We start from the raw sequence: 144,179 nt of genomic DNA, 5'->3' as shown, positions 1-144,179 counted from the left end.
CCAACTAGGTGGTCCTGAACCACTTAAGTGTCAAGTCTTGAATGGACAGTGGCAGTATACTATGTCATTATAATGTTAAAACCTAAATAACTCAATATTCAATATTCTTTTAAGAGCAAGGAGTAATTGCGTATTGCCATGGGTCTGTTGTTCTCTTGTTTTAAAAATCTATCATTGCTGTTGTGTAAACTTTTGTTGCTTACTTTGGAGCCTAGCAATAGAAGAAATAGTGATCGATAATAAGAAGCTTGCGATTTAGTTGGTAAGGGATCTTTGAAATTAAGGAATATGACTCATAATGGTGTTTTCATTGGTTCAAGAAATGCGATAATGAAGCTTGTGATTTGGGATGGTAAGGGCTCTTTGCCATCAAGGAAGACAACTCAAAATGGTGTTTGTACTGCTTCAAGAAATGAGTTATGTGCATATTTGAATGTTTAACCTGATTTAATTAAGTTATTTCAAATCTTATATGAACCTAGACAAGATATTTCCTTTGTAATGCCTTGTTCAATGATTTGTAGTGAATGGGAATACCTCTTAGACACTCGGTTTGGGAGCCTCTTTAAAGTGCAAGGTGTAGTGTTGCATGTGCATATAAGGTGCATAGCTAATATTGAAGCCTAGGAAAGAAATGGAAGAGCTAAAATCAAAGGTCTCAAGATTGATAATGATATGGGAATTTCTAAGCCTAAATCAATGTTTAACAAAATGGCTAAAAAATTTGTGTTGGACACAATCCTAAAGGTCTCAAGATTGATAAAGGGGGAGGGAATTTTGAGGCCTAAATCAATGTTCAAAAAATGGCTGAAGAAATTATGTTAGAGGCAATCCTCTTAAGTAGTTGGAGGCAATCCTCTCAAGTAGTGGTATTTCTTTAATAAGAATGATAATAAAGAGTTTGTGTTATTGCTTGTGATAAAGTAATCCCATTACTTGACACACAAAGTTATTGTCTTTTGACTTGGCATTTCTTTAATTATATATTAACTCAATAGTGTGAATCTTTATAAAGTTGTGTTGTGTGCCCTTGTTTAGGCTATTGAAGTTAAGGAAAGATGTTACATTAATAGTGGAGGCATCAACAAAGGATTTGAAAGTATTTTGCAATTGAAGTCAAAAAGTAATATGACTTTCTAAATATAATCATTTTCCCAAGTCAATTGGCATTCTCTACTTGTTAATAGATGTCATGTTTTCATCATTTTCCCAAGTCAATTGGCATTCTCTACTTGTTAATAGATGTCATGTTTTCAAGATCTCCACTAAGGCTTACGAGAGTAGACTTGGTTATAACAAGATTCACCCTAGTGGAGAACTGGAAAGTTGCTAGGTATGCTTTAATTTTGTGAAGAGGGTTCATAATCCTTTTCTTTAAGATGTTTAAATCATTGTGAGTTGTGATTTTAAGGTTGAGGACATAGAGACTAAGGTAATTTTCTCATCATTACACTTAATAAAGTGATAGAGAGAGGGACATCCTTCTCCCAACTGTCAGGTAAAAATTTGAAAGGGGTTTTTGGTCAGTGTACATATGGTGTGTGTGGTGTGTGAATAAATTTTGCCCTGAATGCCCTGGCAAGTGTACAGGCCGAGTGGTTTTGTCGTGAGCTAGTTTTTGCACGTGTTTCTTCCGGAGAAAACGCTGGAGATCTGGAGTTTTATGGCAACTGTGTGATGTGCGGGTGGTTACTAAAAAGAGGGCACCGACTGGAAATTGATGGGCTTGGTAGTTATGATGCTGATGAGGGTGGCCGGGAGCAGTTCTGGTATTGGAAGGTTATGGACGCGGTGATATGATCCGAAGTACAAGGAAGAGGAGGGGTTTTTTAGTATTGAGTGTGGCAATCATTTTGGAGCCTTAAAAAAATAATAAAAATATATTGACTAGGTGGCCACCTTGTAAAGGGGCCACTTGGAAGCTTAGGTGGTCGCCAGCTTGAAGCTCTAGAAGCTGGTGAGGGTGTCGAAGGCGTAAAGGAAGGTAAGACGGCGGCTCTAAAAAAAGAGGAGAGAGTCCCAGATGATCAGCGGCCTAGAGTGCAGGTGCGAGAGGAGCCGCCTTTGACTGATGTGCTCGTGGCCGAAGGAAGCAATAGTGGACTGAGAGGAGAGCAGCCGACGTGAAGATTGACTGGGCCCTCCGTGTGAAGAGCTAAGGAGCGCAGAGGAGTTGCAGGCGACTGGGCTACGCCATGCTGCAACAACGAGGGCTGGTGGTGGGCCTCCCTGGTGAAGAGTTGGGTGACTCTGGTGCGTGGAGGTAAGCAGCAGACGGGCGTGAAGAAGGCATAGTGGTCGTCAAAGGATACGTAGAATCGTCTTGCCAAGAGCAGTCAGACCCGTGAAGAGCGCTGAGGCTGAGGCAGCTCTGGGCATTAGCAGCGACTGGGAGCAGCCGCTTCCTGGACGAGTGAAGCACCTTGGTCATAGCAACGAAGTGAAGCGCAGCTGGAGCAGTTCGAAAGGATGGCCGCCTAGTGGTTGGCTTGGGCTGGTGAAACCAGCGTGGAACAGTCCAGGTGTGAAGGGCTGGAGTGCAGCCATATGTGCGAAGAGAGCCAAAGTGAACTGGCTGCCGGATAAAGGAAGATACACTGGCTAGGGCAGTGCAGAAGAGGATGGCCGCCTATTGGTTTTACTGGGGGGTTCTGCAAGTGAACTCACGGGCTGATGTGGGCCGTATGAGAAGAGAGCCGTGGTGGCGACCGGGAACAGTGTACAGGTGATGTGGCTTGGGCTAGATATCTGAAAAAGCTGCGTTGACCAGTGGTTCGTGGTGGTGCTGAAGAGATTGTGCAAGGCTCTGGTGGTTGGTGAAACTGCTGGTCACGACACACAGAGAGTGGGAGCTGCTGAGTTGAAGGTTAGCTGGTGTGGGCGCCTTCTAGAGAGGAGTAGCTGGTCTTGTGTGGGCGATGATTGCAGGCAGAGAGTGGATGCTGACCAGAGAGGGAGCCTTGGGTTTTTGTGTGGATTGGATGCAGAAGAGGTGCTGATGTTGTGTGGGCTGGAGAAAGTGGGCTCGCCTATGACACTTGGCAAGTAGCAGCTGGACAGAGAGTAGCCGGGCTACAGAGAAAGTGAAGAAGGGTTAGCTGGTGTGGGCGCCCTCTGGAGATTACAGGGACCGGGAGACAGAGGCTTGGTCGTCAGACGCAAGGGTGTATTCCCTTGGCCAGAGTCCTGGTCTTTGGTATATTTGCTGAGTTTGTACATGGTTGATACTGTATATGTTTTTGCTGAATGATCATCTGTTCGTTGTGGTTCTGAGCTGTCTTTATGGTGTGGGTGGGTGGTGCATTGTGAGAGAGTGTTCCAGCCGGTGGCTGGTGGTGCCCCCGTTCGGGTGAGTGTTTCCAAGTTTGCGAGGTGGAAGGGCTATAGAGGCAGGCTTTTCTTTCTTTTTTTCACCTCACATCCTTCTGGTGCCCCCACTGAGGATAGCTCAGGGATTTCTCTTACGAGGGTGTATGCCCCAGAGTGAGAGATTGAAGGAAGGTGTTTTTGGGTTTTTGCTTGGGATTGGAAGTGAAGTTTGGGGGTTAAGATGATGGCTTACCCAGAGTTTTATGGTGGTCCGAATGAGGATGTGGCAGACTTCTTGGAAAGGATGGAGGTTGCATGTATAAGCAACCATATTAATGAGCAGATACAGGTGTTGCGGCTGCTGAGCATCTGTTTGAAAGGGGATGCAAGGATCTGGTGTACAGGGCTTATGAGGAGTCGTTAAGGGATGTTGTTCCACACATTGAGATGACTGAGGATGGATTGAAGACAGCACTTAGCAACAGGTTCAAGAAGATAGAAGACCCCGACAAGGTTTGGCATGAGGTGCAAGCTCTGACACAAGGTGAGCTTGAATCAATAGATGATTATATGAAGAAATTTTCTTTGCTATGGGAGACTCTATGCAGGGCTTTGGGAGAAGATCAGGTGCCGCCTGATATGATGAAGAAGAACAAGTTTGTAGTTGGACTTAAGAGGAGTATTCGCTGGAAAGTGGAATTGAAGAAGCCCAGGTCTTATGAGGATGCGGTGGAAATTGCTAAGTCAAAAGACTGGAAATTGCAACGGATGAATCAGCTAGGGATGATTCCAGTTGTAGCACAGCCGGAGATTTGTAGAGTGGAGGCTACACCCATGAGTGCAGTGATTGAGAGGATGAAGCCTGCTGAAGCCCAAGCTATGCAGATGGTGCCTCAAGCTAATCAAGGAGTACCTATGGTTCCTGTAGGTTCTGATGAGGGATTGCGGCAGGATATGAAACAGATGGTTGATCTTATGAAGAATTTGAGCTTAAATTTAATGGGAAGTACAGGTGGTGAACGTGGTAGAGGCCGTGGCATTAATCATGAGGGGGGAGATGGACAAGCAGGGTATGGACGTGGTCGCGGTAGGGGCCGTCATTTCATTCCTACATGCTGGAACTGTGGTGAGCTTGGTCATCTGAGTACAGATTGTGATAAGCCTCAGCGAATGGGTGGTGATATGTACCCACTACCTTCACAGTTACCTAATAGGTCAAAGGATTTTGGTATTGATATCAGGGATCAAGCAGGTCCCAGTGGAATCACAACTCAAGAGAAGGGAAAAACCAAGGTGATAGATGTGGTCACCCTTGAGAAGATGAAGGAGGCAAAAGCTGATGTGATGCCTTTGGGAAAACAGATGCCACAAGAAAGGGAAAGCAAGGATGGTACAGGGCCCAGCAAGAAGAAAGGTAAAGTGAAGGAAGGAGAGGATGTGAAGGTCAAGCAGAAGCAGAAGTCTCGTAGGAAGTTTCAGGTAACTGATTTTCCACTAGGGGGTGGGCAGGATAGCTACAGTTTGCAGGAGGACATGGCTGGAAGGAAGGCTAACATTACTTTTGGGCAATTGATAGAGTTAGCTCCCAATTTGAAGCGTCAGTGGAAAAAACTTGTGAACCCGAGAGAGAAGGAGCCTGCCAAAGGGATAGTGACTGTTCTATCTGTTCAGGAGTTACCTGATATATGTCCTGTGGTGAATGTGTGGTATAAAGGGAAGAATCTGGGAGAGGCATACATAGATGGTGGTGCACAGATTTGTGTAATCACATTGGCAGCTGTGGAGAGGCTTGGTCTTGATTTCACTGAAGCGTCTGGATTCCGTATTCGGTTGGCTAATCATCAGAAGGTCAAATGCTTAGGTATGATCAAGGAATTAGAATTGCAAGCTTTTGATGTAAAGGTGCTTGTGGATTGTCATGTTATGCCTGCAGGAATGGGTGCATTCCCCATTATTTTGGGAAGACCATGGCTGAGAGCAGTGAAGACTGTGCAGGATTGGAGGAAAGGGGTCATTACTCTGTATGACAGGAGAGGGGATAAGAAGCAGTTTAATATGGATAACCAGTTCGTGATGAAGAGGAGAGTGAAGCTGATTCGAGTGATGATACGACTAGTAGCACCACTACTAGTGAGGGAACAGAGGATACTTCATCCAGTGAGGAGGATGCAGAGATGGATGCCCTGGTTATTGATGAAGAAGTGCTTGCTGATAAGGTTACTGAACAAAAAGAAGCCATACATGAGGAATGCGAGGAGGTACAAATGAATCATGAGCAAAGGTATGCCTATGATGTGAAAGAGTCTGCTTTTGAATTTTTGAATGAATCTGTGTGGGATGAATGGGAAATAGACAGTCTACAAGATGATGAGCCTGAGTTGGAGCTGGATGACCAGATGTGTATTAATGTTAAGAAAGCCATGACCAGAATTGAGGCTATGAAGGAAGAGAAACACCAGAAGACTTTGAATAATGCTGCTGCTATAGATGAGACTATGGATGCTGTAATAGATGAATTTCTTGGTGGCCTTGATGAAGATGAGCATACAAGAATCGAGGTGGATGCTTTGGCAATGGTGCCTTTTGAAGGGGAGTTTGTTTTGCCTGTGGTAGCTGGTTTTAATGGCGATGCTTCTTATGTGGATGGACAGGAAAGTGTTATGGCACAGCAGGTTTTTCTTGATGAAGCTTTCATCAATTTTTACCCTCAGCAGGAATTATTTCGCTGGTTCTCTAATATTGGTGTTGACCATATCAGGGATTTTCGGATTGAGATGAGACGGGATGGTGTGTATGTCAGGAGCTTTATCTCCAGAAGTTCTGGTGTTATGTTGTGGGACATGGGATGGAAAATTATGCCTGTGGAAGATGACAGAGTTTCTTGGATCATTTGGAATAGAGATGTGTTGGTTACCCTGTATGATGCTCAGAGAATTGATGGAGGGAAACGTGGTCATATGCTTTCTGCTGATCATAAATGATTCAGCAGGCTAGGGGTTGGGCAAAGTATGTCAGGTAAAAATTTGAAAGGGGTTTTTGGTCAGTGTACATATGGTGTGTGTGGTGTGTGAATAAATTTTGCCCTGAATGCCCTGGCAAGTGTACAGGCCGAGTGGTTTTGTCGTGAGCTGGTTTTTGCACGTGTTTCTTCCGGAGAAAACGCTGGAGATCTGGAGTTTTATGGCAACTGTGTGATGTGCGGGTGGTTACTAAAAAGAGGGCACCGACTGGAAATTGATGGGCTTGGTAGTTATGATGCTGATGAGGGTGGCCGGGAGCAGTTCTGGTATTGGAAGGTTATGGACGCGGTGATATGATCCGAAGTACAAGGAAGAGGAGGGGTTTTTTAGTATTGAGTGTGGCAATCATTTTGGAGCCTTAAAAAAATAATAAAAATATATTGACTAGGTGGCCACCTTGTAAAGGGGCCACTTGGAAGCTTAGGTGGTCGCCAGCTTGAAGCTCTAGAAGCTGGTGAAGGCGTCGAAGGCGTAAAGGAAGGTAAGACGGCGGCTCTAAAAAAAGAGGAGAGAGTCCCAGATGATCAGCGGCCTAGATTGGAGGTGTGAGAGGAGCCGCCTTTGACTGATGTGCTCGTGGCCGAAGGAAGCAGTAGTGACTGAGAGGAGAGCAGCCGACGTGAAGATTGGCTGGGCCCTCCGTGTGAAGAGCTGAGGAGCGCAGAGGAGTTGCAAGCGACTGGGCTACGCCATGCTGCAACGAGGGCTGGTGGTGGGCCTCCCTGGTGAAGAGTTGGGTGACTCTGGTGCGTGGAGGTAAGCAGCAGACGGGCGTGAAGAAGGCATAGTGGTCGTCAAAGGATACGTAGAATCGTCTTGCCAAGAGCAGTCAGACCCGTGAAGAGCGCTGAGACTGAGGCAGCTCTGGGCATTAGCAGCGACTGGGAGCAGCCGCTTCCTAGACGAGTGAAGCACCTTGGTCATAGCAACGAAGTGAAGCGCAGCTGGAGCAGTTCGAAAGGATGGCCGCCTAGTGGTTGGCTTGGGCTGGTGAAACCAGCGTGGAACAGTCCAGGTGTGAAGGGCTGGAGTGCAGCCATATGTGCGAAGAGAGCCAAAGTGAACTGGCTGCCGGATAAAGGAAGATACACTGGCTGGGGCAGTGCAGAAGAGGATGGCCGCCTAGTGGTTTTATTGGGGGGTTCTACAAGTGAACTCACGGGCTGATGTGGGCCGTATGAGAAGAGAGCCGTGGTGGCGACCGGGAACAGTGTACAGGTGATGTGGCTTGGGCTAGATATCTGAAAAAGCTGCGTTGACCAGTGGTTCGTGGTGGTGCTGAAGAGATTGTGCAAGGCTCTGGTGGTTGGTGAAACTGTTGGTCACGACACACAGAGAGTGGGAGCTGCTGAGTTGAAGGTTAGCTGGTGTGGGCGCCTTCTAGAGAGGAGTAGCTGGTCTTGTGTGGGCGATGATTGCAGGCAGAGAGTGGATGCTGACCAGAGAGGGAGCCTTGGGTTTTTGTGTGGATTGGATGCAGAAGAGGTGCTGATGTTGTGTGGGCTGGAGAAAGTGGGCTCGCCTACGACACTTGGCAAGTAGCAGCTGGACAGAGAGTAGCCGGGCTACAGAGAAAGTGAAGAAGGGTTAGCTGGTGTGGGCGCCCTCTGGAGATTACAGGGACCGGGAGACAGAGGCTTGGTCGTCAGACGCAAGGGTGTATTCCCTTGGCCAGAGTCCTGGTCTTTGGTATATTTGCTGAGTTTGTACATGGTTGATACTGTATATGTTTTTGCTGAATGATCATCTGTTCGTTGTGGTTCTGAGCTGTCTTTATGGTGTGGGTCGGTGGTGCATTGTGAGAGAGTGTTCCAGCCGGTGGCTGGTGGTGCCCCCGTTCGGGTGAGTGTTTCCAAGTTTGCGAGGTGGAAGGGCTATAGAGGCAGGATTTTCTTTCTTTTTTTCACCTCACACCAACTTTAAAGAATTTATGGGAGATAAGGCACAAGCTAACTTGAGAGAGAGTTGTATGAATGGTATTCAACATTGTACTAGATATTATGGTTGAGAAGAAAAGGCAATGCTTGTGGAATTGGGAGAGTAATTTTGATCAACATGCTAGAAAGTGCATTCCTCCGCATGACCAACAAGACTTCAAGATGAGAACTCATTAGTGAAAAGACATGGTTGCATGAGGAACATGCAATAAAATACCATGTTTGAATGCTCGAAACATGGGCGAATGGTGGCATACAAGGATGTACCATTGGGGAGAATATATTCTCAAGCTTAACATATGTAAAGATTGATTCCTATGACTTTATAACTATTTGATCCTTGCATGGTGGCATGAAAGGATGTACCATTAGAGGGAGAATATATTATTGAGGCTAGCATACAATAAGATTGATTCCTATGACTTTATAACTAGTTTATGTGGTTTATTTTGGTTTGGTTTAGTTCATCTGGTTTGGATGAATGTGATGAAATTTAGATAATAATGGAGAGACATAAGAGAAACTTGATTCTAAGAATATATTATCGAGGCTAGCATACAATAAGATTGATTCCTATGACTTTATAACTAGTTCTTGTGGTTTATTTTGGTTTGGTTTAGTTCATTATTTGGTTTGGATGAATGTGATGAAATTTGGATAATAATGGAGAGATATGAGAGAAACTTGATTCCAAGGACCAACGTAGCTAAACCAATCCATGGGAGTTGGTTGGCTATAGATAATGGGATTAAATATATGACATTGTATGTTTAAAAAAACATGACTACAACATTCCTACAAAAGTGATACACATGTATCATATATCAAGGGAATGCACATTAGAGAAGGACCTCTAGTGTGGAGAAGCTAAAAAGAAGAAAGTCAATGAGGACAACACATAGCTCAATCCAAAAAAAAAATATAACATGGCAAATAATGTTGCAAATAAGATTGGTGTAAGAAATTCCATTACTGAAGATATTTGCAACAATGAGACAATAAGGAAGAAAAGACCTAGGTTGATGTCAAATCCAATCCACATAGATGACTCCTATCAGCATAAATTCACATAGATGACTCCCATCAGCATAGATTCCCATTAGCATAAGTTCCAGTGTGTGTGAGTTAGCCCTCTTTGATGAGAAGAAAATCAATGTGCGAGTTGGGAGGTGTCATGATGATTGAAGGAGTTCACAGAGATGCCCTAGGAAGAGCTCTGGCATAACTTCATAATAGCTAGTACAACTCTAGCTTTCTAGCATCATCAGTCTACCCTCAGGAGAAGAGGGAGTTCAACCCCTTATACGTGGCAGAGGTGTTCCAGAGCAGAAGAATAGCTAGAACAGCTCTAACTTTCCAACATCATCACTAAAAAGATGCAGGGGAGAAGAGAGCTTGAGCTCTTGCAAGCACATACACACTCACACAACCCCTAGAGAAGAGAACACACAAGGTGAGAGGCTGAAAATTCTTCTTTTTCTTCACATAACAACAAAAGTGGTCTACAAAGAAGATGAAGTAACTAACACACATAATAAAGTATATACAAGTGGTCCATAATGTGAACATGCTAAGAGAAGTGGGTAGATGTGGACTAGTCAATGTAGTCCAACTATAGAATCTTTGGCGAAGATATGTCGGTGCCAGCTACTACCAAACCTGCGAGTGATGTAAATGTCGAACGGTCATGCAGGTGCCTCGTGAGTGTCAACTCATGTTGAGCTTGACATCTCAACACTCCCCCTCAAGCTCAACTCGAGCTCATGAACTCCAAGCATATCTTGAAATCTACAAAGCTTCTCAACTCCTAAGGCCTTTGTGAAGATGTCAACGACCTGATTCTGTGTGCTAGCATAGGCCAAGTCGATGTCGCCTGCCCAAGACTCTCTCCTTGATGAAGTGCTAATGTACCTTAATGTGTTTTGTCCGCGCATAGAAAACTGGGTTCTTGGCTGTAAGATTCCTCCCTCCAGCTTTTGAGGTGTACAGGTGTAAGAACCTCCCCTTCTGATCTTGTAATTATTCCCCCTTTCTGAAATAGAAGAAAGATCCTATTTTACCCTGTTTTGGCCTGGAGAGACAAAATGTTTAGAGAGAGGTAATCCAAAATTGAGATATTTTTGGATATAAAAATCCTCCTAGTACCTAAAACGGTTTCCCCTGAAACAGAAATTCAAAAAGAACTTTCCAATGTGCAATTGGAATTAATTGAAAATGTGTATAAAGGACCTTAGCCTAAGGGTCTAGATTTTCAGAAATTTTTGGATTATGGTCCAATTAAGGTTCTTATGGGACCAATAGGATTAATCCAAGTGTGGGGAGGAGATAAATCTAATGAATTAAAAAAAAATACCCAAAAATGAGTAAATGTCCACATAAGATGAAGAGTTGACTGAGTATAAAGTTTATTAGTTAAAAACTATGAGATATTATTAAAAAAATGAGATATTTTGGTATAATGATACATTTTTGACACCTTGGTAAGGAGGGGGGGAGACTTCAAGGAGGCGCCTATTTCACACATGTGGTGGAGTTTTTAACTCAAAAAAATTAAAGGGAGCCAAACTAGGTCCAAATCTTGTCCAAATTCAGCCAAACTGAACCTGGAAAATTCTAGAACCTAGTTGGACTTGGTTAGAGGCCTCCCTCACCTATAAATAGATCCTTAAATCCTCTACTTTTGGAGAGAGTGGAGCCTCTCTCTCTCTCTCTTCAACCATCCTTGGAGCTTTCCTTTCAACACACTAACCAATTGATTGGTTGGGGGCTTCTTCTAAGATAGAGAAGCAAGCAAAAACAAGAGGTAAAGTGTAATTTTATGGTTTTTTCTCTACTATTCTCAATGTTTTCACTTCTCAACCCCTCTCAAGCTTGAGAAGTTTTTAAATTAAGTGTTTATAATGCAAATCAAGCTTTTCTTAAGAGTTGTAATGAATAATTAAGAAAAGTTTATACTTATGCTTGATTAGGATGCTTTTTATGTTTATCTCTCTCTCCCCCAAAGAATGGTCATTCCTATGACCAATTCTCTATTCAATTGATGCTTCTCATGGAGAAATTCTCAATTCACAAATCAAACTCTAGGCTTGTGAAGCTAGAGGTTAAGAAAACGGTTTTTTATACTTATATGCTAGTAAATTATGGTAATCTTATGAATTAAATCCATAAATTGGATTTAAGGTTAAAAGATAGTCATACTATCATAATTACATTACTAAGTCTTATTCTTTTCAAAAATATTAAAAATTATCAGTAATAGCAACGGAGCTATGTTAAAAATTTTAAGAAATTGATACATAATTCATTCTTATGCATAGCATGAAAAGAGGACTTCCTACCATATTCTAGGATTGAATATCCTAGGCTAAAAGAATTATTTTCATCAGATTCAATGGAAAACTAATTTTTAACGTTTATGTATAATTAAATAATTAAGAAAAGAGAAAATTATGGTAATTTTATTTAAATGATAAAAGAGGAATTCCCATGACATTTGGAATTCAATCATTTAAATAGGAAGAGCGAAATTCTTAGCATATTAGAATTAATGGATATTTTATTTAAATTCAAAGAGAAATTTTAGATAAATTTATTTTATGCATGAGAAATATTTAAATGATAAAAGAGGAATTTCATGACATTTGGAATTCAATCATTTAAATAGTAAAAGTGAAATTCTTAGCATATTGAAATTAATGGATATTTTATTTTAGATAAATTTATTTTATGAGAAATATTTAAATGATAAAAGAGGAATTCCCATGAAATTTGGAATTCAATCATTTAAATAGTAAAAGTGAAATTATTGGCATATTGAATTAATGGGTATTTTTATTAAAAAAAGAGAAATTTTAGATAAATTTATTTGATGATAAAAGAGAAATTCCCATGACATTTAGAATTCAAGAAATTAAATGTAAAAAGAGGAATTTCCATGATATTTGAGATCCAAGAAATTAAATAAAAAAAAGAGAAATTTTTAGTATAATTCAATTTATGAATATTTATCAAAAGTGAAAATATGGGTAGAATTGATTTTTGTAAATCCCATGAATTCTTTTATTCAAAAGAGGAATATTGAATATAATTCATTTGAGAAATTAAGAAAGAATATGGAAATAGCCGTCAAGAAAAAGTACCTTTATCTAAGCCAAACAATTGACAAAAATTTAGAAAAGTCTCATTATCGGTATCGAAGTAGGAAAAGCTACTAAATGGGAATAAGATGTGAATGGGATGCTATAAGATGTAAATGCGATGTGACAGGATGTGAATAGATGTGATAAGATGTAAATGGGATGTGATAGGATGTGAATAGATGTGATAAGATGTAAATGGGATGCAATAGGATGTGAATAGATGTGATAAGATGTGAAAGGGTGAGATGTGATGTAAATGGATGTGGATGTGTATGTGAAAGAATGTGATATAAATGGATGTGGATGTGTATGTGAAAGAATGTGATGTAAATGGATGTGGATGTGTATGTGAAAGAATGTAATGTAAAGAGATGTGGATGTGAAAGTGATGTGGATGTGGATGAGATGTGATGTGCTGAAAAGAGATGTGGATGTGAATGTGATGTTGTGGATGTGGATGAGATGTGATGTAATGTAAAGAGATGTGGATGTGAATGTGATGTGGATGTGAATGAGATGTGATGTGATGTAAAGAGATGTGGATGAAATGTGATGTGATGTGAATATATGTGGATGTGAAGTGATAGATGTGAATGTATGGATAGATGTGGATAGTCGTGCATGTGAATGATTGGATGAATGTGGATGAATGAGATGGAATGTGTATGAATGAGATATGATGTGGATGTGATGTAAAGTAGATGGAATGAATAAGATATAATGTGGATAAATGTGGATGTGATGTAATGTGGATAGAATGTATGTGATGGAATGGGGATACAATGAATGTGATGAATGTGAATGGATGTCATGTGAGTTGGGATAAGTGTAAATGGGTGAGATGTGATGTGAAATGGATGTGATGTGATATGATGTAAATTGAGATAGATGTCAATGGATGATATGTGATGTGAATCGGGATAGATGTGAATGAATGAGATGTGATGTGAAATAGATGTGATGTGATATGATGTAAATTGGGATAGATGTGAATGGATGATATATGATGTGAATGGATGTGATGTGAATCAGGATAGATGTGAATGAATGAGATGTGATGTGAATGGATGAGATGTGATGGGATGTGAATCGGGATAGATGTGAATGAATGAGATGTGAGGTGAAATGGATGTGATGTGATGTGGATCGGGGTAGATATGAATGGATGAGATGTGAATGAATGTGATGTGACGAGATGTGGATATGGGTAGATGCGAGTGGATGAGAGGTGATGAGTATAAATGTGGAAAGATGTGATGAGATGAAAAATGATGTGATTGGAATTGGACTTGGATTAAGTAATGTGAATTGATGTGGAAAGACGAGAGTTCGTTATAGAAATTGTATTTATGACCTGTTTTTAAATGACTGTTTTATGTCAAGAATGCTGGGGAAGCATTTTGACCGTCTTGTGAATGAGGTCGTGGAGACCTAAGTGATAAAGTTGCAACAGCTGACGGAGAGTCAACGGAGGACGTCTCGCGTAGCAAGGTCGGCCGAGGTCTTGACCAGCCTCGGTTCGATTAAAATGGTGAGCTTCCCCGGTACGGTGGATGAGGGACCAAGAAAGCGGCCTATGAGTGAAGCATTAGGTGACTTGCAAAGGATCCTAGAGGGTGCTGACCATACGATGATAAAGTTACAACAGTTAACGGAGAGTCAACGGAGGATGTCTCACGTAGCAAGGTCGGCTGAAGTCTTGACCAGCCTCAGTTTGATTAAAATGGTGAGCTTCCGATATGGTGGATGAGGGACCAAGGAAGCAGCCTATGAGTGAAGCGTTAGGTGACCTGCAAAGGATCCTAGAGGGTGTTGACCATACGGTGCTCGGGCTCTGGGTCACCGAGAAGATACCCACGCGTGCGTCGAGGAAGATATTGGAACAAGGAGTAAGAGTTGTTTTCTGAATTCGGGTATGGATCTGGTTGATTGACCTTGCTGGTCCTCAATGGATGAGTCCATGGCTCTTTTATATGGATCTGTTGGTTGATCTTGATGATCTTCAACAGAGAGTCCATCTGGATTTTGATAAGTGAATATATTTCCGGGTACTATGAGCTAGGAACTATTGAAAAGGCCCCTAAGTGGACAAGTGGTGAGCGTTCTGGTTGCAAATGATGCCATAGGTACACCGATGAAGGAATGATTGTGAAGGAATGATTGGAAACTAGAATTCAATCGGATATTTTGGAGGATTATGATTAGTGATACTATGATTTCATTAAAAGATTGTTTTAAAGTTAGCTGAATCTGTGAAATAGGCAATTTTATATTGGGTGTGTAAGTGGTGTGACTATCTTGAAGTTTGCATGAAGCGCTGGCTAGGGGGCCTGGGAACTCTTTTTCCTGGTACCCAGGACAAAACATAACCAAATTCCTAAATGGATTCTATCACTAGTGTGGTTGGGCAATTGGCTAATCCATGGGACTGGAAGGGGTTAGGCTGGACTGATGGATCCCTAAAATGAGACTCATTTCTGTTATGGTACGATAGATGAAGTAAATCCCTGACAGTCCTTGTTCTATGGAGGAAAAGAATCAACGGCTGTGCCTCTCGATGAGGAAAAAAGCATTGGTTTCTATAATCCAAGTGCAAGTCTTTTCCTTGATCTGACCATGTGACTTACGGGTTCAGTCGGATCAGTTTGGTTAGTGATGACCTTGACTATGTTAGAATAAAAATATCCAGGAGGAGGAATCGCCCGTGCTTTCTGGGCAAGGGAAGTTTTTCCGGGTTCAGTTTGGTTAGTGATGACCTTGACTACGTTAGAATAAAAATATCCTGGAGGAATCGCCCGTGCTTTCTGGGCGCGCAAGGGAAGTTTTTCCGAGTTCGGTTTTGGAAGAACTGAGGGATTAGTCTCTTGTCCGGATATCCGTGTGGCGAGGCCTCGAGTGAGAGGCTTTGTCCCGTGCAAGAAGTGCTACTTCCGCTGCTAGCACCCCCAAATTCATTGCGCGGAGGAGGCAGGGATCTTTCATTGGCCAACTGTATACTGCTAAGATTGTCACAATATATGACAACCTTTCTCTCCACATGCAACCCCAAATCAGCAAATGCAACAAGTAGCTTGTGTAACCAAGAAGCTACCTCACATGCTACCACCGCAACTCCTCTATACTATGCCTCTGTACTCAACAAGGCAACTGTGGGATGCTTCTTGCTGCTCCATGTCACAACAGCACTCTCCAATGAAAACCTAAATCCACTGGTAGATCTTCTGTATGAGATGCTGCCTGCCCAATCTGCATGTGTACCCATATAGCTTCAATGGTACACCTATTGCATAAAACAATGCATAATCAACAGTGGCCCTCAAATACCGAAGCGTGCGTCACACACTCTCAAGATGTGGTTTGCGCGGAACCTGTACATAAACTGACTCTGTAAGCCAACAACGTAACTCAAATATGGCCTACTGAACGTGACATAGATCAAACTCCCCACAATCTTCTTCTACATAGTGGGATTCTCTAACACATAACCTGCATCTACACTAAGCTTGCCATTTCAATCTAATGGCACCGAGATTGGCTTACAATCAACCATCCCATACTTGGACAACATGTCCAATACATACTCTCTATGATAGCCAAATACCCTCAGGTGTGCGAATGACCTCAATTCCCAAAAAGTAGCGCAGATCTCCCAAATCCTTCATCTCAAACTTCCTTTTGAGAAGACTTTTCACATGTTCAATCTCATCCAAGTTGTCATCTACATAAATGGTGATGATCACAATACCCTTATCACTCTTGCGCACATACAAAGAGTGATCTGCATCTGCCATATGAAAACCAATAGTGACAAGATACCCAATAATCTTGTCATGCCATGCTCATGGAGCTTGCTTCAGCCCATACAAGGCCTTACAAAGCTTACATACATACTCTGGGTGACCTGTATCCTCAAAACCCAATGGTTGATCCATATACATCTCTTTTTGCAAGTCACCTTGCAAGAACGCATTTTTTACATCCATCTGATGTAAAAACGAGCCTTTAGTTTTTGCAACCACCACAATCACAACTCTCATAGTTGCCATCTTTGCAACTGGGGAGAATGTCTCCTCATAATCAATCCCATGTGTCTACGTTGCATATCCTTGGCTACCAATCTAGCCTTGTACCTGCTTATGCTGCCATCACTATTATGTTTCACCTTATACACCCACTTATAGCCAATAGCTTTCTTACCTTCAAGCAATGGCACCAAATCCCAAGTCTCATTTCCATACAATGCATCCATCTCCACATCTATAGCTTTCTTCCAACACATATTTCCAATAGCCTCATCAAAACATGTGGTTCTACAACTTGCACAACTTTTGCCATATAAGCATAGTGATGTGCCACATAACCATCATAAGTTAACCTTTGCACAGGGTTTTTGACTCTTCTGGATCTTCATAACTTTGCATTCATGGCTTCCATAGCCGTCTTCACACACCAGGTGTCCTCATTGCTAGAATCCCAAGCTCCTCACTCATCAAGGCTCATCTCCGAGCCACTAGAATCTCCATCAACAAGAGAATGCCCTACAGAAATATCAGGCATACCAAGGGGCTCAAAAACTCTCTTTGCCTTTATGTGATGTACCAACTACATTTTCAGGACTGGTATTATGACGCAGCATGCCACTCCATGGTCTATCAACAGAACTGTTGGATGAGGACTCTCCTAGTCCACTCAATGACTATGATTGCTAACTTGTATTTTGTGCAACCACATTTCCACTTACATCAACCCCAACAACATCTTTTTCAGTAGCATACCAGTCTCATCAAATACAACATCCCTGCTTACCCTCAATTCATGTGTAGCAAGATTATAGCATCTGTATCCCTTTTGCTCAAGGGGATACCCAATAAACACACATTTTTCTGCCTTTGGATCCAACTTGGTACACAACTCATCTGGCACATGCACATATGCAATACATCAAAAAACTTTCAAGTGATACAAATCGTGTTTCTTGCCAGTAAACTTCTCCTCTAGTATTACATCATGTATGGCTGCATAGGAGTCTTGTTCATGATATAAATTATTGTAGACACAGCCTCAACCCAATAGCTATGTGGCATATTCTTCTCTGCCATCAATGCTCGTGTTATCTCTGCAATGTGCATGTTTTTTCGCTAAGCAACTCCATTTTGATGTGGAGTGTATCTACTTGTAAATTGTCTCTGAATGCCATTCTTTCGCAAGAATTCAGAGAACTCATTAGAGAAGTATTCTCCCCCTCCATCTAGCCTCAAGCACTTCACATGCTTTTTTGTCTGCTTTTTTGTCTGCTTTTCAGCCACCATCACCCTGAAATTTTGAAAATGAGTGAACATATTCACTCTTCTCCTTCATGAAATACACCCACACTTTCCTCGTGTGGTTATCAATGAATGTTACGTAGTACCTGCAGCAGCAGCAGCCACCCATAGACATAGTCTTTGCAGGACCCCATACATCTAAATGCACAAAGGCTAGTACATTCGTGCTTACATTTCTGTCATATGGAAATACATGTTTTGTTTGCTTTCCAAATTGACATGCTTCACAAACTTTATGCATACCTTCAACTTTAAACTTAGGAAGCCCTGTCACAATTTCTTTAGTCTGCATAGACTTCATTCTTTGCTCATCTACATGTCCAATTCTCTTATACCAAATGTTTGTATCTGCAACAACTCCTGAACCATTTGCAAACATTGTAGTACTCACTTTAGGGATATTTACATTCAATGTAAACATTCGGCCCACTCTGTTTCCTTTTGCAACCAACCTACACTTATCTTTAAAGTCTTTTACATAGCAGCCATCAGGGTTAAATCGGACCTGCAAACCTTGTTTAATCATCTGGCCAATAGAAACCAGATTCTTTGTAATGTTCGGAACATGAAGTACATCTGCAAGGTACTTACCATCCTGCATAGACAATGGCATATCTCCAACATGGGCAATCAGATAAGCAGTGTTATGTCTTGTTTCAACAAAACCTAGTTTTTCAAGACTCTTCATTTCCTTGAACCACTCACCATGACTTGTCATGTGGTTCAAAGCACCTGAATCAACATACAATGCATCATCTTTACATGCTACTACATCATTTCCAGACACAGCATTAACCACATGTTGCATAACAAACAATCTCTCATTATCCTCATTATTTCTACTAGAGGATGCATAGTTGTTTTGCTGCACTTTTCCATTTCGCATGTCACTCTTGCTTCTTATAAGCAATCTACCTGCACATGTCCAGGCCTACCATAGTAAAAACAACCTCGTGTATCATTATGCTGCCTTTGCCAATTACCACGACCTCTTTGACTCCCCCTGCCTCTAAACTGGCCTCTTCCACCTGTGTGTTGTTGTTGTGAATCATGGGACTATTGTTGCTAACCATAATTATGATTACCTGTTCGACCACCACCTTGGCCACATCCACGACCTCTACCTATACTTATGTAAAAGGCCTGCTACTCCAAACTGTTTTTGTTTTGTGAAGACTGTTAATCTTCACCCAAGTTCTTCTCTTCATCAATGATCAGCATTGACACTAAATCTATGAAGTTGTTCTCCCGAGTTTGAATAGACGTCTTGAACGCCTTGTATTATGGCCCGAGACCACGTAGACACACTTCCACCTTATTAATCATCATCATCAAACAGAAACACCAATTGATGCAAGGGATTCAACTGAATCTTTCGTGCCTTGGTGCTAGTTTCATACAGCTTCACCAAGGTGTCCTATGCCTCCTTAGGTGACTTGGCATCCTATATATGCCCAATCATGGTGTCTTGTATACTAATAGAAAGCCAATACATGACTTTTCTTACTCCTTGATTCCAATCCTTGAACTCTTTTACATTTGCGTCAGTTGGATTAATCTTCGGTATCTCTAGTGCCTCCTCATGTTCACCTTCAATGTAGCCCAAGTAATCTTTTTCCATCAGGAAATTTGTCAATCTAAACCTCCAAGCATGGAAGTTGTTCTTGTCAAGCTTCTCTATAACAATCTGGTTTATTCCATCATTCGACATCTTTTCTACAACACAAATTTACAAAAAACAGCACTCTTGTTTGACCTGCACAAACTGTTGTATTCTCTGTAGAGAGCGGTTCTATACTGCACCCAAACTATCACAACCAGTGACCTCAATTTGCATACATACACCCATTGGCAACTTTGAGACCTTTTTGCAGTACACAGTGTTTGCACAACCAAACGTCCTTCCTGCAAATCCCAAAACAAAGTTCTACAGAGAATCAAAACTTACCCGCAGTGCCCGTGAACGCCTGCAAATTGAAAAACGAAGGTCCAGATGCACCTAAAATGAGCTTTCGGCCCGAAAAATTTTATCCAACAACTCAAAGCCCTCTAGAAGGACTCATGAACGTGCCACCTTAGAACAGGGCAAGAAGAGGCTATTTGAATCTGGGGAGAAGAAAGTCAACACCAATAAGAAAAAAATCTCCAAGAAGGGTTCCAGAAGAGGAGCACAAGTGCCAAGTGGGCAGCAAATCAAGGAAGATATGGCTACCCTAGGTAGATCTGGTGCTGTTGTCCCACAAGCTAAAGTAGCAGGAGGTAACCACCACTGCAACACTACACTTAAGTGCAGTCTCCACAACCAGAATTCTCGATGCCCATATCGGCCCTAATGGTGTCGAGCTAGTCCTATTCTTTGGAATCTATAGAGCTAGACTGGGTGCAGGGATCCTTGAATTACGTGCAAAGATGCATGAATGATGGGCTCAAGGAGATGACCAAGCTACAGTCTATCATCATGGAAAAGGATGCACACAAGCAGTGCAGGACCTTAAAAGCCAACAAGAGCCATTGTAGGTAGAGCTATGGAAAAGAAGAGAGGAAGCTAGCCAGGTAGAAGACCTGCGAAGGTAGATTAAGGAGCTACAACAGGCTAACAAAGGGCTAAAGCAGGAGGTGGATGAGATGAAGAAAAACATGGCTAGAAAGGATCAGGAAGCCATGTAGAGAAGATGCAGGATGAACTGAACAAGGCCATAGAAGGCAAGCAAGAATGGAAGCACATGTCACCCTTATCTAGGAGGAGCACCTAAGGATCATAATAGGGTGGGTAAGTATAAAGTGGAATTGATGAAGGTAGAAGCATGCTTGATAGTACTAGATGTCGAGGAGTATCAAGAAGTTTATGAGCTAAGTGTGGAGAAGACGGAGAAATGGGAGAATTGCGCGATGGAAGATTTCAAGGAGGTGTGGGGGGCTTACTTGGAAAAGCTAAAATCAGTAATGGAAGCACTCACACCTTCCCTTGCAGAACAAATAACTCCTCACACCGAACACAAGACAAGAATCTGGACGGAGGCTTGGGACATTTAGATCCGGCTCCATCCTCATGCCCAAAATTAAGAAAGGCTCTAGATGCCTCGAGTGGAGCTAAAAAACAAGTAGGTGGCAATTGAAGTGGTGCCAACATGATGGAAGAACAAGAATGAAGAGCTTCGATATAAAGTGGAAGCCTGGAAGCTATCCTAAAAGGAGAAGGGAAGAAGCCAGTAGAGCTAAAGCAGAGGGAAAAGGAAAAGAAATGGTATTGTGAACCGGCTCTGCATTAGACCATATGCTAGCAAATGAGCTAAAGGAACATGCATAGGCGGCCACCACAAAGAAGTTTGAAGTAAAAGCAAATGATGAAGCAACGCTTCATGTCCAAGTGCCGGAACTAGAAGTTCTCATCGAAGAATATAAGGAACATCAAAAATGCAGGATGGCAAGACCATCAAATCATTGATGAAAGAAGTAGAAGCAACCACACACACAAGGGTGATAAGGGCTAAAGGAGGAAAAATGAATGTCAATGAGCTGAATGTAGCATTGACAATTGTAAATGCTGATATCAAGAAAAGAGCACAATGGATGGATGCCATGAGGAAAGCCCACGCTAAGGAAATGTAAGCCAAAGACAAAATGGTTAAGGACTTCCAAGGCTGGGCCAAAAGGGAAAAAAGGCTAAGGAAGATTTTCAACTAAAGCTGTAGGAAGATCTACTCCAAAAAAGCTGTAGGAAGATTTTCAACTAAAGCTGTAGGAAGATCTACTCCAAAAAAGCATGAGGACATCACTGAAATGTATGATGTTAACAACTAGTGCACTCTGCACAATAGGCTAGCGCCACGAGGCCTTCCAACTGGGAAGACATAGCCAATTTCATGACTAAGTTGGAAGTGCCTATAGTGGCAAGACAAGGCAGCAAAGACACCAGCCTTTCCCCATAGGAGCAGAACACAAGGCAGGATGTAAGGCTGTGCAAGGAAGTTATGACTCGCAGATCCGAGTGAGGAGGTAACGGCTTAATCAAACACCCACCACCCATCGCTGACCCCATAAGCTTTGCTAATTAAAAAGCTTTAAAGCTTTATACTCAAAAGCTTTTAAACTCTTATAACGCTTAACTCAAAGCCTTAGCTATAGGCTAAGTTTATAAAGACCATAAGCTTTAATATTCAAGCTTACTAAGGGGACACTTAAGTTTGCAAGGCTTCAAACACAAGGTTATCTGACAACTTCCTCTGTGACAAGTAAAAGGTAAACTTCAATTTTTTTTTCTAACATTGCTATATTTGGATATTTAAATCAAGAGTTTCAAGAACAATTTATCACACACGTGAAGCTGTCGATTCTTACTGTGCAAAAATTGGCACAATATACGACTTCATCGAAAGGCCGTAAGTATTATTCTGCACATATTATTTTCTTGCTTATCATCATTATTATCAATTTTTTACAATTTTATTTTTCCTTCTTCAATCCTCATCATGTGACAAACCCACAACCACCTTCTATTTTAGAACAACTCCTATTTGTTCAAGCTCAATTAAATGCGAAACGTGAGATAATAGAATTAGAGGAACTCATCCTCTAATAAGAAACGAGGTTGAAGTGTTAAACCTAAACTTGACATTCAACGTACCATCAAGGAAACTTTCTGGGAGCAAGAACAAAAAAAGGAAAGAAAATCAGTAGTAAAGCTTTTACATTCCAGAATATGCATGCATGTATGTATGTGCGTATGTACACAGATATGTGTGTGTGTGTGTGTGTGTGTGTGTGTGTGTGCATGCATGTGAGGGTACATCTCCTCTTGCAGTATTTGTCCACAATCTCAAAACATGGCCTATCTCCATGTGGAGCATGATAAGTCAAAATTTAAATATAAAAGAAATAAAAGTACAATTAAAAAATGGCCATTGCATTAAGTTAATATATATAACAAGAGGATGTCGGAGCTTCTAAGTAATTTTTGTGTGTCTTAATAACTTTGGTGATTGGTTTATAGCTTAACCAAGCCTCTTAACTCTTGGTTGCTAATCATAGCAAAGTGGCTGCAAGGTAAAATGTGGTGGCATTTACATACATGAAGATATCTCCGTGCATTAACCCAAAAAAAGTATTTTTCAATGATATCTTATACCATGATACAAACACGTTAAAAGGTGCCAAGGAATATGTTAAAAAACATTCACAAGCTCATATAGAAATGAATGATCTAGGTTAGTAGATAACATGGAATCAAATCAAACTTGGGCCCCTTTTTGTAGACTGCCTTAAATGTTGGAAGCCTTGGTTAGAATGCAATTTAGGCTCAACTTTTGGAGCATGTACATACTTCTCTATAATTTTAATGCTTATTGGGTAAGAAATTATCATAGGGTATATTCATAGCAATGAGGTATATTCAAATTTGAAGAGTAGCAAAAGTACTGACAAAGATAACTCATAAACCTTGTGAAATTTTATTTTTGTGAAATATTTTTTGATTGCCTTTTGTGCGTTTGTTCACTTTATTTGACTATTTTTTATGGAAACCAAAGCAATGAAGAAGTATTCATATCATAAGCTTTGTTGTGGGACCCATCTTGCTCAAATACCCAAGGCTTTTGTACTAACAAAAAGGTGAGATGGCATACACCATGTAATAATATTCAAGGTTTAGACCACTGCAATTATGATATTGTAGGCACTTTTTTGCCATAAAACTTGTTGGAGGTAGAATTGGAAATTACTAGCAAGAAAGGTTCAAGTTTGGGACTTAAAGACTCCTTCATAATTATGTGTCTATATGTACCCTAGAAACAATGGGGATAACCCACCAACTATTATTGCCATGAACTTTTTGCCTCCACTTTGCACAAGATGATTTATGGCATGAGGCAAAAACACACAACTGATCACACAAGATGCTTTATGGCACGAGGGGAAAAATACACAAGCAATCACCTTACCTTGAATTTTTTGGCTCCACTTGCACATCCATTAGTGTCCCATGCAAACATTTACTAATTCAAAGCGCCCAGGGAATCTATTTGTGCATGTGAAAAAACAAAGCACTTCTTAGTAGCTCCTAACTAAAAAAAATACACAAGCAATCACCTTACCTTGAATTTTTTGGCTCCACTTGCACATCCATTAGTGTCCCATGCAACACATTTACTAATTCAAAGCGCCCAAGGAATCTATTTGTGCATGTGAAAAAACAAAGCACTTCTTAGTAGCTTCTAACTTAAAAATACATAAGCAATCACCTTACCTTGAATTTTTTGGCTCCACTTGCACATCCATTAGTGTCCCATGCAACACATTTACTAATTCAAAGCGCCCATGGAATCTATTTGTGCATGTGAAAAAACAAAGCACTTCTTAGTAGCTTCTAACTTAAAAAAGTTGAGAACTTTAATAAGAGAGAGAGAGAGAGAGAGAGAGAGAGAGAGAGAGAGAGAGAATATACTGCATGGTCCTCCACCATGCATGGAGTCAAACACTACACTTTTGTTCAATATTATAGTATATACTGGCAGCTATAATCAATATATAATTCATAACCCACCCAATAAATACCTATTAATCCTCAGTAAGGAGTAAAGGCCCCTATGTTCAACACTAAGGTCAAAACACATAGCCTTACTAGAGGATAGGCGAAAGAATGGCAAAGTGAAACAAACCATTAGTGGAGAAACCTTCATCTTCTAGACGGTGTGACTTGCGAGTGATTTATGCATATTTTACATAAATTGAGGTTGTTTCCACAGTCCTTCTCAATTGTCCACTGATGGAAACTAGCTTGCATTATTGAGGGGGCAAGGAGGTTGGTAGCATTGTGATTGACCCTGCTCACCATAGTTGCTTTCTGACAGGCTGTTTTCGAGCATTTTGGCCGTAAAAGACTTGCAAAGTTTTAAAATGACCGTAAAAAAATACACTAAATACAGAAAAACTTGTTACATTTTACCAAACCTGTCGATTTTGAAGGGCAAGGGTGCCCGTAAAAAATCAAGGCTGCTCCCCAATTATCTTCAACGTGTCACTCTCTGGCGCAGAAGGCGATGAGTGCCAGGTTTTCTAGTATGCAAGTTGCTTTTCATGGGCTACTAAATTAGGAGGACCATCGAAACAACCTCTTTGAAGGCTTAAAGACCGGATATATAGGAGAAGGTCAAGACAGTCTCAAGACTCAAAAGCAAATCTCTGACTTAGTGGGAAAAATGGCAGGAAAGGAGGGAAAAAAAAAGGGGTACAAATATTTGAGAAAAAGGTTTAGCTATTTAAGAGGCCAATAGCGAGCAAGTCTTCACGTCGCTCGTGGCATTAAAAGCAAAAAGAAAAACATAAGCATTAGCCCCTCCTGCACAGTGGCACCTTCCCTTTCTGCGCTCTGCTCATTCGCCAGAGCCACCACAACAGCACTGCTCTTTCCTTCAGCTCACACTGAACCCGCCCACATGGCCGCCCCCCCCTCCTTCATTTCCATGGTCTACCTCTCCTTGTCCCAGCTCTGCTGCCGCCTGGCCGCCCGATTCCCCCTCCTAGCCGCCCAAACCCCCCTCCTGGCCTTCCTCATCCTTACCTTCTCCATCTCCTGGGGACTGGAGAGATGCTTCTCCCCCTCCTCCAACTGGGTTGCCCTTCTCTTCACTGTCTGGGCCACCATCAAGGTCTGCATCTGAGCTCTAAAAGCCCTCCTTTCTCCCCTCTGAAATGATCAATTGAAGTTGAAAATTGACTTTGTCTTTCATAATTTTGATACATTCTTTGTGGGTTTTTAAAGAGCATAATTGCAAGTATAAAGATCATTGCTCTGTTAAGATGGGTCAGAGAGATATCTTTCACGTGATACTGTGTTTTCCTTGGGCCCAATATCAGGGGTCAGATTACTCACATTCTGTAATGGGTGCGTGTATCCTGGAGACCTTAATTATTTACTTAATCGACAACACAATGCAAAAAATGATTAGATGCAAGATTTGTGCCCATGTAAGTATGGTGTGGATCCGTGTTTACACCCCACTAGGAACCCACCCCCCTTTTCTGTCTCTTCTTCTGGATTCTTTATTACCAAAGGGATTTTAGGTACCAAATTTTGTGGGTATTTGAGGACAACTTCACTTGACATACCACATTTTCAAGATTATAGAATACAAATATTGATTAGCTCGTTGAAGGTTTCTCTTGAAAGAATGTGCACAAGCGGAAGCAATGAACATGAGAGAGAGAGAGAGAGAAAGATTGCAAGCAAGAACTGAGCTTTATTAGCTCGAGGTTACAGAGTACAAGAGCCAGCAAATAGGGCAGAAATGATATGTAGGAATGAATAAGGGAGCAACTCTTATATACTAGTACATGAAACAGTCGGCTGTAGGAAAACAGGCCAACAGCTCCACGACAGCATAAAAGAAAATATGCAATATTTTAACACTCCCTCTGCATCTTGAAGTGTGCAAAAAAGTTAGAAGAAAAACTGATGACGAAGGTGCGACCATGGACACCTCAGCATGGCCAGTACTGAGTACACCTTGGAAAATGCACATGTCAGCTTGTTGTCCTCAGAGAACATAATACCACTATAGAAAGCAAAAGAAAATCTGCTTGGCTCCAAACTCAAAGTAGAACTGTGAACACATCACATCCAATAACCTCGAACAAATGAACATGGAACACATCCTGTCCATAGTCTCTGCTAACCAATAGTTCTGGAACTCATCCGAACCATGAAGGAAACTTGGTTGATCTTGGAACTCATCTGGGCCATCAAGTGATCTTGCCTGTCTTTACTTGGAACTCCGACACACGGGTCCCATGCTCCAGATTTAATATAAGAGAGCTTTTGAAAGCCCCCTCTCCCGCCTACAAGCCGTTTCTGGAAGACAGCACGCGGGGGATGCCCTTAGGATCAGAGCAGGACACCAGTCATATTCTCTCCAGACTGTAAGGCCTTGGGAGAGCTGGGGTTGTCACTAGATGAGTCAGTGTCATGTGACTTTTCTTTGCCCTTCTTGGAAGACTTGCCCTTGTCCTTGGCTTTGCCTTTGTCCTTTGACTGACAATCCTTTGACAGGTGGCCTTTCTTCCCACACTTGTAACACCAACTCCGAACTTTCTTTTGCACTGTCGAGAGTGCCTGATCAGGTCCAATAGACAATGAAACTTTCAATTCCCCTTGAGAAACTAGGATGGATTCCTCTTCCAAGAGGAGAGTACACATATCATCAAACTCAAGCGAACGTGTTGTGATATGAACCCGCAAAGCTCGGGAAACCATGTCATAATTTGCAGGAAGCCTGATGATGTGGAGAGCAGCTAACTGAGAAGAGGTCATGGCAGTACCCATTGCCACTAATTGGTCATGAATTACCTTAACCTTCATCACGAATGACTGCATGGAAGTCCTTGCTGTAAACTCCAGAGAAAAGAGCTGACCCAATAGGTTGACAGACCGCATTGTAGAGTCCCGTGCATATAGGTCTTTCAGCTTTCTCCAAACAGAAGCAGCACAATCCAATGTTTGCATGGCGGGGGAGACCTCTGGTGAGATTGCTCGTACAAGTGCAGAGTGAGCTTTTGAGTCTTGATTCTCCCAAGCTGAAAGTTCGGTGAGAAAGGCCTCTTGGTCCTGAGTCCACTTCCTAGAGCTGGTAGGGCGTTCAGGCTTTCGTTCGTGGCCCTGAACAATCTCCCAGAGACTCGTGTGTGTGAACCAGACCTTCATCTGTAGCTTCCAATGATCATAGTTTGTACCACTTGTTCGTGCAGCAGGGGGGACCCATGTCTGCCTCAAAGAAGCTATGTCTCAAACAACCTCTGTAGCTAAGCAATCCACGTGCTCTCTCAAGCACCTTTCCACAGGATCCAACTAGGGACTAATAGCCCCCTCTGAAGATGTAGGTTGGACAGCAGCAAAAGAAACACAAAAACACACCACCGGGAACCTCCTACCGGAAGAGGGAGGGGATCTTGGAGGGAGAAGAGCTGATGTGCCCACTGAATCTGCAGCTAGACCTCCTCCACTTGCCTCTGTAGAAGAAAACGTAGCATAGGGGCTGGCCGACAGCAGTTGGAGAGGTTGTAGAGCAGAAAACGCAGCTAAGAAAGGAGAAACGCAGCCACTGTTTGAAGGATCTACAGCCTGGAGAATCTAGGGAAGCAGAAAGTAGAGAGAAACAGATTGTGCAGCAGCTAGAGCCTAGGCGAATGATACCATGAAAGAATGTGCACAAGCAGAAGCAATGAACATGAGAGAGAGAGAGAAAGATTGCAAGCAAGAACTGAGCTTTATTAGCTTGAGGTTACAGAATACAAGTGCCAGCAAATAGGGTAGGAATGATATGTAGGAATAAATAAGGGAGCAACTCTTATATGCTAGTACATGAAACAGTCGGCTGTAGGAAAACAGGCTGACAGCTCCACGACAGCATAAAAGAAAAGATGCAATATTTTAACATCTCTATGTGTCAGATTACTATGCAGGTTCTCCAAAGCTTTCACTGCCAGCCAAACTACCAAATAGGCTCTCCAAAGCTCTCACTGCTGGTCAAACTATTGGGCTAGTACAAGATGCCCACTAGGAGGTATGGGTGCTAGGGAGCAGGTGCAGGGTGACCATCAGGAGGCATGGACGCTGGGCCCGCAGGAGTCGAGTACAGCAGCAAGACAGGCACGGCAGGAACCACACAAGACAAGTCATCAAGAAAATGCCCCATCTTGCAAAGCTTTGTTCTAAGTTTCCACTCGGGAAATTCCTGGAAATCATGGTTGGTGACATTCTGGGAGAGAGATAGTTACGGCACAATGTGTTTTGGGTCTTCCATGTGATAGATAGATTAGTGGTGGGTTCATTACAAATCTACAACTTGACACTCATATTAAAATGAGTCTCTAAAGAGTAATAACAAGATCTGGCCAACCATCATTAGCAGTGACATGGTAGGGTGTAACCTTGTGGAAGATAAAAAACCACCAATGGGACCAAGCGTGGTAAATGTTTAAATGAAAATAAGGAGAATATCTTGCCTTATTGAGCTTCTGAATTCTGCTCAAAAGAAATGAACTTTAGGTTGTTGACTTGCCAGCACCTGAAGTGTCCAACACTTCTTCAAAGGGATGAGGGGGGGGAGAGTTCAATGGGCCAGCAGGCAGTTGGCCTGTGTTATGCTGGCTGATTGACTTGTAGTGCACCCTTCATAAGAGATCAGTAGGGCTTGCTTTCTTCACCGGCCTGTCCTCTTATCATCTGGTGGTATATATTCTGCTGGGTCTGCTTCGTGGGCTGGCTGAATTGCTCACATTAATCTGTGTCTCCACTCTAGTATGTGCATGTGTGGTTGATTTCTCTTTCTGTGAACTTCAGTTGTCTCCTCCCTAGCTGTATATGCTGTTGTCCCAAATGGGACTAATCCTTGGCAAGCTTTAGGTATTGGCGGTACCCATAGTCCTCATTGCTTGCATCTTGAGCTCTCTCTTTGGGCATCGGCTTTTTCCTAACCTAGCAGAGCATGTTAGAGTGCATATGTGGAGAGTTATAGATGCATGTGATGTAACATGCGGAAGCTCTGGGGGTCTTCTTTCAGCCCTAAACACCCTTGAGAACATGCTGATACATAAGCAGACAGATGGGAGAGTAGAGAGAGAGAGATATGCTGGAAATTCAGTATATTTCATATAGTACAAAAAGGTACTTTTCTATAGCCCTAGGCTGCCTTTATACAAAAGGTGAACATCACCCAAAATCTGTCCTAATGTTGGACCCAACTCCTAAACAGTTGAATGATTACAATGAGGAGCTTTCATGCCTATTTATAGTCTCTTGAATACTTGGCATACTGGCTGACCAGCAGTCGGCCAGTCTACAGTGCATTTAATGCTTTTAAACGCTGTCCGACTGGGCACACATCCACATAAACTGTAACGCCAGTAGACGCCTTGTCTTGGTATAGCCGACTCTTCAGTCGACAGATCCCTTCCAGCAGCCGACAGCATCCTATGCCTTCCATGCCCTTGCTCCAAGTCCAAACTGGTTCTCTTCTGCACCTTGTGCTCAAAATCCTAGTTCTAATGGTCTTTTTCTTGGCTGCCCCTTCTAGATTAGCCCTGAGAATGTACATGGGCAAGCATGCACATGACATCCCCCTCTGCTAAACTTGATGACGGGATTCCAACCTGTTCTTGGATGACTGTCATCATCCCAATCTTTTCCCGAAGTCCCTGTGTCATCCATTCATCTCTGGCAACCCTTTTCTTTGAAAACCCGGCCCGGTCTCCAAAACCACTCTGACTCTGAATAAGATCTAGGCATCTGTTCCCTCCAGTCCCCAATCCATTCTTGCCTTGACTCTGAACACCGTCTTGGTCTTCGTTCTTGAGAAATGAGTCTGGCACTCTCACATCACCCCTTGGAGGATAATCCTCCCTTGGGACCGTTGCCCGAGAACCTATCTGGCTCACAGGACTGTCATCCCCTCTAGCTTTGTGGAACACCACCAACAAACCTCCTAGGAGCTCTTCCTGATTTTGTGTTCCTTGCCTTGGGCTTCGTATCCGTGTACTTTCCTGTACCTTGGACCTGTACACCATCAAATGGGACTGAATCAATGTTTAGCTTTGCTGAGCCTGATGCTCTGATACCAATGTAACATGCGGAAGCTCTGGGGGTCTTCTTTCACCCTAAACACCCCTGAGAACATGCTGATGCATAACGCAGACAGATGGGAGAGTAGAGAGAGAGAGATATGTTGGAATTCAGTATATTTCATATAGTACAAAAAGGTACTTTTCTACAGCCCTAGGCTGCCTTTATACAAAAGGTGAACATCACCCAAAATCTGTCCTTATGCTGGACCCAACTTCTAAAGAGTTGAATGATTACAATGAGGAGCTTTCATGCCTATTTATAGTCTCTTGAATACTTGGCATACTGGCCGACCAGCAGTCGGCCAGTCTACAGTGCATTTAATGCTTTTAAACGCTGTCCGACTGGGCACACATCCACATAAACTGTAACGCCAGTAGACGCCTTGTCTTGGTATAGCCGACTCTTCAGTCGACAGATCCCTTCCAGCAGCCGACAGCATCCTATGCCTTCCATGCCCTTGCTCCAAGTCCAAACTGGTTCTCTTCTGCACCTTGTGCTCAAAATCCTAGTTCTAATGGTCTTTTTCTTGGCTGCCCCTTCTAGATTAGCCCTGAGAAGTACATGGGCAAGCATGCACATGACATCCCCCTCTGCTAAACTTGATGACGGGATTCCAACCTGTTTTTGAATGACTGTCATCATCCCAAACTTTTCCCGAAGTCCCTTTGTCATCCATTCATCTCTGGCAATCCTTTTCTTTGAAAACCTGGCCCGGTCTCCAAAACCTCCTTGACTTTGAATAAGATCTAGGCATCTGTTCCCGCCAGTCCCAAATCCATTCTTGCCTTGACTCTGAGCACCGTCTTGGTCTTCATTCCTGAGAAATGAGTCTGGCACTCTCACATCACCCCTTGGAGGATAATTCTCCCTTGGGACCGTTGCCCGAGAACCTATCTGGCTCACAGGACTGTCATCCCCTCTGGCTTTGTGGAACACCACCAACAAACCTCCTAGGAGCTCTTCCCAATTTTGTGTTCCTTGCCTTGGGCTTCGTATCCATGTACTTTCCTGTACCTTGGACCTGTACACCATCAAATGGGACTGAATCAGTGTTTAGCTTTGCTGAGCCTGATGCTCTGATACCAATGTAACATGCGGAAGCTCTGGGGGTCTTCTTTCACCCTAAACACCCCTGAGAACATGCTGATGCATAGCGCAGACAGATGGGAGAGTAGAGAGAGAGAGATATGTTGGAAATTCAGTATATTTCATATAGTACAAAAAGGTACTTTTCTACAGTCCTAGGCTGCCTTTATACAAAAGGTGAACATCACCCAAAATCTGTCCTAATGCTGGACTCAACTCCTAAAGAGTTGAATGATTACAATGAGGAGCTTTCATGCCTATTTATAGTCTCTTGAATACTTGGCATACTGGCCGACCAGCAGTCGGCCAGTCTACAGTGCATTTAATGCTTTTAAATGCTGTCCGACTGGGCACACATCCACATAAACTGTAACGCCAGCAGTCGCCTTGTCTTGGTGCAGCCGACTCTTCAGTCGACAGATCCCTTCCAGCAGCCGACAGCATCCTATGCCTTCCATGCCCTTGCTCCAAGTCCAAATTGGTTCTCTTCTGCACCTTGTGCTCAAAATCCTAGTTCTAATGGTCTTTTTCTTGGCTGCCCCTTCTGGATTAGCCCTGAGAATGTACATGGGCAAGCATGCACATGACATGTGACATGCCCTCTTGCTCAAGTTGAGGTGTTGGTCTCTCTATCTCTAGAGAGTGTTTATGTCCCCCAAAGGCTTAATAAGACTGGTGATAGTGCCGAGCTTAGACTAATGCCATCTTGTGAAGATACTTAAAGCTGATTAGAGTTTTATTTTTTTAAATAAATTACTAGTTGGTGGGTGAATGTAAAGCTACCAAGTCTAGGACGCCCTCACCTGACATCTATAGAAGCGAGGTTAAGCCTCATTGATGGATACTCCCTTGTGGGTGGAGACCAAGTGCGTTAGGACCTGGATCAGGCCTAGGTGTGGCTCTAGCCATACACTTGGTTAGTGGGTCTTGGTGGTATGAGACACCAAGGCTTGAGTGAGGAGTTCAGGCATGTAGCTTCAGGCTTGGGGATGCACTTTTGGGGAGATATGGCTTGGTATTGAGCTGGTGACATTCCCTCCAAGAAGGTCCATTGAATCGACTAATGATTGAATTTTGTAGGCTAAACATGGCTTAGAGATCCTCAGTAAAATACTCGGGTACAGGACAGAAACATAATCCCTTCGTGGTCTGTTTAGGGTTCCACCTTTGCATAGTTGACCAGCCTACCCAACTGCTAGCTTTGGATTTTAGGAGGAGGAAAAGGAGGGAAGGTTCAACCCTTGAAAGAGGAGTAAGGACCCTGTGTGAATCAGCTAGATTTTGTTTGGCAGATGGAAGGGAAGACTACTGAATAGGTCTTCCATGCCCTGGCCACTTGTGGCCTTCCAATGTACCCAAAATTGTCCCCATTGAGCATGGTGTGGTGCTGTTTGCAACAAAGTTGGAGGATCAAAACCAGAAAGTGGGCCTTCCAGCATTGTGGGCGTCCCTGTCATGTTGAAAGATTGAGTAATTCTTCAACATGATAGTTGTTTAGATTGGTAAACGTGAAACACATTGGTGGCTTCCATGTGCTGCCTGTTATTATTGATAAGCCTTGGGCTTGTTCTAAGTATGTTAGCCTTTTTTTTTGCATGCGTGGGTGAGTTGGTGTGTGAGCCAAGCTGGAACAAAGTAAAAGAGCAAGGTTTATGTTCTCATTTTGCATGGGTGAGTTGGTGGAAAACGAAGTGCTTTTCCTGTTGTGCAGTATGGACGGCATCAACGCAAATTGCTCAAAGAAAAGATGAACAACAGAATAAAGTGGCACATTCAGAACACACGAGTACGTGCTGTCTTTGTTGAATGTTTGTTTTCTTTTGCTCTCAGGAAGTCTCTTTTTGTAGGCTTGCTGCGATTTTATTTGTATTTGCTTGTATCTACAACTGGCTTTTAAAAAGTACTCTTCTTTGCAGCCTTTGACACCTTTAGAGCCTTGTGAGTGGCTAAACAAGCTAAACAAGTACTCTTCTTTGCAGCCTTTGACACCTTTAGAGCCTTGTGAGTGGCTAAACAAGCTAATCATAAATATATGGCCCAATTACATGGAGCCAAAGCTCTCTCATAGGTTTGCTGCCATGATGATGGTAAGAGAAGAGTCAACTAGAGCATGGAAGTTCTTCCTTCCTCTGAAAGAACCGTTCTTGTAGAATGCTTTGATTCATGTATCTTGTTGTGGACTACTTTTCAATCAGGCTTATAATTGAGCTTCATATTTTAGAGTTTAAAGCCCCTAGCAATATGTTTTAGGGTGCTAAAGCTCATTACTTTTTTGCTGTTTCCAGAAAAAGTTGAAGGCAAAAAAACCAAAGTTTATTGTGAGTATATCAAGTTTCAAAATGGCTTTTTGAGCCTGTTGCATGCTTGCCACATTTCCATGATTCTGATTGCACTGCAGCTAGCCCGTTTTAACCTTCATAAGGTCAGATTTTTCTGACCTTATGAAGGTATATAAAAGAAGTGAACGCATTGATATACGCCATTGAGTGCTCCATTTTTGCAGGAAAACATTGAGCTGCAAGAATTCTCCCTGGGATTAGCACCACCTGCCTTGGGGCTCGAATGCACATACTGGACAACAGAGGGTGCTGAGGTTTGTTGTATGCATTCTTGTGCAATGTTTATAATCCTTTTGGATGCCAACAGCAATGCGACCTGACTTACATCTATCATCTCATGCAATGCAATCTCTTAAAGTTCATCTTGGTTTGGTAGCTTTTCTTGACTATCTTTATGCAATCCTGTCGGTTATCCTTTTATGGCTGCATGTTTAGATTAAGTTTAAAGGGGGAGAAATGATGAAAAGAAGGATGCACTATAACTTCAACTAATTCTCTGATGTCTTTGGGAATGGCATTCTTTACAGCAAGTTCTTCACACAGGGTTTGATTGGGACACCAATGAGATGAGCATTCTGTTAGCACTAATTACTGCAGGGCCTATAAAGAAACGTGTGCATGTTGTGATCAACAGTCTTCACATCAAGGGTGATGTATGGTGTCATACTGTTTGCATGTATTTGTCTCAAAAACAATGATGGTTCATGTGCACCCCTTTGTCTCTCAAGCTAAGAGGTTTATTTCTGCCAAATTTTCTTTTTTATGTACAGCTTCGTGTCGTACCAGTTCTAGACGGGCATTGTTTACTGTATTCTTTCGAATCGGCCCCCAAAGTTCGTATAGGAGTCTCCTTTAGAGGTGATACGGAATCCTCTTCAGGGATCGAAATACCTGGCATCGCTTCTTTCCTGGTTTGTTTTTTCAGTACAAAGATAATATTCCTTATTTTTTCAAAGAGTTGCTTACTGCAGAGTTTGCACTCATTTGTTTATCTGCATGTACGACAGGAGAAAATCATGCTTGGCATTTTGGTGAAGACTATCGTTGAGCCCCACAGGAGTTGCTTCTCGTTTCCAGTGGTCGATTTGAAAAAACATGTTTCTGGAGCCATCGTATCTGTCACAGTCGTTTCTGGAAAGAATCTAAGGGCGGGAACAAGTAACTCAAACGAGCTGTGTGACAAAAGCTTAAGCTGTAGCAGGGGTAAAAACGGAGATGAACTCCTAAAAGGAAGAAAACTTGTTGAAGTAAGGTTGGACAATGTTGCACGAAAAACCCAATTTTGTAATGAGGATAATCTATCACCAAGGTGGGATGAAACTTTCGAGATGATGTTGGATGGAAGTACGGGCAGTATTTACATCAATGCGTTTGAACAAGGCTCGAGTCATTCAGAGCTCCAATCTCTTGGCTGCTGTAAAATAAAGGTAAGGAGCCACTAGTCTCTTAGTGACATGAAAAACGAGCATGCTTCTTGCTGCACTGATGCCAGTGAACATGTCATTCATGAAGTTTCGGCTGTCAAACTTGGATATGAGAGAAAAAATTATTGCTTGTTTCGATTCAGACAGTTAATTTTTCTCCGTGCGTGCATCCTTTGTCCACAGGTTAAATATGTACAAGATGATTCTACTGTATTTTGGGCTGTTGGGAGAAATAACAACTCGTTAGCCATGCGTGCTGAACATCCTGGAAAACTGGTTGAGATGACAATTCCACTTAAAGGGAACAACTCTGCAGAGGTTCTTGTTTCCAGTTTATCCTCTTGGAAATAAACTATATCTAATCTAAGAAAGATATATTATATTTATGATTGATAGAAGACTACAAGGTTCTATGAGACTAGAACAGTACATTGAAATTGATATCATCATGTACAAAGGAGTGTCTGGGACACGCACACGTGCATGTGTGCGTGTTCGTGCGTGTGTGTGTGTGTGAGAGAGAGAGAGAGAGAGAGAGAGAGATATTAATGTCTACGGGAGACCCCAAGGGTGTTATATGCACATTATGTGTGCATATACTAGGAGGCTAACCCACATTAGGCTTGTGAGCATGGGTTAGGACTAACCTTAAGGGTTAAGGTTAGGGTGAGGCATCCAAGGGTCACACATGGGAAACAGAGAGTTAAGAGTCACTTGAGAGCCCTCCTATATAATAGGGACATGGAGCACACTCAAGGGGAGGCTGGAAGGCTTGGGGCTTGTGAGGCCAAGGCTATGTTATGCTCTCTTGTGTAGAGGATCATATCTACTCACCTACCATTTCACACTATAGTTACATGCTATTGGATTGGAGTTATACCTTCTATGGATGGGAGAATGACCTACGTAGCTCGTGCCTGACATGTCCCGGATTCGGGCTCACAAAGGGGTCACAGGGCATACGACAAAATATCCTATTAAGGTACTACTTCTGTACATGTTTCTTGCATTGTTGATGAGCTAGTGTGTCATCGTGTACCACAGTGCATGGGTGCACACGACATTCTCTCTTGCTTAGCTTGACGGTACCTTCATGGCTTCGAGGTAGTCCGCCAATAATTGTGGATACTCGAGGAAGAATCCTTCATCTAGCCAAACAGCTTCATGGGTCCCTCGATCTTTGAACTTGGCATAAAATTGGCGAAGTCGTCGTCCGGAATCGTGCTTCCAACGATGTAGAAGGATATGCTGGGGCTCTATCACTTCTGCTTCATCAACCATTTCTGGTTGTTGCTCATTTGAAACATTGTGTAATGAAGGTCCGATGTAAGGCTTTAACCAAGAGATGTGGAAGGCGACGTACATCGTCCAACTGTCTGGCAATCTGAGTTGCATGTCGACATAACTTAACTTCTTGGTGATGGGAAAAAGACTAAAACTCCTGAATGATAACTCGGGACAGCGCTTGCCCACTTGCTTGAGTCTTTGCTTCATGATCCTTAAGTATACCCAATCGCTCTCTTTGAAGTTGACATCTCTCCTTGACTTATTTGCTTGTCTGGTAGTCTCTTGAGCTTTGGTAAGGCGCTCTTTGACTGACTCAATGATGGTTGAAAAATGTTTCTGATGTCTTGTTGGCTTCCAAGAAAGGTAATATCATTCGTGTTAACCACATATTGGTTAACATATTCTTATTTCAACTATGTCCGCACGCTTATGTAATGGGTGCCCGTGCTATATTGTAAATCCCGTCATTTGATGAGGGAAACGCCCTAAAGACGCTCCCAAGTATTGAGCTTCAAAGGACAGACAAGAGGATCTTGGTTAGTTGGCCAAACCATAGAGAAAAGCCTTGTAATTATGTTTTGGGCGTCCCGGGTCACTTACTCCCAGGTGGCCTAGTGGGAAAAGGCTTGAAACTATAAAAGCCAATGTCTCTTGTTTGTAACTCATTCTCCCATTTGTGCAATAGAAGTGGAGTGTTCTCTCTGTCCCTCTCTCTTGCAACTCTAATCTAGCATGTGTGGTGTGCTTAGGGTTAGGGGTTAGGAGTGAGTAGTGCTAATCACTTGTTCCCTCTTGCTTCCTCTCTCTCTCTCTCTCTCTCTCTCTCTCTCTTTCTCTCTCTCTCTCTCTCTCTCGTGATTACGCTAACCAATGTAATACTCTTCCGCGGAGATCCCACACGATCTTCGCGAGAGAGCTTGCATCACCCATTGGATTAGAGCAACCGCTTTAGTGTGACGACGAGTGCAGGAGGACAGCAGTGAGGAGCTGCTACAGTGAAGCTCTTGACCCATGCTCGAGCTCAGTGGGGTAACTTCCCACGACACGGTTAGGGTAGGGTATCCTTAACAATTTGAGTGAGAAGGGATGAAAATCTTTGACCAAAGGTTGCCTCATAAGAAGTTATGCCAACACTTGATGAGTGTATGTCATTGAGAATTGCGTGCACCAACAGGAGGTGAAGCTCCCACTTCGATTGTTGAACATGGCAGAATGCTTTAAGCACATCGAAAGCCATCTGGTTGTAAATCTATGTTTGGCCATCGGTTTGGGGATGGAATGTGTTGGACAATTGCAATTTGGTACCAAAGTTGTCGAACAGAGCTCGCCAGAAGTGAGATGTAAACTTCGGATCCCGATTTGAAGTAATGGTTCGTTGGCAAACCACATATTGGATACGAATGTCGGAGAAAAAGCCGGGCTATACCTTCTGCTGTGGCCATCTGTTTGCATGGTATAAGCATACAAAATTTATTGAATCTGTCAACTATTGTCATACACCGAGTATTCAGAGATCCAGTAGAAGCGGGAAGTGGTCCAACGAAATGTTGTGAAAAGGACCCTCAGGAACGGGCAATAGTTGAAGCAACCTTGCCTGTTTGGTGTAAGACACTTTCACTTTCTGACATATGGGACATGCGGAAACATAGTTGTATATATCCCTGCACATCTTCGGCCAATAAAATAATCTTTCTAACTTCTCGAAAGTACTGTTGATCCCGCGATGACCACCAACGAGTGAATCATGGAGGAGTGCCGGTCTCTCCTCCCTGAGAACACATAGCCGGCTCTTGTAAAAGAGCAAACTGTCGTGAATGGTATAATGACCTGGTTCTGAATAAAGGGCCATACTATAAGGAGTTCCAAATTTTGGACAATATGCATACTGTGTCTTCATACTATCTCAGTCCTTTCCTTGTATCTCCAACACAGTGGACTCTTGTACTGTCAGAATACTACCTTTCCGACTAAGAGCATTTGCGACAGGGTTTTGCTTACTCGGTACATACTCAATCATTCCGCCAAACTGTTGGAACAACTGACTCCACCGGTGCTATCTATCACTCCATTGGGCACTTGGCATAGTCTGTAACCACTTCAAGGCGTGGTGGTTTGTCTTCATAGTAAATTGCCTTTCATAAAGAAAAGGCTTCCACTGTTTCAAGGCTGTGATAGCTCCTAGCAACTCTTTGTCATAGACAGAATAGTTCTTTATTGCATCATTAAATTTCCTGCTGTAATACGCCATAGGTCTTCCTTCTCGTTCTAGTAATGCTCCAATGGCGAGATTACTAGCATGGGTGATCACCTCAAAGGGATCATCCCATGATGCGAGTTTGAGGACTAGTGCTTCGGAAGCCGCTTTTTGCAAAGTAAAGAACGCCTCTAAAGCTTTACCTGTGTGACTGAAACTTTTTGTCTTCTAGTCTTCACTCCCTTGTCAAATTTGTCAATGGTGCTACAAGGTTAGAAAACCGATCCATATGCGAGCTATATACTTGGCCAGGGCCCACGAAGGATTGTATCTCTTGGGCCATCTTCGGAACATCCCAATCGAGGATTGCCTTTATCTTCTCAGGGTCAAGGCGAATTCCATCGGAACTGATCATGTAGCCCAGGTATTGGACTTCTTGAACTCCAAATATGCTCTTCTTTGCATTGATATAGAGTTTGTTATCTCACAAACTTTGCAAGACCTTTTGCATATCCTTCCCGTGCCGTTCCACAGTGGCAGAAAAAATAAGAATGTCATTCAAAAAAATGAATAGACATTTACCGATGAGTACATTGAAGACTCGAGACATCATCTGTTGAATGTAGCCGGTGCATTGGTTAAGCCAAAAGGCATGACCACAAACTTGTAATGACCTCGTTTTGTTCGAAAGGTTGTCTTTGGGATATTGGCTTCGAAGATCCTAACTTGATGATAGCCACTTTTGAGGTCGATCTTTGTGAAGAACTTAGCACCGTTCAGTCTTTCGAGGATGTACTCTATCCTTGGCATGGGGGACTTATTCTTGATTGTCAACTTGTTCAAGGCTTGGTAATCCACACAGGGACATGCGGTTTTATCTTTCTTGTGAACAAAAAGAATCAGTGCAAAAAATGGAGAGGATGAAGGCCTGATGAAACCAGACCTAAGCAACTATGCGAGTTGCGTCTCCAACTCGGCTTCCAACGCCTTGGAAAGTCGATACGGAAACGTACTGGGTGGCTCAGCTCCAGGTACCAAATTGATATGATGGTCTTCAGGACGAGAGGGTGGGGCTCTGGGTGGGAGATAATCCCGCAACATGATGTCATGAAATTGCTAGAGGAGTCCTACCATTTGTGACTCTAATGGAGTAGCAGTGGATGTCGATATCTGCTGTGGGCGGACATAGATCATCGCACACTCTGCTCCCTTTCTAATAGCTCTACTAGCTTGGAGGTGGGAAATGAGCGGAATACCTTGAATGCTTCGATCCCCGTGGATGATAGTAGGCTCAAGCAAACCTTCGACGATCGTGAAGGTGTCCTGCCTCCAATCAAGAATGGGTGCATACTGGTGGAACCATTAAATCCCTAGGATCATGTCACACCGGAGAAGGGGTGAGACAATGAAATCCCTTTGAAACTGGGTCTTCTGGATTGTGAAGGTGAACTGCTGAGCTTTCTGGGAGATATGGGTACGGAGACCGGGAGTGAACCCGTCCATGTCCCAATGATAAGGCACAAGGGCACATCTCATCTTGGTGGAGAGATGGCATCTTCAGAACTGCCCATGTCGAAAAGAACAACAAATTGTTGCCCCTTTGCTGTGCCCATAAGCTCTGATAAGATCTTTTTGAAGCTCCTCAACTATGCCCTCTTGCTTATCATCGAATATCATTGCGGGTACTACATTCAAAGCGGGCAAGAGCTGAACAGCGTTAGTGGTTGAGGGCAGAGGGGTGGAGGGGGTGACATAGTTGTGGCGGTAGCCACTATAGAGGTTTGTTGCTTGCCATTTTCCGCTTGCCATTTGGAACAATCTTTCTTTGCATGTCCTGTGTGGTGGTAGAAAAAACAACGGTTCTCTTTGAAGTACCGCTCCTCATCTGGTTGAAGGAATCCTCCGGTAAGGCCCTCCTTGATCTTTTCTTTAGGTGTCTTCTTGGGACCATCTTGCCACTCCTTCCCAGTAAGCTATTCTGACCCTTCTTCTTCTGGTCTTTGTTGTTGAATACCCCCTTACCTCACTCTTCATTAGATGCTTGGTTGTGCTGCGTTGTCTGCGTTTGCTGCTGCTGGGGTTTGGGGGCGACTGGAGTGGTTTTGGGCTTGCCTCCATTGAGCATCATCTTGTGGTTCTGCGCAAGAGTCAAAGCCCTATCATAACTCTCGGGTTCGAAGTTTCGAACGGGGAACCTAATGTTTTGATCCAATCCTCGAATGAACTATTTCAGCTTCTCCTCCTTTGACTTCCCCAACTATTGGGCTGATGTGATCACTTTGTTGGAGTAGGTGATCATAGGGGAGCCACGTTGGGTGAGTTTGTAGAACTTGTCTTCGAGATTGGTCATGTACTGCGGAGGTAGAAACCTTGTCTTCAGATCAGACACGAAGGTGTCCCAATTGTAGTCCTGTAAGCTGGTGTAGGGATCTCTGTGCAAACGGGACCAATGTTGCCACCAAGTGACTGCATCACCTGTGAGGTGTGGAGCCGCCGGATGGACTTTATCTTGGGGATATGTGATCTTGGAGAGTGGAAAATGGGCAACAAATTGGTGGATGAATTGGGTGACAACTGAATGGTCACACTTGCCGTCGTACTTGGTGAAGTTCGGTGAGGCGCGGATGACGGTTGTCGAGGTTGTGGCTGTGGTTGTGGAGGACCGAGAAAGGGTGAAAGAAGTTAGCAGAGTCTGCAGAGTTTGTTGGAATTGGTTCCTCAAGTCTTCTCGGGCCTCTTGCTCGTGGTTCACCTTTGCTTCGAGCTTCGTCTGCAGTTGCTCCTCTTTGGCCTTGCGTTTGGCTTTCTCTGCTAGCTATTCGGCTAGTCTTACTTCACGGTCTCGCTCTTCTTTTTCAGTCATCCATCGACACCATTGCTCCATTGAGGAACTTTGTTCTTTGGGTGTCTCTTGCTTGGCCAAGATTGCCTGTAATTCTGCTAGTATTTTTTTCATTTGGGCTCTTTCGAGTTGAATATGGAGTTGCCCTATTTGCTCCTTTAACTTCTGGTTGTCTTCGTCTTCTTTTTGTGGAAGCGTTTCTTCCTCCTTCTTTTGGAATGTCTTCAGAGCTTCATGCCATGGTGGATGGGCTAGTGGTTTATCCCGATTTTAGCTTTAGCTTTACCATCCATAGGATGTTCTGGAAACCCAGCGGGGCGTGCTATGACAGATTCCACCATGTATCCAAGAGAGAGAGAGAGAGAAAAAAATAAAAATAATATATATATATATATATATATATATATATATATATATATATATATAGAGAGAGAGAGAGAGAGAGAGAGAGAGAGAGAGAGAGAGAGAGAGAGAGAGAGAGAGAGAGAGAGAGAAAGCTGTAATAACGTCTACTAGAGGCCAAACTCGACCTATGAGACAAATCAATGTACAACTGTCAATGTTTTCTAGATGTCTAGAAAAAAAAAAAAGGACAAAATGAACATGAAATAAACTATGAAAGTACTGAGCTAGTGGGGGGGTGTGATGGATGGAGCACTACTGCTAGAGGCTCAGTATGCAACCTATATGCGGAGGGTATACAAGAATGCAATGCAGATCTGTCTAGCTCCAACCAGTACCATAATGGGGGTGTAATATGTGATACATAGGCGATGGTGAGGCAAAAATACCTTGGAGCATGATCTCCGGGTGTGAGTGTAAGTGAGCTAGCCGCTCCTGGATATGGTGCTGATGTCGAGTCCGTATCTCTGTGATCTCCCTCTGATGTAGTCTGGGAGTCTGGTAGCCTGGTGCTCTCGGTCTCCGTCTGGTTCGGAGGTCTGCTGCGCGCTGAAGTGTAACCCCCTCCTGTGTCAGGGTAGGCACTGGGATAGATCTCTGGAAGAAATCAGTGAGTTGGAGTTGTCGCCCACCTCTCCCTGTGGTATGAGTCCGTAGCAGTGTCTCTCTGTGGCGCTGTGTCTCTAGCAAGAACTGGCCAAATCTGCGCTGGTCTACGGACTCCATGATCTGGCGGAGTGAGGGATGTCCACTGAAGATGGTGGTGTCTCTCTCTCTAATGACACTATATGCTCTGTATTTGCATACATAATGTTCCTCACACTCAACCTCCTCCTGGCATAGTCTGCATATCCCCTTTGCTCTGGGGATCCGTGCTGCCCGACCTGCCTCAATCTCAAGCTGGTGTGATGAGACTCTGAGCTGGCCAATCACCACTCGGGCATTGTGAGGCATGTACACATCCATGTATCCAGGTCTCTGTATGAATCCATTCATTGAGATACGCATAAATTGATCTCTGTAGCATAGCATCTTCGGCGGTAGAGGCTGACTGGGTGTAATCCAAGTCTCTTGAGTGTATCGCTGCCATAAATCCTGCCGAAGGACTCTGTTCCTCTCACTCTAAGAGAGCTGGATGTGTGGTGCATGTATATCATACTGGAAAGGTGGCAGATGATCTATGTCAAGACCATGCTGAGTGAGCCATTGTATCATCTGTGAATACCATGATCTCCTATCTCCACTCTCTGCGAGCTGCCTGGACGCCTCAAAAGCTCTATGTGAGAGTCGATCTGATGGCATATCTCTGATCCTCTGTATGAAGCAGATCGTCTGGAAGAGGGCCTCTACTAGCATAGGAGGTGCAGCAAACTCCGTCCGGACAATGTCATGTGGGACGGAGGGTTTGCTGCGGATCATCCGTGAGAGCATGAGAATCTGAGGCCTCTCTATCTGAGAGCATGAGAATCTGAGGCCTCTCTATCTGAGACCATGTGGAGGTGGCGAGCCGAGGTGCCCATACTGCTGCAGCATACATCAAAGCAGGGGTGACTAGTGTGTCAAACAACCACCCCTTCGTGCGGGGCTCGTGGAAGTGTGCCTGGTGACACTGTCTCTCTAGCATGGCCAGAGCTGCATACCCTCGTGTGAGTCTATCCCTGGCTGCCTGTGCCATAGTAAATCTTTGTGGCGGAGTCGTAAATGTAATCCCAAGGTACACATATGAGTCTACCACCTCTACCTGTCGTCCTGCTAGTGTGAAGATAGCCTGTCGTCGAACCGGCCCTGAGGTGTGGAAAATCATGGCCTTGGTTTTCCCAAGGTTCACTGTAAGCCCCCTCTGTGTGCAGAAGTCATTGAGTGCATGGAGATGGTGCCGTAGTCCCATCCGCGACTCAGAGACTAGAATAATGTCATCTGCATATAGCATAATGTGGACCGTGGTACCTGAGATGTCTACCCCGTTCCCACCACCGTGACCAATGAAGTCAGCCACCTCATCGATGTATAGCCCAAATAGTGTAGGAGAGAGTGGTCATCCTTGCTTCACACTTATGGTGCTAGCAATAACATTAGATAGCCCCTCGGGGCATCGTATGCGCCCGAAGACCTGCTCATATAAAGCATAGATGCCCCAAACCATCTCTGATGGGATCCCCAATGACTGTAGGCGTCTCTCGTGGCACCGTGTCAAATGCTTTGCGGAAATCCACAAAGCAGTAGTATAATCTCTTCTCCCGCGTCCTAGCCTGGTCAATCAGACATCTCAGAGTGAATATATGGTCAATAGTGGAGAAAGCTCATCGGAATCCAGCCTGCCCTGGTGCTCATAGCCCCTCCTTCTCTGCATATGAGCTCAACTTTGCCTCGAGCACTGCGCCATAAAGTTTGGCCAATGTATGACTAATCATCCCTGATGTCAAGGGGACTCATGGCTAGGACCTGGGCCACGCTCTGGGCTGTCTCAAACTCAATCTGATAATGGCTGCGGCCCAGTAACTGAACGTCCAGGATCTTGCCCACATCTGCAAGAAGGCGGGCCTGGAGAAGATCCCGGATCTCCCCTCTACTGGGGCGGGTGCCAACTATACGGCAGATGGTGGAATGTGCTTGGAGGCGTTCCACCTCTGCGGCGAGGCTTGCTTCCTCTTCTGGCGAAAGAGAAAGCTTGATGGGGGTATCCTCAGGGGCGGGCGAGGGGGCTGCGAAAGAGTCTCTCTGAGGTGGGGCGGGAGGGGCCTCCATCAGAGTCTGAAGCTGAGTCGAGGGCGAAGCGGGACGGGGGGAAGTGCGGAGCGGGGAGGGAAAAACCGAAAGTGAGGGGAGGAGGGGCGGATGACAGAAGGGGGGGGGGGGGGGGGGGGGGAGGCGAGGGGGAGCGGGGAGGGAGCGGGAGAGCGGAAGGGCGCGAGAGGGGGGCGGGAAGGGCGCGAAGGGGGGGGGGGGGGCGGGGAAAGGGCGAGGGCAGGCGGGCATGCGGGCGCGAAGGGGGGTAGGAGCAGGCGGGCGCGAAAGGGGGACAGGCAGGCAGACGGGCGCGAAGGGGCAGGTGGGCACGAAAGGGGCAGGCGGGCGCGGGGGGCAGGCTGACGCGAGAGGGGGGGCAGGTGGGCAGGGGGCGGGACGCGGACGGGGGCGAAAGGGGGGGCAGACGGGGGCGAAAGGGGGGCGGGCACGGCAGGGGGGGGGGGGGGGACGAAGGCGTGAGCAGGCGGGACGAAGGCGCGAGCAAGGGGGGGGGGGGAGGCGAGAGCTTCAGCGAGCGCGAGTCCGGTAAGCTGAGGATCTTTTTTGCCCAACACCAAAGACAAAAGACAGACTTTTTGGCGTTTACGTAGAGCTGATTCTCTCGCAAAAGTTGCAAGACTCTCTCCACATCTTTCTCATGCTGCTTTGCAGTGGCTGAGAAGACTAGTATGTCATCAAGGAATATGAAAACACACTTCCCAATGTGGACTGCGAAAATCCTAGACATTATCTTATTGAAGGTTGCGGGTGCATTTGTAAGCCCAAAAGGCATGACTATGAACTCGTAGTGACCACGCTCTGTCTGAAAAGCTGTTTTTGGAATGTCAGCTTCAAAAATGCGGACCTGATGGTAACCACTCTTGAGTTTGATCTTAGTGAAAAACTTAGCACCGTCTAAACGCTCCAAAATGTACTCTATCCTAGGCATAGGAAACTTATTCTTGATAGTGAGTTTGTTTAATGCCCTGTAGTCTACACAAAGGCGTGTAGACTTGTCCTTCTTTTGGACAAATAGGATAGGTGTAGCAAATGGGGAGGAAGAAGGCCTAATGAATCCAGCTCGGAGAAGCTCAGATAACTGCTTTTCTAACTTGCCCTCTAAAGTCTTGGAAAGACGATAGGGAAACCTGCTAGGAGGAACTGATCCAGGGACCAAATCAATGTGATGGTCCTCAGGGCGAGAGGGTGGGAGACTGGGCGGGAGATCGTCCCTAAGCATAATGTCCTGATGTCTAGATAGGAGGTCTGCTAACTGAGGGACTGAAGATGTAACGGATGCTACTAATGAGGGAGGGGCTGTTTGAGCACGAACATAAAGGAGTGCTCCTTCTGCTCCCTTGCGGATAGCTCGTCTGGCCTGGAGATGCGAAATCAATGGGATGCCAAGAATGCTTCTATCCCCACGAATCATGGCAGGCTCAGGAAAACCTTTACAAATAGTAAAAGTGTCCTGCCCCCAAACGGGAATAGGGTCATACTGACGGAACGACTGAATTCCTAAGATCATGTCACACCCCAACAGAGGTGAGACAATGAAATCTCGTTGAAATGAGGCCTTTTGAACTTCAAAGGCAAATTGCTGTGCCTTCTGGGAAATGTGGGTGCGAAGACCAGGTGTAAACCCGTCCACATCCAGATGATATGGGACTAATGTGCAGTTCAATTTATTAGCCAACTGGGGAGAGATGGCGTCTTTAGAGCTACCCATATCGAAAAGGACTACAAACTGTCGGCCCTGGGCAGAGCCATAAGCTCGGATGAGGCTCTTTTGAGCAGCATCGCTCTCACCCTCTTGCTTAGCATCAAATACCACGGATGGCATAGGATGCATAGAAGGTAAAAGTTGAACTGCATTTGAGGTAGTAGGCAGGAGCTGGGGAGGCTGTGGCAACTGTGGCAGAAGGAGCTTTGGCGGCTTGTGCCGCTTGCCATTTGTGGCAATCCTTCTTACCATGACCTATAATATGACAGAAAAAACATCTGCTTTCTGAGTGGTACTTCCTTTGCTCTTCTGGAGGAAGATAACCTCCAGTAATGCCTGCTTTAGCCTTTTCATTAGGGGTTTTCTTAGGTTCTTTATCTTTCTTGCCCCCTGAATTGGAGCTATTACTGCCGTCCTTTTTAGCATCTTTAGAAGAAGCGTTACCTTTCCGTGTCTGTGCAGCTGATTGCTGCTGCTGGGGTTTGGTACTGGATGGAGATGACTGCTTGGGCTTGCCCCCGTTCAGCTTCATTTCTTCATTCTGAGCGAGGGTCAGAGCCCGGTCATATGTACTTGGTTCAAAGTTACAAACTGTTAACCGAATGCTAGAGTCCAATCCACGAATGAATTGCTCCATCTTAGCCTGCTCAGATAATCCTAACTATTGTGCTAAAGTAATAACCTTACCAGAAAACTGAAGCACTGGGGATCCGTTCTATCTGAGTCCATAGAACTCGTCTTTCAGACCGGTCATGTACTGGGGTGGGAGAAATCTGGTCTTCAGATCATGGACAAAGATGTCCCAGTCAAAGGCTGTGACACCGGTGGCCTGGTCCGTATGAATACTAGACCAATGCTGCTACCAAGTGACTGCCTCACCAGTGAGATGGGGAGCCGCTAAGTGGACTTTATCTTGTGGGTCTGTGATCTAAGCTAATGGAAAATGAGCATTAAACTGATGAATAAATTGATTAACTGATGAATGATCACACTTACCATCATACTTATTGAAGTTTGGTTGAATGCGAATGACGGTGGTTGATGCTGCTGCGGACTGCTAGCTGGTGACACCTATGATTGGGGAGACTGAGGAGAGTTGCTGATACCTCAAGTGTATGGCCTCCTTTTCCCGTTGGTGCTCGAGTAACATACGTTCTCGATCAAGCTCACGGTGGTGTTCCCGAGTGGCGAGTTCAGGCTGACGCCGGTCCTCGTCGATTCTGCATTGGGCTTCCTCATAGTCCTGTCTTTCTGCTTTTTCTCTTTTCCTTCGGGCCTCATCCTCTCTCCTTTGTTGTTCCATCTGAAAGAAGAGGGAGATGTAGTCGGGTGCTGCTGGAGGTGGAGAAGGACGTGCTGCTGCTGCCTCCAAGAGTTGGAGACGCTCCATGAGCAGCTGGTTTTCTGAGCTCTAAGAAGAGCTATGGTGTTTGCTGTAGGCGGAAGAACATGGTCTCCTTCGGGGGAGACGTCTTCCGGCTGATGAGTACTCTCTTCTGTAGACATGATGCTGAAGTTGGTGGTCGTGCCGGAACGCAATCTAACCATTCAAGGATGCCCCCACGGTGGATACGGTGTGTGTGGACAATCTGAATCTAATACCAATGTGATATGCAGTGAAAGTCTTTGTATTGGATGATCCTGTCACACAAATGCTCACACCGTCTTCTGTATCCTGAGTTTCGTGATGAGTTTAGCAATCCACTTTAATACTTCAAACTTTAAAGAGATGAGAGAGAGATATGAGAATTGTACACCAGATTGGGTCCCGAATTACCCACTGAAGAGCCCCCTATCCCGATAACGAGATAGTATTTGCTCTATTTCTTTAGAGAGAATGATTGTGGACTGTAGATAAGCCAAACGCAAGATCTCGGAGGATCGGAAGCCTGGCTGAACTTTACACGGCTGTAGAAACACCTCGATGAACTGATCTCGAGCCTTTGCACTCTTCCCAAGGGCATGAGGAAGGGCTGCACACCTGAGGCTGAGAAAAGAAGGCGGTGGACTGTTCTAAGCTATGTTAGAATGCTGTAAATGCTTATGAATGCTATGTTACCTTTACCAGATGGCTAGGGCAGATGGGGATGATGATTGGGAGGCTGAGAACTGCTGTAGACTGAAACGCCGACTGTATGGATGAGGCTGGACTGAAACGCAAGGTAGGATTGCTGTGGGACTGTAAACGCAGGGCCGTGCTGATGTTGGACAGAAAACGCAGGACTGTACTGATGCTGGACAAAAAACGCAGGACTGTTTGCTGTTTTGGGGTACGGCTGCGCTTGTATGCTGTCCTACTGGATTGCTGAGTTAGGACTGCTGTCTGGCTGCGTTAGTACTGCTGAATTGCTGCGCTTATGCTTGTAGGGACTGCTGAACTGCATGCGTTGGAGAAGCAGGGCTGGCTGAAGCAAACTCAAGCACTCCAAGGGCTGGATGAGACTAGTCTAGAGCTGAAGGCAAGGGAACTCCTAGGGCTGAGGAGGAAAGCTCTTAGCACATTGAAGACTGAATGAGAAACTAAGCCCTATGCAAGCCTATTCATACTAACTAGAGGCTGGTCAAGTTGGCTGGTCATTTATTTAATAAAGTTTATATTTATAAATGACAATAAATGCTAAATTCCTGCTTGCAGGGGCTCTCTAGTGGGTATTTGGGACCCAATAAGGTGTCATCTACTTCACTCTTATTCTCTTCTCTCTCTCTACTTTGTGAAGTTGGATGCTAAAGATTCTCACCAAATAAAGGTATAAAAAAGGCCCTGTTGTGTGTTACCATGATCAACCTCAGCGCATGTAAGAGAGAGAGAGAGAGAGAGAGAGAGAAATGAAATGAAATGATATATTAACGTCTTCAAAAGGCCAAAATGACCTATGAGACCAAAAAGGTTACAACAATTGGTGGATCTGATACAATGTCTGTGTAAGGAAAGCTAAAAACAACTAAACAACTAAGTGAAACTGAAACAACTATGAGGAAAAGTACGGTACCAGGAACGCCTAATGGATAACATCTAGGAGGAAAACTCCAGCAACAAAGGTAAGCATCATACACATCACTATCCAAAGATGTCTCTCATCGGTCGATGGCGGATATCCTCAATGTCCTCCATGGTGAGTACTCTGACTGGACGTCTCCCATGCCGTGCTAGTATGATCCTGATCCTCTGTTGTAGTCTCCGCCGGTGTCGAGATGGGCCTCTCATCTTGGGGCGCCTGGACCGCCCCAGCTCTATAGCCCGATCAATCAGTGTACCTCTGGTGCGGCTGTACTCTGGGGCTAGCTGCAATGCCTGCTGACCTGACTGCTCAATCTCTGGTCGAAAGAAGTCTGTAATCTGCCTCTGTAGGTGTCTCTCCCTCTCTGATCCCCTCCCTCTCAGGAGACCCTCTCTATGTCTACGCAGCTCCAGCAAGTACAATCCGAGGCATCTCTGATCCTGGTATCTCATGACTCTAGAAAGTGGTCCAAAGCCCTCTCTGAACAGGCAGTGAAAACGGCCTCGTATCTCATAATATACTGGACAGTGACACATGTAATGTAACTCTGTCTCTGGCTCCATCTGGCATAGCTGACAAATCCTGGCCTCAGCTGGTACTCCTCTGAATCTGCCAGTCTCAATCTCTAGCTGGTGTGAGGATGTGCGCATCTGACCAATAGCACACCGTACCCCATGAGAAAGATGAGTATCCATGTAGCTGGGTCTAATCACAAACCCATCCTCCGTGAGCTGGAGAAGATGATCTCTATAGAAAGCCATCTTCGTACCAAGCTCGTGTGTCGGCTGTATCCATGTCCTCCTAGTGTCCAGCTGAGTCAAGTCTTGCCTGATAAGTCTGGTAATCTCTGCCCGTGTGAGAGAGAGGGAGGGTGCATCCAGGGAGTACTGAAATGGAGGTAGCCTGTCCATACTAAAGCCATGCAGTTGGAACCAAGCTGTCATCTGTGCATACCAACATGATCCGTCTCCCTGTGATGCCAACTGTCGTGAAGACTCCAGGGCTAAGCGAGCATATCTGTCTCTAGGGAGAGCCCAAGTGCTATGTATAAAGGAGACTGATCGAGTGAGTGCCTCTACTACCAATGGGGGGGCAGCCATCTCTGCACGGATAATATCATGTGGTACGGAGGCCTTGGCCCTAATCATCCGGGAAATCATAGAAACCAAGGACCTCTCCATACGTCTCCATCCATCAGTGCTACCAGCTCGGCTGTGGTGATCCACTGAGGGTCCCCATATCTCCACTCCATACAGCATGGCTGAAGTGACCAAAGTGTCAAAGAGCCACAGCTTTGTTCGAGGTTCCTGAAACTGAACCTGCGAACACATCCTCTCTAGTCTCCCCAATGCTGCATAAGCTCTGGTCAATCTGGTTTCCGCTGCTCTCCTCAAGGAAAATAGTGGGCCACTAAAAACCACACCAAGGTAAGTATATGCATCTGTATACTCCACTGTCTCCTGACCATATGTAAAGGTGGGCATTGACCTCCTAACCCACTGTGCTGTGGTGTTAAACACCATCACCTTGGTTTTACCAAGGTTAACAGACAATCCACTGTCCTCTGCAAACATGTGCAATGCATCCAAATGACGCTGCATCCCCTCTGGAGAATCTGAGATCAGCACAATATCATCAGCATACAATAACAGCGGAATCCATGTCCCTGCTAGCTGTGCTCCTCTGTCACCCTCCCGCTCTACATAGTCCGAAACCTCATCCACATACATCCCAAATAAGGTAGGGGAAAGGGGGCAGCCCTGTTTCACCCCAATAGTGGAGTGAACCATCTCAGATATACCCTGGGTAGTACGTACCTGCCCCACAACTGTCCTGTATAAAGCCATGATTCCCCAAATCAGCTCTGTGGGCACTCCCATCTCTTGTAGTCTGCGCATCAGTCTGGCTCTCGGTACTGTGTCAAAAGCTTTGTGGAAATCCACAAAGCAACAATAAATCCTCCTGCCATATAATCTGCCCTCCTCAATAATAGCTCTGAGTGTCAAGATATGGTCAAGAGTGGAGAAACCTCTCCTGAACCCTGCCTGCCCTGATGCACGTATGCCCTCTCTCTCTGCCCATCTACTCAACTCCTGCTCAAGAATAGATGCATATAATCTAGCCAATGTGTGACCAATCATGATGGTACGATAATTCCCAGGAAGCATGGGATCCCCTGACTTGAAGATGGGCACAATCGTGGACATATTCCAAGTCTCAGGAAAACCCTCACACATGGCTCGGTTAAACATCATAGCAATAAGCTCTGCAAGCATATCTCTGGCATGAATAAAGTGCTCTGCTACCAAACCATCATGATCATATGCTCTCCCAGTCCTCATCCTGTCAATAGCTTTCCTGACCATCTCAGCAGTAAAGAAAGCACACGTCTCTGGGCATGGCTCCGATGGGTCTGGCAGGGGCGGCTGTCCTGGTGCTGTGTACAGGGATGCTGCATACTCACCCCAAATCTCTGTGGAGGTAATGGCTGGTGATGGTGAATGCTCATGGAATAGTCTCCATGCCTCGCCTGAGTCCTGACTCATAAACAACTGGTACAAATCCCTCTCTAACTGAGCAAGATAAGCCCTCTTCTTCCGTCGCACTAGGTGCCGGAAGGTAATCCGTGACTGTCTGTGAGTGGTAACACCCATGAGCACCTCTCTCTGTAATCTGATCCTCATCTCTCTGCACTCCTCATCATACCAACTGTTCTGGGGCATGTTCCCAGATCGTCTCCGTGTAGGCTGACTATGGGGATATGCCTCTGATGCTGCAGCATGAAGCGTCTCTATCAATATCTGAGTGAGCTCATCTAATGGCCGTCCCGGCTCCTCGGCACATAGGCGTCTGTATATCTCATCCGTGTATACGGTGTCAGTCTCCCTCGTAAAGGTATAACGAGTGTGTGTGGAGACCTGTCCCAATGGAGCGGTGCTGAACTGAAATGTGAGAGTGAAGGACAAGATAGCATGATCCACTGCTATTCCAACCGGCCTAGTGCCTACCATAAAATCCTGAAAAGAGGGAATGAGACTGGGCTGAGCCATAACATAGTCCACTGTACTAGCACCATGCCGATGTGGAAAGCTAGTGAAACCGCCCGATGTTGGGAATCTCTGTAGGCCATTCAGGATGGCCAATCCATGTGCAGTCCCCATGTCTATCAAATACCGCCCATACACTGTATGTTCCTCATCCTGTGAGAGTCTAGATAGGCCCATATCCCTAACATCAAGCTCCCTCAACATCTCCTCTGAGGTATCATAAAATACTGTCTGGCTATGGGCGGTCCTGGCATTGAAGTCTCCCAAGAGAATGATGTCACCATCCCTGGAGAACTCCCAAATGTCATCATCCAAAATAGAAAAGGGAGACTGCCCGCTAGGTGATGCATACACTGATGTACTAGGAGCAAAATAGCATATAGCAATGTAGAGATATCTGCCGGTCTCTGCCCTCAGTCTAACCCACATGTACCTAGCCTGCTCATCTCTGCGGACTATATGTATCAGTGGCTGTAGCTCCTCTCTAAACAATACTGCCACTCCTCCTGAGCCCCGTCCTCTATGCTCTGAACGAGTCTCCTGTCTACAAGCTGTCTCCCATCGGTATCCACTAACATGTGGCATGGACTGTCCAGGAGCCTGATGCGTCTCACAGTAGAAGATGATGTCCCTCCCAGTGAAACTATCCTCAAAAGCCCCTACATCAAGGCGTAGAGATCCATTACAATTCCAAGTAGCAACTTTGAGTGTAGTCCCATAGGTCTCGCGCCGTCATGAAGAGCGCCTCTCCATAATCACCACTCTACCATCTCTATAGAAGGCCACTTTCCCTTTCTCTCGGGCTGCCCTTATCTCGGGCATAACTTCTTTCATGTGGGCAAGTTGCGAGAGTGTGAGGTCATCTCCAAGAAATATTCCCGTTTGCTTGAGTGTAGGACGTCTCTTCAAGAAGTCCTTCTTGGCTTCCATGGAGGGGAAACGAATGATAAGTGCTCTCTCCTTAGAAGAAGATTCGCCACTACCTTCCCTCTTCTTTCCCACTCTCCATGCCTTTGTGTGCGTGGCTTCAATGCCCATCATAGAGAAGAGCTCCTTGGTTTCCCCTTCCGCATTATCACGGTCTTTTAGACCGGACACTCGTACATGTAAGGCCCGGGTCTTCCTCCTTTGCTCCTCTTCAAGGGTCATGTTGATGATGGTGGGAGTGGGGATGGGTGGCGATTCTTTACCTTTCCCTTTCTTGGCGACCTCGATCCATTTCTCGGCCTCGTCCATCTTCTTTTGTGTCTTTGTGATCACCTCCACCCATGAAGATGTCTTCTCTTTATGTTGCTCCTCCTCCTCTCGAATGATCCTCATTTGTTCCTTGATGGTATTCAGCTCTTCAATCAAGGAGGGCTGAAATTCTCCATCCTCAAGCTTGCTTTTTGAAGTGGCTTCCAACTCCTTTTTGAGGGCTGAGATTTCAGCCGCTTGACTTTTAGCATGCAGTTTGGCCTCCACTAGTTCCTCCTTTAAGGCTGAAATCTCAGCCTCTTGCTTGGAAGATCTCTCTTCGAGCTCCTGGATTTTGTCAAATCCCTTCTCGAGTTTGGAGAGGCGGTTTATGATTGCGGTAACGGAAGAGTCAACCATCTTCTTGTTTTCTTTGATAATTGTGCCGAGCTTGTCTTCTACCTTCACGAGCTCCTCTTTAAACCCGGTCTTGGCCATGACTTTTTGCAGAACTTCCCACAGCCAATGGACTGAAAATTAATCCATGACAGCAGCAAAACAACAGGGAGGGGGGGTCAAGTCATGCAGGGGAAAGGGAAAGAGAGGAGATTCAGCAGAGAGAGAGAGTTATGTTGTTGCCTTGGGGGCCTGACTAAGGGTGGGTGGGGAAAGCGCGCGGAACAGAACAGCGGGGGGGGGGGGGGGGGGGGGGGGGGGGGGGGGCGCAGGCAGGTAGCGGGAGGGGTGGGCGCAGGCGGAATAGCGAAGAGAGAGAGAAAGGGGGGGGCGCAGGCAGGTAGCGGGACAGCGAAGAGAGAGAAAGAGGGGGGGCGCAGGCGGAACAGTGAAGAGACAGGGGGGGGGGGGGGGGCGGGGGACAACGAAGAGATAGAGAAAGGGGGGGGGCGCAGGCAGGTAGCGACAAGAGTGTTCAGCAGAGAGAGAGAGAGAGGGATGAAATGTTATATTAACGTCTTCAAAAGGCCAAAGTGACCTATGAGACCAAAGTTACAACCATGTGACATCTGATACACTGTCTGGAAAAGAAAGGAGATAGCCCCACAATACATCAGTAGGGGGTACATGAGTACATGGATACATGAATACATGAATATGGGGGAATACAAAAGTGACAGTGAGTACAACAGTATATGGCTGGAGTCGTAATCATCCTAGGAGCTCTAGCATGGGTCTCTGCCGGATGGCCTGGATATCTGCCATAGCGAGATGCCTGGTCGAACGAGCGCGATGCCTCGCAATGATGCCCTGAATCCTCCGGTGTAGGCACCGTCTCTGATGTGAGGGAGAGAGAGAGAAATGCAATGTTATATTAACGTCTTCAAAAGGCCAAAGTGACCTGTGAGACCAAAGTTACAACCATGTGACATCTGATACACTGTCTGGAAAAGAAAAGAGAGAGAGAGAGACTTCTATTAACGTCTTCAAAAGATCACTAAGGTCTATGAAACAAAAAAGGTGTTACAAAGTATCCAAGTGTTACATTGATCCTGGTAAAACAAAAAAATAAAACACTAGAAAAAGACTACTCGCTACAAATGCAAGTAGCATCTTTAGGAATACATCATCAGGATTACAATAGCATGATGACCCAAGGTCCAAGGAACATCAAGCTAGGGTGGTTGGTGGAGAGGTCTCATCATCATCCTCAGGAACTCTGTAAAGGGCATCAATGTCTGCATGTCCTATGTGGGCATCTCTGTATCGCGAGAGAGAGAGAGAGAGAGAGAGAGAGAGAGAGAGAGAGAGAAGAAAACTATATTAACGTCCTTTAGAGACCACATCTGACCTATAGGACTAATCAGATACATCCATGTGATTACATTCCACTTCGGGGGCAACAAAATGAAAATAGAGATAAAACTAAAAATAGTTCGAATTCCCTACATGACCGTAGGAGAATCCTAGATAACGTGAAGGATTTCTCTAGCAGCTACTCTTCATTACTACCATGTTTGGTTCTCCTGAAATCTGCAATAACAGCTCTACCTCTATGGTAGACTGCCCATTTTCCTTGTTTCCTTGCTTCGTATACTTTATTGAGTTCTTGAGAGAGAGAGAGAGAGAGAGAGAGAGAGAGAGAGAGAGAGAGAGAAATGGTCTATCATCGTGTGGATGCATATAAAGGCTTGTTGGGACGCTTGCCTTTGCGCTTAAATCACACTGTTTTGGAGCATGAAGTTTTTGATGTTTATATGCGTCAGTTGATGCGATATTTCTCCACAAGAGTGTCCATGGCTGATTATCATGCTTGGCTAGTGTTCCTTACCAACACTCGGAATTAGCGCGGCATTATGGTCTTGCTAATGCCTCTATACAAAAACAGCATGTGGCTCTTCTTGAGTCGCTTTTAAAGGGCTTGCAGGCGTTCATGTTTACTGACTCTATGGATGCTGAAGTTGTGGACGCCATAGAATGGCTGAAAAAGGAGCTATCTAGGGTGCAGGAAGCACAATATGTTCGCTTTAAACTACTTGCACGTCTTGATGCTTTGCGGGATGCTAACTGTCAATCTCATCGCTTCTATGATAAGTTGCATCAAAAACATATGCGTGAGAATATTGTTAGGCTGATGGATGCCCAAGGCAACCTTGTTACTCAACCTTCTAAGGTTTTTCAGCATTGCATCAGGTTTTATGAAGATTTGCTTGCCCCTCAAGAGGATGTCTCGCCGGCTGTCCTGGCTGCAAGGGAGTCGTTGAAGTACGATATCAAGTTGACCCTGATGTGGCGGTTTAGCTTGATGCTCCTGTTACTCAAGGGGAAGTGGAAGCTGTTCTCTCCAAACTTCCCATGGGAAAGAGCCCTGGTTGGGATGGTTTGACAAATGAGTTTTTCCGAAAATATGCTGATCAGCTTGCAGAGCCTTTGACGCTTATTTGTCAAAGGGTTTGGGATGAGGGATATATGCCTGCAGATTGGAAGTTGGGCATACTTCGTTTGTTGCCCAAAGTCCCTTCGCCTACTTCTTTGGCTCAATGGCGCCCGATCTCACTTATGGGTATTATGTATAAAATCTTTACAAAGATTTTTGCCAATCGCTTGCAGAAGGTGCTTCCTACTCTTATTCATCCATATCAATATGGATTTGTGCATGGTAGGAATATTTTGCATAATATTCTTAATGTTCAAATTGGAGTGGATTATGCCAAGGCAAAGAAGCAAGAGATTGTGATGGTGCAGCTGGATCTTGAAAAAGCTTTTGATCATGTCAGCTGGTCTTTCCTTTCTCAGTTAATGACAGCCATGGGCTTTGGTCCCAAAATGGCTAATTTGGTGCATTTACTTGGCTCTGGCTCTATCATGTGGATTATGCTCAATGGAGGAATTTCGGATGGTATTTCTCTCACCCGTTCTCTCCGGCCGGGCTGTCCTCTTAGCCCTCTTTTCTTTGCCATTGCCACTCATCCTATGTTATCTTGCCTAGATGCCATGGCATCGCATGGTGAAGTGGTTGGTTTGCATCTCCCTCATGGCAAGCAATTGGTTGCTCAAGCCCTTGTGGATGACACTTTTATGTTTCTCAAGGCCGAAAAAGCCAATATAGATCGAGCAATGGAAGCTTGGAATAATTTTGCATTGGCTTCTGCTGAAAATAAATTCAACAAAATCAGCCCTCATTGTATGCACGGAATTTGATGTTGAGGCATTAGGGTGGCAAGGCCGTGTGGTGCATACAGGAGACATTGTTCGTCATCTTGGGTATCCGGTGGATGTGGATGTGGACCCCCAAGCGCTTCTTGCTTGGATTTCTGCTCGGATCTCGGATAAATTTGTGTATTGGAAAGCTCAAGGGTGGCCTATGCACGTGAGGGTTAAGGTAGCTCAGGTTATTATGCTTAGCATGATTTCCTATTTTTTGCCTTTGCTACCTTGGACGCACAAATCTCTTCTCCGTTTGGTTGCTCCCATTCGGTTTATGCTGTGGAAGAGGCAAGGAAATATTATGGGTCAAACATGGATAGCTTGGAATCACATTACGATGCCCAAAAGAATGGGTGGGGCTGCTTTACTGGATGTCCGCTTGCATATGGTGGCACGTAGGTGGGCGTTTTTTCAGGATATGTGTTTGTAGGAGCAGCCTTGGGTATTCATGGCTCGTGACTTGATTGAGTTGGAGGGATTGTCACATGGATAGACACGTGTGCAGGCTTCATGGTGGGACATTGTGAATGCGGCTCATCCTATCCGTATTCGCTCATCTCACATTTTATCGCATATTCTCCTTTCTTGGCATGAAGTTCTACTATTGGCTCGGTGGGATCCTCGTCATGAAAGACTACTTTTGAACTCTTTGCAGTTCGAAACATTTGTGGAGTCGCATGTCATTGTTTGGCCAAATAGAGATGCTTCACGCATACGACTCAACCGCATGGTTAGGTTAGGCTTGGTTAGAATCCGAGATGCTGTGATACGTGGTCGTGACAGGCCATATTCGTTTCGTCGTATTCGGCAGCACTTTAGGGTTCCTCGGACATTTCAGCCACTATGGGTTGACATCATGCATGCAGTTGAGCCTTTTACTCCATTGCCTCGGCCATCTGCAGATCAGCCTTAGCTTGATTGGGCACTATGTAAATCTGGTGACTTGATATCACTTTCAGCTAACCAGGTCTATCATAAGCTCGTATCAGAGAAAGATTGGGTTTCAGCCAAGGCCAATAAGGTGTGGGGATTGCACAAGTCTAAATCATGGTGGCAGAAAACTCTTATGCGTGGTTGGCAGTGTAAACGTTTTCATTTGGAGAATGTTGGTGGGAGGGTTACCTACAGGGGATCAGCTCAGCCGTCGTAAAATTACATTGGCCTCTTGCTTCTTCTGCACGACATGCACTGAAACAGTTATGCATCTGTTCATGAGTTGTCCAGTGGCCCGTCAGATTTGGTCGTTTGTCTCTCGCGTTTGGGAGGCAGTAGAGAGGTCTACTGTTTCAGCTCATCAGTGGATATTTGGGATTTGTCCTCAAGTCATTACTTCGGATAGTCACCTTGTGATATTCCATTTCCTTAGATGGACAGGACTTTGGCATATTTGGACTACACGGAATGGGTTCATCTTTGATTCCTTGTCTGGAATACATGGGCACATTCTACGTATCCGCGGTTTGCTGCTTTGGCAGTTTTCTTCTTTTCTCTCAGCTCAGCTACTAGCTACTGGATGCAGATGTTATTTCGTTATGGTCTACGGCGGATCTTTTGTGGGGGTTTTTTGGGGCCATAGGTTCTGTGTGAGCCATGTGGCTGATGTACATTTTTACATATAATATAAAACACCATTTCACGAAAAAAAAAGAGAGATTGAGAAAGAAAGAAGATTTTATTACCGTCTTCCAAAAGACCGAACGCGGCCTATGAGACAAATCGGTGTACCTGTATGGGGTATCCTCTGTTATCCCAACAAAATGAAAAAGTACTGAACTAAAAAGCTGAATCTGGGTGTGCAATAAGTACAATGAGTGGGGGAGGGGATGGATCTCTACTACTAGGAGAATGCAAAGCTATATGCATGGAGTATGCAATCATGATATGCAACCTAGCTAGCTCCATCCTGTACCATACTGGGGGTATAAAATGGTATACATCAATGAAGGGGGTGTCCAGAGCTCCCTGAAGAACATGCCTGGGTCTGCTCTGAAGCGAGCCAATCGCTCCGCACCCTCTCTGTGAAACTGAGCTCTGATCTTTGTCATCTCTCTTTGGTATAGGCGTGGTGTCCGAAAGCCAGGTGTCCTTTGTCTCCTGCGGGCTCTGAGTGTCTTTGCTCTCTGGAGAGTAATTCCCTGCCATGTAGGAGCTGGGAGTGGGATGGATCTCTGAAAAAATGTAGTAATCTGTGTCTGTCGTCCCCCCTCTGGAGCTGTTTGAGCTTGTAATGATGTCTCTCTGTGATGCTGTATGTCTAGAATGAATCTCCCCAGTATGCGCTGGTCTGCTGCCTCAAAGATCTGGCGTAGGGAATGTGGCTCTCTGAATAAAATGGGATCTCTCTCTCTCTCATGGCTGTATTATATGCTCTGCATCTGCAGACATAATGCTCCTCACTCTCCACCTCCTCTCTGCACAATCTGCATACCCTCTCCTCTTGGGGGATCCGTGATGCTCTGCCAGTCTCGATCTCCAATCGATGTGATGAAACTCTAAGTTGACCAATAGCCACTCGGGAGCAGTGTGGTAAAAAACCCTCCATGTATCTAGGCCTCTCTATAAATCCATCATCAGTGATACTCATAAAGTGATCTCTGTAGTATAGCATCTTTGGTGGAAGAGGCTGTGTAGGCGAAATCCATGTCTCTCGTGTATAGAGCTGCCATAAATCCTTTCTCAATACTCTATTCCTCTCACTATGAGAGAGACGGATATGTGGTGCATCCCTGTCATACTGGAATGGTGGTAGATGATCCATGTCTAGGCCATGCTGTGAGAACCAATGTGTGGCCTGTGCATACCATGATCCTCTGTCTCCTGCCTCAGCCAGCTGTCTAGATGCCTCAAAAGCTCTGTATGACAATCTGTCTTGTGGCATCTCTCTGAATCTGTCTAGTAGGCATATAGTTTGGAATATGGCCTCTACCATGATAGGAGGCGCAGCAAACTCTGCGCGGATAATGTCATGAGGTACTGACGGTTTGCTGCGTATCATGCGTGCCATCTTGAGGGCCTGTGGTCTCTCTATCTGTGTCCACCAATGGGTAGCAAGGCCTGGCGCCCACACCGTTGCGAGTCCCGGTGTGACTAATGTGTCAAATAGCCACCCCTTCGTCCGGGGCTCCTGAAAATGCGCATGGTGGCACTGTCTCTCTAGCATAGCCAATGCTGCATATCCCCGTGTCAATCTAGCTCTGGCTGCTGAACCCATGGTGAAGCGTGTGGCTGCTGTAGAGAAGGTAACCCCTAGGTACACGTATGATGTCATTGTTGGGTTTTATGCTGTGTATGCACCCAGAGGAGTGCTAGTGATCATCAGTAGATTACTGGGGCACTTTTTACTTCAGTTAGTGGAGGTTTTTTCCCCCAGTTTAGCCTAGTTTCACTTATATTCAGTTTATAGGTGTTTTGGTCCACCCGGCACATTTTATGGCTGGACATGTGAACACATATCTTTAGGTCACTATTATGTGGCTATTGTACTTCACTTTTCCATCAAGCATAATACTGAAGTCAGTGTTCTCTCTCTCTGTTGGTTTCCACGCCTGCTTGAAGCTTCTCTAAACCCTAACCCTAACACTTCTGTTGCCTTCATTGCCTTCATTTGGTATCAGAGCCATCTATACAGGCCATAGCCACCAAACACCCACGCTGTCAGCTGTCCGTACGAATTCACTGACAGCTACTGTCATTCGCCGTACAACTCTGCCTGCCCGTACTGTTCCAGCTCTGCGCAGCAAGACAGGTGCTTCCGTACAGTCAGTGCCGCCTTCAGGTACTGTACCTGCCCGTACACAGACTGCGCCGCCTTCAGGTACTGTACCTGCCCAGACTGCGCCGCCTTCAGGTACTGTACCTGCCCCGTACAACTGTCAGCGCCGCCTTCAGCATCTGGTCGCCTTGCTCTGTACAGTCCTCCGTACAAACCTGCGCAGAAAGCCGTGCAGCATTCAGTGCTGCGTACCTGCTTCTGTACCAGTCTACTGTACCTTTTGTACATTCGACTGAAGCTTCAATACTGTACTGCTTCGACTGTACCTCCTGTGCATACGACTGCAACTTCCAAACCTGCAGAGTACCTGTTCGCACTGTTCAGTACAGTGCTCCGTCAGAGTACATCCACTGTACTTCACCTGTACCTGCAGTCTGCTCCGTACAGTAAACTGTACCTGCACAGTACAACAGTCAAGTCATTCGCATTGCAGTCAACTTGTACCTGCTAACATCACACTGTGGTAAGCATTACAAGTTTTGAATATTGGGCATTTTTATTTTCTCTGTGAAAATCTACAGGCAAATACAGGCAGACTTTCTAGTAAAGAACTATACAGGTTTTTTGCATAGTTTGGGTGCAGTAAATTTTGGCATTTTTGGGGCATTTTGGCATTGTGTACGCCATTTGCTGCTCTACTCAGTCATTGGTGCATTGAGCTGCACATTCAGAGGATTGAGAGTGCAGGCATACTTGGGTGAACTGTATTCAGTGGAGTACAGTTGTTTTCAGGGTTTTTCCTATTGGTTTTTTGATAAACAGGTACAACATTGTGCGTAAGCATAATGGCAAATCAACAGCAAAGTGATGTATTCACGTATTTGTCTAAGGAAGACAAATTGGACGGCACGAACTACTCCTTGTGGAGTTTTATGCTGAAAAATGTGCTTGTGGCAAAAGGTCTTTGGGATTTTGTTAGTGGTGATGAACCACGTCCAGGTCCATTGGCTCCAGAGACTCCTCCCCAAGGGGGTGCTCGTGGACGAGGACAACAGGTACAGGCTCCAGGGCAGCCATTGCCTATTCAAAGAACAAATGCTCAAAAGACATGGGATGCCAGGGATGCACAAGCTTCGTCACTCATTGCATTGTCAGTACAGAGGTCCATTATACCTCATATTCGTTCAGCTGGCTCTTCACAGAATGCATGGGTGACTTTGGAGCAGATGTATGCTGCTCGTAATGAGGCTAGGATCTCATTTTTGAAACGAGAGCTGGAAAATCAGAAAATTAATGAAGGAGATGATATGTCTAGCCACTTAAACAAGCTGCAGGATTTGAGAGAGCAACTCATCAATGTGGATGAAATTATTCCTGAGACACAGCTTGTGTCCACCATCTTGCACTCTTTGCCAAGATCTTACTTGGCTTTTCATACCTCTTTGAACCTCAGCATGAGGAATGCTGTTGAACCCCTCAAGTATCAGGAACTTGTTGCTCTCTTACTACAAGAGGAGCAAATGAGGAAGAATATGAATATGAACACAAATGCTGAACAAGCATTTACTACAGGTCAAAAGGGTAAAGGAAAAACTCAGCCAAAGAGTTCAAATCAAAATTCAGGTGATGGTGGTTCTTCACAGGATACCAAGAAAGGTGATGGACAGCCCAAGAAGAAGGGCAAATGTCATTACTGTAAGAAGCCAGGTCACTACATCACTGAATGTAGGAAGAGGATTGCCAAAGAGAAGGCAAAGGAAGCTGGGATGTCTGTTAATGATGCTTCTAAAGCTCCTCCAGAGACTGCTTCTTTTGTTGAGGACAGGGATTACTGTTTTTATACATGCAGCTATGATGCCTCTTGGTCTTCACAGGCACTCAGTATGACAGAGCATGCATGTACTTGGTATTTTGATAGTGGTGCCTCAAAACATATCACATCTCGCAGGGATTTGTTTAGTCATGTTGGCCCTGCCCCTGTTGGCAAAACTGTTCAGTGTGCCAACAATGCTTCATATCCAGTTCGTGGCATTGGGGAGATTCAGCTCACAGCCATTGATGGCTCCATTCTCCGCCTTACAGATGCCTTATATGTACCAGGGATAAAGAAGAATTTGTTGTCCATTTCTTCTTTAGCACATTGTGGTATGCAAGTCCACTTTGATGATGATAAATGCATGGTCAGAGACAAAGCTAATGCCTTGACCTTGATGCTTACTGGTACATTATGTCATGGACTTTATCAGTTGGATGCATTTCAGCCAGTGGATCAGTCTGCTTATAATGCATTCACTCTTACTCCAGCTATGGTTGATGCGGAGTTATGGCATGCTCGCATGGGGCATGTAAATTTTGGTAGTCTTATGCTTATGCAGCGACATAACATGTTTACAGATCTACCTCTCATGGAGAAGCCTCCAGATCACATTTGTGAAGGATGTATTTTGGGAAAAATGCATAGGTTTTCCTTCCCACGTGATCAGGCTCTAAGAGCAACTGCAAAGTTGCAGCTCATACACAGTGATCTTTGTGGTCCCATGCAGACGAAGTCATTAGGTGGTTGCTTCTATTTTGCAACATTTATTGATGACTTCTCTCGTATATGCTGGGTCTATCCTTTGACACAGAAATCACAGGTATATGATGCATTTTTGGCCTTTGTAGCACTTGCTGAGACAGAGTCAGGATGCAAGGTCAAGACTCTCCGTTCTGACTGAGGGGGGGAATATATGTCACATATGCTGAATTCCTTTCTTGGGAGTAAAGGTATAAAACATCAGTATACTACTCCTTACACTCCACAGCAGAATGGGGTTGCAGAAAGGAAGAATCGGTCACTCATGGAGATGGCCAGATGTATGCCTAAGGCAAAAAGGCTACCACATATCTTTTGGGTGGAAGCTGTCATGTGTGCTTGTCATATTTTGAATCGATGTCCCACAAAGGCATTGGTTTCTATTACTCCTTTTGAGGCTTGGCATGGCCGCAAGCCTTCTGTATCGCATTTTCGTATCTTTGGGTGTCTTGCATATGCACACATACCCAAAGAGTTGAGGAGGAAGCTGGATGATAAAGCCACAAAATGCATTTTTGTTGGGTATAGCCGTGAGAGCAAGGGCTACAGGTTATATGACCCACTATCCAGGAAGATATTCACTAGTCGGGATGTGATTTTTGATGAAAAATCAGAAATATCCATGGCTGGTTATGAGGCAAATCAGGCTGAAAATGATGTGTTTGAAGGTCTACTACCTATGGAATTTCATTCCACAGTTGGTGATCCAACTAATGAGGGTACAGGACAGCCAGCAAATGATGTAGGTGGTGCAGAAATTCAGCAGCAAAATGAGCCAGAAGCTGAACCAAATATGGGGCAGCAGGCACCACAGGTCAGACACATACCTAGATGGTATTTGAGGACATTACAAGACAGCCATTTAGAGGGTCCTCTTGCTGGTCGTACTCGTAGGGAGACAAGGACCAATGAGCATGCACACATCATGGATTTGAATCTGGTTATGGCAGCTAGTTTACAGGATGATGATGAGCCTGATTCATTTGTGGATGCACGAGATAATGTGCATTGGAACAAAGCCATGCAGGATGAGCTTGATTCTATTAAAAGGAATCAAACATGGGATTTGGTTGATCTGCCCAAAGGCAAGAAAGCAATTGGTACTAAATGGGTCTATAAGTTGAAAAGACATGCAGATGGATCCATTGACAGGTACAAAGCCCGTCTAGTTGCAAAGGGCTATGCACAGAAGAAGGGCATTGATTATGAGGAGACATTTGCTCCTACATCCCGTATGTCGACACTTAGGTGTGTCATTGCATTGGCTGCACATCGTGGTTGGGTTGTTCACCAGTTGGACATAAAGACTGCATTCCTACATGGGGACCTCGAGGAGGAAGTTTATGTATTTCAGCCCATGGGTTTTGCAGAACATGGTCATGAGGGGAAAGTTTGCAGGCTGAAAAAGGCCTTGTATGGTTTGAAACAAGCTCCACGAGCTTGGTATGCAAAAATAGATGCTTTCCTACTCACTCAGGGATTTGTGAACAGTCCATCAGAAGCCACTCTGTATGTAAAGAAAGAAGAGACAGATCTGCTGGTCATCAGTCTTTATGTGGATGATCTCTTGCTCATGGGATCAAATGATGACAAAATTGCAGCTTTTAAAGAGATACTGCAACAACAGACATTTGACATGTCTGACTTGGGGCTTGTACATTACTATTTGGGCATACAGTTTGTGCAGGATAACAGAGGCATTGGGTTGTTGCAATCACGGTATGTTGCTAAACTTCCGGAGAAGTTTAAATTTCAGGATTGCAAGCCTATTAGTACTCCTATGGAGCCTGGGATGAAATTGTCACTACAAGATGACAGTATTTCCTTTGATGCCACTACATATGCTCAGGCTGTTGGGTGCCTCATTTACTTGTGTAATACAAGGCCAGATATTCATTATGCAGTCTCTCAGTTGAGCAGATTTATGCACAGCCCGCGGTTGTCACATTGGCAAGCTGTGAAGCGTGTATTCCGTTATTTGCAGGGTACCTTGTCTCTTGGATTGCTTTATCCTGAGGGGGGTGACATGCGGTTATACGCTTACAGTGATTCAGATTGGGCTGGTGATTTTGATACCAGACGTTCCACTAGTGGAAATTGTTTCTTTCTTGGCTCTTCATGCATTTCTTGGCTAAGCAAGAAACAGACCACAGTGGCCACTTCGTCTTGTGAGGCAGAGTACAGAGCAGCCTACACTACTACTGTTGAGTGTGTTTGGCTGCGTCGTCTCATGACTGATATGGATATTTCAGTGGAGGAGCCTACACCTATCTATACTGATAGTCAGAGTGCCATTGCTGTGGCCAGGAATCCTGTGTTTCATGCTCGCACGAAACACATTGAGATTCACTATCATTTTGTTCGGGAGAGACTCCAGGCAGGAGATATCAGTCTGATCTACTGTCCTACAGATCAGAATGTGGCAGACATCTTCACCAAGGCATTACCACGTCCAAAATTTGAAGCATTCCGCAGTGCTTTGAATTTGTTTCCTTTTGGTGGATGATGTACAGTGATCACATATCACTCCAGGGGGGTTTGTTGGGTTTTATGCTGTGTATGCACCCAGAGGAGTGCTAGTGATCATCAGTAGATTACTGGGGCACTTTTTACTTCAGTTAGTGGAGGTTTTTTCCCCCAGTTTAGCCTAGTTTCACTTATATTCAGTTTATAGGTGTTTTGGTCCACCCGGCACATTTTATGGCCGGACATGTGAACACATATCTTTAGGTCACTATTATGTGGCTATTGTACTTCACTTTTCCATCAAGCATAATACTGAAGTCGTGTTCTCTCTCTCTCTTGGTTTCCACGCCTGCTTGAAGCTTCTCTAAACCCTAACCCTAACACTTCTGTTGCCTTCATTGCCTTCAGTCACCACCTCCACCTGGCATCGTGCGAGAGTGAATGTCAGCTGACTCCTGGCCTGTTCCTCGATGTATGAAAGACCATAACCTTGGTTTTCCCAAGGTTCATAGTAAGATCCCTCTGTGTGCAGAAATCATCGAGTGCATGTAGATGCTGTTGTAGACCTCCTGGAGACTCAAACACTAATACAATATCATCAGCATAAAGCATAATATGTAATGAGGTACCTGCTAAATCAACTCCATCTCCACCTCCCCGTGTAATGAAGTCAGCCACCTCATCAATGTATAACCCAAATAGCGTGGGGGAAAGTGGGCATCCTTGCTTCACACCAATGGTGCTAGCAATAGTCTCGGACATACCTCCTGGACATTTGACTCGCCCAAAAACGTGCTCATATAATGCATAGATGCCCCATGTCATATCTGTTGGTATGCCAAGAGACTGCAGGCACTGAAAGAGCCTCTCTCGAGTTACTGTGTCAAATGCCTTGCGGAAATCCACAAAGCAGCAATAGAGCTTTCTCTTCCTCACTCTGGCCTGATCAATCATACATCTCACAGTGAATACATGGTCAGTGGTAGAGAAAGCTCTCCAGAAGCCTGCCTGCCCTGATAAGCGTAAACCTGCTCGCTCAGCATATAAGCTAAGCTCTAACTCCAACACTGCATCATAGAGTTTGGCCAACACGTGGCCAACCATAACCGTCTTGTAGTTGCTCGGATCGAGCATATCCCCTGTTTTGTGAATCGGCACAATGGTGTGCATCATCCACTCCGCAGGCAAACCCTCTGCTAGTGCCCTGTTAAACAGGTGTGCAAGAAAAGGAGCCAAAGAATCTACTGCAAATATGAGATGCTCACCCTGCAGGCCCATATGGTCGGTGGCCCGTCCATGCTGTAGGCGGCAGATAGCTTCCTTTACCATCGAGTGGGTAAAGAAGCTAGTTGTGGTAGGTCGAGGCTCCTGTGGCTGAGGTATAGGTGGCTACTGTGGGACGTGGTATAGGCCCTCTGCATATGTGTGCCATGTCTGTGGGTCTGCAATAGGTGTCGGTGTCTGGGGCTCTCCGAAGTGCCGCCATGAGATAGGGCTATATCTACTCATGAAGAAATGAAAGATCTCTAGCTCCTGTATCTCTGCGAAGGCCCACCTTTTGCGGCGAGTAAGTCTCCTCATCTCTCTCCTCGACTCCTGCTCTGTGATGGCTCCCAAGGCTCTCTGTATGCGGAGCCGTGAGTATAGGGCTCTGCACTCGTCATCATACCATCTATTCTAGGGCATAGTCCCAGATCTCGCAGGCTTTCCTGAGTGGACACGATGTGGGAAGCTCTGTAATGAAACCATGTGTAGGAGTGATGCCAGCTGGGCTGTAATGGTATCCATAGGTGCTAGGGGATCCACGAGTAGGAGCCCATCCTCTACTCTGCCAGTGTATATGTCTGCCATGTCATGTGTGAAGTAGATGGTAGTGTGTGGCGTCGGTATGTGGGCTGGTGATACTGGTGATCCGGCTAGTGAAAATGCCAAGTATGTATGATCTGCCCCAATAGGACGAGGTGGAATGGAGAATGAGGTGACAAGCTGTGATGCCTCCAAAGACCCCATAATGTAGTCTACCACCGTGCCTCCGGTCCGTGTATGACCCCCATGTGGGAAGCATGTCAGCCCTCCTGATCCCGGCCACTGTAGCATCCCGTTATAAATAACGAGACGATGCCTGGCTCCCAACTCTAGTAAGTGGTCCCCATGATGTTCTGTGTTTGGTCTAGTGTCCTCTGATGCCCGACTAGCCCCTATCTCCTCTGGATCCACAGGGTGGAGGATCTCCATGTCATCATAGTCATACACCTCACACTGTCTGATCTGTGTGTGGGCATTGAAGTCGCCCGTAAGAAATACTTCCCCTAGTGTAGAATAATGAATAATCTCCTCTGACAGACAAGTGTATGGCGAGGCTCCTGTCTCCTCCTTCTGTGGGATGTCCTCTGTAATGACATAGGAGGATCCTGATGGAGGAAAGTAACATAGGGCTATGTATATAACCCTATCCTGTGAGAGCTGTAAGCTGATCCACATGTATCTGGCCTCTGGATCCTGTGCTACCACTCTCAGTCTCCCCTGTAGCTCTCATTTGAATAGAACCGCTACTCCCCCCGACCCTCTCGAGGTACCCTGGCGTGTGGTCCTCCTGTATGCTGACTCCCACTTGAATCCCTCTACTCAAGGTAGCCCTCTCTCTGGGCTCTGATGTGTCTCTGTCAGAAGTATGATGTCTCTCCCCACCATAACATGCTTCAATCATCCAGGCTGCACCCATAGTGAACCATTACAGTTCCATACTGCCATGTGTATCTCTGTCAGTGGCCTGGTCTGTGTCCCATGCAAGCTCTCCTATGCTCAAGCTGCATCCTCGTGAGATCATCATCCAAGAAAATAGGAGCTCCCTCCAAACCTCGTAGTATGACCCTCTTCCTCATGAAGGTGACCCTCTCTGTCTCTCCTGCAAACTATAGGATGAGGGCTCGCGTGTTTTGTCTTTCCCGGCTCTCCATGCTTTGGTGTTGGGGGCCTGAGCAAGGGTGCGTGGCAAAACGGGGGCACAGAGCCTAGCGGAGAGGGAGGCGGGGCAGCATAGCGAGGCGGCGCCGAACAGTGAAGCGAATCAGCGAGGTGAAATCACAGGGCCTAGCGGAGAGGAAGGCGGGCCAGCATAGCGAGGCGGCGGCGAATAGGAGGCGGGGGCACAGAGCCTAGCGGAGAGGGAGGCGGGGCAGCATAGTGAGGTGGCGGCGAACAGTGAAGCGAATCAGTGAGGCAGAATCATAGGGCCTAGCGGAGAGGAAGGCGGGCCAGCATAGCGGGCGGCGGCGAACAGTTAAGTGAATCAACAAGGCGGAATCACATGGCCTACCGGGGAGAGGAAGGCGGGCCAGCATAGCGAGGTGTCGGCGAACAGGAGGCGGGGGCACAGAGCCTAGCGGAGAGGGAGGCGGGGCAGCATAGTGAGGCGGCGGCGAATAGTGAAGCGAATTAGCGAGGCGGAATCACAGGGCCTAGCGGAGAGGAAGGCGGGCTAGCATAGCGGGCGGCGGCGAATAGTGAAGCGAATGAGCGAGGCGGAATCACAGGGCCTACCGGAGAGGAAGGCGGGCCAGCATAGCGGGCGGCGGCGAACAGTCACAGCAGGGCAGCGCTAGTGGGCGGCAGCGAGGCGGAAGGGCTAGTGGGCGGCAGCAAAGCGAAAGAAAGAAAGAGAGAGAGAGAGAGAGAGAGAGAGAGAGAGATGGCGGGGTGGGCTGGCACAGCAAGCGCAGTAGGAGTGCTTGTGTGTGAGACAGAGTTATATTAAATGTGTTCAAAAGACCCGGTGGGTCTATGAGACCGAGAAAGCGCTCTATTAAGCATCTTCAAAAGACCCAAAGGGCCTAAGAGATCAAATAAAGTGTTCCAATAGTTCCATGACATTTTCAAAGATCATTGAGTCAGTAAAGGAGCGCCTTGCTAAAGCTCAGGAAGCATACACTAGGCAAGCCAACAAGTCTAGAAGAGATGTCAAGTACAAAGAAGGGGATTGGGTGTCTCTCTGGATCATGAAGCACAAATTGAAGCAAGTGGGCCAGCGTTGTCCCGAGCTCTCCTTTCGAAGCTTTGGCCCTTTTCCAATCATCAAAAAGATCAATGATGTCTCCATGAAAAGCTCAAGCTTCAAGACAGTTGGACTATGCACAAGAAATTGATGAGAAGGGGCCATGTCGTGTCATGTCGTTCCCTCCTCTCCATGTATCTGTGAAGGGGTCGGGGTCCCGCCTACGCCTAGCATTTGGCAGAGTGCCAAAGCATTTGCCATCAGGGAAGTTCCTACCGTAGCCCGCGTACCCGTACATGAATGGATCGTGCTTTCTTGCGTTTTTCCTCCTCTAGGGTCGCATGGTATAACGCTTTGCAGGGCTTTGTGTCTCTTCAATACCTCCACCCAGTCATTTTTAGAAGTACGGAGCTCTTCCCTCAGCTTGTCATTTGCAGCCTTGAGCTGCTCCATGTCCGTCCTCAAGCCCTCATGTGAATTCAGCTCCCCTTCTTCCGTGGCGTGGTCTTTAACAGTGCCCTTCAGGGCTTCCATTTGTGCCCTCCTCGGTGATGGCACAGATGGTGAAGATGTGGTCAAAGGTAGAGTAGCTCCTCCGAAAGCTTTCCTGTCTTGAGGCTTTGCATCCATGTCCCTCTGCAAATGGAGTTACTGCTGCTTCAGGGCCGAGAGAGAGAGAGAGAGAGAGAGAGAGAGAGAGAGAGAGAGAGAGAGAGAGAGAGAGAGAAATGAAATGATATATTAACGTCTCTAAGAGGCCATAGTGGCCTATGAGACCAAAACTGAGAGAACATCTGAAGTTGGTGTCTCATCAAAGAGAACAACTAAATGAGACTAAGAAGTACAATAAATTGATTCCTACAGTTATAAGAACTGAACTGTAAGACTCCGAGATGATACTAAGTAGAAAATACTGGAAAATACTGAAAAATGTATATCAGGTAGATCCATGTATGCTGATCAGTTGAAGTGTTGCCCTCTCCTTAGATCAAGTATCTCCGCCATGGGGCTGTCTAGAATGGAGAGGTTGTAGAAGCGAGGTAGGTGCCTCCGATGCCGAGCAATAATGGCTCTGATCTGGCGATGGTGAGGATGCCGTGGTCGGGATCCTGGTGGGCGTGGCCAACGCGCACGACATAAGATAACTGCTCTATCAGTGGTGACTCCTTGGGAGCGTGGTCGGTGCCCTGATGGCCCAATGGAGGTGGTATCAGGAAGTGTGTGGGCTGGGTGCTGGTGCTGGTGCCGAAGAAATCTGTCAGGGTCCTCTGTCTAGGTACATCATGGCTCGGCCTCCTGTCTGCCAAGAGGGTCTCTCTGTGTCTCCTGAGCTCAAGTAGAAACAATCCCAGGCATCTCTGATCCTCAAACTCCATGACCCTGCGTAACGGCCCAAAACCCTGTCGGAAGAGGCAGTGATATCTCCCTCGGATCTCATAATAGACTGTACATCGGCAAATGTAGTGTTCCTCTGTCTCTATCTCCTGGTAGCATAGATGACAAATGCGGTCATCCACGATCTGATGCACATATCGCCCTGTCTCAATCCGCAGCTGGTGTGATGAGAGAGAGAGAGAGAGAGAGAGAGAGAGAGAGAGAGAGAGAGAGAGAGAGAGAGGATGTTTGTTAATTTTAGAACCTAACATTATCCCATTATATTTTTATTATAGTGCAGATAACTGTGAAGCTTGTAGTGAAACAATGGCTTTTTACTGAGGACCCTAGAAGTGCATACTCGCATGGAATACTTGGTTCTCTTTCCAGTTTTCAAGCCACAACAGGGAGAATTATTGAAGTTGCAGTGGAAGAAGCTAGAAACCTTGCTGCAAAGGATAAATCTGGAAGCAGTGACCCTTATATTCTGTTGCAGTATGGAAAGGTACATGCGAGAATCATGCTTGGTTTTAAGTGCAAGGATGATACTGAGTGGTATGCTTAAATTATTTACGTTTAGTTCACTCCACTCGTCTCTGCGAAAAATCTGGATTAATTTAGGAAACTGTTGCAGTGTTTTAAGCTTCTTTTTTTTTTTTTTTTTGCTATGAGAGTATTGCTGCTTTAAAGATACAATTAATCACTGTAGTGAACTTGTATGTCCGTATTTCATTCAGAGATATTGTGGAAACTGTTGTAGGGTCTTAAGTTTTTTTTTTTCTATGGGAGTATTACTGCTTTAAAGATACAATTAATCACTTTAATGAAGTTGTATGTCCGTGTTTCATTCAGAGATATTGTGGATATGGAGGATTTTGTTTAAATAAAAACCGAAATTAAAATACACGCAACTGACAGATTTATGTTAGTTTTTTGTGGAGAAAGAGAGAAAGTTCTATTAACATCCACAAAAGACCAAAGGCCAAAAGTGTTAGACAGAATCATGATAAGCAAATCATTGTACCATGAAGACAAAAAAGAAGTTGGAGGCGTCGAGAGTTGGAGCTCCCCCCACCGTTCGTACACCTGTTGTTGCCATCGATTGACCCCCCCCCCCCCCCACCCCCCTCCCCCCGCATGTCCACTGTGTGCAGCCTTCTTCACCTTCTTCCGTTGCCTCTGTTCAATGCCCCCCATCCCTGTGCGCAGCCCCTTGCGGCTTCCTTCCCCACTGCCTCCCGCCTTCACACAACCCCCCCCCAACCCCACCCCCCCCCCCCTCCCCCGGGCGGCTTCCCCACTGCCTCCGCATGATCGTCCTATAGTTATTAGGATCAAGTGGATCTCCGGCTTTGAGGGCTCTATTGAACATGTAGGCTAGTACGGGCACCAGTGTATCATCGGCATGTGAGATGTACTCGGTAGTGAGTCCTTCATCTTGGGCCCATCCATTACGTAGTCTACGGATGGCCTTGAGGACCTTACCCTTTGTGAAGGTGGAGGTGGTGGGGTGGGGTTGTGGCATGTGATAGGTGTGGGGGGGCATTGAGAACAGGGAAAAAGTGCCCGTGAGTAAGCTGAGTTCACACCTGAACTAGCCGGGTATACATGACCAACAATTATGACTAGCTTGGTATTCACGCACACTGATGTCCCGAGGTGGATAAAACCCAATGTCCACCGCCCATACCTTATCCCCTTTGTACAAAGGGAGTAACTAGCCATGTGTTCTTTCTAGCTTGCTCCACAAAGCACCTGCCTGCCACCTAAGAGTGGACAACTCACCACCTCACTCTTCCCTCTCTCTCTAGAAGAAGGTGCCTCCTTCATGAGGGGTTTTGGGCTGCATTTTCTGCACTTTTTCCTTCCCAACTCCGTATCCAAGCTTGCTAGGGTGTTTCCCAAGCTTCCAAGAGTGATTCCGGGTGCTATTCACTCTCCTACACACTCCCAATGACTGAAATTCAGCAAAACAACTCTCTTTCTTGCTGTAATTTCTGGTCTTTTTGCTGAAAACCCTAATTTCAGCCCTCCTTTCTTAAGTTGAACCATAGGGGACGCTTTCCCAGGGTTCCCTTCATCCTCTTGAAGACTTTTGTCGCGAAGAATTGCGACAAATCAAAGATTTCAACGCTTCAACAACTTCCATCCTGAAGACTTTCGCTGTCATCGACCCTACTTGCAATTGGTAAGCTTTTATGCTTAAATATGGAAGCAAGTAGCAGGAGGGAGGAATTGGATTACAAGATCACATACCCTGTGTAGTGTTTTCTTGTCCTACGTGCTCTCTTGCAGATTGTTGCTACCATGTGTTGGTGGAACAATAGAGAGCAGATGGTAGGGAACATGGGCACTTGAGAGAGTAGTGTGAGTTGCAAGTCAACACCATCAACCACTTGTTTGCAATATTGTGTTCATATGCATTGGTTTGGAAATCTCTTCAGAAATGCCCATGATACTATGTACTTGATTCTTCCAAGATCAATATACTTTATTTGAGGGACGGGCCGGTTGTTCCGGCTCATTGTGTGTCTCTTGTCAATTCAGCAAATTACTTCTTGTATTGAGTATGTGTCCATCAAATCTTAGTGTATTTAAGTGTATTGATTAGCATTGTGTTCAACCAAGTTAGAGAGAGAGAGAGAGAGAGAGAGAGAGAGAGAGAGAGAGAGAGAGAGAGAGTTGTATTAACGTCTTCAAAAGGCCAAAATGACCTATGAGACCAAAAGGTTACATCATATCCATGAGGTACATCATCCTGGGTACAAAATAGTAATAAAGAAAGATAACAAAAATCAAGAACTATAAAATCTGATCTAGGTACATGAGCAGAGAGCTCTCATATCACCCTAATACATCCCTCATGGGCTGCTATGACATGCTGCTCAAGGTGGTAAAATTGAGTTGGTGCGAGAAGGTCCTGCGATAATGGGCGAGGATGGCTCGAATTCTCCTGTGGTGGTGTGGCCGTGGGCGAGGGCCATGTCACACCTCTCTGCCGAGCTCCTGCACTAGCTTGTGGTCCAAGTATGATGGGTGGATCGGCCCTCGGAGTGCTGGTATGGAAGAAGTCGATGAGAGCTCTATGTTTGTTCTCGAGCAAGTACAGCTGATCTGGAACTCACTAAGGACTCCATGTGTCTACGGAGCTCTAGAAGAAAAAGTCCCAGGCATCTTTAATCTAGGAAGTCCATGATCTTGGAAAGTGGTCCGAACCCAGCTCGGAAGAGGCATTGGAACTTCCCTCCAATCTCATAGTATACAGGGCATTGACATATGTAATGATCCTCTGTCTCAGGCTCTGTGAAGGGTTGGCATATTCTGTCCTCTGGTGCGGCCACCCTGCGCCCATATCTTTTTTTTTTCCAAGAAAAGATCCTTTCATTAGTTATATAAAAACGCCCGTAGGGCTACAAAAGATCTCTCCTGCTCATAAGAGAAACAAAGCAGTGAATACAGCAAGGCAGCCCGGGAGACTCTCCCTAGGTGCTGCAAAATACAAGCATCAGTACAAAGGACTGAGGGGCTAAATCATACAATAGGGGGGGGGGGGGGGGGGAAGCCAAACAAGTGGCCTGTAATGCCAACGGGGGGATCCCATGTGTAAGGTGTAGAAGGGGCCTCTGCGCCAGGTGGTGTGAAAAGCCTGGCGCCGCAGGATCACCTCATTCGAGTCGCCCTGGATGCGGTCATACTGTCCTCGTAGGGTGTGGATCAACTCCTGCCAAATCCCCCGTACAGTCTCTGCTGGTGGCTCCAGTCTCCCCTCAAAGGCCGTGAAACACTGGGCCCTCCAGGTGAACCAGATGGTGAAGCTGCTGAGGAGCTCCCATCGTAAATCCCTCTCCTGTGTCCAGCTGGCGGACGAGAAATCCAGTGACGAAACCACGCGAGGCTGGCCCCTAATGAATCTGATGGCCTGACTGTCCTGCTCCATCTCATAGCCCATAGCAGGCCCTGACGAAGTCGACCAAGCAGCGGCACCCCACGTAAACATACCCTCTGGAGAGAGGGGGGCCAGAATACGCAGCATCCGCAGCCAAATCTGCTGCGCCTGAGGGCAATCCCAAAGGCAATGTCTCTGTGTCTCCATAGGGTGGCCGCATCGGACGCAGGCCGTCGAAAGACCGCTGTAAACAAGCCAGGTGCCAACTGCTGAGCCCCTGTGGGCGACCAGCCCCACTGGAAAGTCGAGATCCTGCGGGCCTGTCGACTAGCCCAGAGCCGAGCCCAAAAATCCTCCAGGAACTCCTGTGAGAGTCGCTGTAGCCGCCAATGCCCCGCTGCAGTTGGAGAGACCATCCTCCTCGCCGTCAAAATATGCCGCCCCAGCCGAACAGTATACTGGAAAAAGGTGATCTCTGTGGCCTCAAGGGATGCATAAGGATCATGCCACTCGTACTCCCCAGGGTCCCACTGTAGCCGGGCCAAGGGGCGCGCTGCATATGCCCATATGCGCCAATCCGGGAGCACATCAGCAGGGTCGAGGTCAATATGCCACTTCCGAGAAGCGGCAGCCACAACCCGTATCCTCTGAAAGGTGCACTCTGCAACCAAAGGCGACTCCAGCTCCACTCTCTGAAGTCTGCCCTCATCCTGAATCTCATAGTAGAGGCATCTGCCATCCTCAGTGCAAGCTCTGACAGCAATCAGGATCTCCAACTGTGTAAAGGCTCCCATCCACCGTGGGGCCACTGGCTCGAAAGGCGTGAACCACTCCTCTGTGAGTGCCTCCTGAATGTCATCCTGCATAATCAACCCCCCTTTGAAGTGACTCAGCCTCTCCACCTGGATCTCCTCTGGGAGACTGCAGAAGGCCTGCTTGTCTCCAAAACTACGTGTTGGGCCTGCTGCTAAAGGTCCCCAGGCTAGGCGAGGCCGAGAACCCAGCATATGACCCTGCTCTGTGCGAACTGTTGGGCTCCAGATGAGCGGCTGTCTGGCCCGCTCCTCAACACAAGAAGGAGGTTGCTGAGAGAGCCCCGGTCTCAGCAGCTCCCAAGCTCTCAGGATACTCAAAGCAAATCTGTCCTCCCATCCTCTACTAAGGCCTGTCCTCCTCATCTCTATGAAGATCCAGCGAATCTCTGGTGCCCAAGTGCCCCCTGCTGGGGGAGCCCGAGCCTGCAGCCGCTGCAAGAGAAGCTCTTTTCAAGGCTCAGCGCCTGGAAGCAGCCCCCAAACAATAAGCTTCCCCAATAAGGCTCTACTCTGATCGACTGGATCTATAATGCCCAAGCCTCCCCGAGCCAGCGGAAGTGTAATAACTGCCCATGCAACCTTTGCCCGGGCTGGCTGACCGTCCCGCCCAGACCAAAGAAAGTTCCTGATCAGCCTCTGTACTTGGCTGATGCAAGAGCTCGAGAAGATCCAGCAAGACGTAATGTACCACATGGTCGCTAACAGCACCTGATTTGCCATCAACACCCTCCCAGCCAAGGATAGTCGAGCTGTACTCCAATACAAAAGCTTCTTCCGAATGCTCGGAAGAAGCGGGGCAATCTGCTGCTCAGGTGACAAATCTAGTCGAATCTGGCATCCCAAATACCGCACTGCTGTGCCAGGAGGAATCCATCTAAAACCGGGGTCCGGGCTCCATGCCAGAGTCGGAGCACTACTGATCCAAAAGGCCACTGTCTTGCGCCAATTGATCAATGCTCCCGAAGCTGCACTAAAAACCTGGAGCGACTGCTCTGCCCAAAGAAGATTGGCCTCTTGGCCATGCAAAAATAAGCCCGTGTCGTCTGCAAACTCAGCATCGAGCAGGTCCTCCCCCCGGACTGGGAGCTGGAGTCCTCTCAAACCAACCTCCTCTGTCGTCAAATACATGCTCATAGCCTCCGCAAAGAAGAGAAAAAGAAAAGGGGCGAGGGGACACCCCTGACGGACTGATCTGGTCAGCTCAAAACTCGGCCCCCGTCCTCCTGCAATCAACACCTGGCTACGAGCTATGGAATACAGAGCCGCCACCCCTCTGATCCATCCTGGCTCAAAGCCCAGGTGAAGCATAGTGCCCTCTAAGAAACCCCAATCAACTCTATCGTATGCCTTCTCAAAATCGAGAAGCATCACGACCAAGTCCTCGTCAAGAAATCTAGCTCGGGCCGTCGCCTCCCAGAAAGTAAAGATGTTGACAAGGATACTGCGCTTCTTGACGAATCCTATCTGGGTAGCATGAATCAACTCCCCCAGGAAGGGCTAGATCCTCAAACTCAAGGCCTTTGCTAAGACCTTGTAGACAGTATTGAGGATCGTAATAGGCCTCCAATGCCGAATATCATCTGATACTCCCTCCCCCTTGGGGATAAGAAAGATCAAGCCCTCTGAAAAGCTCTGTGGCATCGCCCCGGTGTCCAAAACATACTGAAAGCCCCTGCGGAGGCCTGGCCCCAAAAGGTCCCAATAGCGCATAAAAAAGGCCGGCGTTAGTCCGTCCTCCCCTGGGCAACTATGTCGCGGCAGGATCCTCAAGGCCTCGGCAAGCTCAATCTTTGAAAGAGGCGCACCAAGAACTGTACGCATACGATCTGTGACCCTCCTCTGCACATGGGCCCACACAGTCTGTCTGCAAGCATCTCGATCCTCAGTGGTGGCTGGCTCCGCCAAGTTGACGGACTCCTGCTCGAGCATGGCGGGGTCCAGTGATCTCAAAAAACTCCCCAGTCACTCTATCACCAAGCTGCGTCCACTGAGAGGCCCGACGATGATAGTAAAACTCATGTCTCTGCTCCTCTGCCTCTCTAACCTCCTGGCGTGCCTGGCTCAGCTGTGACGCTACCCACTCACATGCTGGCTGCTGCTCCTGAAGGCGCTGTAGCGAAGCAAGGCTGCGTCTCAGCCGATGCTCCCACTCGCGAATCTCTCCCAGTTGTGTCAAAGCTGCAGTGTGCAGAAAAGAGCTAAGCTCGATGAGTCCCTGGGCACACTGGCCTGGTGCATCCTGGTCAGAGCACTGACTATCATGCCAGATCCTCTCAATGTCCTCAGCGAGACTGGGATCTGTAAGTACCCTCTCTGGGATCCTCAACTGCAAGCTGGGCTCCCGTGTCCTCTCCTCCAATGTCAAGATAACTGGCGCATGATCTGAAAACGAGGTGCCAGCGAGAATGTCGACGGAGCCCCCTCGCTCCCCTAACCAGTCGCCCACATAAAAGCGATCAATCCGTGATAGATTAGTCCCTCCCTGCCGGCGATCCGACCGAGAGAAACTAAGACTGTCCTGAGAGCGGGAGAAGGCCCCATGCTGCTATGCATCAGTGATCCTCAGTGACATGCAAAACCGGTCCCAAGCTGCAAGCTCCGTGCCGTGCACTGTAACATGACTGCTTCCCACCCTATCGGCCGGGTCCTCAAGCATGTTGAAGTCTCCCCCGACACACCAATGTGCGGCCTCTGGCAATGCATCCGTAACCTGGGTCGAGAACTCTGCTCTGGCACTAGCATGATTGGGCGCATAGACGTTGAGCACGCCCAATAGCTCATCATGCATCCTCAGAATGACATACTGTGCTCTACCAGGCACAATGATCCCTTGATCCACAATGGCCTGCCGCCGCCATACATCTGCAATGACCATGCATACTCCTCCCTGTCCACCCAAAGGACCAAACCCTGCAGACCAAAAGGTGTCCCATTTACTAGGCATCACCGAACCATATCTCCGGATCCTGCTCTCACCCAAGTGGTGCTCCTGCATCATCAAAATATCAATGTTGCCACCAACCAGGCATCTCTGAAGCTCCTGCCTCAAGCAACCACGATAGCGTATAAAATGTGCTCCGCCAAGGCCCTGTACATTCCATGAGATGATCCTCATGGATGACCTGCTGAGGTGGATGCTGTCTCAGCCGTACGGCGGGCCTTCGCAAGCGGCTTGGATGGAGAGTAGTCCCCATCCGAGCGGCTGCGAATCTGCCCACCCGGTGTACTGCAAGAATCACGGATCAGGCGCCAGTGGCTGTGGCCCATGGCGACTGCCTCCCGCTCTGATAGAGCAACCTCATGTATACATACATATCCAGGGTCGCGTGCTAAGTCTGCCACTATGCGAACGACCAAATGACGAATCCTTGAGGCATCCACACTCCCGGGATCCAAGAAAAAATGAGCCAACTCCCATAGTCGGCCTATCACATCTGTCACCTCCAGATCGCTCACATGATGAAGAAACTCAACTGCCTGAGTCTTCAAAGTGCTAAGAGCGAGCTCTAGAGTCCACTTCCGGTCGCAAGGGCCACATAGAGGGAACGAGAAGGCCACCGCTGAATCAAGTGCCTCCTCCCCGCGGGCTGGAGGTATCACTACATGAACTCGGATGGGTGCTGGCTCATGGGGGCCCTCTGCTCCAAAAAGCCGTGTGAAGGCGTAATCAAAAGCCTCCGAGCGCTGTCTAATCCCGAGGCGACTCAGCCGACTGCGGATAGATGATATCCGTGAAGCCCGAATCGGCATGGTAGGTCTCCTCTGTGGTGCTCGAGCGAGGTCGGTGCTCAGCGCCCTCCGGACTGCAGGTGAGCGCCAGGGGACTGCCAGGGCCTCCTGGGAAGGTGAGGCGGGCGGGGGGGGGGAGGGGGGGGGGCAAGGGGGGTGGAGAGGGAGCCGCTGCCGAAACCGGAGCGGGGATGGGAGGAGGCGAAGGTGGAAGCGAGGCGGTGGGAGGGGACGGGGGTGGGGGGGGTGAAGGAGGGGGTGCTGGCATCTCCTGGTCCTCAGTCGTCGCCGTAGGGGTCTCCTCCTGGAGGGGAGCAAAACTGTTCCTCACGGGAACCCAGTGAGGCTGAGATTGTGGTTGCTGCTGCAGCGGTCTCTGGGCGTGCTGCTGTGGCTGTCTCCCTTGGCGGCGCCCCTGTCCAGGTTGCCACTCCGAGGTCTCTGTGGCCTGAGCAGGTTTCCCGGAGGCAGCCTGCCAAGCCGCATCTGTGGGCGGGCCATCAGGGGCCTGCTGCTGTGGTGAGGGTCGGGGTCTCCTGCGAGGGCAGGCCTTGGCCAGATGACCGACCTGCCTGCAAATGAAGCACTGGTTCGGGAGCCCCGAGAACTCCACTCTCTGATCAATCCATCCCCCCCCTATCCTAGGTAGCTGAATGACCTTAGGAAGGGAGGAGATGTCAGACACCAAAACTCTGACCGAAGGTAGCCCAGCTGCTCTGGCCACCACTGAAGCTGCTGTGGGGCCAGTCTCTAGTACCGAGCCCACCAATGCTCCTAGCCTAGAGAGGAGCGGAAGATACTCCCGGCGGAGTCCAGGGAAGCAAACTGTAACATGGAAAAGGCGCTCTCCCTGCTCAGCCGCTGCTGGGTCAAAGCCATGCTGCCAAGGTCTGAAGAAAGCCCGAGCACCCCCTGATGTCAAGGGGACTCATGGCAAGGACCTTGGCCACGCTCTGGGCGGTCTCGAACTCGATCTGGTAATGTCCACGGCCCAGTAGCTGTACGTCCAGGATCTTGCCCACATCTGCAAGAAGGCGGGCCTGGAGAAGATCCCGGATCTCCCCTCTGCTGGGGCGAGTGCCGACTATACGGCAGGTGGTGGAATGTGCTTGAAGGCGTTCCACCTCTGCGGCGAGGCTCGCTTCCTCTTCCGGCGAAAGAGAAAGCCTGATGGGGGTGTCCTCAGGGGCGGGCGAGGGGGCTGCGGATGAGTCCCTCTGAGGTGGTGCGGGAGGAACCTCCATCAGAGTCTGAAGCTGTGTCGAAGGCAGAGCGGAGACGGAGAACCTGCACGAACCGAGCTGCACACGAAGGAGGGGGAAGGCGAAAAGTAAAAAGGTTAAAAAAAAAAAACCTTGGGGGCGGAGAAAAACAGAAAGAAGAGAGGGGGGGGGGTAGAGGCGGCGAAGACGGATCCCAAGGGGGGGGGGGGCGGAAGCAGCACGAAAAGGCGAGAGAGGGGGAAGCGAGAGCTGGCGAAGGGGGGGTGGGGGGGGCGAGGTGCCGAAGAGGAGGGGGGTGGGCGCGATGGCGAAGAGCTACGGGAGGGGGGGGCGAAGGCGAAGAGCAGTGGAGGGGGGGGGCGCTTCAGCGCAGGCAAGCCAGGCGAAGGGGGGGGGGGGCGGCGCAAACCTGAGGGCAGGCGGAGGGGGGAAAGCGCGATGGCGGGCAGGGAGAGGGGAGTGCAGACAGAAGCGCGAACAAGGGGGGAGCGCGGAGCTTCAGCGAGCCAATGCCCCGCACCCATATCTGTCAGTCTCCACTCTCAGCTACTGGGATGAGGTGCGGATTTGGCCGATCGCACATCTCACCCCAAAAGATATGTGTGTGTCCATGTAGCGTGGGCGGATGATGAAACCATCCTCTATGAGGCAAAGGAGGTGATCTCTATAGAAGGCCATCTTCATCCCCAATGGACGACTAGGTGAACTCCAAGTCCTTTGACGGGGCCTCTAGGGCTTTGTGTGAATATATGCTCTTATGGGTGTGTGTGTGTGTGTGGAGTGCGTGTGTGAGAGCATATATTGATACAGAGTTCTACACTCACTATTGGGCACTAATGATGTTAGTGGGGATGTCGTAGTATCTAGTCCATACTATGCATAATGAAGTTGATAGTTATATAGTCTTGTGGGTTGACTACCATGAGTATATAACATGCACGTTGCTAAAAGGTGAATTTGGGCATGTTCCTGGATTCATCTAGGTATATATATATGTATGGAATCGGGGAGTGCCTCCATTGGATGTAAGAGACAGGCTTCAAGATTGGCATCTTCAGTCTTCAGGCTCAAGATTATCCTCTCAATCTTTGCATCTATTGACTTCTACACAGGCTTATCGATTGATATTACCTCCTCCATGGATTGCTCAGCATGCTAATTCTCTTTGGCATCTGGATAAGTCTTTAGCTTGGTGGAAAGCAAAACTGACATTGATATGGAAGTTGAAAATGCCATAAAAACAGAGACTCTTTCTCTGGAGATGCATTGTCGGTATTTTTCCAGTGGGAGTGAAATTGGCTCAAAGAAGGATTGCCTCTCCTATTTGTCCACGATGTCATCATACTACTGAGAGTGTTCCGCATTTATTGTGGTCTTGTTCATATTCCAGAATCCTTCTGGACAAGATCTCCTATTTTTTTATCTCTCAGATTTCCTGCACACAGGTTCTACAAGTTTTTCTGGGTGTTTGGCACCTTATCAGCTTCTTTGTCACAGTATTCTCTTTTCTTCCATTGGATCAGATACTGGGCCTTATGGACCCTCTGGCTACAGCGAAATCATACATATCTGAATTCACCCCTTCAGCACCCTTATGAGTTCTTCTGAGCCTCGTTGCGGCAGTCCTTATATGATGCCGTGCATGAGGGAGATTTGGATGTTTCTTGTGTTCAGCTTTTCTTTTACTGTTTTTGATGGATAGGGCATAGGCTCTTTTCTTGAGCACTGCCCTGCTCTTGCATAGAACTTTTTTACTGCTGTTTTTAAGTTCTAGGGTTTAGACATCCTCCTGATGCCAAACCCTTTTGTACATTCATGATATAATGCAATTTCAACTAGTTTTACCAAAAAAAAAAGTGAGTGTAAGTGAGCTAGCCGCTCCTGGATATGGTGCTGATGTCGAGTCCGTATCTCTGTGATCTCCCTCTGATGTAGTCTGGGAGTCTGGTAGCCTGGTGCTCTCGGTCTCCGTCTGGCTCGGAGGTCCGCTGCGCGCTGAAGTGTAACCCCCTCCTGTGTCAGGGTAGGCACTGGGATAGATCTCTGGAAGAAATCAGTGAGCTGGAGTTGTCGCCCACCTCTCCCTGTGGTATGAGTCCGTAGCAGTGTCTCTCTGTGGCGCTGTGTCTCTAGCAAGAACTGGCCAAATCTACGCTGGTCTGCGGACTCCATGATCTGGCGGAGTGAGGGATGTCCACTGAAGATGGTGGTGTCTCTCTCTCTAATGACACTATATGCTGTGTATCTGCATACATAATGTTCCTCACTCTCAACCTCCTCTTGGCATAGTCTGCATATCCCCTCTGCTCTGGGGATCCGTGCTGCCCTACTTGCCTCAATCTCAAGCTGGTGTGATAACACTTTGAGCTGGCCAATCACCACTTGGGCACTGTGAGGCATGTACACATCCATGTATCCAGGTCTCTGTATGAATCCATTCGTTGAGATACGCATAAACTGATCTCTGTAGTATAGCATCTTCGGCGGTAGAGGCTGACTGGGTGTAATCCAAGTCTCTTGAGTGTATCGCTGCCATAAATCTTGCCGAAGGACTCTGTTCCTCTCACTCTGAGAGAGCTGGATGTGTGGTGCATGTATATCATACTAGAAAGGTGGCAGGTGATCTATGTCAAGACCATGCTGAGTGAGCCACTGTATCATCTGTGAATACCATGATCTCCTATCTCCACTCTCTGCGAGCTGCGTGGACGCCTTGCACATGAAGTGACAAAATCATGACAAAAAACATGATTAAAAAAAACCCATCTAGAGCTCATAGTACATACAAGAAAAAACATCCTTATAAGTGACATTAGTACAATGCTACAATGGTACAATGTGGGGATCCAAGTGGGTCCTTGACATCTATGACATGTATAGAGGCTCTCCATTTCCCCTGCTTGTGAAAGGGCAATCTTGTATCTTTGGAGGATCTTTTGGATCTGAAGCTGTAGCCTGTGGGGTGGAGCAGACCAAATGGGGGTGTGATGGCTGGGGATGGGTGGTGTGCAAGTAAGAGTGAAAGAGAGGTAGGCATGGTCAGCTTCAAAAAAAGGGGGGTGGTGGAATGGAGAAGTCGGGGAGAAGGTGTGCCAAAGCTGGAGATCCCATCAAGTTGTCCACGATTTTGGTTACCTCCCGAGTGTTTGAAGCTAGTAAGGTTGTTGGAGGGCCATTGGGACATCACGTTGTAGATAACAAGATCATGTGCAACTCCTAGCTCTAGGAAGTACCTCGTCTACACCGTGACCTCCTCAGGGTCGTGTGTCCATCTCCTATAGTCTGATAGGGTTGTTGAGATGAGATCTTTTAAATCCTACTTATGCATACCTATCTACTGATGCATACAAAGACGACTTGTTGATTCACATCCTGTGGTGATCTAGTCGCTTTGGTTGTTGCTTGGTCTTGGTTCTCTATGGACTTGGCTTGGAAACCTCTGTATGTGAATGCCTAAGAATGATCCTTGACTTGCCTTTATATAGGGAATTGATAGCAAGTTGGTCGACTAGGGTCTTTATGACCCCAAAATGCCATCCTAAAGGTCTTTTGTTGTGCTCACATAGTGGCCAACTTGTGTCCCAACTATTGGCCTATGTCTTTGGCACACCTATTGGGTTACCAAAAGAGGCTCAAAAAAGCCATACGCTACCATGCACTTTGCTTAGAAGGCGGCTGCAAGTAGGAAGCATGGCCACGTGGCACTCACACGGGTGATGCACGTGACATCCGCTCCTACGGAACTTGGCGAAGTGGGGCAAATCATGCACCTTTGCTCCAGTTCCATATCCACTGTCTCGATCTCCAAGCTGTTTGGCTTGGCTACTAGATTTTCCACAAGGGCCTTCGTATCGGACTCGAAGATCGGACTCGGAGAGACTTGTTTAAAGCTCCTTAGGAATTGATAGGTTGATCTCATCCTGCTCCTCTTGAGATTCGGAGAGGTCTACCTATTGGCTCTGGTAACCTAGGCAATGAAACATTTGAAGGAATCTCCTCATCTATGATAACGTTATCGAGGAGCTCCTCTTGCCTTGGAAACTCTCCCTTACTGTGACCAATGCTTTCGGTCTTGGGCTGCTCCTCAACCCTAGGTGACTCCATGCTCGTACTTGCCATTGTGAGTACTTGCTTCATCACACTATTTGTAACCATCTTGGTGGTGGTCTAGGCATTCTATTGCTCTTCCTAAAGCCTTGGTGCATATTGTAGTTGTCGTTTGTACTAGGCTGTTCACTCTTCATATTGCCAAAAGTACTCTGTGGCCAATTCCCGTTCGTGTATCGAGCTTGGCATTCTTTATCTTCTTGATGGTGGTTTGGGCGTTCTATTGCTCTTCTTGAAGCCTTGCTGCATATTCTTCTAGCTGTCGTTTTGTACCAAGCTGTTCACTCTTCATATTGCCGAAAGTACTCAGTGGTCAATCCCTGCTCGTATTGCGCTTGGCCATCTAACCTTGTTGATGGTATTGCTCTTGCTGGATCTTCGACCCTTGAAGATGCTTGTCCGTCATGTCATTAAGGCTCTCTGATGTAGTTGGAAGTATGCTGAGAAGATTCTAGCTATCTAGACTTGACCTAGTTATGCATGCAAACTTACGCTAGTTGGTATGCTGAGAAGATTCTAGCTATCTAGACTTGACCTAGTTATTGCATGCAAACTAATGCTACATGCCAGACCTATGCATAGGACCCTAGCGCACATGCACAAAGCAAATTGCGAATGCAAAGATGCAAAACTCTAATTTTGATGCCTATGCAAAAACACAAACCCTAATTTGGTTTTTAACTTTGCATACTGAAACTGGGGTTGAAAACATTGTTGCAAGTGGTGATCAAGTGTAAAATACAAAACCGTAATTTTTGATGCAAACCCTAAAACGCAAACCCTGATTTCAAAAAACCCTAAATCAACATGCACAAACATTACCCAGGAGGATGAATCTAAGCTCCAATACCAATCTCATGAGTGACGCAACGGAAAGATTTAAACATATGATTAACGCTAAGCACATGAGAGTGCACACCCTTCATGACCTGTAATGAACCCCAAACAAATCCCAATGAAGGGTATGCACATGAGAGTGCACACCCTTCATTACCTGTAATGAACCCCAAACAACTCCCAATAACCCTAACACTAATCAAGATTTAGCAAGACATAATAGAGAAGGGGAGATGGACCTAATCTACTGTATATTGCCAAAGCATGCTGTATTTTACAATGGTAAACTTGGATCTTTATTCAGATCCTGCTTATGCATACATGTCTATACTGATGCGTACAAAGATGACTTGCTCATTCACAGCTTGTATGGTGATAGAGACACCTTGGTTGCTGCTGCCCTTGGACTTGGTTCTCTAGCCTTTTGTCTTGGCTTGGAAACTTCTGTATCTGAATTCCAAAGAATGACTCTTGACTTGCCTTCATATAGAGAATCGATAGCAAGTTGGGTTCAGGTCGGCTAGGGCCTTTGTAAGTCACCCACTAGGCCTTTTCTTGGGTTCATATTGTGCCCAACTTGTGTTCCAACTATTGGCCCATGCCCTAGGCACCTCCAGTAGTCTACTGGGCTGCCAAAGCAGCCCCAAACAGGCCATACTCTGCCACGTACTCTGCCTAGGTGGCTGCGAGTATAGGAAGCATGTCCACGTGACACTCACATGGCTCCCTGAAGAGAGAGTGGTAGCATCCGCATATCTCATATTAAACTGGGCATCTAAATATGAAAGGCTCCTTTGATTGGGTCTCCCTAGTACTACATAGCGTACATACCCATCTGTCCTATGGGATACCCTTTGCTCTCCTTGTCTCAATCCAAAGGTGATGTGATGACGGCTGAAGCTCCCGCCTCCACCCTGCACTGCGCGCCCGCCTGTTCGCCCCCTCCCTCTGTCGCCTGTTCGCCCCCCACCTCTCCGCCTGTTTGCCCCTCCACCCCCCGCCTGCCTTCGCCCCCCCCCTTCTTCTCGCCGTTGCGCCCCTCCTGCCTCGCTGCTGCGCCTCCCCCCTCCCTAGCCATTTCGTCCCCCCCCTCCTAGCCGCCTCTTCGTCTTTTCGCGCCCCCCCCCCCCCCCCCCCCCCCCCCCCCCGCCTGTTCGCCCCCCCTCCCCTTTGTCGCCTGTTCGCCCCCCACCTCTCCGCCTGTTCGCGCCCGCCTCCCTTCCAGCAGCGCCCCGCCTCCCCTCCCTTTCGCGTTGTTGCCGCCCCCCCCCCCCCCCCCTTAGGGCTTCTCCTTCGTTTTCGCCCCCTCCCTCCTCTTTCGTGCTGTTTTTCACCCCCAGGGGGTTTTGTTTTCTTCATTTTCTTCCGGTCTTCCGCCTCTTTGTGTGCAGCCCGCTTCTTGCAGGTTTTCCGCTTTCGCCTCGCCTTCGCCTGAGCTTCAAACTCTGATGGAGACTCCTCCCGCCTCGTCTCAGAGGGACTCATCCGCAGCCCCCTCGCCCGCCCCCGAGGACATCCCCATCAGGCTTTCTCTTTCGCCGGAAGAGGAAGCGAGCCTCACCACAGAGGTGGAACGCCTCCAGGCTCATTCCACCATCTGCCGTATAGTCGGCACTCGCCCCAGCAGAGGGGAGATCAGGGATCTTCTTCAGGCTCGCCTTCTTGCAGATGTGGGCAAGATCCTGGATGTACAGCTCCTGGGCCGGGGCCATTATCAGATCGAGTTCGAGGCCGCCCAGAGCGTTGCCAAGGTCCTTGCCATGAGTCCTCTGGACATCAGGGGTGCTCGGGCTTTCTTCAGACCTTGGCAGCATGGATTTGACCCAGCAGCGGCGGAGCAGGGAGAGCGCCTCTTCCATATTACAGTTTGTTTCCCTGGTCTCCGCCGGGAGTATCTTCCGCTCCTCTCCAGGCTCAGAGCATTGGTGGGCTCGGTACTAGAGACGGGCCCCTCAGCAGCTTCAGTGGTGGCCAGAGCAGCTGGGCTACCTTCGGCATAGTCATCAGGGAACGGGAACGGATATGGGAACGAGGGGCCAATCCGGAACGGGAACGGGACCCTTTGCAATCCAGAACGGGATCCGGAACGACACGTTATCATATTTCAATACACATGAGTAGACAAATATACAATTAAAAGCAGGTAAAAAGAGACAAATATACAATTGAAAGTAGACAAAGAAAGACAATAATTTGATAGCAAACTCAATGACCTTGTTCATATTTAGAAAACCAGAAGTACAATAGCTTGTACAATGTACAGCCACATAGTGAAAGCTAGATAGCTAAGAACAAAGAAACCTAAAGTCCTGGGTGATATCAAATAGGTGCAAAGATGTCAGCTAGATCATCCATAGATGCATCATGCATCGATGCAGGTGGAGGTGGAGGTGGAGGTGGAGGGTCGTCATCATCCGACTCAGACTGTGGCTCCATATCTATGAAGCTCTCATGGTCAAAGTCACCACTAGCAACCTGGGCTAATAGTCGCAAGTTGGCTGACACATACACAAGGTCATTTGTTCTGGTAGTGAGTAGCCGATTTCTCTTCTTTGAGGCAACATGGCTAAAAACACTCCATAGTTGCTCAATTGGAGAAGAACTTGCATTCTGACTGAGAATGCGCATTGCAAGCCGTTGTAGCTCTGGAGTACCCGATCCGTAGTTCTCCCACCAAAGAGCACCTCCCATAAGTGTCCTATCTTGCTGGGCATCTGCTGAACCAAAATTACCTGTCTTTGCTCTGTACTTTCCCAAATCAATTCTAGTCTTGCTTCTCATCGTAGCATCAGGCACCAATCTGGCAAGGATTTTGTCCCAGCCATTTGTGACTTCTTCATCCGATTCCTGGCCTTTGCCTTGAAACTCTGGATCAATCACAAATGCAGCTGCATGCATTGGTGAGTGATATCGGTCCCACCTTGCTTGACACAAACTTTGAAGTTCTGCCTTCTTTGTTGTGTCGGGCTCCAAAGAAAGGATACGCTCCACCATCTTGTCCATGCCCTCATAAACTTTGCCAATGCAAGGTTTTTTCCCATCCACCATACGCAGCATGTAGATAATGGGCTTCGTAATGTTGACAACATGCTCAATCTTCACCCACAAAGGAGCATCCATGATGTGGGTGTAACAAGTTGTTCCTTGTGTGCTACGGGCAGTGGGCCACGTGCTCCACTCATCACTCACTACAAGCTGCTTGAGAATGTTATGGAGTGCAACTAGCCTCTCTAGCATAATAAAATTATATGCAAAACGAGTTTCCGAATATTTTTTAAGATCCAAGTTTGGGGATCTTTTCCTAAACTCGGAGAGGCTAAATGTGTGCCGAGTGATGAATGAAACTATGTCTTTTCCCTTTGCTATGCATGGTGCTACCCATGAAAGACCATCAATGTCTTTTAGAAGATTATTCAAGCCATGTGCAATGCATGGAGTGAATGTGATGTGTGGATACCTTGCCAAAAAAAGGTCGCCTGCAGCTCGATTTGAGGCCTCCCCATCACCAATGACCTGGATCACATCTTGAGGACCCACTTGCTCAATTGCCTCTGCCCATTCCTCCACGATGACGTCGGCATACTTGCCCGTTGGAGAGGCATCATGGGAAGACACAAAAAATGTGTTCCCTCGAGAGTATGCGATGATGCCATGGATGGAGCGAGATTGGCTATCACTCCATCCATCACTAATGATGGAGACACCGTTGCGTTGCCACCCTTCCTTGACGTTTTGCATGGCTTGCTCAACAGCTTCCTTTTCCTTTGCCAAAAGCATGGTTCGAAGGCTCTCTGAAGAAGGGGGAGTGTAGGTTGGTCCAAATTCAGCAATGAGACGAACCATTTCCCGAAAATAAGGGGACCTTGCCACATTGAAAGCGATGTGGTCATGGTAGAAGAACCTTGCAATAGCTGCATCCACGGCTTCTCGTTTGCGTGGATTCCAAGAACCCGCAAGAGTTCTTTGCGTGCCTTTGGGGGGTGGTGGTTGATGCACGGAAGAAGAGCCTACGGATGTGGAGAAGTTGCTTGAAGGAGTTGTAAAGAATGATGGGTTCGTAGCCATAGCTCTTGGAGGAGGAGCACGAAAAATCACTTCATTATGCCTAGCTTCTAGCTCTCTCTTTTTCTCAGCTGAGATTGACAAGCATGGTTGGATTTCTTGTCCCGGCTCATGGATTAGGTGACCTCGAACTCGGTTGACTCCCCCATGTTTGGTGCTGCCACAATAGCGACATTTCCACTTCCTAGCTCCTCCGCCTTGATTGGCCTCAAGAATATCCACCTCATCCCACCATGACCATGCTTCGTTCTTCTTGGCTCTCTTGGTTCCCTTAGGAGGCATTATATGAGAGAGAGAGAGAGAGAGATTGTACTTGTTGGCTTTGAGAGAGAGATTGTACTTGGCTATGAGAGAGAGAAAGCTGTCTTGGTTCCCTTATGAGAGAGAGAGAGAGAGAGATTGTACAATGTACTTGGCTATGAATAATGAGAGAGAGAGATTGTACTTGGCTATGGCATATGCAGTGTGCACACTGTACTTGCAGCTGCACTCTGCAGGTTTTTATAAGTTCTCAGAGAGGTACGTTTTTTTTTAAACGTTGATATTGACGTTTTTTTTTTGAACGTTGCAGGGCAGCCTGGCAGGTAGTCTTTCAACGTTTAAAAAAAACGTTGCATAATCTATTATTTTTTTCCCATGTTTTTTTTTAGGGGTCGGCGGCAGCGCTACTTGCAGGTATCCGTTTTTTTTTTTTTTAATACAAAGGGTGCCCAAAACGTTTTGGGCACCCGTAACCCTTCTATTCAAAAAAAAAAAAGAAGGATGCGCTATTACGCTGCCGGCGGCCAGAAAGTGGAAAAAAAAAACGTTAAGGGTGCTGTTTCGCGAATCATGGAAAAAAAAATTAAAAAAGCGTTTCTCCACGTTCCGCCGTTCCCAAGTTCCATTCATCCATGTTCCCCCGTTCCACACCAATGGAACGGCGTTCCCATGTGACTATGACCTTCGGTCAGAGTGTTGGTGTCTGACATCTCCTCCCTTCCTAAGGTCATTCAGCTACCTAGGATAGGGGGGGGGTGGATAGATCAGAGAGTGGAGTTCTCGGGGCTCCCGAACCAGTGCTTCATTTGCAGGCAGGTCGGTCATCTGGCCAAGGCCTGCCCTCGCAGGAGACCTCGACCCTCACTACAGCAGCAGGCTATTGATGGCCCGCCCACAGATTCGGCTCGGCAGGCTGCCTCAGGGACGCCTGCTCAGGCCACAGAGACCTCGGAGTGGCAGCCTGGACAGGGGCGCTGCCGAGGGAGACAGCCACAGCAGCACGCCCAGAGACCGCTGCAGCAGCAGCCACAGTCTCAGCCTCACTGGGTTCCCGTGAGGAACAGCTTTGCTCCCCTTCAGGAGGAGACCCCTGCAGCGACCGAGGACCAGGAGATGCCAGCTCCCCCTCCTTTACCCCCCCCACCCCCGTCCCCTCCCACCGCCTCGCTTCCACCTTCGCCTCCTCCCGCCCCCGCTCCGGTTTCGGCAGCGGCTCCCTCTCCACCACCTTCGTCTCCCCTCCTCCCCCTCCGCCCGCCTCACCTTCCCGGGAGACCCTGGCAGTTCCCTGGCGCTCACCTGCAGTGCGGAGAGCGCTGAGCACTGACCTCGCTCGAGCATCACAGAGGAGACCTATGCCGATTAGGGCCTCACGGATTTCATCTATCCGCAGTCGGCTGAGTCGCCTTGGCATTAGACAGCGCTCGGAGGCCTTTGATTATACCTTTACACGGCTTTTTGGAGCAGAGGGCCCCCATGAGCCAGCACCCATTCGAGTTCATGTAGTGATACCTCCGGCCCGCGGGGAGGAGGCACTAGACTCAGCGGTGGCCTTCTCGTTCCCTCTTTGTGGACCTTCTGATCGGGAGTGGACTCTAGAGCTCGCTCTCAGCACTTTGAAGACTCAGGCAGTTGAGTTTTCTCACCACATGAGCGATCTGGAGGTGACAGATGTGATAGGCCGACTTTGGGAGTTGGCTCATTTTTTCTTGGATCCCGGGAGTGTGGATACCTCAGGGATTCGGCATTTGGTCGTGCGCATAGTGGCAGACTTGGCACGCGACCCTGGATATGTGAGTATACACGAGGTTTCTCTGTCAGAGCAGGAGGCAGTCGCCATGGGCCACAGCCACTAGCGCCTGATCCGGGATTCTTGCAGTACACCGGGTGGGCAGATTCGCAGCCGCTCGGATGGGGACTACTCTCCATCCAAGCCGCTTGCGAAGGCCCGCCGTACGGCTGAGACAGCATCCACCTCAGCAGGGCATCCATGAGGATCATCTCATGGAATGTACAGGGCCTTGGCGGAGCACACTTTATACGCTATCGAGGTTGCTTGAGGCAGGAGCTTCAGAGATGCCTGGTTGGTGGCAGCATTGACATTTTGATGATGCAGGAGCACCACTTGGGTGAGAGCAGGATCCGGAGATATGGTTCGGTGATGCCTGGTAGATGGGACACTTTTTGGTCTGCAGGGTTTGGTCCTTTGGGTGGACAGGGAGGAGTATGCATGGTTATTGCAGATGTATGGCGGCAGGCCATTGTGGATCGAGGGATCATTGTGCCTGGTAGAGCACAGTATGTCATTCTGAGGATGCATGATGAGCTATTGGGTGTGCTCAACATCTATGCGCCCAATCATGCTAGTGCCAGAGCAGAGTTCTGGAGTCAGGTTACAGATGCATTGCCAGAGGCCGCACATTGGTGTGTTGGGGGAGACTTCAACATGCTTGAGGACTCGGCAGATAGGGTGGGAGGCAGTCATGTTACAGTGCACGGCATGGAGCTTGCAGCTTGGGACCGGTTTTGCATGTCACTGAGGATCACTGATGCATGGCAGCATGGGGCTTTCTCCCGGTCTCAGGACAGTCTTAGTTTCTCTCGGTCGGATCGCCGGTGGCAGGGAGGGACTAATCTATCACGGATTGATCGCTTTTATGTGGGCGATTGGTTAGGGGAGCGAGGGGGCTCCGTCGGCATTCTCGCTGGCACCTCATTTTCAGATCATGCGCCAGTTATATTGACATTGGAGGAGGGGACACGGGAGCCCAGCTTGCAGTTGAGGATCCCAGAGAGGGTACTTGCAGATCCCAGTCTCGCTGAGGACATTGAGAGGATCTGGCATGATAGTCAGTGCTCTGACCAGGATGCAGCGGGCCAGTGTGCCCAGGGACTCATTGATCTTAGCTCTTTTCTGCACGCTGCAGCTTTGACACGACTGGGAGAGATTCGCGAGTGGGAGCAACGGCTGAGACGCAGCCTTGCTTCGCTACAGCGCCTTCAGGAGCAGCAGCCTGCATGTGAGTGGGTGGCGTCCCAGCTGAGCCAGGCACGCCAGGAGGTTAGAGAGGTAGAGGAGCAGAGACATGAGTTTTATTATCGTCGTCAGGCCTCTCAGTGGACGCAGCTTGGTGATAGAGTGACTGGGGAGTTTTTTGAGATCACTGGACCCCGTCATGCGCGAGCAGGAGTCCGCCAGCTGGGTAGACCGGATGGATCGGTAGCTACTGAGCTCGGGGAGATCAGAGCCATTGCCACTGCTTTTTATAGTGACCTGCTTTCAGCGGAGCCAGCCACTGAGGATCGAGATGTTTGCAGACAGACTGTGTGGGCCCATGTGCAGAGGAGGGTCACAGACCATATGCGTACAGTTCTAGGTGCGCCTCTGTCAGAGATTGAGCTTGCCGAGGCCTTGAGGGTCCTGCCGCGACATAGTTGCCCAGGGGAGGACGGACTGACGCCGGCCTTTTTTATGCGCTATTGGGACCTTTGGGGCCAGGCCTCCGCAGGGGCTTCAGCATGTTTTGGACACTGGGGTGATGCCGCAGAGCTTTTCAGAGGGCTTGATCTATCTTATTCCCAAGGGGGAGGGAGTATCAAATGACATTCGGCATTGGAGGCCTATTACGATCCTCAATACTGTCTACAAGGTCTTAGCAAAGGCCTTGAGTTTGAGGATCCAGCCCTTCCTGGGGGAGTTGATTCATGCTACTCAGACAGGATTTGTCAAGGAGCGCAGTATCCTTGACAACATCTTTACTTTCTGGGAGGCGACGGCCCGAGCTAGATTTCTTGGCGAGGACTTGGTCGTGATGCTTCTCGATTTTGAGAAGGCATACGATAGAGTTGATTGGGGATTCTTAGAGGGCACTATGCTTCGCCTGGGCTTTGAGCCAGGATGGATCAGAGGGGTGGCAGCTCTGTATTCCACAGCTCGCAGCCAGGTGCTGATTGCAGGAGGACGGGGGCCGAGTTTTGAGCTGACCAGATCAGTCTGTCAGGGGTGTCCTCTCGCCCCTTTCCTTTTTCTCTTCTTTGCGGAGGCTATGAGTATGTATTTGACGGCAGAGGAGGTTGGTTTGAGAGGACTTCAGCTCCCAGTCCGGGGGGAGGATTTGCTTGATGCTGAGTTTGCAGACGACACGGGCTTATTTTTGCATGGCCAAGAGGCCAATCTTATTCGGGCTGAGCAGTCGCTCCAGGTTTTTAGTGCAGCTTCGGGAGCATTGATCAATTGGCGCAAGACAGTGGCCCTTTGGATCAGTAGTGCTCCCACTCCGGCATGGAGCCCGGACCCCGGTTTTAGATGGATTCCTCCAGGCACAGCAGTGCGGTATTTGGGATGCCAGATTGGCCTCGATTTGTCACCTGAGCAGCAGATTGCCCCGCTTCTTCTGAGCATTCGGAAGAAGCTATTGTATTGGAGTACAGCTCGACTATCCTTGGCTGGGAGGGTGGTGGTGGCAAATCAGGTGCTGTTAGCGACCATGTGGTACATTACGTCTTGCTGGATTTTCTCGAGCTCTTGCATCAGCCAGGTACAGAGGCTGATCAGGAACTTTCTGTGGTCTGGGCGGGACGGTCAGCCAGCTCGGGCAAAGGTTGCATGGGCAGTTATTACACTTCCGCTGGCTCAGGGCGGTTTGGGCATTATAGATCCAATCGATCAGAGTAGAGCCTTATTGGGGAAGCTTATTGTTCGGGGGTTGCTTCCAGGCGCTGAGCCTTGGAAAGAGCTCCTCTTGCAGCGACTGCAGGCTCGGGCGCCCCCTGCAGGGGGTACTTGGGCACCAGAGATTCGCTGGATCTTCATAGAGATGAGGAGGACAGGCCTCAGTAGAGGATGGGAGGACAGATTTGCTTTGAGTATCCTGAGAGCTTGGGAGCTGCTGAGACCGGGGCTCTCTCAGCGGCGGCCTTCTTGTGTTGAGGAGCGGGCCAGGCAGCCGCTCATCTGGAGCCCAGCGGTTCGTACGGAGCAGGGTCATATGCTGGTTCTCGGCCTCGTCTAGCCTGGGGACCTTTAGCGGCAGGCCCAGCTCGTAGTTTTGGAGACTGGCAGGCTTTCTGTAGTCTACCAGAGGAGATCCAGGTGGAGAGGCTGAGTCACTTCAGAGGGGGGTTGATTATGAGGGATGATATTCAGGAGGCACTTACAGAGGAGTGGTTCACACCTCTCGAGCCAGTGGCCCCACGGTGGATGGGAGCCTTTACACAGTTGGAGATCCTGATTGCTGTCAGAGCTAGCACTGAGGATGGCAGATGCCTCTACTATGAGATTCAGGATGAGGGCAGACTCCAGAGAGTGGAGGTGGAGTCGCCTTTGGTTGCAGAGTGCACCTTTCAGAAGATTCGGGTAGTGGCTGCTGCTTCTCGGAAGTGGCATATTGACCCCGACCCTGCTGATGTGCTCTCGGATTGGCGCATATGGGCATATGCAGCGCACCCCTTTGCCCGGCTACAGTGGGACCTCGGGGAGTACGAGTGGGATGATCCTTATGCATCCCTTGAGGCCACAGAGATCACCTTTTTCTAGTATACTGTTCGGCTGGGACGGCATATTTTGACGGCGAGGAGGACGGTTTCTCTAACGGCAGCGGGGCATTGGCGATTGCAGGGACTCTCACAGGAGTTCCTGGAGGATTTCTGGGCTCGGCTCTGGGCTAGTCGGCAGGCCCGCAGGATCTCGGCTTTTCAGTGGCTGGTCGCCCACAGGGGCTCAGCAGTTGGCACTTGGCTTGTTTACAGCGGTCTTCCGGCGGCCTGCGTCCGATGCGGCCATCCTATGGAGACACAGAGACATTGCCTTTGGGACTGCCCTCAGGCACAGCAGATTTGGCTGCGGATACTGCGTATTCTGGCCCCCCTCTCTCCAGAGGGTATGTTTACGTGGGGTGCCGCTGCTTGGTCGACTTCGTCAGGGCCTGCTATGGGCTATGAGATGGAGCAGGGCAGTCAGGCCATCAGATTTATTAGGGGCCAGCCTCGCCTGGTTCCGGCACCGGATTTCTCATCCGCCAGCTGGACACAGGAGAGGGATTTACGATGGGAGCTCCTCAGCAGCCTCACCATCTGGTTCACCTGGAGGGCCCGGTGCTTTACGGCCTTTGAGGGGAGATTAGAGCCACCAGCAGAGACTGTTCGGGGGATTTGGCAGGAGTTGATCCACACCCTGCGAGGACAGTACGACCGCATCCGGGGAGACTCGGATGAGGCGATCTTACGGCGCCAGGCCTTTCACACCACTTGGCGCTGTGGCCCGTTCTACACCTTACACACGGGATCCCCCCGTTGGCACTACAGGCCACCTGTTTGGCTCTTCCCCCCCCCTATTGTATGATTTAGCCGCTCAGTTCTTTATACTGATGCTTGTATTTTGCAGCACCTAGGGAGAGTCTCCCGGGCTGCCATGATGTATTCACTGCTCTTCTCTCTCTTAGGAGCAGGAGAGATCTTTTGTAGCCCTACGGGCGTTTTTATATAACTAATGAAAGGATCTTTTCTCGGAAAAAAAAAGGTGATGTGATGACACCCTCAGTTGACCAATGGTGATCCTCAATGTTCCTCATTGTGTGCAACATGTGTCTATGGAGATAATTGGGCGCCTCAATGATTCCATCCCGACTGACCCTGAGGAAGTGCTCTCTTCAGGACTGGAGTTTTAGGGAAAGCTCGATTAGGGACATCCATGTCTAGTCTGGATGAAGCTGGGTCAAATCCAGGGGGATGATGTGGTTGATCTCTTACCACCGCGAGGGATCAAGAGAGGGGGAACAGGTGCTCCATTTGAAAGCAATGTGACTCGAACGAACTGGTGGTACATGCATATTTGCAGCTGCAATGAGCCTTATGCGCCATCTGTTTGGAGCACTCCAAAACCAACTGTAGTGCATAGACATGCTGTATGATAGAAAATGTAAGCTTCACAATCTTTGCATGTTCTTTAGCTTGGAGGCAAAGGGTGCTTTTGAGGTAAATCTGTCATGCATAGGCTCCCTTTTTCTCTTCTTTGTGGAGACATGGGAGGGTTGTGCACTTCAAGGGATAGTAAATGCAATAGGCTCCGTTTTTCTCTTCTTTGTAGAGACATAGGAGGGTTGTGCACGTGAAGGATAGTAAATGCAATAGCCATAGAAACATGTGTCTATCAATGGCATTGCCTTACCCATGTGTGGAGAATCTGCTGTAGCTATGGGAGAAGAGGGACTTGAGGGTTCTGTAGAATGTGAAGCAAAAGCACCACTAATTTCCGCATCCGATGTCGTGGCCAATGATGATAGGCACCCTCATTTGATAAGGTTAATGCTTGTTGTGAGCTAGGTGCAGGTGCTGCGGCCAATGATGATGTGCACCCTCATTTGATAAGGTTAATGCTTGGGTCGACTAAGAAATAAACAGCGAGAACGTATATTTCAATTATTACCTTCTAAACATTATCATTTATAGTTTGTATAGCTAGGTGCAGGCACGGCTTCCTTTCCATTCCCTTTGGCTAAAGGAGGAGACAGGTCTGATTAGCATGGTGCAGTAGGTAGTTGCTCCAAATGCCAAGCACACTATTCCACATGGAATTTGGAGCTGCATAGAAGCCGAGAGTCTTGAGTAGAGGATGGCACTTGTAGTTTACATGACGAGGAGAGGGCCTTGTTGTAACACTGTTTGCTTGGCTGGTGTATTTAATCCTGGGTTCACCCTCATCGTGCACTGTTATCTAGGCATAGGAGGTTATTGCTGTCCCCATAGTGTAACAGATCTGGGCATTTAGATGTATAAATAGATGGGTGACCCCCTTACATTTTATTTTCAGCCCTTATGTATTGTATGATCTTCCGTTATCCATTCTCTAGTTGCTAGAACAAAATACAGGCAGGTAAACAAACTGTTTATTTACTGTAATTAGTCTATTTGTGACTTTGAAAGCTTTTTGATGCAGACTGTACGCAAAACCAAGACAATACCACGGAACCTCAATCCTTCTTGGAATCAAACATTCGAGTTTGCAGAAATTAGTGGTGGAGAGTACTTGAAACTCAAGTGTTACGATTCTGATTTGTTAATTGATGAAACATTGGGAAGTGCACGAATGAACTTGGAAGGGCTAGAAGATGGCGAATGCAGAGATATATGGGTACCTCTTGAAAATATGGACACTGGGGAAGTAAGGCTGACTATCAAGGCTGTTAGAGCTCAATCTAATCTTTTTAAGTCCAAGGTTGGGCACATCCTTTGTTTGGATTTTGCAGTTGCCCAGTGTTTTCTCTTATAAAGTAGGCTGTTACAAAGTCCTTGTTCAAGATTTACCTTTCCGTTTACAAGCCTTGTGGGTCATTGTGCTGATTATGGGTTTCAAAGACAGGCTAAAACTGCAGCAAATGGCATGCTTGAGCTTGTGCTGGTTGAGGCCAGAGATTTAGTAGCAGCAGATTTGCGCGGAACCAGTGATCCATTTGTAAGTGTTCACTATGGTGAACAAAAGAAGAGGACAAAGGTGCGCCAAACAGATCATATCTCTATGTATCTGCATGTGTATGAGAGAGAGAGAGAGAGAGAGAGAGAGAGAGAGAGAGAGAGAGTTATATCAAACGTCTGCAAAAGATCCAAAGGATCTTGGAGACCAAAAAAGTAGTCCATGAGAATAGTGAGTGATGGAAAAAACTGAAAATGAAACTAGCTACCTACCATGTGAGCATGTGAGAATGAAAAAGTAATACACAACAGCCATGTGATTGAAGCCTATAATGTGGTATGAGTACATGGTAGAAGTACACACAGATGGGGGCCGTATCAATGACCTCATGGTGACACTCCAAATCCACAGCTCATGATTGGGTGTCTCTGTATTTTATGGAGCATTCCTCGGATCTGAAGTTGATCTGTGAGAGAGAGAGAGAGAGAAAAGAAAGAAAAGACATATTAACGTCTATGGAAGGCCAGATTGGCCTATGAGACAAATCTGTATACAACAAGTCCATGTCCTGAGTATCATGGAAATAAAAACTGAAATGAAAAGCTAATCCTAGTCATATGCAGCTCACTATGCAGTCACTGTCTAGCATGCTATAGATGTACAATCATGATAGGTGGTATACTACTAATTCCACCCAATGGAGATGGTGGGGTGTGGTACATCATACATGGGGCATGGGGCGAGGAGGACTCTCACATTTGTTGTGCCCTGGTGTAGCCTCTAGACTCTCTCCTCCATAGCTTTGCGGTATCATGCCTAGATTTGGGCAGACTGGGCCTGATGTAGTACTGGTGGTCTGCCTCTGGGTCATCGTGGTCTCCTGGCAGCTCTGATCTCCGAGGCTCTTTGTAGTGTGAGCCCTTGTGGGGAGGTAGATGAGAGAGAGAAAGAAAGAAAGAAAGAAAGTTATATTAATGTCTATGGAAGACCCCAAGGGCCTATGAGATCAAAAGAAATACAATGGTACCATGGATATACTAGGCCATGGAAAACTGAAAGAAAAAGTAAAATGAAAACATATGATAGTACATGTGATCAACAGATGATCCTGTGTAGAGTGAGATATGCTGTGATCAGCTAATGACGATACGTGCCTTGGCCAGAACCGATCTGATGGTGGAGTGAACGTCAGGCCTTTGTGATGGGAGCGTGTCATGTCGGCGGAGAACCTCACGAATCTAGGGTTTGCCACTATGCCTCTCTGTATAGCTGATCTCTGTGGTGGCGTGGGTCAATCAGGTAGAGTCCGAGGCAATGCTGGTCTAGGAAATCAATGACCCGTGTGGAAAATTTTTGGGAGCTGTGAGGTGAGGGGGGGTGAGAGTTCCAGATCCTACGCCAAGCCTCTTCAGAATTCCTGCTTAGGAAGAGTTCGTGTAAGTCCTTGTGCTGTTTATGACAATGTGCTTGTTTCTTGTAGAGCGAGTAAGGTACCAGCTAATTTGTTTAGCGGCACGCTTGTGGATTTGGACAGTACCTAACTCATGCAAAAGACGTGCATGTTTCATACGATGTTCGTTGTCATACCAACATATTTGAGGCATGGTACCTGTGCGGGGTTTGGCGGTGGACCAGCAGAAGTGTGGAAAATTGTTGTGAGCTGTGAGGTGAGGGGGGTGAGAGGTGCAGATGATTTGCATAGATAAGATTTCAATCATGGGTGAAATGGATCTGGGTATAGTGGGAGATGGGTGGTACCTGAGGTGGGGTAGGTGGTGTGCAAGGTAATTGTGGTCGGCACCAAGTGAGCATGGGGGGATGCTAAAGTCAGGTATCATGGAGGCTAGTTCCAGTAATCCGATAAGACAATCGATTGTGATGGATCCCCCGTTATATGGAAAACTAGTAAGGCCTCCTGATGTAGGCCACCGTGCCATCCCATTATAGATAGCAAGGCTGTGGCATGAGCTAAGTTGTAGGAGGCATCTCCCGTAGAAGTTGATGTCTCCACCGTCTTGTGAGATCCGTTGTAGCCCTGTGCCATCTTGGTCTATCACCTACAACTTGATGGGATCCTCAAAAGCATACATCTGGATCTGCTAACTCTTGGTCCTAGCATTGAAGTCCCCAAGTAAGAGGACCTCACCTCCCAAGAAGTCAGTGATATCCTCAAAGAGAGCTGTGTATGGAGACTCGCTCTGGCCTTGTGGGGCATATTGTGAAGAATTTGGGGCGAAATAGCAGACCCCCACATAGATGCTTCTCGAGGTTGTAATCTGTAATGCATCTCGAGGTTGTCATTTGTAACCGAACCCATATGTAGTGGGCTCCTGAACCATTATGACCATAGTGACTAGGGGTTTTTTGAAACGTGTTTCATAAATGTTTTTGAGAAGTTTCAAAAATGTTTCTTTGAAATCAGAGACATTTCAAAAACGTTTTATATAGGAGGCCCCAAATTTATATGTAAGTTATAATATGCGAAAAAAATGTTGCCTTCCTTGCAAAACAATATTAAACATGTATCATTTACACATTAAAACATGTTTACAAGTTAAAACTAAAGATTCAGGGTGACCGAGTTACAGTGGGCAAACAACCAACCAATTGGCATAAATAAACTGGCAACATTAAGAAGAAAGATCTGGATTCCATCATCAACAATGGCAACTGCTCAAAACTCAAGAAACAATATATAAAGCACTGAGCAGGCAAGAGTGACATTGTCCACTGAGCACTCAAAGTGATCAAGTAAATTCTGAATCCTGAGCTGACCAAAAAAGAAAATTGAAGTCTAAAATACACAAAGTAAACCATGGTGATAGATGCATGACAATCTAGAGGAGCCTGATTGAGGAGCCTCCTCAATCTGGAGTCTGGGCACTCAATCCTCAACATCCTCGATGTCCTCATCACAGTACCCTCCTTGGTTGACTTAGCATAGCTCTCAGAAGAGAACAATGTGTTGCTACCTCAGCTGCTACACTGGTATTAGCACCTGCTCATAATGCTTGTGTTGTTGATGCTCGTGTGGCACGAGCAGGTGCCATCAACTTGTAAGAATATGGCACAACGGAAACAGATACAACAAGAGAAAGTACACTAGACAGCGCAATAGAGAGAATGGAGAGAATTTTAAAATTCTGATTATACCAAACAAGAGATAGGTACTATATGATGGTGCTGTCCACCTGTGCGCTCTAGTGTAGAGCTTAGATGGCGATCTAGAAAGACGCTAGATGGAGGGCATACTGAGAGTATAAGGAATATATGCTCACAAGCATTGGATGCCTTTGCTTGTGCCAACTATATCCATTTATAGTGCTAGAGGTAGTGCGGTGGACGCATCCAAGACGTGGATGGCTACGTTGCATTGACACGGCTCACTGCCCACGTATTCATAACGCATCTTCACTGACCACCACCCACTAATGATGAACTTAGTTCCCGAGAGAATATTCCCTATACCATTTCGGGCCAGGGTTACGGGACCCTAGCTAACGCTTGTACCCCTCATCATCTCCTAACCATCAACGGTCACAACTACGACCCCTTCCAGCATCTAAGCTGGGGTTCCCACTAAAGATATGTGCACCAATGGCTTCTCCTCATAATGGGGGCCGTACAAATGTGCACCACATATCAATGTGAGATACATGCTGAGAGGCGGGCATTGAACATATACTAACACCCTCCCTCAATGTCCACTCGAAGATGAACTAAGAGTTTCTTGGCCCAATGCCAAGTCCATGAAGATGTCATGTGAGCTGGTCCTTCCCAAGAGCTTTGGTGAAGATGTCGATGCAGTTCTGCTCCGTAGAACAATATTCCAGCTCCACAATCTCATCCTCGATCGACTCTCGCACATAATGATACTGAATCTCAATGCGCTTTGTGCGAGCATGAAACACAGGGTTCTTTGCAATGGCCATGCAACTTTGATTGTTGCATCGTAAGGTCATGGGGGCTGATCTCACTGGAACTCCCATATCTGCTAGAATCCTCCTCAACCATACTGCCTCACAAGCAGCAAAACAAGCGGCCTTGTACTCTGCCTCAGTTGAAGAAAGTGCCATTGTGGGTTGCTTCTTACTAATCCAAGAGAACACACTGGATCCAAGTAAGAAGCAATATCCAGAAACTGACTTTTTGGTGTCACAATCTCTAGCCCAATCAGAGTCACAATATCCCACTAAGGAGTCACTAGATATGTATGTAATTACATAACTCAAGAGTATCTTTAATGTACCTGAGCACACACATTGCTGCATTCCAATGACTTTCCCTTGGTTTGTTGGAGAACCTGCTCAACACACCAATTGCATAGCAAATGTCTAGTCTAGTATTGCACAAGAAAATCAAACTCCCAACAAGCTTCCTGTACATCTTGATCTCAACCGAAGGTGAAGTGTCCTCAGAAGAAAGCCTAAAGTTTACCTCCTTTGGTGTACTTATTGGCTTGCAGTTTGTCATACCAAATGCCTTCAAGATCTATGTTGCATACTTCTGCTGAGAAATAAAGACCTTGTTAGACTCCTGCTAAACCTCGATCCCCAAGCAATAATGCAAGAGCCCCAAGTCTGTCATCTCAAACTCAGAGCCAAGCCTTTCTCGTGTTTGCTGAATCAAGTCTTCATGGTTGCGAGTGATAATCAGGTCATCCACATAGAGAACAACTATCACACATTTGCCATCCTTTCTAAGTACATACAAGTTAGTATTAGATGCACTTCTAGAAAAACCAATATTTTTGAAAAATTTATCTATTCGTTGGTACCATGCCCTTGGGGCTTGTTTTAGCTCGTATAAAGCCTTCTTCAACCTGCAATCCTTATTTTTTGATTTGGCCAGCGTAAACCTTGGTGGCTGAGCAAGATACACCTCCTCCTTGAGATGTCCATTCAGAAAAGCTGATTTTACATCCATTTGAAAAACTAGCCACTTTTGGCGCCTAAACATCCGAGTCACAGGGATACCAGAGAGCACTGCCTCCACGCCCGAGATTGACGGGCGGAACCTATGTACCAAGCTGGGACTAAAGGAGGATGAGCCGCTCCCATTCACTAGAGTATGGAGGACAACCCCAAAGGACTCCACCAAAGGCAAGGCCTTAGTGCTACAGTTCCCGGACGAGGAGAGTAAGATGAGCTTTATGAGAAGACGTGCTATCTTGAGGAGCTTGCCAGGGGACCCCATCTACTTCGATGATGACCTCACATGGATGCAGCTGGAGCACAGAAGATTATGCATGCCGAAGATCAAGGTGGCACGCAAAGAAGGGAAGAAGGCACATTATAGGGATGGTCACATCTACATTGATGGGAAGAGGGTCGAATAACGCCATCTGGCCTATGAGACACGGAGGAAACAACATGAAGACAAAGAGATACACATAGCAGCCTGGAACTGTAATGGAGCCCTATGGACACATCCAGGGAGACTTGAGGAGGTGATGGAGGGCCGGGATATCATCTTGATGACAGAGACACATGAGAGCCCGGAGAGGGGCTTACCACCGGTTGAGGGTTATCAGTGGGAGAGTCAGCTCACCGACAGGGGATGAGACAGGCCACCTCCCGACGTTCAGGAGGTATTGCAGTGCTTTTCAGACATGGGTTACATGAGCATGTTCGAGTCGTAGCACGAGACTCGGAGGCGAGATACATGTGGATTAGCTTACGCCTCTCGGAGACCAGATGGATTTATATCGCCCTTTGCTACTTTCCTCCGAAGGGGTCGCGGTTTGCCACCACTGAGGAGCCGGGTGGAGGAGAGCTAGTGAGTCCCCATACTCTGTCTTATCTGAGGAGATCTTACACTATTCGACACTGGGAGAAGTCTTCTTGATGGGGGACTTCAATGCACGGACTTTGAGCCTATGACTTTGAGGATCCCTTGAGACTAGAGCCGCTAGCTACAGAGGATACAGGGACCACTCGGATCTCCGTTGACGGAGGAGCTGACAGCACTGGATATGGGCAACATTTGCTGGAGCTTGGAACCCGACACCATCTCGTTATTTATAACGGGATGACTCAGTGGCCAGATTCAGGTGGGTTGACTTACTTTCCAGTGGGGGGTGGCAGCAGTACAGTGGACTATGTGATGGGATCCCGGGAGGCAGCAGATATGGTGTCTCACTTTACCGCACCACCATGCCCCATTGGGGCGGATCATACATATCTATCCCTCACTTTTAGGAGCTTACTGGAGACCCACCCACCCATCATACAGCCACCATGCACTATTTTCCACTTCACTCAGGACCTAGCCGATGTGTATGACTATTATGTTCATGATCAGCTATTTGCCTTAGACCCATCGGCACCCATGGCTATGCTCACCTCCCAGCTCTCACATGTACTGCACTCCACAGCCGCGAGGAGTTTCCCATACCACATACAGACAGGACAGCCACCTACATCTTTGAGCATGCCCCAGAACCGATGGTATGATGATGAGTGCAGAAACCTTTACTGCAGTCTCCGAGTGCAGAGGGCTCGCGGGGAGATCACCCAGAGACAGGTAGGCAGGAGGATGCATACTCTCACCCGCCGTAAGCGGCGAGCTTATGAGGAGGCTCAGTACTGGGACACATATCACATGCTCATGAGCAGAGATGCTGCTGCTGCTTGGAGGAGACTCAGAGAGCCTCGTCCTCCCACACCTATTACCGATCCTCAGACCTGGCAGACATATGCAGAGAGACTCTATGATGTGCCTGCACAGCCCCCTATACCACAGCCCACAGAGCCATGCCCCACAGTCTCCACCTTCTTCACCCCACCTATGGTTAGGAGGGCCATATGCCGACTCCAACATGGACGGGCGACAGATCATACAGGATTACAGGGAGAGCATCTCATCTATGCTATTGATACATTGGTACCATTTCTTGCTCATCTCTTCAACAGAGCTCTGTCAGTGGGGTTTCCGGCGGCTGAGTGGACGATGCACACTATTGTGCCGATCCATAAAGCGGGAGATGTACTAGACCCCGGGAACTACAGGACCATCATGATTGGCCATATATTGGCCAAACTATACGGGGCAGTTTTGGAGGCAGAGCTGAGCACTCATGCAGAGGATATGGGGGATTGAGAGCAGCAGGCCAGGCAGGCTTCCAATGAGCCTTCTCGAGCATCGACCACATTTTTACATTGAGGTGCCTGATTGATCAGGCCAAGGCACGGAGACAACGGCTCTATTGTTGCTTTGTGGATTTCCGCAAGGCATTTGATACTGTGCCCAGAGAGTGCCTCTTTCGGCGACTACAGACACTAGGCATACCCTCAGACATGATGTGGGGCATATACAGGCTATATGAGCAGGTCTTTGGGAGAGTCCGATGCCCAGGAGGCTTGTCCGACACAGTTGCTAGCACCATTGGTGTGAAGCAGGGGTGCCCGCTCTCCCTGGTCGACTACATCACACAGGGAGGAGGCTCTGGGGTTGAGCTATCAGGTATTACTGTCCATGTTATGCTTTATGCTGATGACATCGTCTTGGTATCCGACACACAGATTGGGCTTCAAAGACACCTTGTGATGACTTCTGCGCACAGCAGGGTCTCACAGTGAACCTTGGGAAAACCAAGGTTATGATCTTCCACACCTCACCCGCAGTCAGGAGCCACACTACTCTCACATTAGCAGGATGGCGGGTCGAGGTGGTGAGCTCTTATGTTTACCTTGGCATCACATTTACTAGCTCAGCTGGACGCTTCTCCATGGCTCAGGCAGTCCGAGACAGAGTGACCCGGGGGTATGCAGGTCTTGCTGGCCTTGAGCGTCAGTGTCATCAGGCACATTTTCAGGAACCGAGGATCACTTTGTATGTAGATGTAGAGCCCACCAGGGGGTCAGAGATAGATATGCAGGATTGTTTGAGGAGCACTCTTCACTACATCAGTTGATGGAGGCCTAGGACCAGTGACAGCTTGGCAGACTACTACTAGAGCTTCATAGTTTTCGAGAGAGACTCCTCTAGACACCCGCTCCCACTAGGGGTGGGAGACAGTCCCAGCTCACAGATTTCTTCTAGAGAGCTATGCCAGTGCCAGCTGATGTACCACGTGGGGTGACCGCACAGAGAGCAGAGGAATTGAGAGCCAGGAGGAGACCTAGACAGATTGGACATAGAGCACCCCGACTCCGTCACTGAGAGATAGCAGCTATCCGGATGAGACACCAGTTGGAGACACAGGAGAGGCTAGCTCGCTTTCATTCAGACTCAAGGTACATGTTCACGCCACTCACAGCCTCAGCATCGACGATGTATGATATCTTATATCCCTCTTATGGCACTGGATGGAGTTAGACATAGATCTGCATAGCATGCTTGTACTACCCCTTCAGCATATAGAGATGCATCTTGCCTTAGCACTCCATCCACATCCCCACCCGCCTTTATATTGTTTGTATATGGGCTCCACCGATCCATGATGATTCACAGTTGTATCCAGACACATGCACTTTCTTTCTTTGCTTTCTTTTTCTTTTCTTCCGATGACCAGAAGAACACAGTTGTATTATTTTTTGTCTCATAGGCTGACTTTGGCCTCTCGTAGACGTTAATATATCTTTCTTTCTTTCTTCTCTCTCTCTCTCTATATATATGTATATATATATGTATATATATATATATAGATAGATAGATAGATAGATATGTATGTATGTATGTATGTATATAGATATGTTTATGTATATATATCAATATATATGTATATATATATACATATATATACATATATATATACATACATATATATACATACATAGATATGTATATGTCTATGTGTACTTAAGGTACTTATCTTAATGCATACTTTATGTACTTGTACCATACACGTACCATACTGCACCGTACCTAAAGTACTCAACCACTATGATGTGATGATGACTTTGATAAATTTCCCACTTCTCCACCTTACAGGCTTCAAGCACCTAGGGCATGCTCATTTTCCTATGCTCCACCTGTGTGGGAGCGAGGTCATCACCAAGATAAATTTTCTCACCTTTAAGGTCTGCTCTATGATCCAAGAATGCTTGCCGGCTGGTGGTGTCCTTGAATTTGAGTGGGCACATGTGGTGTGCCTACTTCCTCTCCATGCATCCATATATGGTGTGCCTTCTATGCCCATTAGTATGGTGGCGTCTGCTTTTGCACCCCAACCACATGCACATGTAATGCCCGAATCTTCCTCCTTTTATTCTCCTCAATTGTGTTAGGAGTAATAGTGGGCATGTGTGGTGTCTTGTGTCTCTTGGTGACCTATGTCCACTCCTCCTCAACTTCTTTCTCCACTACTGCAACGCACCCTCAGACAATCTCCCTTTTGGTCCCCACAATGTTCTCCTGGAGCTTCACCTTGAGGTCTGCAACTTTAGAGGGGATGGAGGGACTGATTTCTCCTTCTTCATTCTTGCAATCCTCTATTTCTCGATTGAGCCTGGCAATCTCTTTCTCCATTCCATCTAAGTGTCTATCTTGGATGTAGAGAGAGAGGAAGAAAGATTTATTAAGCCATCTACTAAAGATCCAATGGGCCTATGAGACCAAAGTGATACAATAATGTCCATGGCATATCTCATCATAGAACAGAAAATAAAATAGAAACAAAACAAAGCTATCTCACTGGGGTGATACAAAACTGTCCATGGAATCTCATCATGGAAAACCACGAACTTGGAACATGAGAGGAGCATCAGCCCCCAATAGATGGTATACCACTCTCCAAAATATCAAGCATGGGGCTAATGAGTATGGCCGAGAGAGAGAGAGAGAGAGAGAGAGAGAGAGAGAGAGAGAGAGAGAGTAAACGTCTAGTGAAGATCCAATGGGCCTATGAGATCAAAGTGATACAATAATGTCCATGGCATGTCTCATTATGGAATGGAAAATAAAATAGAAACAAAACAAAACTATCTCACTTAGAGTGATACAAAACTGTTCATGGAAATCTCATCATGGAATACCAAGAACATGAAACATAGATGGTATACCACTCTCCAAAATATCAAGCATGGGAGTATGGCCGTGAGGACTCCCTTAGCTATGTCACGTGGAAAGGAGCATGTCTTTGATCTGGACCTGATGGTGGGATCGTGGCTGACGTCGGAGGGGCCGGGGGTATTGAGCACGCTCGAATGTGGAGGCCGGGTTTGAGGTAACTCCTCTCTGGCGAGGTGGGTCTGGAGCAGCCAGAGAGAGAGAGAGAGAGAGAGAGAGAGAGAGTACAAAGATTCGCAGGGTCTTATGAGACCAAAAATATGGTACATATGATCTATGAGTACACTGGATGTCAAGACAACATGAAAAAAAAAACTGGCTGCCAAAAGAAAAACATGTTGACTGAATTGTTGATTTAATGCATTGCAGGTCATTTACAAGAACTTGAATCCACAATGGAATCAAACATTAGAATTCCCAGATGATGGTAAATCATTGGAACTTTACATCAAGGACCACAATACACTCTTACCGACTTCTAGTATTGGTAATTGCAGTGTGGAATATAAGAGTTTGCCACAAAATCAGACAGTAGACAGATGGATCCCTTTACAAGGGGTAAAGAGAGGGGAGATACATATACAAGTTACAAGGCGGATTCATGTAGCGAACAAAAAATCAAGCAATGATTTTGTGAATACCAATGTGTTGTTGTCAAAGATGTCTTTAAAGGTATCTTTTACATGGAAATTCACCTTGATTATTTATCTCTTTCTATTTTCAGCATGGCATAATGATGGTCTTAAAAAAAGGAAAAAAAAAAACCAATTTCATGAAACAGATCTTTGCCCTTTTGAGGGAAGCTTATCAAATGGCAGAAGAGCGTGACATGGAACAGCTATGTGAGAAAGTCATAGAGGTTGAATCGATAGAGAGTGAGCAAGAGGCACAAATCTCACAAATACTCAAGGAGAAAGAGATGCTTCTCTCTAAAATTTATGAGCTTGAAAGAGCCATGGAAAGCATGAAACCAGCCATTTGAGGATTGATAGAGGATTGATAGAAACTACCTTCAGCTCAAAACCCTTGCTGTAAGGGACAGACTGGGATCAAAAAAGATGAATGCAAAGCCATGCAACCTTCTGTAAGAGATGGCAAGGTTTGTTTCCTTTTGATATTTTGTCTTTTATCCTACTCATGGTGTGTTTTCTTTTGATATTGTCTTCAATGCTTCTCATGGTGTACATTCTAATGCATGATGGAATAGTTGTGGTGAAATAATAGGTTGAAAAAGATATTGATAGTAGGGGCTGTCTTATTGTAGATATTTCTTTTCATTGAGAGAGAAATGAAATGTTATATTAATGTCTTCAAAAGCCAAAGTGACCTATGAGACCAAAGTTACAACCATGTGACATCTGATACACTGTCTGGAAAAGAAAAGAAAGAACTGAAGGTAAGAGAGAGAGAGAAAGAAAGAAAGAAAGAAAGAAAGATTTTATCAACGTCTTCCAAAAGACCGAACTTGGCCTATGAGACAAATCGGTGTACCTGTATGGGGTATCCTCTGTCATCCCAACAAAATGAAAAAGTACTGAACTAAAAAGCTGAATCTGGGTGTGCAATAAGTACAATGAGTGGGGGAGGGGATGGAGCTCTACTACTAGGAGAATGCAAAGCAATATGCATGGAGTATACAATCATGATATGCAACCTAGCTAGCTCCATCCTGTACCATACTGGGGGTATAAAATGGTATACATCAATGAAGGGGGTGTCCACAGCTCCCTGCAGAACATGCCTGGGTCTACTCTGAAGAAGCGAGCCAGTTGCTCCGCACCCTCTCTGTAAAACTGAGCTCTGATCTCTGTCATCTCTCTCTGGTATAGGCGTGGTGTCCGAAAGCCAGGTGTCCTCTGTCTCCTGCGGGTTGTGAGTGTCTCTGCTCTTTGGAGAGTAATTCCCTGCCGTGTAGGGGCTGGGAGTGGGATGGATCTCTGAAAAAATGTAGTAATGTGTGTCTGTCGTCCCCCCTCTGGAGCTGTCTGAGCCTGTAATGATGTCTCTCTATGACGCTGTATGTCTAGAAGGAATCTCCCCAGTATGTTCTGGTCTGCTGCCTCAAAGATCTAGCGTAGGGAATGTGGCTCTCTGAATAAAATGGGATATCTCTCTGTGATGGCTGTATTATATGCTCTGCATCTGCATACATAATGCTCCTCACTCTCCACCTCCTCTCTGCACAATCTGCATACCCTCTCCTCTTGGGGGATCCGTGCTGCTCTGCCAGTCTCGATCTCCAATCGATGTGATGAAACTCTAAGCTGACCAATAGCCACTCGGGAGCCGTGTGGTAAAAAGCCGTCCATGTATCTAGGCCTCTCTATAAATCCATCATCAGTGATACTCATGAAGTGATCTCTGTAGTATAGCATCTCCGGTGGAAGAGGCTGTGTAGGCGATATCCATGTCTCTCGTGTATAGAGCTGCCATAGGTCCTGTCTCAATACTCTGTTCCTCTCACTATGAGAGACGGATATGTGGTGCATCCCTGCCATACTGAAATGGTGGTAGATGATCCATGTCTAGGCCATGCTGTGAGAACCAATGTGTGACCTGTGCATACCATGATCCTCTGTCTCCTGCCTCAGCCAGCTGTCTAGATGCCTCAAAAGCTCTGTATGACAATCTGTCCTGTGGCATCTCTCTGAATCTGTCTAGCAGGCATATAGTCTGGAATATGGCCTCTACCATCATAGGAGGCACAGCAAACTCTGCACGGATAATGTCATGAGGTACTGACGGTTTGCTGCGTATCATGCGTGCCATCATGAGGGCCTGTGGTCTCTCTATCTGTGTCCACCAATGGGTAGCAAGGCCTGGCGCCCACACCGCTGCTCCATACATGAGTCCCGGTGTGACTAATGTGTCAAATAGCCAACCCTTCGTCCGGGGCTCTTGAAAATGCGCCTGGTGGCTGGTGGCACTGTCTCTCTAGCATAGCCAATGCTGCATATCCCCGTGTCAATCTAGCTCTGGCTGCTGAACCCATGGTGAAGCGTGTGGCTGCTGCAGAGAAGGTAACCCCTAGGTACACGTATGATGTCACCACCTCCACGTGGCGTCCTGCGAGAGTGAATGTCAGCTGACTCTTGCCCTGTCTCCATGTATGAAAGACCATAACCTTGGTTTTCCCGAGGTTCACAGTAAGATCCCTCTGTGTGCAGAAATCATGGAGTGCATGTAGATGCTACTGTAGACCTCCTGGAGACTCAGACACTAATACAATATCATCAGCATAAAGCATAATATGTACTGAGGTACCTGCTAAATCAACTCCATCTCCGCCTCCCCGTGTAATGAAGTCAAGCCACCTCATCAATGTATAACCCAAATAGCGTGGGGGAAAGTGGGCATCCTTGCTTCACACCAATGGTGCTAGCAATAGTCTCGGACATACCTCCTGGACATTTGACTTGCCCAAAAACCTACTCATATAATGCATAGATGCCCCATGTCATATCTGCTGGTATGCCAAGAGACTGCAGGCGCTGAAAGAGCCTCTCTCGAGGTACTGTGTCAAATGCCTTGCGGAAATCCACAAAGCAGCAATAGAGCTTTCTCTTCCTCACTCTGGCCTGATCAATCATACATCTCAAAGTGAATACATGGTCAGTGGTAGAGAAAGCTCTCCTGAAGCCTGCTTGCCCTTGAGCATAAACTTGCTGGCTCAGCATATAAGCTAAGCTCTTGCTCCAACACTGCACCATAGAGTTTGGCCAACACGTGGCCAACCATAACCGTCTTGTAGTTGCTCGGATCGAGCATATCCCCTGTTTTGTGAATCGGCACAATGGTGTGCATCGTCCACTCCGCAGGCAAACCCTCTGCTAGTGCCTTGTTAAACAGGTGTGCAAGAAAAGGAGCCAAAGAATCCACTGCATATATGAGATGCTCACCTTGCAGGCCCATATGGTCGGCGGCCCGTCCATGCTGTAGGTGGCGGATAGCTTCCTTTATCATCGAGTGGGTAAAGAAGCTAGCTGTGGTAGGTCGAGGCTCCTGTGGGTGGCTGAGGTATAGGTGGCTGCTGTGGGGCGTGGTATAGGCCCTCTGCATATGTGTGCCATGTCTGTGGGTCTGCAATAGGTGTCGGTGTCCGGGGCTCTCTGAAGTGCCACCATGAGATAGGGCTATCTCTACTCATGAAGAAATGAAAGATCTCTAGCTCCTGTATCTCTACGAAGGCCGGCCTTTTGCGGCGAGTAAGTCTCCTCATCTCTCTTCTCGACTCCTGCTCTGTGATGGCTCCCAAGGCTCTCTGTATGCGGAGCCGTGAGTATAGGGCTCTGCACTCGTCATCATTACCATCTGTTCTGGGGCATAGTCCCAGATCTCGCAGGCTCTCCTGAGTGGACACGATGTGGAAGCTCTGTAATGCAGCCGTGTGTAGGAGTGATGCCAGCTGGGCTGTAATGGTATGCATAGGTGCCAGGGGATCCATGAGTAGGAGCCCATCCTCTACTCTGCTAGTGTATATGTCTGCCATGTCATGTGTGAAGTAGATGGTAGTGTGTGGCGTCGGTATGTGGGGGGCTGGTGATACTGGTGATCCGGCTAGTGAAAATGCCAAGTATGTATGATCTGCCCCAATAGGACGAGGTGGAATGGAGAATGAGGTGACAAGCTGTGATGCCTCCAAAGACCCCATAATGTAGTCTACCACCGTGCCTCCGGTCCGTGTATGACCCCCATGTGGGAAGCATGTCAGCCCTCCTGATCCCGGCCACTGTAGCATCCCGTTATAAATAACGAGATGATGCCTGGCTCCCAACTCTAGTAAGTGGTCCCTTAATGTCCTCTGTCTGGTCCAGTGTCTTGTGATGCCCGACTAGCCCCTATCTCCTCTGGATCCACAGGGTGGAGGATCTCCATGTCATCATAGTCATACACCTCACAGTGTCTACTCTGTGTGTGGGCATTGAAGTCGCCCGTAAGAAATACTTCCCCTAGTGTAGAATAATGCATAATCTCCTCTGGCAGACAAGTGTATGGCGAGGCTCCTGTCTCCTCCTCCTGTGGCATGTCCTTTGTAATGACATAGGAGGATCCTGATGGAGGAAAGTAACATAGGGCTATGTATATAACCCTATCCTGTGAGAGCTGTAAGCTGATCCACATGTATCTGGCCTCTGGATCCTGTGCTACCACTCTCAGTCTCCCCTATAGCTCTCGTTTGAATAGAACTGCTACTTCCCCCGACCCTCTCGAGGTACCCTGGCGTGTGGTCCTCTTGTATGCTGACTCCCACTGGAATCCCTCTACTCGAGGTAGCCCTCTCTCTGGGCTCTGATGTGTCTCTGTGAGAAGTATGATCTCTCCCCACCATAACATCCTCCAGTCCTCCAGGCTGCACCCATAGTGAACCATTATAGTTCCATACTGCCATGTGTATCTCTGTCAGTGGCCTGGTCTGTGTCCCATAGGCCCCAAACCGCTAATCCATGGGCCGGCCATCAATGATGACCCGACCATCTTGATAGAAGGCCTTCTTGCCTTCTCTCCTCGCGTGCAAGACTCGTGGCATGCAAGCTCTCCTATGCTCAAGCTGCATCCTCGTGAGATCATCATCCAAGAAAATAGGAGCTCCCTCTAAACCTCGTAGTATGACCCTCTTCCTCATGAAGGTGACCCTCTCCGTCTTTCCTGCAAACTGTAGGATGAGGGCTCGCTTGCATGTTGAGTCTTTCCCGGCTCTCCATGCTTTGGTGAAGGGGAGAGGGTCCTCTTCCCTGTAGCCGAGCTTCATGCATAGAAACTGTCCATCTTTCTCGGGAGTGGAGTCGGGTGTCTCGGCTATACCTGTGACTCGAATGTTGAGGCGGCGGGCATGCCTCATCTTCTCCTCCTCAATGGTGGTGTGAATGATTTGGTGTTCTTCTCTTTGAGTCTCCTCCCTCACTTCTTTACAGATGTTCTTCTTCACCACCTCAACCCATCCTGACTGCTTGGCTTCGAGTTTTTCCTCCATGTCCTTTGTGATCTCCTTGGAGATCTCTTCTTTGATGGCCGTGAGAGTGTTGTCATTGATCTTCCCTTCTTCCTTCTTAGTATTCTTGATGGCTATGAGTTCCACTTTCAATGCACTCACCTCCTCCTTGAATGCCGTGTTCTCTTGTTCAAGGTCCGTGACCCGTGCTTCGAGAGCCATGATGTGCCGGTGTAGTTTGTTCTCCACCTCATTGAGGTTGGAATCGGATGTCTTCTTGTTCTCCATGATTAGTGCCTTCATTTCCGTCTCGAGGGCCTCGAGTTTCTCTTGGAGACTCGGGGCCATTCCTCCAGATTACTCAGCAATCCTTCCCACAAGCAGGGAGAGAGAGAGAGAGAGAGAGAGAGAGAGAGAGAGAGAGAGAGAGAGAGAGAGAGTTATGTTGCTGCCTTGGGGGCCTGAGCAAGGGTGAGTGGGAAAATGGAGGCACGGGAGGCGGGCCAGCATAGCGAGCCGGCGGCGAGCAGTGAAGCGAATCAGAGAGGCGGAATCACAGGGCCTACCGGAGAGGAAGGCGGGCTAGCATAGCGGGCGGCGGCGAACGAATCAGCGAGGCGGAATCGGCGAACAGTCAGCAGGGCAGCGAGAGGGAGGGAGGGAGGGAGGGAGAGAGAGAGAGAGAGTTGAGCGTGTGCGGGAGGGAGGGAGGGAGGGAGAGAGAAAGAAAGAAAGAAAGAAAACTATATTAACGTCCTTTAGAGGCCACATCTGACCTATAGGACTAATCAGATACATCCATGTGATTACATTCCACTTCGGGGGCAACAAAATGAAAATAGAGATAAAACTAAAAATAGTTCAAATTCCCTACTTGACCGTAGGAGAATCCTAGATAACATGAAGGATTTCTCTAGCAGCTACTCTTCATTACTACCATGTTTGGTTGTCCTGAAATCTGCAATAACAGCTCTACCTCTACGGTAGACTGCCCATTTTCCTTGTTTCCTTGGTTCGTATACTTTATGTTGGTGGAGCCCAGAATATCGTCCAAGAATAAAAATAGGTTTTGCATGCTGTGGGATACTGGGAAGCACCGATCTCGACAATTGAGGTTATGCGTGGATGGATTTGACCTTTGTATTTCGAATTAAAGTGGGGATCGTTTGCAGCCATTGCTTCCGTTGTGGGGAGATGGGTCACTTCATTTCAGAGTGTCCAGAGGAGGTAAATGCTCAGCCATAACTGAATGTGTCCTAGGGTCCGACTCATAAGGATACATTAGTTCCAGTTTTGCCATCTAGTTTGAATATAGAGAAGAGCAAACAAGTGGCAAAACAAAGTGAGCAAGTGGTGGATAAAGGTAACCAAGTTTTGGCAGATAAAGGTAAACAAGTTTTGGCAGATACAGAAGATAGACCTTGTCTTGTGGTGGCGAAGAGAGTCGCTTGCTAGATAGCTGCTTCTAGTAGTAATCAAAATGTGGGTGCTGCTCATGGTGCCTCTTCATCATTTCGTCCTGGTACCACAAGATGGACTCAAGAGAAAGATAACCAAGGCAGGGTATCACACTCTTGGTATAATTTGAGACCTCGAGTTACGAAAGAAAATCAGGTAAATTTTCCTCTTCTATTTGATAAAAAAGGGGCTATGGTCTCAACCTGGGACAAGAAGTGTCCGGATGTCAAGTGGCGATAGGATACATCACCTAGTGATGCCCGTACTTTAGGTGAGAAGGAACGGGTGGATGTTTTGTTGCGAAGAGTATGGGAACAGATGGAGAGAGAAGGCATTGAAGATCGTGGTGCAATATTTTAAGGAAAGAGAGCCGATGGTGGTACCTCTCATTGATTGGCTTTCTGTTTTGATGGATTATGAAGATTGCTCTTTGGAATGTCAAAAGGTGTGTGTTCACCGTCCAAGAATTATTGCATGTGGCGTATTGTGTTTCAAGGTCAATGGAATATGTTTTGTGCTGTGGAGCATAAACAACATTCCATGGTTGGACAAGTATATGATTACAAGGAATTTCGTGTGTTTTAATGTGGGCACCACACTACACAATCAGGGGTCATGATTGCAGTGAAATCTCAATTTAAGCCATCATTGGTTATGCAGGATGTCTGGGAGCGGTTCATTGTTGTGGAGGTGGAGTTTATGAATGAAACATTATGACTTGTGGGGCTGTATGCGCCTAATGGTGTTGCACAACATCGTCAGTTATGGGAGGATTTATTGTGTTTGTGCAACGCTAAGCCTGGCTGTGTTGGGCGAATTTTTTTTTTCCAGAAAGGAGACTTCTATAAAGTATGATTTTTTTTTACAAAATGGAGATTTCACACCAAGCAAGGTGGAGATCTCAACCAATCAGGAGCTCTGTGCTGCCAATAGGGTCCCGAATGAGAGGATGTGAAAAAGATACCAATGTCCCACTCTCTCATAAACTGGCCATGCTTCCTCTCTGCAGTCCTCAGAGATCCCTGGATTCTGGCCCAGGTAGCCATAATGGTGTGAATAATATCACTCCAAATCCTGCAAAGACACTGAGAAACAAGAACGGGAGTACCCTCAATGGCCTCAGTGCATCTAGCCTTCCAGATATTCGAGCCTGAAATGCTAGCAATAATCTCCCAAGAGCTGTCTAACCTTTGTGCCGGAGGGACAAAGTGTGAAAGTGGCAAATCCTGAAGACAACATTGTCGAGCAACTCCTTGCCTAATGATAATGGCCAAGCTCCTGTCAGTCCCCTCGAACCTCAGCTGAGGCCTAGACTGTGTCAACCAAATGATAGAACCAAAAGAAATGATAGCATCTCTCTTAATCCTACCAAAGAGGTGTGCAATCGCAGATGTATGTGAATTGCCGGAGCATGATTCTACATCTCATTCTATTATGGATGGGCCAGAGAGACTCAGTTGTAATGTGTTTGCTAATAAAGTTTTGAAGCAAGATCTGTGGTCATGGCTACACCCGCATGAGAGAGGATTTACATATGTCTCTCAACAGTACGTGGGTACAAGAGCTCGTCTAGACCGAATGTATATTTGCCAGCATGATTTGTTTCTGCCAGAGATATTACCCGTGCAGGTGGAATATAATCATATTTTGTTAGATGATTTCCCTTTGGTATTGGAGATGCATAGCCATTCTGTGATGCTTATGGGCCATTATTGGGAAAGGCTCCTCTTAAGGTTAACCAGACTTTCTTGGAGCATACTGTTTTCCATCAGTTTATGTTGCAGGTGTTACAACGCTTTTGAGGCTATGTAATCTCTGTTGGGGTATTAGCTTGGGAGTGTTGTATGTTTAATATTCAAAAGCTTGCCTGCCAGTATGGGATTCATAATGCATCATATTTTAGGGAGAAGTTGCGGAACCTAGAATCGTTATTGGTTGATTTGAACCAGGTTGTTCAAGAGGACGATTCTTGCCCTGACATTGAGATAGCTATTGAATGGTTGTCCTATCAGGTTGCAACATTGCATGAGAATCAATATGTGAGATATAAGCTTATGGCTCAAATGGATGTCCTAATGGATTCTAATTGTCAGTCACATACGTTCTTTGCTCGTTTGCGGCACAAGCATGCATGTGAGAATATTGTCAGGACGCAAGATAGGCAAGGAGTATTGATTACTGATCCTGCTTGTGTTCTAGATGTGTGTATGGACTTTTAACGCCATTTGTTGGGTCCGCAAGAGGTCATATCTCCTGATGTCATTGCAGCTAGAGAGTCTTTGTTTCACTTGGTTCGTCACCAGGTATCATATGTTTTTGCAAATGAATTGAAAAGAAATATTTCTCAGGATGAGGTGGAAGCTGTGTTGAAGCATTTGCCTAAAGTGAAAAGTCTAGGATGGGATGGGCTCCCCAATGAGCTTTTCACGACGTATGTTGATGAGTTGAAGGCCCCTCTCACTTCTATTTTTTAGGAGGTCTGGAATACAGGTATCATGCTTGCGAGTTGGAAGATTTAGCTTGTACGTTTACTGCCTAAAGTTCCATCCCCAATCAATCTACGTCAATGGAGACCAATCACATTGATGGGGGCCATGTATAAGATATTTGCAAAGTCTTGGCCAACAGGTTGCAGTGTTTCTTCCTACTTTGATTCATCCAAGGCAATATGGATTTATTAAAGGTTGGAATATTTTGCATAATATACTGAATGTACAAATTGAAATTGATTATGCAAGGGCTTCGAGGCAAGAGGTGGTTGTGATTCATCTCGATATTGAAAAGGCTTATGATCACGTTAGTTGGTCTTTTCTTTCACATCTTATGCAAGCTATGGGATTTGGCCCTTGCATGTCTTCTTTGATTTATACTATTAGCCAACATGCAGTGGCTAGGCTTATGATTAATAGTGGGGTGACTGAGTCCATTTATTTGACGAGATCGGTCAGGCAGGGATGTCCACTTAGCCCTCTCTTGTTTGCAATTGTTACACATCCAATCTTATCTCGATTATATAAACTAGCGGAGGACGGTGAAGTTGTAGGGCTTACACTTCCAAGCGGAGAGCAGATGGTCGGCTAGGCATTGGCTGATGATTCTTTCATGTTCCTTAACGCTCAAAGAGATAATGTTCAAAAGGCTATGGCTGTTTGGGATACTTTTTGTCTTGCTTCAAGGTTAATGCATTAATATGCAAAAATCTGCTCTAATAAGCTGTACGTAGAGTGATTTGCTTGGTTTGGGATGGAATGGACAGGTTATACAAAGGGGATGCATCACACGCCACTTGGGTTATTCGATTGGAGTTGATGTTGATTCACAGGCTTTGTTAGCATGGATTTTTGCAAGGATAACTGATAAGTTTGTGTATTGGAAATCTCAGGGTTGGCCTATGCATGTTCGGGTCAAAGTGGCATAGTCCATTATGATTAGCATGATATCTTTTTTCTTGCCTTTATTGCCATGGACGGCCAAAGCTTTGCATTAGATACAACAACCAATTCATTTATGCTATGAAAAAGAGCAGGAAATAAGCCACGGCGGACGTGGATTTCTTGGGAACATGTTACTACTCCGAAGAGGAGTGGAGGGGCAGTCCTATTAGGTGTCAGATTACATATGGTCGCTAGGAGATGGCCTTTATTGCAAGATATGTGTGTATCTCAAGAGCCATGGGTGGTAATGGCTAAGGCCCTCATAGAGGAGGTCGCACTTGTGCATGGTAATACCAGGATTGATTATATATGGTGGGATGTAGTGAATAGTTCCCAACAGGTTCAAGTGGTGGCTTCACCTCTCCTTTCTTATTTGATGATCTCATGGAAGGAGGTGTTGGCACACACTAAATAGAAGCCTTCAAATCAGCGGTTGCAATTGAATTCTATGGCAGGTGAGGTGTTGGCTACTTCACGACTTCTGGAGTGGCCTGACAAACTTGTTGAGCGGCCAAAGTTCAATAGAATGACTCGATTGGGACTTGTAAGAATTATGGATGCTTTGTTGCCACGTAGAGGCCACTTATTGTCTTTTCGGAAAATCCGTCAATATTTTCGGGTTCCACGTGGATATGTACAGTCATGGGAGAAGGTGAGGGTAGCACTTATACTGTTTGGTGATATTCCTCAGTTGGAGGATCAGCAACCTTGGTTAGATTGGGCATTTAGAAAGCCTCAGGACATTGTCTAGCGTACAACAAATCAAGTGTACCATATGATGGTGGAAGATAAGTGCTGGATCACTGGGAAGGCTAATAGGGTATGGAACATCAGGAACAGTAAGGCCTGGTGAAAGGAAGTAATCTTACAGGGCTGGTGGTCTAAGATTCCATATCAAGGGAAGGTGTTCCTATGGTGCATGCTAATTAGAGGCTCCCTATTGGGGGACCAATTGCGAAAGCGGCAGATCTCTTCTGGTAATTGTGTGTTTTGTACTACATGCTTGGAAACATGCCCACATCTTTTCATTTCATGTCGGGTGGCAAAGAAGGTGTGGGATTTCCTTTCTCGCATATGGACTCCGTTGACAGATGGGCTCGTAAAGGTTAAAGACTGGATTTTTGGCAAGATTCCGAATGGGCCAGATAACCCAAAACATTCAGTTTTCTTTCATTTTTTCTGGTGGACAGGTTTGTGGCATATGTGGTTAACTAGGAATGCCTTCATACTTGATGCAAAAGTTGGTATTACAACTCACATAGGTCGTATAAAAGGACTACTATTGTGGCAAGTCTTTGCCTCGTGGTCAGCTCATTTGGTGGAGAATGACACGGCTATATATTGGATGAGGGTACTCCAAGCTACACCTGTGGTTCGGAGTAATTAGTGAGGGAAAGCTAGTACATCACATGGCGGCCATGTGGCCATTTATAAAGTAATTTTGGTAATATATCTTCTATTACGAGAGAGAGAGAGAGAGAGAGAGAGAGAGAGAGAGAGAGAGAGAGAGAGAGAGAGAGAGAGAAATGGAATGAAATGTCATATTAACGTCTTCAAAAGGCCAGAAGGACCTACGAGACAAAAGTGATACAGTAATGTCCATAGCATATCTCATCATGGAACAAAAACTTAAATAGAAACAAAACAAAGCTATCTGACTAGGGTGAGACAAAACTATCCATGGAATCTCATCATGGAATTCTAGGAAGGTGGAACATGAGAGAGCATCAGCCCACGAGAGAGAGAGAGAGAGAGAGAGAGAGAGAGAAATGAAATGAAATGAAATGTTATATTAACGTCTTCAAAAGGCCATAATGACCTATGAGACCAAAAAGTTACATCATGGTGGATCTGATACAATGTCTGGATAAAAAACCAGAAAATGAAAAATAAAGATGATACTACTGGCACCTAGAAAATGAAACTGGAACTGGAAGGTAAACAGAAACCCTTATAGGGTGTGAATATAGTGAGGGGGGGGTACGCTATGGAGGTGAGTGGAGTACAGTGAGGGGATACAATATCATGTGGGACGGGGGGGTACACTATGGAGGTGCCTCCATCTCATAATATGTGCCGCATCGGACGCTGGCGGATCTCCTCAATATCCTCTGTGGTCAGCACCCTGACTGGGTGTCCCGCATGTCTCGCAAGAATAATCCGAATCCGCCGCTGCAACCTCCGTCTATGCTGGGATGCCCTCCTCCGTAGTCGTGGGCGTCTGGACCACCCAAGCTCAATCGCACGATCGATCAGTGTACCGCTGGTGTGGGCGGTATCCATGTCCTGCTGCTGCTGTGGTCCATCTGGCGCAGTGATGGCTGGACTAAAGAAGTCTGTAATGTGCCTCTGAGTCTGGCTCTCTGTGCGCCTAAGCAGGCTATCTCTATATCTCCGCAGCACAAGCAAGAACAATCCCAAACACCTCTGGTCCTGGTACCCCATGACTCTGGAAAGTGGTCCAAAACCCTCTCTGAATAAACAGTGGAAACGACCACGTATCTCATAGTATGCAGTACAATGGCATATATAATGAGACAAGTGTACATCCAATAGCACATCGTACTGCATGAGACAAGTGTACATCCATATAACTGGGTCTGATCACAAAACCATCTGGAGCATTCAGCCATCTACATCAGTAAAACGCATCAGTTCAGCATTCAGCCTTGCGTTTTCTGCATCCATACAGTTTTTAGCATTCATCCATTCATCGTTTTGCTCTAGCCACTTGGTAAAGGTAAAACACAGCATTCATTCTCATGTATAGCATTCATATACAGTCTAGAACAGTCCCAAACAGCCCCTCTCTTAGCCCTAGCTTTGCATCCCTCCCTCATACCATTGGGAAGAGTGCATAGGCTCGAGATTGGACATCTTTGGTGCTTCTTACAGCAATGCACAGTTCATCCCAACACTTGGTCTTCAGAGGTCTTGCGTTTGGCTTATCGTCATTCACACCATCAGTCTCTTTAAAGATAATAAAGCAAATACTATCTCGGTAACGGGATAGGGGGCCCTTTAGTGGGTAATTCGGGACCCCATACGGTGTACAGTTCTCATCTCTCTCTCTCTCATATCTCTCATAAGATTGAAGTATTAAAGTGGATTGCTAAACTCGCGAAACTCAGGATGATACAGAAGACGGTGTGAGCATGTGTGACAGGATCCTCCAATATGAAGACTTCCATTGCATGTTACACAATCTCCACAGAATCCCCTCTATATGTGAAGCTCAATCTGGATGTGAAGGGGCGGGAGGTATTGAAGACCATTACCTTGGTTTTACCAAGGTTAACAGAGAGGCCCAGTTGAGTGCAGAAATCCCGTAACGCATCCTGTCTCTGAAACCCTCAGTTGAGTCCGAAAGGCGGACGATGTCATCTACATAAAGTAGCAAGGGGATTAATATGCCTACCAGTGTAGGACCAGCCCCACCTAATTCACCAGTGAAGCTCGATATCTCATCAATGTAGAGGCCAAAAAGAGTGGATGATAGAGGGCAGTCCTATTTCACACCAATAGTGCTGGAAATCTCCTACGATGTACTCCTGGGGCTCTCACTTGTCCGTTGATGGACTCATTGAGGGCGATGATGCTCCAAACCATGTCAGATGGGACTCCTATCTCCTATAGATGTTGTAGGAGGCGGGCTCAGGATACATCATCAAAAGCTTTGCAGAATTCCACAAAGTAGCATGCCGTGCTCTACCCATCCTTGATGATGGCACGGAGGGTGAAGATGTGGTCATGGGTAGAGTAGCTCCTCCGAAAGCCTGCTTGTCCCGAGGCTTTGCATCCCTATCTCTCTGCAAATGAACTGAGCTCTGCCTCTCGCATTGATTCATAGAGTTTGGTCAATGTGTGGCCAATCATGATTGTCCTGTAATTATTAGGATCAAGTGAAAATTAGTGGGATTAGATGCTTGGATGTAAACTCTATAAATTGAGGCATTGGCCTAATGAGAACTTGTTGGTTTTTGATTATCCATGCCTACATTAAGCTATTAGTTAATTACTCACTAATCACTTTGTTAATGATGTTGATTCTAGCATTTGATCCACCATAGCTCATCACATTCCTATAATTATAACATGGTATCAAAGCCTAGCTCATCACTTAGTTAATTATCGTCTAATTACTTTGTTAATGATGTTGATTCTAGCATTTGATCCACCATAGCTCATCACATTGCTATAATTTTAACATGGTATCAAAGCCTCGTCTAGAATCCATCAATTTGTGAGCCCATTATCTTGCTAATCACCAAGCTAATTAGGATTAGTAGATAATTAATATTTTTTCCTCTTTTTCAACAAACCCTTTGTACCCCTAGCCGGTGGAGGAGCTCTATCTCCTTACATACATCAAATTAGCCCAAACCCTTCTAGTCCAACATAGCTACTTCATTGGTGCTCTAGCCCATCGAATCAGCGCAGCAAACCGCCGGCGCAATCAGGAGAAATCACGTTTTTTTCTAGCACTTGTTTTTCTGAAGAAAATGAAGATCTTGGCTGCTCCAGTTGCAATGGGTCTAATTTCTCTTAGCCCCAGGAGTTTTCAAGCATGCTCTACAAGCTGGTGAAGTGAGAATTTGATTTGATCAAGTCTACAGTGAGATCCAAGCTCTTCATCAAATCTGCAGGTGACTTTGGTAAAACAGAGATTAAGCATTCAATGTTTGGTCAAATCTTGTGTTTCTTGGCTTAATCCTCTACTAAACTAATTGTTATTGATGGCCTTGAAAGGATTTGAGCTCATTTGAACTCCAAGGCCTCAGATCTGGGCTCCCCGCATACTCTGTTTTCTATACACAAAACAGAGGATTAATTTACTAATTAGTGATTAATCAGTGTTAATCACTGTATTTTGGTACAATTGAGGGTTCAAATTAACCATTAGGTATCTGATACAGATCCCTATAACTTCAGATTGCAATTCGGAGATGGTTTGATACTCCAACCATTCCGTACAAATTGGTTACCCTTGATTTAATGTAATTTCTGGTGATTTTATGCTGATAAATCTGTTGTAATCATCTCCTAAACACCAGATTGAGTTGTAAAAGGGTAGACATTGCCCTTGAATCTTGAAATTGGATCAAGAGGTAAGACTCCCTTCACATCATCATGAGTACAGCACAAGAAATAGCCAAATTCAATGGGGAGCAGTTTTACACATGGCAGAGAGGTGAGAGGGGAAAATGAGTGGAAGAGCAGGAATGAAAAAGCATTGGGACTTATTGCACTCAGTTTAAATGATGAAATCATTTATCACATCACAGGGATACAATGGGCAAAATATGCATGGGATGAACTCAATAAATCATTTGACACACAAGCTAAAAATTCAAAGATAAATCTATTAATGCAATTCTACAAATTGGATATGAAGGAAAGTGAACCTTTAATCACACACTTGAACAGATATAAAAGCATTAAGCAACAACTGGCAGCTATTGGCAAAAAGGTAGAAGATGATGAGGCACTAGCAGTGCTGCTGAAGAGTGTGGACAAAGGTGAATATGAAAATATTGTAGCAACACTAAAGAATGTACCTGAATTGAAGCTACACGAGATAGAAGGAGCTCTACTAGAGCAAGAGAGCAGAGGCAAAGAGAAAAAATGGCTCGACTCAACAGCAGGAGAAGAAAAAGCATTCTTCACCCGAGGAAGATTCTCTCGAGGATGAGGACGAGGAAGAGGTAGAGTAGGAGGAAGGACCTTCACTTGCCACAACTGTGGAAAGCTAGGACACATGGCAAGAGACTGCTACAACAAACCCAGTGGAGAAGGAACGACATCGGCAAACTTCATGGAGGCTCGTAAGGAAGAGGAGTCGGATCATCTTTTCTGAGAGAGAGAGAGAGAGAGAGAGAGAGAGAGAGAGAGAGAGAGAGAAACCCCACAACCCAATGTAACCTGCCCCAACAGAGTAAAACCACCTCTGAGTCACCGATGATGTAGGCCATGTGGTAGATGTATGTGTAAGCACTTTAGTCAAGGTCACGGGCACTTGTAGTAGCCTTGGACACATAGAGAGAGAGAGTGTCAAGGACTATGAGTTTAGGGACTTGAGGCACTGGTCGCAGACTATCAAGTAAGAGGGAAACTTGGTATAGGGTCGAGGTGTGCTAGGAGTATTCACTTGAGGGGAGGTGTTGAAATATACAAGTGAATAGGGTGTGTGCGGGAACAAGCCCTTGGCTAGAGGCTGTAAAAGAGAATCTGTAAATGTGAGAGAACCTGTGAAAAGGTGACAAGAATCTACTGGGAAAGAATAAAGGGTAGCATGAGAAGATTTAGGAAGTGTGGAGATATTCTGGGAGAGGTGGAGAGAATCAAGCAAAAGAGATGGAGTGAATCAAGGAGAAATTAGTGGGATTAGATGTTTGGATGTAAACTCTATAAATTGAGGCATTGGCCTAATGAGAACTTGTTGGTTTTTGATTATCCATGCCTACATTAAGCTATTAGTTAATTACTCACTAATCACATCTTAATTATCGTCTAATCACTTTGTTAATGATGTTGATTCTAGCATTTGATCCACCATAGCTCATCACATTGCTGTAATTTTAACAAATGGCATGTGACAATAAGAAAGAAATTTGACAACCACATACCACCACACATACTAGCGAGAATCAACTGTGTCAAGGATACAGTTAAAAACAAATGGCATGTGACAAGAAGAAAGAAATTTGACAACCACATACCACATACTAGCGAGAATCAACTGTGTCAAGGATACAGTTAAAAACGGGTGCACATGGTATTATTAAAGACCTAGAGTGTGTGCATGAGTAAGGAGATCAAAGAATATGTTGTTGATTTGCCATGGGTAGCATGTTAGTGCAGGTTCATGACCAGCTTTCTCTCCCTGATTGTAGGTGGACAGTTGGTTTTAGGTATGCGAGGTCTTGACCCAAATTGCACACCTATCTTTAATCCAGCAAGTTGCCTTGAAGCTACTCTGAAAAAAGTCTCTAATGAGTGCCTGATCTAGTTTGTTGACCAAACATGATGTCTTAGCTTACTGTTATGCTTTGTAATCCAAATGGAGGTGATGAGTGGCATCCCTGGAAGCTGTCAGTCTCTCTCAGAGCCACTTCACCTGGAAGGGGAAGGAGCCCAAGCATCTCTGATCAAGGTACGAAATGAAGTGTGATAGACACTCCCAAGTAACGATGTCTACCTTGGATCTCATAATATACATTGCTTCTAAAAATACAGTACTTCTCCATCTCTGTCTTTCAGTCATGCATAGCTGGGTGGATGCTGTATACTCTTTGTGACTGCGGATGCCTATATAGCCCTATCTTGCATCTCAGACAATGTAAGGTTCCATTCATTTGGACCACTAAAAGTGAGCTGGAAAGTGTTCCTCTGCAAGTGAGCCAAAGATGCATGACAACAGTGTTGGGGCTTATTTATGAATCTCAAAATCAGATTACCTTTGTAAGTCACCTTTCTGAGTCATGTTTTTGCATGGAGAACCTCATGATTGTGTTGGCTGTCCAAGTGACAGATGGCTTGGTGAAGAGCTTAGCAAAGACAAGCAAGCATCACAGCCATATATATGAATTACTCTAACTGAACTTTTTCTCTACCATTTTTGAGGTGACAAGTTAGGTGTAGAACTAGGAGGAAGAGGTACGATTTGAGATGTGGACATTGGGAGGTGGATGTTTGGGTAGATCAAGGAGATGGTTGATTGGGTGCATCAAGGAGTGTATTGTGAGGTGGAATGTTGATGTCTTTCAAAATCTCTTAAAATAACTAATGCACAATATCTTTAGTTAAGTCATGCTTAGTAGCCTTTGGGAATGCAAGATTCTTGCATTGTAAAAGTTGTTAAATGTGTGAGGGAATTGATGCTTGATGATGGTTGGATGAGTCATTTTGATCTGTTTTCTTGTTTTATATAATCTGACATGCACTTTGTATAAATGCAGATACCTTGTGCCATGTACACTTTAACCAACAGAGGAAAAGCACATGTGTGCACCAAATGATATGCCTATGCATGCTGCCTGTAATTTATATTTTTTTTCCCACCTTACAAAGATAGGGTGGACGGCCATTCCCCATTCACTGCATAACTTATGCAAGTCTTACTTGTTATTCCATGACAATAGGTATCAAATAGCATATGGGGTTCCTGCAGACAAGCCATCCTGTGTTGGCAGTAAAAATAACAGGTCATCAAAGAGCTTTGTGCTGATGCTTTGGGTCAATTCATATGTTTGAAAAGTATGTTTCAGTAGTTCAAAGGAGTGTAAGAGTAAGAAGTGGGCATGCATTGAGCAGTCAAAGGGATGGAATATGGATACAGGATCTTGGAGGGATAGCATGATTTATCCATGGGTGCGCAGGTCAACTAGGCCGGTCAACTAGGCCGTGCAGTGGTGCAAGTGCCAGTGTGTTGACGAAGGAAGATCCAAAGCAAAAGTGATACTTAGGTGATCAAAGTTTGTAAGATGTTACAGTGAAGATGGAAGTGTCATCATAAGGGTATTGCAAGAGCCATACTCAATCCCTAAATATGAGGGTAGAACTTTTGCTAGTGCAAGGAGCAGAGGATTAATTTTTGCTAGTTCCAATGGCATGCACACATACCAAGCTGGTGGAAGAATTAACAGTTGGATTAATTTTACTGCCAATACCAAGGGATTGATTTTACTGCCAATACCAAGGGACAGCTAAGCTTTATATATATTCATTTAGGCCTTATGGAACAAGAGAAAATAAGCAGAATTGTTTCATTTCATGTTTGTGAAGAAGAGAGAATTGCTGAGTGTAGATTGGAATGGGGCTCACAAGCATGCATCTCTGTTGCCTATGCACTTGACAAACAAGCCTAAGGTGCCCTTGTCTTCAAAAGAATTGCTATGGTGGATCTCATCAGAAATAAAGAAACGAGCTCGCTGAAGCCTCCCGCCTCCACCCTGCGCTGCGCGCCTGCACGCCCCCCCCTTTTTCTCTGTCGCCTGTTCGCCCCCCACCTCTCCGCCGGTTCGCCTCTTCACCCCCCGCCTGCCTTCGCTCCCCTCTCCTCGCTGGTGCGCCTCCCCCCCCCTCGCCATTTCGTCCTTTCCTCTCCTCACCGTTTCGCCTCTTCACTCCCCGCCTGCCTCGCTGCTGCGACTCCCCCCTCCTCCCCATTTCGTCCCCCCCCCGCCTAGCCGCCTTTTTGTATTTTCGCCCCCAACCCACTCTTCGCCTGTTCGCCCCCCCCCTCCCCTTTGTCGCCTTTTCGCCCCCCCCCCTTTTCCGCCTATTCGCGCCAGCGCCCCGCCTCCCCTCCCTTTTGCTTTGTTGCCCCCCCCCCCCCCCCCCCCCCCCCCCCGGGCTTCTCCTTCGTTTTCCCCCTCTCCCTCCTCTTTCGTGCTGTTGGTCACCCCCAGGGGGTTTTGTTTTTTCTTCATTTTCATCCGGTCTTCCGCCTCTTTGGGTGCAGCCCGCTCCTTGCAGGTTTTCCGCATTCGCCTCGCCTTCGCCTGAGCTTCAGACTCTGATGGAGACTCCTCCCGCCTCGCCTCAGAGGGACTCACCCGCAGCCCCCTCGCCCGCCCCCGAGGACATCCCCATCAGGCTTTCTCTTTCGCCGGAAGAGGAAGCGAGCCTCACTGCAGAGGTGGAACGCCTCCAGGCTCATTCCACCATCTGCCGTATAGTCGGCACTCGCCCCAGCAGAGGGGAGATCAGGGATCTTCTTCAGGCTCGCCTTCTTGGAGATGTGGGCAAGATCCTTGATGTACAGCTCCTGGGCCGGGGCCATTATCAGATCGAGTTCGAGGCCGCCCAGAGCGTTGCCAAGGTCCTTGCCATGAGTCCTCTGGACATCAGGGGTGCTCGGGCGTTCTTCAGACCTTGGCAGCATGGATTTGACCCAGCAGCGGCGGAGCAGGGAGAGCGCCTCTTCCATATTACAGTTTGTTTCCCTGGTCTCCGCCGGGAGTATCTTCCGCTCCTCTCCAGGCTCGGAGCATTGGTGGGCTCGGTACTAGAGACGGGCCCCTCAGCAGCTTCAGTGGTGGCCAGAGCAGCTGGGCTACCTTCGGTCAGAGTGTTGGTGTCTGACATCTCCTCCCTTCCTAAGGTCATTCAGCTACCTAGGATAGGGGGGGGGTGGATAGATCAGAGAGTGGAGTTCTCGGGGCTCCCGAACCAGTGCTTCATTTGCAGGTAGGTCGGTCATCTGGCCAAGGCCTGCCCTCGCAGGAGACCTCGACCCTCACCACCGCCGCAGGCTACTGATGGCCCGCCCACAGATTCGGCTCGGCAGGCTGCCTCAGGGACACCTGCTCAGGCCACAGAGACCTCGGGGTGGCAGCCTGGACAGGGGCGCCGCCGAGGGAGACAGCCACAGCAGCACACCCAGAGACCGCTGCAGCAGCAGCCACAGTCTCAGCCTCACTGGGTTCCCGTGAGGAACAGCTTTGCTCCCCTTCAGGAGGAGACCCCTGCAGCGACCGAGGACCAGGAGATGCCAGCTCCCCCTTCTTCTTCACCTTCACCTTCACCCCCCCCACCCCCGTCCCCTCCCACCGACTCGTTTCCACCTTCGCCTCCTCCCGCCCCCGCTCCGGTTTCGGCAGCGGCTCCCTCTCCACCTCCCTCGCCTCCCCCTCCTCCCCCTCCGCCCGCCTCACCTTCCCGGGAGACCCTGGCAGTTCCCTGGCGCTCACCTGCAGTGCGGAGAGCGCTGAGCACTGACCTCGCTCGAGCATCACAGAGGAGACCTATGCCAATTAGGGCCTCACGGATTTCATCTATCCGCAGTCGGCTGAGTCGCCTTGGCATTAGACAGCGCTCGGAGGCCTTTGATTATACCTTTACACGGCTTTTTGGAGCAGAGGGCCCCCATGAGCCAGCACCCATTCGAGTTCATGTAGTGATACCTCCGGCCCGCGGGGAGGAGGCACTAGACTCAGCGGCGGTGGCCTTCTCGTTCCCTCTTTGTGGACCTTGTGATGGGGAGTGGACTCTAGAGCTCGCTCTCAGCACTTTGAAGACTCAAGCAGTTGAGTTTTCTCACCACATGAGCGATCTGGAGGTGACTGATGTGATAGGCCGACTTTGGGAGTTGGCTCATTTCTTCTTGGATCCCGAGAGTGTGGATACCTCAGGGATTCGGCATTTGGTCGTGCGCATAGTGGCAGACTTGGCACGCGACCCTGGATATGTGAGTATACACGAGGTTTCTCTGTCAGAGCAGGAGGCAGTCGCCATGGGCCACAGCCACTGGCGCCTGATCCGGGATTCTTGCAGTACACCGGGTGGGCAGATTCGCAGCCGTTCGGATGGGGACTACTCTCCATCCAAGCGGCTTGCGAAGGCCCGCCGTACGGCTGAGACAGCATCCACCTCAGCAGGGCATCCATGAGGATCATCTCATGGAATGTACAGGGCCTTGGCGGAGCACACTTTATACGCTATCGAGGTTGCTTGAGGCAGGAGCTTCAGAGATGCCTGGTTGGTGGCAGCATTGACATTTTGATGATGCAGGAGCACCACTTGGGTGAGAGCAGGATCCGGAGATATGGTTCGGTGATGCCTGGTAGATGGGACACTTTTTGGTCTGCAGGGTTTGGTCCCTTTGGGTGGACAGGGAGGAGTATGCATGGTTATTGCAGATGTATGGCGGCAGGCCATTGTGGATCGAGGGATCATTGTGCCTGGTAGAGACATGATGAGCTATTGGGTGTGCTCAACATCTATGCGCCCAATCATGCTAGTGCCAGAGCAGAGTTCTGGACTCAGGTTACAGATGCATTGCCAGAGGCCGCACATTGGTGTGTTGGGGGAGACTTCAACATGCTTGAGGACCCGGCAGATAGGGTGGGAGGCAGTCATGTTACAGTGCACGGCACGGAGCTTGCAGCTTGGGACCGGTTTTGCATGTCACTGAGGATCACTGATGCATGGCAGCATGGGGCTTTCTCCCGGTCTCAGGACAGTCTTAGTTTCTCTCGGTCGGATCGCCGGCAGGGAGGGACTAATCTATCACGGATTGATCGCTTTTATGTGGGCGATTGGTTAGGGGAGCGAGGGGGCTCCGTCGGCATTCTCGCTGGCACCTCATTTTCAGATCATGCGCCAGTTATATTGACATTGGAGGAGGGGACACGGGAGCCCAGCTTGCAGTTGAGGATCCCAGAGAGGGTACTTGCAGATCCCAGTCTCGCTGAGGACATTGAGAGGATCTGGCATGATAGTCAGTGCTCTGACCAGGATGCAGCGGGCCAGTGTGCCCAGGGACTCATTGATCTTAGCTCTTTTCTACACGCTGCAGCTTTGACACGACTGGGAGAGATTCGCGAGCGGGAGCAACGGCTTAGACGCAACCTTGCTTCGCTACAGCGCCTTCAGGAGCAGCAGCCTGCATGTGAGTGGGTGGCGTCCCAGCTGAGCCAGGCACGTCAGGAGGTTAGAGAGGTAGAGGAGCAGAGACATGAGTTTTACTATCGTCGTCAGGCCTCTCAGTGGACGCAGCTTGGTGATAGAGTGACTGGGGAGTTTTTTGAGATCACTGGACCCCGTCATGCGCGAGCAGGAGTCCGCCAGCTTGGTAGACCGGATGGATCGATAGCTACTGAGCTCGGGGAGATCAGAGCCATTGCCACTGCTTTTTATAGTGACCTGCTTTCAGCGGAGCCAGCCACTGAGGATTGAGATGTTTGCAGACAGACTGTGTGGGCCCATGTGCAGAGGAGGGTCACAGACCATATGCGTACAGTTCTAGGTGCGCCTCTGTCAGAGATTGAGCTTGCCGAGGCCTTGAGGGTCCTGCCGCGACATAGTTGCCCAGGGGAGGACGGACTGACGCCGGCCTTTTTTATGCGCTATTGGGACCTTTTGGGGCCAGGCCTCCGCAGAGGCTTTCAGCATGTTTTGGACACTGGGGTGATGCCGCAGAGCTTTTCAGAGGGCTTGATCTATCTTATCCCCAAGGGGGAGGGAGTATCAGATGACATTCGCCATTGGAGGCCTATTACGATCCTCAATACTGTCTACAAGGTCTTAGCAAAGGCCTTGAGTTTGAGGATCCAGCCCTTCCTGGGGGAGTTGATTCATGCTACTCAGACAGGATTTGTCAAGGAGCGCAGTATCCTTGACAACATCTTTACTTTCTGGGAGGCGACGGCCCGAGCTAGGTTTCTTGGCGAGGACTTGGTCGTGATGCTTCTCGATTTTGAGAAGGCATATGATAGAGTTGATTGGGGATTCTTAGAGGGCACTATGCTTCGCCTGGGCTTTGAGCCAGGATGGATCAGAGGGGTGTCAGCTCTGTATTCCACAGCTCGCAGCCAGGTGCTGATTGCAGGAGGTCGGGGGCCGAGTTTTGAGCTGACCAGATCAGTCCGTCAAGGGGTGTCCTCTCGCCCCTTTCCTTTTTCTCTTCTTTGCGGAGGCTATGAGTATGTATTTGACGGCAGAGGAGGTTGGTTTGAGAGGACTTCAGCTCCCAGTCCGGGGGGAGGATTTGCTTGATGCTGAGTTTGCAGACGACACGGGCTTATTTTTGCATGGCCATGAGGCCAATCTTATTCGGGCAGAGCAGTCGCTCCAGGTTTTTAGTGCAGCTTCGGGAGCATTGATCAATTGGCGCAAGACAGTGGCCTTTTGGATCAGTAGTGCTCCCACTCCGGCATGGAGCCCGGACCCCGGTTTTAGATGGATTCCTCCAGGCACAGCAGTGCGGTATTTGGGATGCCAGATTGGCCTCGATTTGTCACCTGAGCAGTAGATTGCCCCGCTTCTTCTGAGTATTCGGAATAAGCTACTGTATTGGAGTACAGCTCGACTATCCTTGGCTGGGAGGGTGGTGGTGGCAAATCAGGTGCTGTTAGCGACCATGTGGTACATTACGTCTTGCTGGATTTTCTCGAGCTCTTGCATCAGCCAGGTACAGAGGCTAATCAGGAACTTTCTGTGGTCTAGGCGGGACGGTCAGCCAGCTCGGGCAAAGGTTGCATGGGCAGTTATTACACTTCCGCTGGCTCAGGGCGGTTTGGGCATTATAGATCCAGTCGATCAGAGTAGAGTCTTATTGGGGAAGCTTATTGTTCGGGGGTTGCTTCCAGGCGCTGAGCCTTGGAAAGAGCTCCTCTTGCAGCGACTGCAGGCTCGGGCGCCCCCTGCAGGGGGTACTTGGGCACCAGAGATTCGCTGGATCTTCATAGAGATGAGGAGGACAGGCCTCAGTAGAGGATGGGAGGACAGATTTGCTTTGAGTATCCTGAGAGCTTGGGAGCTGCTGAGACCGGGGCTTTCTCAGCGGCCTCCTTCTTGTGTTGAGGAGCGGGCCAGGCAGCCGCTCATCTGGAGCCCAGCGGTTCGTACGGAGCAGGGTCATATGCTTGGTTCTCGGCCTCGTCTAGCCTGGGGACCTTTAGCGGCAGGCCCAGCTCGTAGTTTTGGAGACTGGCAGGCTTTCTGTAGTCTACCAGAGGAGACCCAGGTGGAGAGGCTGAGTCACTTCAGAGGGGGGTTGATTATGAGGGATGATATTCAGGAGGCACTTACAGAGGAGTGGTTCACACCCCTCGAGCTAGTGGCCCCACGGTGGATGGGAGCCTTTACACAGTTGGAGATCCTGATTGCTGTCAGAGCCAGCACTGAGGATGGCAGATGTCTTTATTATGAGATTCAGGATGAGGGCAGACTCCAGAGAGTGGAGGTGGAGTCGCCTTTGGTTGCAGAGTGCACCTTTCAGAGGATTCGGGTAGTGGCTGCCGCTTCTCGGAAGTGGCATATTGACCCCGACCCTGCTGATGTGCTCCCGGATTGGCGCATATGGGCGTATGCAGCGCGCCCCTTGGCCCGGCTACAGTGGGACCCCGGGGAGTACGAGTGGCATGATCCTTATGCATCCCTTGAGGCCACAGAGATCACTTTTTTCCAGTATACTGTTCGGCTGGGACGGCATATTTTGACGGCGAGGAGGACGGTTTCTCCAGCGGCAGCGGGGCATTGGCGATTGCAGGGACTTTCACAGGAGTTCCTGGAGGATTTCTGGGCTCGGCTCTGGGCTAGTCGACAGGCCCGCAGGATCTCGGCTTTTCAGTGGCTGGTCGCCCACAGGGGCTCAGCAGTTGGCACTTGGCTTGTTTACAGCGGTCTTCCGGCGGCCTGCGTCCGATGCGGCCACCCTATGGAGACACAGAGACATTGCCTTTGGGACTGCCCTCAGGCACAGCAGATTTGGCTGCGGATGCTGCGTATTCTGGCCCCCCTCTCTCCAGAGGGTATGTTTACGTGGGGTGCCGCTGCTTGGTCGACTTCGTCAGGGCCTGCTATGGGCTATGAGATGGAGCAGGGCAGTCAGGCCATCAGATTTATTAGGGGCCAGCCTCGCCTGGTTCCGGCACCGGATTTCTCGTCCGCCAGCTGGACACAGGAGAGGGATTTACGATGGGAGCTCCTCAGCAGCCTCACCATCTGGTTCACCTGGAGGGCCCGGTGCTTTACGGCCTTTGAGGGGAGATTAGAGCCACCAGCAGAGACTGTTCGGGGGATTTGGCAGGAGTTGATCCACACCCTGCGAGGACAGTACGACCGCATCCGGGGAGACTCGGATGAGGCGATCTTACGGCGCCAGGCCTTTCACGCCACTTGGCGCTGCGGCCCGTTCTACACCCTACACACGGGATCCCCCCGTTGGCACTACAGGCCACCTGTTTGGCTCTTCCCCCCCCCTATTGTATGATTTAGCCGCTCAGTTCTTTATACTGATGCTTGTACTTTACAGCACCTAGGGAGAGTCTCCCGGGCTGCCATGATGTATTCACTGCTCTTCTCTCTCTTAGGAGCAGGAGAGATCTTTTGTAGCCCTACGGGCGTTTTTACATAACTAATGAAAGGATCTTTTCTCGGAAAAAAAAAAAAAAAGAATTGCTATGGTGGTATGATGAATTTAGGTTGAAGATACGCTGTTGTTGTAGAGCCCAATTGCTATTTTCTTCTTTGATTTTGTATGAGGTTAAGATGGTTCTGTGTCTCCACAACTCTTTTGAAATAATGCCAGATTCATAACCTTTGTCCTTTGATTATATACAGGTTGATCTTTCAAGGGTACTAAATGCTTCGTGTGTTGAAATCTCAATGAGTAAGAATCCCTATTTGATATGCCATGAGGCTACAATACTAGAAGTGTACATATGGTTGGCTAGATGGTTTGATATTATTGTCTATCAACATGGAAAGAAGGATTTAGTAGTGTATCAATTAGGATTTCAAAGAGTGATTTTCAACATGACAAACACAAATAAAAGAAAAATACCATACATAAAGCTATGACAGAGGTGACAGAAGTCTCCCATTGAAACTTATATCATATAGAAATGTGCCATTCCTTCATTTAGATGAGCACTTTCATTGGTGAAAGTGGAGGAATGCACTTTCAGCACTTCTGTTGCTGAAAGTGGAGGTGAGCTAATTGATACAAATCCATGTACTTCATTTTCTTTGTTTGTTGACCTTAACTTTGTTAAATTGCCCCCATAATCAGGAGAGCTTATGCATGTACCTTTTATGTATAAATATGTGAGTTAAAGGCTTTCATCCCACATACTAGCAATCAGGTCATGTTTATACGCACTAATGGGTGGTACAATGAATTTAAATGGTTTAATCCATTAATAATTGTAAAATATTCCTTATACAATTGAAAAAATGCACGGGAAACCTTTTAGATGCTAAAAGCACACATGTATGCATCTAAAAATAGCATATATATTAGTGCTACTATTTGTACATTTTTATCACAAGGAGTCACAAAGCCAAAGTAGTGGAGTGGTAGAGGGTGATACATTTTTTGTGTCCAAAGAAAATGCCAAATAGATGTGTCTATCCTACCCCAAGAAAATGAAATAAATCATTGATGTATGGTTAGAAACCTTAGGAAAAGATAACTACTGCGTGGCCACCTTCCAAAATGGAATTAGTCGTGGTCACCCCAACCTTGAGAATGGCACCATTGCCATTTTTCCTTGAATGTAAGGAAGAATGGAATTGGTGCCATTCTCAAGGAAAGAAGAAAGAACACTTGCATTCAATAGAGAAGGGGAGATTGCGAAGAGAAGTACAAGAGTTGTGGGAAGCGGTGGAGAGAAGATGGGCATTGTGTTTGAGAGCTGGGTTAGAAAGAAGAGAGTCGTGAAGATGCCAAGAGACGCTTGGGTGAAGCAGTTTTGTGGAACTTTGTTGTGACTTTTTGTTTGAGAAGGAGACAATATGGGTTTTGTTTGAGTGGACTTTAGTCTGCGCAGAAGAGCAGAGGTTGCAAAGGTGAGAGGGTCTTCTAGGAGGCTGGTTCCTTAGGACCTCTATGGTTGTAACTCTCTTGGAACTTGAATAAGCTCAAAGTCTTATTCAACGATTCTCTATGATATTTGTTGGTGGAAATCTGCCAAGTGTAGCTGTAGCTTTGGTTGTTGTTTTTGGTTCTTTGTGGAGTTGAGAATACTGGGTTTTGTTGGGATAATTATGTGGAAGTCCCTTGGTTTTGTGGTGCTTCTCTCTTTTTTGTTCTATCCCCAAATCTCAGGGGTGTTGAGATTGGCTCAGTTTTATATATACATAGGGAAGTCTGATTGTGTTGGATTGATGAAATTTTATGCTTTGGTTTTAGCTATGTGTTATTTTGATAGAGTTTCTTGAACAGAAACAACTGTGAGTGAAGAGCTGACTTGTGTTGAATCAAATCTATGTCAGTTAACTTGTGTTTAAGTCAACAAGTTCTGACAAAGGCAGCTTAGTCAACTGTGTGTCAGGATAGGTCAGCTAATGTTGTTAAAGCATTGGTCTGGTTTTGTTTGATACTTGTGAGATCTGGGCTGACAATCAGAAACAGTCAGAGGACTATCTGATAGGTTGGGGATTGCTAGTGGTCTAGGTGTTAGCTAAGGACTGTGTCAAGTCAGAAGGGAGTCAGTTAGGACCAGTTGAGGTTCAGTAGGAATCTGTAGAGGATATTCATGGGTAGATCTAGTTTTTCTTGGCTGGAGAGAAGAGATTTTGAGTTAGGTTGGACAGTCATCTATATGAGCAGTCAGCAGGCTGAGTTGCAGAAGTGTAGGGAGTTGAGTCTTGGTGGGTTTTGAAGTGTTTGAGGGATTGGAGGTGTCAGCGGACGCTAGAAGGTTGAAGTCTGACTCAAAACTGGTCAGTTGTAGCGGATAAGTGGGTGAATTCCCAATCACAACAGATAGTCAGCAGGAGGTTAGAAGGGAAGTACTAATAACAGGCTCAGTAGAATTGAGAAGCAAGTCCTTGAAGGTAGCTGATACGTGGAGGAACTTTAAGGAAGCTTGGCAGATGCATTTCTGGCTGGAGTCAAGGACAAGGGTAGGACTAGGGGGGAGGCGGTTTAGGGGAATCCGGACTAGTGTGGACGGCCAAGGCTATAGTTAACCGGCTAGGGTCTATATCCCGTGGTTGGATGAAGAGTTGTCCTATTCTCTTCTAGTAGGGATATCAACGCTAAGAGATTTACGCACTAGCCAATTGGGTCACCATCGGCCCCTTGTAGCAGCCCCTCGCCTTGTCTGCATCAGTCGTGGAATCGCACAATAGCCATAGCCGTGCAAGCGCACACCAGCAAAGCACCCAATCACGGTCAACAGTCGTAGCATGGACAAGAGCCATGACCATCACAACAGTGCTGTTACAACAACGGCGCCACAACAAGAAGCGGCACACACAGGCAGTCATCGTCGAGGAAAGTAACTACTCTCTCTCTCTCTCTCTCTCATTACTTGTCTGCACGGGAAGGAGGAGATCAACAGCGTTGCACGCAGCATCGTGGGCCAACATCGCCATAGCGAGCTGCAGTGCCACGAACCACCATCCTACACACAGGCACACGCACGTGCTCACCAGCATGCCCACGTGGCTTTTTGAGACAAGGAGAGAGCACCGCGTCTCACAGCGTTGCAACCACACAACCACTGCAATGGCGCCAAGAACAATCGGCAGGCAAACCATCAACTGGTGGCGATGCAGAAAAGAAACCACCACGCGCGGAACAACCAGTCGCCCAGGCCACAATCGCCATAAAGCCATGACAAACATGACCGCTGTATTAGCGACACATGCAGTCACGTGAAAGAGGAAACTTTTTCTCTCTATTTCTCTACAGCCACACACAGCAAGGGGACGAGAGTGGCCAAACACAACAACAAGAAGCGTGTGATTTTCGGTGAGCGGGTTTTGGTTAGGTACTAGTCTTCATCTTGCATATGATTTTGATTTGTTACCATGATCTCTAGTCTTCATCTTGCATATGATTTTGATTTGTTACCATGATCTCTGAAGTTTCTGCGCACGTCAAGGGCCAGCAGCAAGAGACTCTCAAGCAGTCACTAATTCAGGGTTTCCGAGTGTCCCGGTTGATACTCCAAGGGCATCTACCCTTGGGGGGTTAACTCAAGACACCGAAACGCCCCCGAATTAGGAAGCGGTAGCTATGGTCAAGAGCATGAAACCTCATGTGTTCCGCAAGGAAGAGAAGGAGCGTAATAAAGATGTAGTGAACACTTTTACAAAAGTGGACGAACTTGCATTCTCTTGATGATGTTCACGCTCTCGAGGCAAGTCTTATGTTTGAGGACAAGGCCTACTAGTGGTGGATGAGCCTCGGCGAGAGCAATCGACCTACGTCATGGACTGCTTTTGAGGCACTTTTTCGGAAAGAATTCTTACTTGAGAATGAGAAAGATCGCAATTGGAATGCTTGGGACTACTGTAAGATGGAAGGTCTTACGTTGAACTAATATATTTCTAAGTATCACGAGATAATTCTCAAGCTTGAGAGTTTGGATGATTTTCATAAAGTACGATGTTTTTTGCATGGTCTAGATAATGAATATAAAACTAAGGTTAAAGCTCAATATCCTAAAACTTTAGAAGAGGCCATAAAAAGTGCACAAATCTTTGATGATAATATTGAGAAGAAACACATGGCCAAGATACCTTGGGTTGGAGCATCCGACTTCCATAGTTCTGAGGGAAACAAACGGAAGGGGGTCAAACAAGGTAGTGACGCGGTTAAGAAGGCCATGGGGCTAAAGAGTCCCTTGTCTTCGCAAGATTATGAGCGAGCTAAAAGGAATAATTATGTTTTATTTGCATAGTTGTTGATCACGATAAACAGAATTGTCCTAAGAATCGTGGGCAAGGATGTCGATAAAAGGGTGGTAGTAAGGCAGTGCACACGGTGCAAGTCTTGCCACTTGAGACTTCTCAAAAGTTCTTTGAAGTTCAAATATGCCATACCGATGCCACACATGAGTGTTGTGTACCCTCTACAATGTGGGTATCCTCTTTCGGGCCTTATGATTTGGTTCGGATGCATGGACACATCAACGAACGAAGAGTTCGTGTCATGATTGACGATGGGACTACACATAACTTTCTGAATTATCACTTGGTTAAAAAATTAAAATTACCATAAAGCCCTAATGATCATAAATACATGGTATCTCTTGCTAATGGGCATGATAAGTATGTATGGGACACAATGGTTAAGCAAGTATCACTCATTATTCAGGGACATGAAATGCACTTAGATTTTCAAGTTATGTATATTACTAGAGCTGATGTTATTTTAGGTCGTGAATGGTTGTTTCATTTAGGACCATCTCTTTCTTGTAGTTATCTAGATAATACTTTTGATTTTGAGGTCAATGGTAAACAAGTTCGTTTGCAAGGTGAGCATGATGTGCTCCCATCTCCACTCATTTGTTCTGCTCAAGTGGATTGCCTTGTACATGCTCATGAAATAGAAAATCTCTTTTTGTGTTACATGTCTCCTTCAGTTTTGTCTCATGATGATGCTAGTGGTGGTGATTTTAATTTCAGTTTGAGTATTAAATCTCTCAATTTTGTCATATGTGAACATGTTAGTGCTATGCATAATAATGAACAAACTCAAATTTTTCCCAAGATTACTCAATAAGTTTCTAATTCTTTGCAAAGTCTTTTGCTTGAATTTTGTGATGTGACTTGCCGTCTGGTTTACCGCCCGAGCACAATGTCCAACATGCCATTGAAGTGCTTAAGGATGCTAAACCAATCTGCAAGCCTCCGTAGTATCAGCTTAGCGCTAGTGAAGCCATTGAGGTAAAGTGTCAGCTTGTTGACTACCTCGCTAGGGGCTTCATTAGGTCTAACAATTCGCCACGGGCATCACCAATTTTATTGGTGAAGAAAAAAAATGGGTCTATGCGTTATGCATTGACTATTGTGGTTTGAATGCAATCACGATAAAGAATAAGTATCCGTTACCATAAGTTGATGAGCTTTTTGATCAATTGCAAGGTGTGTGATACTTTAGCAAGATTGACTTAAGATCGGCTATTATCAAGTTTGCATCCGCATGGAGGATGTGCCTACGACAGCTTTTCGTACCAAATTTAGGCATTATAAGTTTTTAGTTATGCCGTTTCGTCTAACTAATGCTCCAGCTACGTTTACGATGCTTATGGATACCGTATTACGCCCGTATCTTGGTCAATTCGTTGTAGTATTTCTTGATGATATTTTGATCTTTAGTTGCACCGAGGATGAGCATTTGCAACACTTACTATTAGTGTTTGATTTGCTAAGGCAAAATGAACTTTACGCTAAAGAGAGTAAGTGTGAGTTCTTTGCCTCAGAGATCCATTATTTGGGTCACATAATCTCAGCAAAGGGAATTCAAGCAAAAGTAGAGGCAAACCTTAAGTGGCCTCATCCAACCAATCTGGAGGATTACAAATATTCTTTGGGTTGGCAGGATTCTATCATAAATTTATCCAGGATTATGCTAAGTTAGTAGTTCCTATGACGGACCAATTAAAATCTAAGAGTCACAACTTTGCTTGCGGTGCTGACTAACAACAAAGTCTAGATCGTCTTAAGGTTGCCATAGCTTCCGCACCTGTGTTGGCAATAGTAGATCCTAATCAACTGTTTATGGTGGTTGAAATGGATACTAGTGACCATGGAGTTGGTGTTGTGCTTCTTCAAGGAGGAAGAGCGGTAGCTTTTGAGAGCAAGAAGTTGGATAGAGCTCAGCGAAATTATTGTACGTATGAGCCTGAGCTTTATGTCATCATTTATGCTCTAGGGAAGTGGAGACATTATCTCTATGGTGCTAAGTTTGAGATTGTCTTTGATCATGAGAGCATCAAATGGTTGACAACCTAAACTGATTTGAAAGGTCGTAAAGCTCGGTGGGCAGAAATCCTCCAAGAATTCGACTTTCAATTAAGGTATTGGAAGGGACGATATAATGTCGTGGTTGATCCCTTAAGTCGCATGCCTCAGGTAAACTCGTTGAGTTTCACAAATTTGAAAAGTGAACTTTTAGATTCACTCAAAGGAAAGTGCGAACATGATCAGTCATATGCAAAGGTGTGGAAATTTGTTAAACATATGGATCCCTCCCACTCCGCACAGTAGCGAGTGCAAATGATAGTTCCACACCCAGATCTTCTCTTTCTATGGACGAGCTTAATCGTTGGAAGCATTTTTCCATGATATTGGGTACTTGTTACACAAAGGAAGAGTATGTGTACCCTTGGACTCAGACACTAGGTGCTAGATACTTTATGAGTGTCATGATAGTCCAAGTGTAGGTCATCCTAGAATTAGGAAAACCTATGCCTTAGTGAGAAGGAAATTCTATTGGCCTGGACTTCACAGGGACGTCCAAGAATATGTTTTGCATTGTCAAAAATGCCAGGTCAATAAGGCTGAGCATCTTAAGATATGCGAGCTATTACAACCCTTAGAGATTCCTGATGGTAAGTGGGAAAGCATCTCTATGGATTTTATTGTAGGGACGTCCAAGAATATGTTTTGCATTGTCAAAAATGCCAGGTCAATTGAGCGTCTTAAGATATACGGGCTGTTACAACCCTTAGAGATCCCTGATGGTAAGTGGGAAAGCATCTCTATGGATTTTATTGTAGGTCTACCTACAACTAGCAGAGGCCATGATGCCATTTGGCTTGTAGTGGCCCAGGTTGACCAAGATGTCTTGGTTTATTCTGACTAAAACCATGGTGAAAACACCAGAGTTAGCTCGGCTTTCCATTGTGAATATCTATCGACTCTATGGGCTGCCAACCAATATAGTCGATGTTAGAGATGAGAAGTTTAATAATCACTTCTGGTGATGAGCAGTGTTCAAAAGGTTGGACACAATGCTTAGTATGAGCACTGTTGACCACTCCCAGAGTTCTGTTGACCACCCCCAGAGTGGTCAGACAAAAAGGGTCAACCAAGTACTTGAGGATATGCTAAGGGCATATGTGAGGAAACGAAAAATGAATTGGGAAGATTACTTACGAATTTTAGAGTTTGCCTATAATAGTGTGAAGCATGTCACTACAGGCTTTAGTCCTTTCATGCTTATGTATGGCTTTCAACCCCGATCTCTAGTAGCGGTGGGGTTAGCTACTGAAAGAATTCAAAAGGTTAAATATTTTCTATAAGATCATAACGATATGATGAAGATTGCTAGAAAATGTTAAACAGGTCGGACGAAGACCACAGAGTGGTCACATTTGAAAAGGGTGACCAAGTATTGAGAGAGAGAGAGAGAGAGAGAGAGAGAGAGAGAGAGAGAGAGAGAGAGAGAGAGAGGACCAAGAGGAGAGCAAAATGGAGAGAGGAATAAGAGATTTGAGGAGGAGGAAAGCAAGCAAAAGAGAGAGAGAGGAATAGAAGAGAGAGAGAGAGAGAGAGAGAGAGAGAGAGAGAGAGAGAGAGAGAGAGAGAGAGAGAGGAAAAATAGATTTGAGGAGGAGGAAAGCAAGCGAAAGAGAGAGAGAGAGAGAGAGAGAGGAAGAGAGAGAGAGAGAGAGAGAGAGAGAGAGGGAGAGAGAGAGAGAGAGAGAGAGAGAGAGAGGACTAGGAGGAGAGCAAAATGGAGAGAGGAATAAGAGATCTGAGGAGGAGGAAAGCATGTGAAAGGGAGAGAGGAATAGAAGAGAGAGAGAGAGAGAGATAGAGAGGATTGAAGGGTTGGGCAAGCTAGGCTAGGCTAGGAGGAGGAGGGGAGGAGTGAGGAGGAGGAAAGATAAGGTTCCCCCGAGTTTGGAAACTTTGAGAATGGGCAAAGTGCCAAAGTTGTCGCCCAATTATTGTGGACCTTTCATAATACTTAAGCGTGTAGGTGCAGTTGCCTACAAGTTAGCTATGCCAGAACATTCCAAGGTTCACCTAGTTTTTCATGTTACTCGTCTACGAAAACAACTAGGCGAAGATGCCAATGTAGTGGATACAGGTATTCTTGAAGATTTAATTAAGCCTCTAGTTTTACCACATGAGCTAGAGCGCGTCTTGGATTTTTTAGAGAAGCGAATTCGTTAAAGAATTAGACAACGGTGTTTAGTTAAGTGGAAGGATAGACCGGAAGAAGGTTCAACTTGGGAGAACAACGTTAGTACTTCAAGACCCGGTATCCTACCTTTGTTTTTTAGGACGAAAACTCTTCTAAAAGGGGGAAATAATGTCGAGAAAAGGGTAGGACTAGGGGGAGTCGAGCGGTTCAGGGGAGTCCGGTCTAGTGTGGACTGCTAGGGCTATAGTTAGCCAGCTAGGGTCTATATCTGGCGGTTGGGTGGAGAGTTGCCCTATTCTCTTCTAGGA

The 144,179-nt window shown here is 46.7% G+C and overlaps 1 protein-coding gene across 16 annotated transcripts; it reads left to right on the top strand.

Moving 5' to 3' along the window:
- The first annotated feature begins 25,070 nt into the window (after positions 1-25,070).
- LOC147631281 (synaptotagmin-5-like) lies at positions 25,071-136,047 on the top strand. 16 transcript variants are annotated; one of them, XM_086809635.1, is made up of 18 exons: positions 25,073-25,372; positions 33,140-33,214; positions 33,345-33,515; positions 33,714-33,746; positions 33,932-34,021; positions 34,295-34,420; positions 34,538-34,678; positions 34,775-35,194; positions 35,375-35,509; positions 71,671-71,874; positions 98,223-98,501; positions 98,646-98,777; positions 109,077-109,379; positions 109,489-109,806; positions 126,422-126,439; positions 126,595-126,681; positions 126,789-126,989; positions 127,487-128,290. In XM_086809635.1, exons 1-14 carry the CDS (start codon positions 25,160-25,162, stop codon positions 109,687-109,689), a joined length of 2,523 nt encoding a protein of 840 aa, XP_086665761.1. In that variant the 5' UTR covers positions 25,073-25,159; the 3' UTR covers positions 109,690-109,806; positions 126,422-126,439; positions 126,595-126,681; positions 126,789-126,989; positions 127,487-128,290. The 16 variants fall into 16 exon arrangements, with proteins under 16 accessions (XP_086665765.1, XP_086665766.1, XP_086665767.1 ...); XM_086809639.1 differs by having other exon boundaries at positions 25,071-25,372; positions 33,408-33,515; positions 126,422-126,681; XM_086809632.1 differs by having other exon boundaries at positions 126,422-126,681.
- The last annotated feature ends 8,132 nt before the right edge of the window (positions 136,048-144,179 follow it).

This window comes from Cibotium barometz, chromosome 15, assembly GCF_041138505.1.
Source record: "Cibotium barometz isolate CiBa-2024 chromosome 15, ASM4113850v1, whole genome shotgun sequence".
Lineage (NCBI taxonomy): Eukaryota > Viridiplantae > Streptophyta > Polypodiopsida > Cyatheales > Cibotiaceae > Cibotium > Cibotium barometz.
Note: the sequence above shows the minus strand (reverse complement) of the source record. Positions and strands in the feature narration are given on the sequence as shown.

Bases quoted from the DNA above. Each gene is read 5' to 3' on its own strand.
- LOC147631281 (XM_086809637.1), top strand. From the start codon at position 25,160: ATGGCCGCCCCCCCCTCCTTCATTTCCATGGTCTACCTCTCCTTGTCC. The intron at 33,516-33,713 runs GTAAGAGAAGAG...TGCTGTTTCCAG, and splicing joins GGTTTGCTGCCATGATGATG to AAAAAGTTGAAGGCAAAAAA. The intron at 35,510-71,670 runs GTTCTTGTTTCC...ATTATAGTGCAG, and splicing joins AAGGGAACAACTCTGCAGAG to ATAACTGTGAAGCTTGTAGT.